General features: G+C 37.7%; 1 protein-coding gene across 8 annotated transcripts; it reads left to right on the top strand.

The window, feature by feature from the left end:
• Positions 1 to 39,358: 39,358 nt before the first annotated feature.
• LOC149775557 (sterile alpha motif domain-containing protein 9-like) lies at positions 39,359 to 123,407 on the top strand. 8 transcript variants are annotated; one of them, XM_089944452.1, is made up of 8 exons: positions 96,137 to 96,489; positions 98,631 to 98,685; positions 101,258 to 101,551; positions 107,820 to 108,012; positions 108,196 to 108,287; positions 109,280 to 113,676; positions 114,156 to 114,536; positions 117,128 to 123,407. In XM_089944452.1, exons 3-8 carry the CDS (start codon positions 101,266 to 101,268, stop codon positions 117,209 to 117,211), a joined length of 5,433 nt encoding a protein of 1,810 aa, XP_089800578.1. In that variant the 5' UTR covers positions 96,137 to 96,489; positions 98,631 to 98,685; positions 101,258 to 101,265; the 3' UTR covers positions 117,212 to 123,407. The 8 variants fall into 8 exon arrangements, with proteins under 8 accessions (XP_089800582.1, XP_089800578.1, XP_089800577.1 ...); XM_089944451.1 differs by having other exon boundaries at positions 96,137 to 96,634; XM_089944453.1 differs by lacking the exon at positions 96,137 to 96,489 and adding an exon at positions 97,551 to 98,558.
• The last annotated feature ends 20,772 nt before the right edge of the window (positions 123,408 to 144,179 follow it).

Here is a 144,179-nt window from a genome sequence, read left to right as displayed (position 1 = left end):
GTCTCATGAACGTTTCCGTGCACATACTCCCTTATTTTTTCAATTTTAATGTAATTATCCCGTGTCTCCTTGCAGGCATTTATCTTCATGTTGTCCCATCACTGACCTGTATATAAAGAATCTTTCTCCAGTCTTTGAAGACGAGGCTACAATATCAGAAAATTAAACATACAAACACAAGTTGTTTTTTTTTTTCTTTTCCTCCAACGCTCTTTGTCTCATACTACTTCTCTGGAACCAAGATAGAGAAAAGTCTAAATTTTCAAAATAATCCTTAATCTGCGAGTCATACTTTTCTCCTTAACTTTTACTCTAGCTTAATTATTTTATGGAAGAAAGAGCTGATATTGTTGTGAAGAAAAACATTTGTACAAACTCGAGCTACAGATTTTATGATGAATATAAGCTTACAAAATATGACATACATATCTTGACAATATTAAAGAGAAACTTCAACATAAAAAAGGTTTTTGAATCTGTCACTATTATAAGCTATTTGGTTTCGTCTATATTGCCATCAACTCAGTCATATTACTGTAAAAAATAATACCAACCCAGTCATCGCACTGTATACATAACACCAGCCCAATCATTTCACTGTAAAAATAACTAAAAATAACACCACCCCAGTCATCTCATTGTAAACATAATACCAGCCCAGACATTTCACTGCAAAAGTAACACCAACTCATTCGTTTTACTGTACAAATAACACCAACCCAGGCATCTCACTGTAAGAATAACATCAGCCCAGTCATCTCACTGTAAAAACAACACCAACCCAGTCATCTCAGTCTGAAAATTGCACCAGCCCAGACATCTCAATCTTAAAATGACACCAGTCAAGTCATATTACTGTAAAAATAACGCCAAACCAATCATCTCACTGTAAAAATAACACCAGTCCAGTCATCTCACTGTAAAAATAAATGAGTTGCCAAATGTTTAACCCGCCCCTGATCAAAGGGGTTCGTATAATTGCTTACAGTTGACCTCTCAAACATGTACTATATAATAAAAACTCGTATGCCACGTGTTTAGGCTCGAATAAACAGTAACACAAGAAAGAGTGAAAACAACAAGCTTTGAAAAAAATATATTAATTTATTTTCCTGGAGAACTTCTGTAAAAATGAAAAAATATGAACTTAGGTTTTAAGAATCAAATCCAAAAATAATCCAAGAATAACATTTTTGAAGTCCTAATAACAAAATGTTCTACTGATTTCGAGTTCGAATCCCGACGAAGAATCTTTGATGGAAGACGATGACGTATGCTGTAACCTGTAATATTGAAGTCTACGGTTCCTTGTAGAAACAAGAATTATCATTCCGGTTTCGGAAATTCAAATAAATTTTTATACAATCTGTCATTGTTCAACAATTTCACATTTCCTTTTTAAATCCAAGTAATTTGAAATAACTCCTATTAAGTAATTTGACGTAATTCCAAACAGCACAACATACAACTTCCAGTGTAAGAAAAAGCCCAACTTTAACTGAGAATAATTCTCCAAAACAAAGGTTATATACTCTTCTAAAACGCAAAACGGGGGCACGTGGTCATGTTCTAGAAGCTCATAGAAATTAGGTACTTGTTAAAGATCACTTACACCCAATGTGGCCCTAACTAAAAGTAATCAATTTACTCTAAGAAATAAAAAATAATAAAAAATTGTTTACATCTTAAACACGTAGTCCCATCATGACATCGACAACAACCAATCATTTTAAAATAAAAATATAACTTGTTTACATGGTTGCTACTAATTTTGAATCAAGGTCAGGATCAAGATCAACATCTGGTTGTTTACAAGACGAACAGTCAAGGTCAAATTATTTTCTGGAAAAAGTATCATCTCTAGTGAATAAATTTACATTAAGACAGCATGTAATGATTTTTATTTTTTACAACTGCCAAACAATTAAATTGAAATAAATATATATTAAATCAGATATAATTAAATCAAATATACATAACACTACACAAATTATGTCACAGAAAATGTTATGAATCTACTTCCCAAGAGCATATGGAAACGTTTCCTAGTCAAGAACTTTCCCAAGAGGAATATATATTAAATAAAAACAGGCTAGGTTAAAAACTGAATGTACATCTGCCAAAATGAAGAATCACATATCAAGAAAAAACATTTTCTTTCCATAAAACGAGACAAAATTCAAACATATCAAAAGAGAACATGGAAGGTTTAATCCACTCTTCTATATTACCAGTGCCAGTTTTAAAGACCATGCAAGACAAAATAAGACAGGTAAATGTTAAAATTCCTCAAGGATTTTGTTCCTCAAGGATTTTGTAATATCATTCATTCTGATTGATCAGGCCATGCAAGCTGATGTAAATAATTGCCGTGAATATTTCAAAGATTTAAAATTCGGATGCTATAGATAGAACACATGAACTTATTCCTTAAATAAGGTTATTCATATCCCATCTTCTTTAGATAACAGAATTAGAGAAAAGTGGAAAGCGCTGTCAAATTTAAAGAATACCCCAAATATGCTGAATCGTTGTGCATGGAAATAATTGTAGCATTTTTTTCAATTTAATACCGAACACAGGAAGAATCTGATATGCATGGGTCACACTAAAAAAAATATTTACATAAAGACACTAAGCACCCAAGTCGTTATATACAGACTATAATATTACTTAGCTGCATAGGAAAGCTATTGACGTCCATAATCAACCATATATGAAATGATTATGTATAATTTCTAAATTAATCTCATGCTGTATATATATATATATATATATATATATATATATATATATATATATATATATATATATATCAGACCATTCTACCATTGTAACTTTGCAATACATAACTGCATAGAAGCTATGAATTTCTCAAAACGTAAATTGTCTGTTTATTGGTTTTAAAAAGGATTTACGTAATATGTAGACAATAGAAAAACGTTTTAAAATACACGTACAGTTTTACTGTGAAAATATTCTTTAATATTATGTATCGTCATAAACCTTGGGTATGTGTTATTTCTGTTTTTATCTCCGTTTGCAGCTTATGTGTTATTTCTATTCATGTCTCCGTTTACAGCTTATGTGTTATTTCTATGTATGTCTCCGTTTATACCTTTTGTATTATTTCTATGTATGTTTCCATTTATAGCTTATGTGTTATTTCTATTTATGTCTCAGTTGATAACTTATGTGTTATTTCTATTTATGTCTCCGTTTATAGCTTATGTGTTATTTCTATTTATGTCTCCGTTTATAGCTTAAGTGTTATTTCTATTTATGTCTCCGTTTATAGCTTATGTGTTATTCTTTTTACGTCTCCATTTATAGCTTATGTGTTATTTCTATTTACGTCTCCGTTAATAGCTTATGTGTTATTTTTATTTGCGTCTCCGTTTATAGCTTATGTGTTATTTCTATTTACGTCGTCCTTTATAGATTATGTGTTATTTCTATTTACGTCTCCGTTTATAGTTTATGTGTTATTATATTTACGTCTCCATTTATAGCTTGTGTTATTTCTATTTACGTCTCCGTTGATAGCTTATGTGTTATTTCTATTTATGTCTCCGTTTATAGCTTATGTGTTATTTCTATTTACGTCTCCGTTTATAGCTTATGTGTTATTCTATTTACGTCTCCGTTTATAGCTTATGTGTTATTTCTATTTACGTATCCGTTTATAGCTTATATGTTATTTCTATTTACGTCTCCGTTTATAGCTTATGTGTTATTTCTGTTTACGTCTCCGTTTATAGCTTATGTGTTATTTCTATTTACGTATCCGTTTATAGCTTATGTGTTATTATATTTACGTCTCCATTTATAGCTTATGTGTTATTTCTATTTACGTCTCCGTTTATAGCTTATGTGTTATTTCTATTTATGTCTCCATTTATAGCGTTACTAGATTTTAGTGATTATTTGTTGATATTTGGGAGTAGGTGTTGGGAAAATATTTTTCAGCCCGAGTAATTAGCCATTTTTTAGGAGCAGATGTCATAAATCACAGTATTCACCAGTCTTTACGATATAATATATTAGATTCGTACAATCTGGATTAGGTTTGTACAATCTGGATGAGGTTTGTACAATTTGGATTAGGTATGTATAGTCTGGATTAGGTTCGTACAATCGATCCTCTGAAGTTTCTTAAAATAGGTAATTATCTAGATCGTTACAGTAAATGCCCTTATCGTATGTAATTTAAGACAGGAATAATTTTTTTGTATTAGGTGTTTGGGTTGTGTTTTATATTGTGTCCCATAAGGTACTATACTATTCGTCTTGGAAAGGCTTACTAGTAAATCATCCAAATGTGAAACAAGCCCCCCCCCCCATGTGAAATTAGATTTGTGATGTATCTACATTAGGATAGTTGATGCTCTAAAAAGTAGTTGAAAATGTCAAGTCACGTTCACACAGGTGTTTGGATTCCTCCGGTATTAGACCTCTTGCGTGCGATGATACAATAATAATAACGACAATAAATCGAGAATAAATGTTAACTGCGAAGTTTGGGGGTCTTGAAAATTGCAAAATCAGTGGAAAAAAGTTATACAGATTTTCTTGGATGACTTTCAAAATGTACAAGCGTACTCCGTTATATTGTTCAGTCGAATATTATATGTTAATTTCACAGATTTATTTTATGTTTTTCCTCATCATGATTGTTCGGCAGATCCAATGATGGCATGAACGCTCGAGTCGTGGAATACAGCAAATCATTTCAACCATTCCCAGTCACAAATGGACTCAGGAAGAACTTTGTGTTGGTGCCATCCCTCTTCCGTATGACGTTCTTTAGAATGCTTACTCATACATTCAGAACTGTGACACAGGAAGCTCTTCAGTATGAGAGACAAAGGTGAAGACAAAGTCTTAGGAAGTTGTGTTCTTCTCTGCTGATGATTGTTCCCTGAATGCCAACTTTGAGTCTGACATGCAACACAGTATGGATCATTTCTCGTCAGCTTCAAACAAGTCTGTTTTCGCGATCGATGTCAAGAAAACAGAGGAGATGCATCAGCGTACCATCATAGTAAACAGCAAAACCCTCGTAGCAGTAGACAAATTCACCTATCTCAACAGCACACTATCACGTGCGGTCCACATAAAATGACGAAACCAACGCCAGAATTGCTACAGCAAGTGTGACATTTATCAGGCTACGTGTATATGCATAGACGAGCCATCATTCTACAAAACAAATTAAAGTCTTCAAAGCTATTGTGCTGCCAATTCTACTGTATGGTTGCAATCTCTGGACGATGTACAGACTATATGCCAATAAACTGAATTATTTTCACATGGTTTGCCTGAAGAAAAAAATGACGAGGAATAGATGGCAGCAGGACCTGGTCCCAGACACTGAGGTAATCACAGGGTAGGCAATCGAAGCATCCACAATCTGCTGATGAAGTCAAAAGTGTAATGAGCAGACGACATCACCATGATGTCAAACGATCGACTACTAAATATGATCTTCTGTAGGAGGGACGCGATCTCGGAGTTGTCAGAAGAAACGATTCAAAGATTCATTCAAGTCATCGATGAAACAACTCAGTACTGCACTTGGATCTTAGCAAGATCGCATACATGATCTCCTCACATGGTGGAGTCCTATCCATCAGGAGCTGCAGACTTTGAATGGAAGAGAACTGCAAAGGCAGTACCGAAGCGCTACCAGCGGAAATCTCACAACTGCAGCACGTGCTGTATAGGTGAAACGAACCCAAGCAGCATCTCTTGTCAAGCGTGCCACCGTCAGTTCAGATCATAAATTGGCTTGATCAACCATTCAGGTACTCAAAGACGCCAAACAAGTTAGTAAAACATGGTCATCTTCGAAACTCTGAGGTTGAACAATACAATAATTTGCATGTGCTAAGTTACCCATTCCAGATTTATCGTATTACTATTGCTATTGTAACAATTCACCAATGTTTTCGGCTAGGGAAATCAGTTTCAACCCGAACGTTTTGTTACCCTTGCTGGCGATACGAGAAAATCTTTTGCCTTAAGAATTTGTGCATATGTGTATTTTTGCGTGGAGTAACATTGTTTCAGTTTCAGAGGGTCATGTCCATGGACACCGACATCCCTAAATAGACAGTTGCGGAGGCATAACTCGGTGAAATGACGATCAGTTTGTTTCCATCCGACTGAACGATACGTCTGAAAACCATCGCTGGAATATACTTCAAATTTCAACACATCAAACAGAAGCTATAAGAAAGGTTGGGGATACAAAATTTCACTGTGGACCAATTATAGAAAGAACACGAACAAGGCTACAAGGCCAATTACAGAAGGGACATGACTAGGGCTACGAGGCCAAGTACCGAAAGAACGTGACCAGGGCTACAAGGCCAATTACCGCAAGGACATGACCAAGGCTACAAGGCTAATTACGGAAAGGACATGACCAAGGCTACATGGTTAATTTGATGTTTTTATTTGTACTCTAATAATCGTAATTTTGAACTTTATTGTGTTACTTTTTATCATCCATTATTCACGGTTAAGATCCAACTATTTCACGATGATTTTGCTTAACATAGCCATTAAATAAACGAACCTCAAAAGATTGGACAGTGATTAAAATACATAAAACTACAAAGATTTTTTTAAAAATAGATGAAAACTGGACTGCAAATCTATCAGATTCCATTTCTAATTACAGACTATTTAAATGGTATATTTTCAAACTTTCCTATGGTTTTGAAAATAATAATTTTCTCTGTTACGCTATTTAATACCTCTATCAAAAGTAAAACCTTGCTACATACAGGTATATATACAAACGCCTTGTTGCAGATAGATACATTAACAAAAGCCTTGTTAGTGATTGGGACATTGCCAAAAGCCTTATTACAGTTACGTACTTTAACTAAAGCCTTGTAATAGGCTACATTAACAAAAGCCCGGGGGCCCCGAGTGGCCGAGTGGTCTAAAGCGCTCTCCGTCACGGATCACTGCCATCTCACCTCTGTCTGCGTGGGTTCGAGTCTCGGGCTGTGGATATGTGAGAAAGCTTGCTGGTAGCTTCTCGTGGGTCGGTGTTTCTTTCTGGGGTTTTCCCGGGTTCTTCCTCCACCATTAATACTGGCTGCCATGTATAGCCTATCTTGTGCTGAAAAAAGGGCGTTAAACCCTATAACAACAACAACAACAACAAAAGCCCTGTCACAGACAGGAACAATGACATAAACCTTATTACATATTGATACGTTAATAAAAGCGTTATTACAGATAGGTACATTGACAAAAGCCTTATTGCAGACACGTACGTTACCTAAAGCCTTGTCACAGACAGGTACATGGACAAAATGTTCAGTCGGCGACAATAATAAAGAGTTTAGAACAAAGATATACAGAAATGATATTAGTTTTCAGAACTGGTAAATTTCAGAGAGAGAGAGAGAGAGAGAGAGAGAGAGATTGGTGTTGTTGTTGTTGGGTTTAACGCCATTTGTCAGCACACGATAGGCTATACATGGCGGCCAGTATTAATGGTGGAGGAAGAACCCAGGAAAACCCCCATAAAGAACCACCGACCCACGAGAAGCTACTGGCAAGCTTTCTCACATATCCACATAGGCTGAATCCGAAACTCGAACCCACGCAGACAGAGATCCGTAACGGAGAACGCTTTAGACCACTTTGGGCCCACCTCAGAGAGAGAGAGAGAGAGAGAGAGAGAGTTCTTGATTCTCTTGACAAAGTTATAGTTCGCCCCTCGTCGTACATGTCTACATATATCATACAAAGATCAATTATTGAAACAATATATACTAGATCATGTTTCAACGACAACATTTTATAACGATATATTTGCACGATTTCCATTAGCTTTGCGAGTAATACATCTCTTTCTTATAAATTTTAATGAGATGTACAAGAGATAGTATACCTCTGTGTTAAATATGATCAAAAGTATTGTAACAGACAGGCATACTGACAAACCTTGTTAATGAAAAGTAAATAGGGAAATCTCTAGTTTGCCCTTTAATCGCTCCCGTCCACCAGTTTAGAAGGAGCAATTATTTAAACATCATGTACTTGATCAATATGTTTTATAGGTTTAATGATCACATGAATGTCTCGTGATGTTTTGGGGCTAATCAGTGTTGCACTAAATTTAGTTCGCGCCATGGAAACAAAGGATCAGAGAGCTATTTTTAAAAAGTTACCTGTTTTAAGAGATTAAATGAAATCTTCGTTGCATGACGTCACATGTGATATTACTGTTTTCCTGTGCATATCGAATTATCACAAATGAGATATTTGTCACTATTTTCACCAGCACGGAACTAACATAAACGATCTTTTATTTGTCCGCCTATCCATCGGTTTGTCCGTCAGGTGTACAATTTGGACAATTATTTTTCGTCTATGATGTATCTCAATGGCATTCAACCTTTTTTGGCTGGGGAACAACTTAGATAAAAATGCACCTCATGAGCAAAGAAAGATCACCGTAACTAATTATGGATATTAATTAAAATGTTTATTACCAAAAGGACTGCCTACATGGCCACACAATGTGAAAGAATGGGTCTCATGCCGCAGACTTGTAGCAGCATGCCCCGGCCAGTCACATTATCCTGACACCAAGCCAACCAGTCCTAATAATAACATCATAAAGCTGAGCGCCACACAGAGTCACATATCACTTGAAATTTGACCATTTTTTTTTATCGCGCACGTTTCTTTGGTATTATGGACACTTTGAGTAAATAGAAACAGACCATTGTTCTGATGTCCTGAAGAGGAAAGTCTGGGCCCTTTTGAAAACGTGGACCCCTCGCCCAACACTTGACCTTTTCCGGCCCTGGTCGCGGCTAACATGTAGACATCAAAATGATCTCTTAAATGTCTACTGCCAAGGATTAAGTCTAGCAGGGTCGGATAAAGGTCCTTGTAGGCCCTCGGCACCTCTTTAATCAAACGATTGACAGTGACACGACTTGGCCTGTTTGTGTCTACTTTTTAGTAACATGATGTTTTCGTAGGCATTAGTCACAGTGCCTTGAGCTGGATAGCGGCCTTCCTTGCAAACAGCTCACATTTCTCCATGTTGACTTCATATTGAATTCCAGACACTCAGGCAAATCAAGTCACAATCCTCAATAAATACAACAACAGCATTTTTAGCAACGTTGTAAAGAAAGAAGACTTTTGAAATGCAGAGTAAGATCAGGTAAGGGTAAGGAAGATTATAGCCTTTCCCAACCACTGCGCATGCATAATCCTCATGTTATTTCAAACTATAAGCATTCATATCATTTATTTGACTCTCTGTAAAATAAAATAGTGGCTGACACGTGTGATAGTATGCATATATCTAGTAGCTATGAAAAACTGTTATATGAATGCTATACAGCAAGCACCCCACCCCACTATTTAATTATCGTATCTTGACTGTATCCGTAATGTCTCTTCCTTGCATGTCTCTCTAGCCTACAAACATCATTCGGAACATATTCTTGCAGATGATAAGTTTCCCCAGAAAGAAATGCAACGCTTTATTTGATAGGCTACTAAAAATAAATGGACCGGGAATCCCAAAGGCCATCAGAACATGTACCGTCATTGTGTCCGTCAAGTAAATATATATATTTAGCACAGCTCTTTGCAACCAGGCCAACGCCTTATAGTCTGGCTTTAGATATGTAAATGAGGGTGTCAACAAGGACATTAACCAGGCACGTGGCTGTCGACAGTGTATATGCTAGTTATTGGCGACGTATGTATACCGCGAAAATGACCTCGCTGGTTGTCAACTTTGCTACGGCTTTTTTGTTTTCTTTTTCACATTTATTTCACTTGGATTATTTGAACTGATAATGGAGTTTTCTTATTCACAAAGTCGTTCAGACAATTAAGCAGTATCGTTGACACAAATAATACATGTTTTTTTGTTTTTGTTTTTGAAGTGTTGTTTCGATATATAACAGCAAGATTTGCAGATATTTCCAATTTGTTTGTTTTTCATTTATGCATCAAGGGATACAGTTAAATATCATTAACAATTTTATTTGGGTACAAAATCAATCGATCGAATTGTAAGTTGTTTCTCTGCTTCTGATTGTGTCTGTGAATATTTTATTCTTGAATTTTAAACTTTTTTAAATGAATGATAAAAACTGAATAAAAAAACCCCTGAGATTTATTAAAATATAACATACAATAAAGTCCAACTACATGAATGAATGATGAAGGTACACAGGAATAAGAACATTTAAAACGTTCAAGAGAGCATTTGTACGGGGTAGTAATAGATTTTGGTTGTTCCATAATCGATCGAGTTGTAATGGTTAATTATACAGTACAGGTTGCTAACAGCTTTCATGCTAGAGTTCATGTTGTTTTGTTGTTGTTGTTGTTCTAGGGTTTAACGCAATTTTTCAGCACAAGATAGGCTATACATGGCGGCCAGTATAACTGGTGGAGGAAGAACCCTGGAAAACCCAGGGAAGAACCACCGACCCACGAGGAGCTACTGGCAGGCTTTCCCACGTACCCACGCTAGCCGACCCTTGGACTCGAACCCACACAGACAGATGTGAGATGGCAGTGATCCGGAACGGTGAGCGTTTTAGACCACTCGGCCACTCGGGGCTCCCTTCATGTTGTTTTAAGAAAGTAGTTGTACAGGGTACTAATATATTTCATGCTAAAGTTCAGGTTGTTCTAAGAAAGTAGTTGTACAGGGTACTAATAGAGTTCATGCTAAAGTTCAGGTTGTTCTAAGAAAGTAGTTGTACAGGGTACTAATAGAGTTCATGCTAAAGTTCAGGTTGTTCTAAGAAAGTAGTTGTACAGGGTACTAATAGAGTTCATGCTAAAGTTCAGGTTGTTCTAAGAAGGTAGTTGTACAGGGTACTAATAAAGTCCATGCTAGAGTTAAACTAAATTTAAGAGAGAGAGAGAGAGAGAGAGAGTTGTATGGATTAATAATAGAGTATAAGTTATTCCAAGAAAGTTGTTGTACAGATTAGTAATAGAGGTAATGCTACAGTTCAGGTCATATCCATCTTCGCTAACTAAGTTTCTGATAACCCTATTTACCATCTTTGCTAGCCATGGTTCCGATAACCCTGTCTAGATAGGGTTATCAGAACCTTGGCAAGCGAAGATAGGTCATCTCAAGAGTGTAGTTGTGCGGGTAAATAGTAAAGTTCAGGTTATTCCAAGACGATAGCTCTACGGGGTAGTAATAGAGCTCCATTTACATCAGGAGAGTAGTTGTATGGGTAGTAGCAGAGTTTAGTTTATTTCAAAAATAGCTTCTTGTCAGTGGCGTACCAATAATAAATGGCGCCCGGGCGACGATGAAGGCCAGTGGTTCTGGCGCCCCAACACCGTATCGTTTCTGCCTCTTATGGCTTGGTATGATCTGAGATTTAAAATTACTTTGTAGAAAGTTCGTCAGTCAAGGAAACGGAGTACGTTATATATATATATATATATATATATATATATATATATATATATATATATATATATATATATATATATATATATATATATATATATATATATATATATATTCAACCACCACATAACACCGGATATTATGTGAAAAGTAATAGGGGGCTGTTTACGGGCAATGGAAATAACAATTAAAAAGGTCGTGAGCACGATTACGGACAAAGTATTTCAGACCCCTCCCCCCACCCGCAGCTGGGCACTTTTATGGACAATTGGAATTGAACATGGGGGATATTGGGATTGTATACGGACAAGAGAAATTGAAGTTGTATAGGGACAGTAGGAATGGAACAGGTAAAGTGACGCCACAGTACTGAAGATTCCTAACAATGTAGCAATGGGCTGAACTCAGTCAGATCACACAGCGGGAAAAAACATAGAACGCTTGGCGGGAACGGGACTGGCGGGACAAATACAAGTATAACACACAACATACAGACATAGATGGATGAACAAGCAACTATACAACCGACTAAACAATTTTGTTTTAGGCAAGAATGCACATATTTCGAGGCATATGAGTGGCCCTGAAAAGGACCTTTGGTTTTTTGTTAATACCGTTTCGTCAACATAGAGGGCATCGCATAGGTCTTCTTCTCTTCCTCAAACATTTTCTGACTTCTGGGCAGTAGATGGGGACTATCTTCAGACTGGGGGCCCCGAGTGGCCGAGTGGTCTAAAGCGGTCTCCGTTACGGATCACTGCCATCTCACCTCTGTCTGCGTAGGTTCGAGTCTCGGATTCGGCCAATGTGAGTATGTGAAAAAGCTTGCCAGTAGCTTCTCGAGTGTCGTTGGTTCTTTCCGGGGTTTTCCCGGGTTCTTCCTCCACCATTAATACTGACCGTCATATATAGCCTATCGTGTGCTGAAAAATGGCGTTAAACCTTATAACAACAACTCTTCAGACAGCTTTGTCTCTCCACATAGATTCGTCTTTTCCAAACGCTCGCATCGGTGATCAGGATAATTGTCTATGATGATTTCACATACATGGTTAAGTCCGTGCGGAAAAGAATCGACGATACGAGGGTAGAAGATACTACGTTTGTCCACATCTCCTGACGAGAACAGGTGCAGGGAATGAAGTGAACGGAGTTATTTATAGTGGAATAGCGGATCGAAACGGATTGAGTTTTGTCACCAATCCTGACACGCGTTACAAAATTCAGTCACATTATAGAATCTGTCTTCCAATCCGAAAAGAGCTGCCTGTGACATCACATTTCCTATATAGGTGCGTTAGCGTATGTGCGCAGTGAATCAATGCGACAGAGTTTTCCAACATGACGGAAGCTAAGAAGACGATGAGTTGGGGTGCACTGGCCTTGGAGACGAGAAGCGATGGTATAGCAGCGCCCACAAAAGTCAACACAGTCCTTCTACCAGATGAGGTATATTTTAATTGGGATTTAGTCGATTTTCTGTCTTCTTCGCAAGAATTTGTTCCGGTACCAGCCCCTTCGCCATCTTATTCTTTATCACACGTCGAGGATTGTAAACAGAGACAGATAGAAGAATTGGAGTCATTTTTACAACAGCAGAAAAAACAGAACAAGCTTTTCTCCTTCAACAGCAACAGCAAGAAGAAGATGAAGAAGCAAGAAGAAGGAAACGGAAGAAAGAAGAAGCAGCAGAGAAGAAACAAGGTGTAGGGGTGAAGGAAGACAGTGAAAGTCAAACGGTGATGGTACTCTTAGACATTGTGTCAGAGTCAAGGAGTCTGAAAGTAATGTATCAGACTCCTTTAATGCGACGCAAGAGAAAAAGACCTTCTCGGGCCAAACAGTCGAACCCCTACAAAACGCCTGCTACGCCTGAGATACCCAAACTAGTGATTGCTACTTAATCATTGACAAAAGCAAGTCCAGAAGTAGACCTTGACCTTGGAAAAGGCTTAAGGAAGTTAAAGCTGATTAAGTCCCTGTCCTGTGTTTGTTTTTTTAAAACACAAACACCCAACGGTCCTTTTCAGGGCCACCCACCTCTCACGAAAATAGATATCATTGATTTTGCCAACATCAGTTTTTAAACTCAAAATCCCTTTTTTTGCCCATGATGTACGTGTGTGAGTGAGTACGTGAGTGTAGGTCCTTATTCTAAAAAATCAAAACCAAGGGACACTTACCTTTTCTGCCTGGTTTATTCTGTTAAAGATTTTACAATCCAATTCACAACACAACACTTAAAAGGTTCACAGACATTTTTGTCTTTGTTCACTCTATTTTTAAAAATAAATCTTCACGTTTACTTGTTTCCTCTCCTTTCCTTATTCACTTTCTACTCGTCTTCTTTTCTTCTCTTTTTTCTCTTTCTTGAGGTGTCTGGGTTCTTCCTTTTGGTGGAAGGTTACATCTTCTTCCTCTTGATTTGAACCCCTCTCTTCCTCTTGCTCCTGTTGGCTTTAGAGCATTCTGGAGACCAATGTTCTGTCTCTTGACAATGATAACATATCATAACTTTGGCTCTTCTGATATCTGTCTTGCTTTTGTGACATCCTGGACACCATGAAGCCCAATGCCCTTTCTTATTACAGGTATAGCAAGTAACTTGACTTCTATCTAGAAAGGAGGGAGAGTAGTCCGTCAGCTTGTCGAAAGAAATCTTTTTTTACGACACCTCGTAAAGCTCTGATCAGAAGTTGGATCTGTGTGGGCTCTTCCATCGTACTGGTCGGTTTGAGAGTGAAATGAATACTGGAAGGGAAGACACTGACCCTTTATATAGAGAAGACACTGGACTGACATTGATATAGAGGACCATGATGTTTAAAATGTAGTCATTTTACTTTTTGCAGTCAAGATGAAACGATCGCATCAATTCGTTGTGAGAGGAGAAGAATGTAAGAGGCAGAAACGTGATTTATCGCTTCGCACAGTAGCTGAAGTCTTGGCACAAGTTCATGCGAGCGATCTTGAAGATGACATGGGTGAGCCAGAATCCAGGCCGAGATAGTCTGCACCCAAGAAAAGACCACCACCACACTAAAACCTGAAAAGTACTACCACATTCGAGAGACGGAAAAGCACTCCTCAAAAAAATATAAAACCACGGCTTACCGGTACAGCAGAAGTTTAAATATTTCAAATCCAACGTACCACTGGAGAAAGCAGCGGGGTTCATTACAGAGATGAGGGGTTCTCTGTTAACCACACTAAAACGGCAATGTGAAGCCAAAGAAGACGATTGCTTGAGACATTGCATTCATCACGACGGTTTGAAGTACCCCGTTTGGATGGAGTTTAGCAGCCCATCAGAACTGACACCTTCCAAGTCATCGATAAGATTCAAAACGTGCAACAATCCAGGCACAAGTTTCACATCACCGATGGAAAAGCGACACTGTTCGTGACCCTCGGGTCTTTTCCTCAAGGGACAGTACGTAAAAAGATGCCATTGGTGGACGAACTTTGCAGCACCAACATAGGTCTCATCCGAATTAACATCCCTCAAGACATGATGTGTTAAGCCCGTGTCATCGTGGTGGGACGAACGTTTGCCGAAAAGAACGACACGGTAGAATGTAAAAAAGCTTGGCGAACTATTCAAAAATCAAACCGAACCAAACAACGAAAAGAAGCAGAACTCCTTTACAGCAAGCGGGGTTATCTAAAGACACACCCTGTGGCATTCCTTAAATGCAAACATTACAAGACGTCCTGACTCCACGCTACACCTTAAATGTGCACCCTTAAGAAGTGCGCGGACCTTTGTTGTTTTTAGGCTAATATTTCACAGACGGAAAATACATTCACGTCTATTATCACGATGAAAATGTTGATACCATCGCCAGTATCGCCACATTCATGAGTTACAGTTATTATTGTGAGAAATGTGATTATGGGTATAACAATCGAGAGCAACGCGAGCAGTGTGAATCGAAATGTGAGGCATGTTTGGCCACTAAATCCTGTTTTGACGAAGGACAAGAACGAGTGCATTGCCCTGATTGTCAGCGCACTTTTGTCAGCCCTGCCTGTTAACAACAGCGTCTAAAGACGCAATGTTCCCTGACGAAAAGTGCTTGCCAACTCCTGAGATTGTGCCCTACTTGTGGACAAGGCATACATACCAATATTGCCAAGTTACACGTACGTGAAGGAAAGAAACGATGTCATATTTGTCGCCAAATCTTGAACTTGGAACACAAATAATGCATTAAAAATGCCATTCTAAACAATACGGAAGATTACCACCAAAAGAAAGGCAATTTCATCTTTTTTTTCGATATCGGATGCATGCAAGAGAGCGGCATTCACATTCTAAATTTCTTAGTGGCTCATCGAGCGTGCGAGAAGTGCATCCAAGAGCCTATCTTTAATCATTGCCCTCACTGCAGCAAGATTCCTGGAGGACGTGAAAAAATCTTTCGGGGACCTAACACACTTGCCGATTTTGCCCGATAGATCTTAGACCTCATCGACGAGACGTGGAGCCAAGATATAAGGAAGCAAATTTATGTCGATCTATAACGTTCACATTCAGTTGGGCCAGATAACAAATATTTTGATTTACGGGGACAGTTGCTTGCTAAATCGCTACACTGCAATGATTTCTAATGTCTGTGTCGGGAAAGGAAGTGATTCTTAATTAAGCCTTCGTTTACATAACCGTTAGACGACTTCAAAAGGTAAACGGTACCTTCGATTTTATATCGGAACTGTCAGATTTGAAATGTTCCAGATCTGTTGTTTGGAATTCTATAAGTCATGATGAAAGCTATTTTGGCACCTAGTTATAAAAGGCGATGAATATATTTGATCCTTATTGGTTACGCTAAATAAGAGTAGTTGATCCCACACGAACATTTCTTTGGGTTAAAATTGCCCTCATAGAAAGAAATCTAGTAAATCTGCAATTTTCCTGCAAAAGTGAAAATATAAGGGACTCCGAGACTGAATTTGGAAGAAAATTCTTTCGTAAAACATTGGTCAAAGGGAACAGATGTCTGGGAAGTCAACGGACACACTTTTGGCGGTAGAAGTGAACAAAGCTTAAAAGCACAAGGGGAAATAGCTCCAAAGACGTATCCACTGACGTGTCTACGTATTGCTTATTCAAGTATTTACCTACATATGTATCCCCCTACCCACACAAAGTTTGAGGGCCGAAAAGAGGCGACACAGTAGGGAGGTCTAAAAAGGGAAAAGCGAAAGGACCTGGAGGTACCACCTTAGTGAAGTCGGAGAGGACCGGAATAAGCAGGCTATGCAATTGTACAAGGCAATGACTTTGAGTTTACATTCGATTATATGATGAACTAATTCTATCATTTAAACAGATCGGCTATTTAGATAGATAAATTTGTGTTGAAATGCAGTGACATTTATTTAAAAAAAAGTGTATCTTCCTAATATAATGTATTATCCCAGTTGTTTAAGTCATCGATTAAATGTTTTGCTTTTCCACGTATGGGGTTCGTGTTATTCTGTTCTATATATCTGCTCAGATCTCTATTTATTCCAACTGCAAGATTCATACTTTATTTTACTATTTACTATATCCGGGCAACAACAGTACCAAGCCCGATCACCCTCTAGATAACGATAGCCAAATAGGGGGTGCTCACCAGTTATTATGTACTTTTGAGACAGTGACGTAAGTAAGGTGAAGCTGTTTACATTTAAAACATGCACAATAGAGCGAATGGTGGCATACATCTATGCTACATTAATGTAATGTGGATGATATTGTACTTTTGGAAATTGTACATGATTTAAACACACTGCTAACTAAAATGACTGCTCCCTTGTGCTAAAAAATCAGCCTGAATTTGTCTAAAGTACACTATCCGAAGCAGCTATTATAAAAGGGAAAATGAATTTTGCCAGACTAAACAATACCAGCTTCTGAAAGGGCAATTAATGAATTACCAAATATATAAAATGTAAAAAAAAATTATCGGCTCTTTTTATACAATTTATCTCTGAAGTTGAGGAAGTGAAAATGACCAAGTGGAGCTATCACTTTTTTGAAAGGTGCATATCTGGAGTAAGGCCAAGCTGTATACTCTATAACCCATATTGCAATCATCAATCATATACCAAAATAAAGGGAATTAAAGGTTCTTTGAATTATATCTAAGATATACAAGGCCTTTTTAAATAGCCAGTATAACCAGTGAGGAAAGCCGGGGAACTTCTTTTTCTTTAAAATCCTAACCCTATGCAAAATACGAAACTGTAGAGCGCAACCTTAAAGCTGACACCTCGTAAGAAGGCACCTCATAATACCATACCATCAGTAGAACGTTACGGAGATTGCCATCGCCATGCCACGGTGATGGTTCACAATTTCTCGGAATACGATGGACAGTTTATTTTGAGATACTATGCGGAGCAAAGTACCGAACATCGGTAAGTGATTTTGAACGGAGCCAAAATTAATTCCATGCAAGTGGAACAAGTACAGTTTAAAGATTCGACGAGTTACTTGGCCACGCCTTTGATCCGAATCCCTAAAACGTTAGGAATGACAGAAATGGCCAAAGGCCATTTTCCGCACTTTTTCAATACCGAAGCCAACCAATATGCCGTTCTTCCTTATTTGCCTGAGACTCACGACTACGACCACGACTACATGCATACCGAAGAACGAGAAGCTTTCTACACTTGGTACCAGACTAACACCTCGGACCCTTTCGACTTTCAGGAGTAAATGTTAAAGTATTGTCCATCCGACATGGACATTTTATGGCGTTCCTCTGGACAATTTCGAGAACTGTTCATGAAACACGGAGGGGTCGATCCCTTGAATGAAGCCTGCACCATTGCCAAAGCGTGTTCTTTAGTGTACCGACAACGATTCATGCCAGAAAGCACACTGGCTGTCATAAGCCCTCAAATCACCAACTTTGTCAAACGTCAATACTTGGTCAAAGCCCTACGATGGCTACATTACATGTGCGACAAGGAAGACAAATGGATTCAACATGCCCGAAACGGGGGAGGCAAAACGACCATCGGAACTGATTCGGTGGATCGTGGGGACGTAGAAAACCCAAAGATCGTGTATGAGTTTGACGGATGCTTTTTTCACGGATGTCTCCCCTGCTACCCTCAACGTGACACTAAAATCAGTTGTTACAACGGACTATGGAAGACTTATACCAGGCAACTTGTCAGCGGCGCTTGAAGTTAGAACAGCAAGGATAACAAGTGGTGGACATGTGGGAACACGAGTGCGATCTCGTTTGAAAACCGATCCCGTGTTTAAACGCATCGTGGAAAGTTACAAGCTGATGGACCCACTGAACCCAATGGACAGTTTGTACGGAAGACGGACAAATGGCACCTGTTTGCTGTACCACGCTGACGAAGAGAAAAGAGAAGATATCAAATACTTGAACGTGTGTTCGCTGTATCCTTATGTGTGCAAATATCGTAACTTTTCCGCAGGGCACCCACAATTGCTGACCGAACACATCGACCTGGAAAAACTAACAAGAGGAAAGATTGATTAAATGTAAAGTATTGCCTCCCACAAACTTCCATTGCCAAGAAAAAACTGTTTCCTTTTTGCCGTACTTGTGTCGAACCGTGCAACCAAGACCAACCATGTCAGCACATACAGGAAGAACGCGCCTTGACGGGAACGTGGGTCAGCGTGGAATTGTTTAAAGCTCTCGACCTGCGATACCAGCTGTTAGAAATGTACGAAATTTACCACTTTCCCAAGACAGAACAGTATCACGTGGGCGACGAGACTCAGAATGGCATTTTCGCCGAATGCGTGGATGCCATTTTGAAGCTGAATAAGAAGTCAGCGGCTATCCTTCCTGGTACTACACTCTAGAAGACCAGCACAGATTCAAAAAGAAATACTGGAAGCGGGAAGGCATGATTTTAGACCACGTGGGGAAAAACGAAGGAAGGCGATCGTTTGCCAAAGTGAAGTTGAATTGCATGTGGGCAAAATGGCACAACGACCGTGTTTACCAAAGACGGAATATTTCACAGAACCTTGCCGCTACTTCCAGATGATTCACAACAAAACCGAATACATGAAACACGTGTACGTTGTTCGTTAGGATTTGATCCTGGTCAATTACGTAGAAGAACTGGACTTTGTAGAAGCCGACGAATTTGGAAATGTCATCATTGCGGCTTACGTTACAGCCTATGCTCGCTTAAAATTGTATGAAGTTTTAGGGGATTGTGTCCTGTATTTTGACACGGACAGTTGCATCTATATCGATCTCTTGGGTCACTGTCACCCTAAAATCGAAGGAGACTTTTAGGAATCTGGACGGACGAGCACCCGACGACAAGATTCGAAGTTATGCTCGTGGCGGTCCTAAAAATTACGGCTACGAATATCGGGACAAACAAGGAGAAGTTCACACCGAGTGTAAAGTGAAAGGATTGGCTCTCAGTTATCGCACCAGTCGAGTGGTGAACTTTAGGGTCTTGAAAGAAGCATTGCTGTCTGGACGTGATGTAAACCTTAAAATGACCACCTACGAACCGCACAAGAGTGTACGTTTACCCACACGAAAAATCGTTAGTCGACGTTGGAAAAGGTGTACTATATCATGTACCAGAAGCGAGTGCGGATTTCCAACCACTTCACTTTACCGCACGGACACGTCGATATTGGTCAGCATGTAAAAAGAGACAACGTCCAAAACCGATAGTTCATTGTAAGTCCCAAGACCATGCGAGAAAGATGACTGCTTTTGAACAGACAACATTCAAGTTCGGTGATTCTCAAGTGGAGTGCGATGCTGTGCCTTGCGATGATAGCGATGACGTACGCTGTGACCTTAGCGATTCAGTACCACATCATGGTTACTTTGCTACGACTATTGCTACTACTGCCACCACTACACCTACCATGTAAAGTGATGCTGTGCGTGTCAAACTAGAAGGATGCGAAAACGCTGCCACTCGTTATCGTGGACTCTTTACTTGTTTTCATTGGCCCTCACTTTAAATCACTCAGCTACCACTCTACGGATGTCATGTAACCCTAAGTAAACTCGTGCGGGTTTCACTGTGCCCTCATTGAAATGAACACGTGAAAGACGAATATTTGTTTCTCTTTACATTTGCCAGAATACTGCAACTTTGAAAGTCGATTCAAAACGTGTCAAGGAAAATGGCCAAAATATGTGGGAGAACCTACCCCCGAAGAATTAGCCATGGCCGGATTTATTTACTTGGGTAAAGGGGACAAAGTCAAGTGCTTCAGTTGCGTTGTGTCACTTCACGAATGGGAACATACTGATTCGGTTTACCTGGAACATAGTCGATGGTCTCCGCGTTGTCTCTACCTATCTTTTTAGTAGGACCCTAGTTATTGATGTGGTATACCATGTCAATTAAGAAACCAGATTGGCTAGGAGTCAAACTTTGGAAAACATCGAGACAAGTATTTGAACCCCATTTGAAAAGTAACATTCAAGGTTTACCAAACGAACTGCAGAAGAAGATCGACAAGAATGTTTGGCAGGGACTTGCCAGAGCGAAATCTATATTGGTGAATATCACAAGAGGAAAGTAAAAAAAGTATATAAAAATCTCTCTCTGGATCAAGTCTGTGTTCATCCTATTATTCCACTTTAGACCATTTACATTAGAGGATTTTATTAGAATTCTTGACCGTTACCCTGAATGGCAGTGGTCATAAATTGCTGACAGTGTCCATTAATTTCGATCTAGGAGAAGAATTTAAATAAAATAAGGACAATTAGAAGTGAAGTACGATTATCTCTGTGCAGAAAGTACACTAATTGCCTCTTACAAAAAGAGGTATTAAAACGGGCTACCATACCACCACCTTTGTCAGTGGTGATGCAACATATTCCGTGGAAGGAAATTGATGAGAGTATTCAAACGGTGGAGGATTACAACACTTATTACGAGATATGTGCCACACGAATTGGGGTCAACGTGTGGTGAGTGTCTTAGTGACGTGCTTTCTGGGATTTCGTTTAACAGTCGCTTCCTTGTGGACTCTTAACGAACAGTACTTACCACCAAATAAAGGATGAAAGTAATCCCTTTTAATGAACACAAGAAACGCGTTCTGCTAAAATCCTTGCGTTATCTTCTGGATACTTCTCGACCTCTACGAGAAAAAGATTCGTCAACTGTTATGTAATGAAGAAGTGCACGACGATGTGTGTAGTTTGCGACTTACATCCTCATTGGACAGATGTACGTGACGAGAAGAGGTGTGATTCTCATTTCAAACGTCTAGTGAAAAAAGTAAACTTTAAACCTCTGTTAGTGACAGTGCCAAAAGAAGAACCCGTCCTTGAGGACATCCTCTCCTTTCAGGACTGTCATGGACATTCCCGAACGGCCATTCCGGGAGGACACATGTGTGACCGTACCCAATGTAGAGACTGTAAGAACATTACACACTGTCCCTAGGACACCTTTGTTACCAAAGACATGTTGTACAGTGACTTGTTTATATTCCACTTTGATCGTTTTGATGTGTATTTTATCGCTAAACTTAACCCTTTGGCTTTTAGGTATTTTTGTTTTTGGTGTTGTTCCATTTAAGAAGAAAATAAACGTGTACTGAAATGTTTGTTATAAAACATCTTATCTTGTCTGTCTTCGTGTCAAAAGTGACATTCCCTGCACTATGGCTACCTTGGCTGTCTCTGTTACCTCTTTATCCACTTTCAAAGTCATAGACGAACACTAAGGCCATGCCAGTTGGGAGGCCTTGTATCTTCGACATCCAATTAACATGTTAATTCCGGACATAGCGGTTGAGATAAAACCAATTTTGATCGATCGTCCACCTCAACGGATCGTGTGGTGTTACAAAGAGTATCGATCGGCGTACAGCCTCTTGCGAGAAAGTCAAGGCGATTATATCGTGTTTGTGGAAGCATTCCTGGCGAAGACGATGGGATCATGTCTGACCCAAGTCAAACTAACCCCTTCTTCCACAGAAGAGAAAAAGAAGGCGAAGACAGAAGTGAAACAATAACCGATTACCCCTGTTCAGATATCCTCCTCGTCGACAGCTATTGCTCGCTGGACACGCAAAGCTTTACAAGCCAAGAAAATACCACACTAAAAAAGGAGTAGCATCAGTGAAGAGTGGGTGACCTATTAACAAAGGATGGAGAAGGTGTTACATTTACAACGATCCCTCCCATACTGCGGAATAGGAGGACATAATAAATTGTATCGTGCTGCCAAGACTCGTCTGAGAAGTCTTTGTTAACATCAAGTGCAACGATGGTTCCAAGAGCAAGCCACGTATTCTTTACACAAATCCATTCAACGAAGATTTTCCAGAAGTCGCACCCTAGTGAAGGACATCGATCATCAAAGGCACGCTGATTTAGCCATTGTCTCACATTTGGCCACCTACAATCGTGGCTACAAATATTTGTTTTGTGTCATCGAGGTCTTTTCCACATTAGCCTGGGCCTTGCCATTGACTAACAAATCGAATAGTGAGTTAGTGCGAGCCTTCAAACTGGTGTTGAACAAAGTGGTCGTCCCCCTCTTCGATGGTGAACAGACATAGGCACCGAATTTCTGAATCAAGCTTTCCAAAAAGAATTAAAGATACGTGACATTCATATTTTCGCCACCGAGAATCCCGAAACCAAAGACAGCATCTTGGAACGTTTATAATGCACCATGACAGAATGCATGTGGAAATATTTTACGCATCAACAGACTCTTACGTACCTTGACGTCTTACCGCACTTGGTTCAAGCGTACCACCAATCTTACCATAGAAGCATCGGACCTGTCCGCCAAGAAGTGACTCCCGACCACAAGCGTATGGTTGATACGTCTCCGACCGTGACAGTCCCCAAGAAAAGTGGAAACAGAACATTGGGTGAGCATTGGCAAAACCAAACTCACTTTCGACAAAGGTTGCTTACCTAACTGGACCACCGAATTATTTCGTGTCACTGGACGAGTGCATGGTCGTCATCCTGCAGTCTAGAAATGGAATACATGAACGGGGAAGTGTTTAAAGGAACGTTTTACTTGTACGAGTTACAACACATAAGCAAAAAGAAGACGAAGTGTACGACATCGAAAGCATTCTCTAACGAAGAACCGACAAGTGGGAAAACACTGTGATAAAAGAGTCAAACTGGGTTAGAAAGGATATCCTCCCAATTTTTATTCTTGGATCGACGCTTTGCAAGTCATCGACTATAAAGGGAAGTGACCTTCCACACATCCTCAGCTACCGCTACCACTGGAGTGACCACTATTTCACCCATTTCTCAGCAAGCTCTACAAAAACAACCTTTGTGTGTGTGGTGTGGAGAACGTATTCCTAAAACGAAAATTGTCTTTTTCTGGAAAATCTTTGTGGTGTATTTTGTCATCGGTGCGGCCATTGCCAATTTGAGTTTGCAACAAGGAGACAAACAATTGTGGACCATTGTACTTAGCAGTTGCATCGGTCACCTTCCCAATCCTTCCATGAAATACTCATCGAACGGGAACAACGAGAGCATTGTGTCCAATGTGTGTCACCACTCCAACAACAACAACAACCACAACAATTCTCTTTTAGACGCTCATCTGTCTTCGAGTAACATTCGGACAGCTAAACTCTGGAACTATGGACAACAGCAACCAATTTTACTTAACGCTACCCAGTGATAGTTCCATGGAGGTATTTCCCAATAACACTTTGTGTTGTTACACGGCCAAATTACTTCAGGCCATCCAGTTATATCACGATACCCATTGGGAAGTGGCTTTGGTGGAAATGATTTACTCTACATAAATCAAACACATCACGAAAAAGGAAAACACTTCCCAGGGTGAAATCCCGAGCGTGCAATTTCAAGAAGAGATGATTGCAATTGGGTTTTCAGGTGACACAAAGTCAGCAAGCAATCCATTATTCAGCATCTATGCTGTAAAATTCCACCAGGCTATTATTTTAGCGGTGAGCATTGGTGGACACAATTGCTGACAGGTTCGAGGCAGCATTTGGCAAAGCCCTGAACAGAGCCAACAAAGTGTTAAGATTGATTACCATACAGTTGCTCATCGCCTACTGATGAAATTTTAGGATACCGGCACGTTGTCCATCAGGTTTAATGGTAGCTTTTTGAAATATTGGTTGGACATCTACAGATGTTAGCATATAATTGGAGCCCGAAGATCAATAGTAATATGAATTTTTACAGGGCTTTTGGATCCTCTGTAAAACGGAATGAAGGACTCAATTTGATCTTTGTGTACTCCAATGAGGTGGAATACAACGCTGGGGACACACCTCCGTACCGTTACTATTTGCCATTCCTTTCAAAGTTGATTCTACCACAAGCAATGAGCAGAATGGTTTAAACACCTATCACATCCACAACGCATTTGTACATCCTCACTATTTTCCCGTCGGGAAGTCGTATTTCTACACTGTCAACATTATTAAAAGGAGATCTGGGACAAAATGTTTCATTCTCCAAAGGAAAGGTCACGGTGAAAAGCCATTTTCGAACACGATTCTCTAACGAGTTGTAAGTTATGTATCATCAGCGAGGATATGGTTTAGGAGATATGCTGAAATGTGCGTGTCGTTCGATGACGCACGCAAAGAATTTCTCCAAAATGTCATCATCGATAAACAAAACCCTAAAAAGTTTTCTTTCAAGCAAAAAAATGTCTTGTTTCAAACGTGCAAAGACATTTTGGGTGGACGTGAAACTCTTAAAATGTCATGGATACTGCCTAGTCAGGTATTCCCGCTTCACGGATGCCACAGCAAGGACAAGGCAGAAAGAAACGATGAAGACAACCTTCCAGAGGAATTTACTCTGATAAAGTAGAAAGACTAAGAAAAGAAGAACCGCTCGAGACTTAGGTATTTTAGATTATTTAAAAAATCACAGAGAAAGAAAGAAAGAAGCAAAATGATGCACCTAGAATCTAGTGCTTGTTCCAAGTCGGAACTGGATCTGTTTGCCTTGCCACCCATCATGATGACGATGCAAGAATCACAATGGTTCGAATTTTATCCTGTCTCCTCTGGCAAGGACTCAGGATCAGCTCCCATCGACTTTGAAATCAAAGGACAGCCTGAAGATTACATCGATCTGAATAGCATTTACTTGTATTGAACAGTGAAAGTGATCGACACTTCGACCAACGGTCCCGATAAAGGACGAAGATAAAGTAGCCCCCGTCAACAATTTAGTGCATTCCTTGTTCAGTGAAGTGGATTTGTACTTGAATAACAAACTGGTCAGTAGCATTATGGACACTTACCCTTACCGAGCATACCTCGAAAATCTCTACGGAAAAGAAGCCAAGACCACTCATCTAGATGCTTGCGTGGTATGGAAACCTGATACAGCAGGCAAATACAACGATATCTATTTGATTACAAAAAAAGAACCCAACCACAATGTGGATTCAACGGTCGACGAAACAAAGTCAAAGGACTCAACAAAAAGCGTATGTTTGGTACTTCTCCGACCGTGACAGTCCCCAAGACTGCATTTAGACATGTGGTTGCAAGAGAAGTATTTGCTGAACGGCATGGATATCCGCCACAGACTCAGTCTTAGAAGTACCGCTTTCCGTTTGATAGTTTTAGTCTGCCTATTACAAAACAGTCATTCAAGAAGCCAGACTCCTACATACGACGTGTGGAAATGTTACCTAAAGTAGGAAATGACATCAGTCACGCTTTGAGCAGAACGATTGCCACGTGTCGAAAACGACGCATGGAAGTAACAACTTTCTCTGTTCCCACTGGACATCAATCCATAATCGAAGATCATCTGTTCCAAGGACAGTTACCCAAAAGTTTGATCATTGGTATCATCAAAGATACAGCCTTTAATGAAGCTTTCGAGGAAGATCCTTGTGAGTTTCAGTACTAAAACGCATCAAAGATCGAAGTCAGTCGAGATGACAAATAAACCTATGTACCAGGCCTTTCGAACCTGACTTCAGTGACGAGAAGAAGAATTACTTGAGATCGTTCTTGTTCCTTTTACGAAGCTACGGGAAAGTTAGGAACCAACATCAGTCACGGCATTACGCACGAGGATTATGGAGAAGGTCACACTTTTCGGGTATTTGATTTCAGTCCAGATCTAGGCGCGACGAGTGGCATTTCCACCCTATAAAAGCCGGTCAGATTCGTGTGGAACTTCAGTTTGCAAAGCCTATACCCGTAAATAATGCGATGAACATCATCACGTATGCCGAATTCGACAATATCATAGAAATCAACAGTTTGAGAGAAGTCATTCTAGACTCTCAGAAACTATGTAATCCTGTAATCCTTCTTTAAATAATGGAGAATCTTTGAAAATGGAATGGGAGGATACCGTTGAAGTAGAACCGCAAGAAAAAGACGAAGAGGACATAGTGATGAAGTCCAGATGGCCAGAACAATACCAACATTTAGTCTCCTGTTTTGCCAAATACCTGGCAGAATAAAACTTCAGAATTGATCAAGAAAGATTGCTATGGATGTCAAAACGACCATCCCAGTCAAATTCAACACGATAATCGTATGATGCTCACTCAAGAAGAAAAATTGGACGAGTATATGGACCAAGCTTGGAGTCTCATCTCAGAAGAAGCCGTGTTGCATCAGTGGTATAAAGACTTGTGTGATCATTCTTCTCCTCCATTTATGGTTCTAGAGATCCATCACATTGAGGCTGTCTTGACCCATAGTGCGGAGACGAAGCGAAGAAACGGTTACATGTCAGAGATTTTTAAGCAAAATGTCAGGATTGAATTAATGACTTTTCATTACCTGTGAATTAAACAAAAAATATAAAAATCAAAACAAAACAACAACGCAAAAAATGTATACCAGGGAAGTGTATTAAGATTTGAACCACAGCTCGTACACAGCTTCTTCGAATTCTGTCCTGTGTGCAAATGATGAACTGCCTCATCGCAAACCTCAAGACCATCAAACTTATGTCATCAACACGGACGATTTTCATCTCCCAGGAACCGACTGGCTAGCCATCTACTTTCCTAAAGAAGGTTGTGTGGCGTATTTTGATTCGTATAGATTGCCACCTTTGGAAGACGAAATTATCGACTTTATGAGAAGAAATGCCCAGTCGATACGATTCAATAATTGAAATTACAAGACAGATTCCATGGTGTGTAGAAAATATTGTGTGTATTTTCTTCATCAACGCAGTCTTGGATATTCTTTAGAACATCTAGTGACTTATTTTGATCGTCACTCATCTAGAAACGATGACAAAGTAGATCGATGGTTTTGTGACTATTATAGTTATCTTTTGTCTTTAGCTAGGAAACGTAGTGTACATCAATGGCCTCCATCACTTCCATCAGTGGAAGTCTAGATTAACTTCACAACGTTGTCAACCTTGTCAAAAATAGTATGTTATTTGAAAAATATTTGTTTGTTTGAAAAATTGTTAATTGCTGGTTGTTAGTTATTTGAATAAAATGTTGTGTTTTGAAAAATGTGTCTGTCGTTTGTTTTCAATTTTTTCATGAAACATGCTCTTTGACTTCTGTCTCTCCCTCACCTAAAATCAACCATCAGAGCGTTCCGACTCTAAACATTGTAGGGATGTTTTCTATTGCGTCCACGCTTGAACCATATAAAGTGGGATGGTCTCAAGTCAGCAGATAAATGGGGATTTAAAAATTCACACGAAAAAACTTCAGCTATCATTTTCTCCCCATAACGAATAAATAATCCAACTCTCCCTAACCTCTATATCCAAAATCAGATCATCAAGTATGTTAAATTGGTAAGGTTCCTAAGTATGCATTTTGATAACCACTTGTCCTGCAAACACCATATCGATCTTTTAATACAAAATTGTAACAAAGACATCAACCTCTTAAGAAACCTCAAAGGGGCCTCATGTGATCCAATCAAGAAAATACGCCCATAATCTATAGAGCACTCGTCAGATCGAAACTAGACTATGGTTGCCAAGTTTATAACAGTGCAAATCAAACACTAGTGAACAAGCTTGATGCTATCCAAAGAAAAGCCATAATCGTATGCACCGGCACCCTGCCCTCAACCTCATTGGACGAACTCCTAATACTCACTGGAGAGCTTCCACTATAACTAAGAAGACAGTAAATGCTACTGAGATATGCAATACGATTGTCCAAACACCCACCAAAATTGCCATTGACAAATGTAACACCAGATTTAGTCAGAAACTAGTTCCAAATCATCCACCTGGTTAACAAATCATAGAACTTAAAAGATTTTTGCCAATCCTAAAACAACAAGAGAAATTCACAAAACCACCTGATCCAACCCACTGGCTACAACCCTAACCAAGGATAAACACCAAAGCAACCGAATACGGGAACAAATTGGAACAAGAAATTATGCTAAAATTTATCTTTGCAAAGAATATTCAGGATATCTACTCTGGTTTCGTAAAAATATTCACAGACGGATCAATATCAACTAAATCTCCCAGAACAGCAGCTGCAGTAGTTATCCCCGAATACGGTATCCAAATGGAAACAAGACTTCCAGATCATTGCTCTATATTCACTACCGAGTTCTGGCCAATTATTGAATCGTTACAATGGGTTAAAGATAACAATACCCAAAACAGCCGTAATTATCAACGACTCCCTTAGTGTAATAAACTCAATCAAATCTCGTATCACTAAATCAAGAGAACTGTTTCTTGCCAGGACCTACTATGTTTTTAGACAACCATCCACAAAATAAATCAGATAGTCAAATTCATGTAGATTCCTTCGCACATATGAATTCCTGGCAATGAACAAGCTGACCAAGTCGCCAAAATCAAGTTAGGAGACCCCGATCATGCTCCACTTAAATATAGCATTATAAAGCACAAAGCTTCACAAAAGCATATATTGAAAACAAATGGTAGGATCATTAGAATTCCACCCCAAAGAAAGAAAACTTTTCTCCATTCTAAAACAGGTCCATTAAGCCACCCAAATTTAAAAGTGTGGACCAAACATTAATCAATCGTATAATAACAGGAAAAACAAAATTAGCTGACAGTTTTGGTCAACATTTAGGACCCCAACCAGTTAACACCATCTGTTATCACTGTCATGCAAATGAGGACCTACAACACGTATTCAATAATTGCGCTAAATATCAACTGGTCGGAGCAAACTTCATTAAAGCTCAAAAACAATTGGATCACATTGTACCTACCCATACATACTAGACAATGGCAATCCCATTTTAAATTTAACATTTTGTCACATCCTTAGTTTCCTAGAAACAACAGGACTAAAAATAAAATATAAAACCCAACACTTCCTGTCAGGCATCTAGCACCTTAAAACATACCACATCAAATTGCTAAACCTAACACACACACCATTAAACTCATTAAGCTAGGTTTTGTCTTCTCAAACAATTACTAAAATACCCTCCCCCCATTATTAAAACAACATACAGCTAGTTACTTACATCATGACAATACATTACAATAAATTACTTATATTTAGGGGACAGGCTAATAAACTAAAATTAAGGAACCGTAAGGTCAGATGTCTTTGACATGTCTTAGCGACCCTAGTATTCGGTAAAGATATCTGTCTTATTTAAACACATTTAGCCTGATGGTGGATGGAGTCTATGCAGTGGGAAGGCTTGCAGATGAATGGAAGTATCCAGGTAGCCTAGACTTTGTGACCAGTCTGAAAGTAGCGAGATATCTGATTAAAAACATGATAGAGGAGGAATTGGAGAGATTAAGAGGCTTCGCTCACCCTAAGTATGTGAGACTGGGAACATTGAAGGAGGCACTTGATGGTGTTATGAAAGTCAAGTGTTTTTTATATATAGATCAAATACAAAATTTGACAGTGTGGTCTTGTGTCAAATGAGGATTATAACAATTAAAGAAAGCTGAAGAAATGATGAGAAATGTACTGAAAGAAGACGGAAAGAAGATAAAATATAGCTGGGCGAAGGATAAAGGACAAAGCAAACAGAAAGAAAAAGAGGACTTTTGAAAGACTGAATCAAAACTGGATCAAGGTGCAGGAAAAGTTTACATCAATGGGACATCCTGACTGGATGCCAGAGAAGGAAAAGACGAAGGGAATAATAGAGAAAATCAGGAGATGGTGGAAAAAGTGGAGAAAATAGAAGAACCCGAAGGCCCATTTCATGGCCACTCATATGTCTCGAAAAGATTTGCTTTCTTGCCTAAAACACATTTTTTAGTCGGTTGTATAATTGTTTATGTGATAGATTGATGTTCATCCATCTCTGTCTGCATGTTGTATGTGTTATATATGTCTATGTCCCGCCAGTCCAGTTCCCGCCAAGCGTTCTAGGTTTTTCCCGTTGTTTGGTGCGATTGAAGGCAGCCCCTTGCTACATTCTTACCAATGTTCAGTGCTGTGACGTCACCTCACCTCTTCCATTCCTGTTGTCCCTATACAACAACCCCTCTTTCCCTTGTCCATATTCAATTCCCATTGTCCGTAAACGTACCTAGGGGGTCTGAAAAACCTTGTCCGTAATCGTGCCCACGACCTTTGTGACTGGGATTTCCATTGTCCGTAAACAGCCCCTTTTTACTACTTATGTGCTTTCAAGAGTCGCATCAAAAATAAAAGTTTAGTTATTTTTGAGATTGCATATTTGTTCGTGTTTAGAGCAATTTGCATGTATGACATGCCTTGATGGAACGTGAAGCAATGCAGTAAACAGCAATTTGCATGTATGACATGCCTTGATGGAACACGAAGCATTGCAGTAAACAGCAACTTGCATGTATGACATACCTTGACGGAACATGAAGCCATACAGCAAACTTCAATTAGCATGAATGGTTTAGCCGTGGCAAGAAAACGGTTTACGTTATTTTCAAAATAACATTTTATTCTCATGCTTTACTTAAAAATAAAGCATGTTTCTGAAAGTTGTACAGTCAGCGGAAAATTCATCTGGCTTTTAATTTATACCAAAGATATCTTGGTTTAATGGTAGACGAAAGAATGGATACAATTTAGCATTGGTTATGTATATGACCGCTGTGACGGAAAATATGTTAATGCTTTTTTTTATGCCCATGTTTAGATCCCAGGTACTATTGAAAAAATTAAAACTTTCCCTAATCTCATACATTAATCAGCAAATGTTTTTAGATTTAAAACTTTCCAAATCTCGTACAAGTAGTCAGCAAATGTATTTAGATTTAAAACTGTCCAAATCTCATACAGTTTTCAGCAAATGTATTTAAACTTTCCCAGATCTCATATAGTCGTCAGTAAATGTATATAGATTTGAACTTTCCCAGATCTCATACAGTCGTCAGTAAATATATATAGATTTGAACTTTCCCAGATCTCACCCAGTCGTCAGTAAATGTATTTCGATTAAAACTTTCTCAAGTCTCATACAGTCGTCAGCAAATGTATTGAGATATAAGCAGCCTGCTATACTGATTCTGATAGTATTACATTTTTGAAAAGTTGTTTTAAATAACTATTAGTACTGATTTGTTATAGCGTCAAATGGATATTAACTAGGTAATGATGCTACACAGCGTGTGAGGATATGATGTCCTATTTCTTTATACATAATTTGTATACTATTTTTGTAAGTGTTATTGTTGGATTTACCCTGTCATTGTCAATAATTTAATCTTCTTTCGTTTGGGAGAATTTCTTTTATACAAGCAGATGACAGTGATATGCAATTTATAAAATTTTGTGTACTAAAGTGTTTCACAGATTTAACTTTTCACGTTGGCGACGTGTAACTTACAGATAGTGTTCGATCTTCAACACGACAATTGTTTGGAAGCCCCGTGCACATTCAAACATTACCGAACATACAGTTGAACTTACGTTGCCGTGCAAATTTAGAAGTTGTGCATACTTGATTTAATAAAATACATGTTTAAATTATTTTACTAATATAGTTGGATTATGGCGGAGATCACTCGTGGGAGGTCATAAAAGTCGTCACAGTGTTTCGGACTTCATAGTGATGCGGATAAAGAAATTTTAGTAGGCGGTAAAAATGTTCACAGCCATTTGTCGGAAAGATTGGTTGCAACTTTGATTGATATATTAATATCATAAATAATTGCACTCACACGACTATTAGAAAGGGAAGTATTGTATCATTATCACTGCTTGATATTCTTGTATGCATCCTTACTTTAGCAGTAATTCTTCAAAGCTACGAATTGTTAAAAAACTAAACTTCAAATTTTGCAGGAGTTATGGAGACACAAATCTAGAAAATTGATTACACACTACGTGAGCAACCGTAACTAGGTTCAGTTTGACAAAAAGTTATTTAAAAAAACGAATCTGAAGAAATAATTAACAGAACTATAGATTAACCATAGCTTAGAAACATTGTCAATGTACACAAGAACGGCCCATACTTATCAATGATATTTTCTTTTCATACGTTAACAGCGGATATATTTCAGTATAAACAAGAAAGGTGGTATTTAAACGAATGGCGAAGGCACAAGTTAAAATATATCGTTTTTGCTGTATCCGATATTAAAGTAGGATAAGAAAACATTTTTTGAAAAATTATATAGCAAACTTGCTCCAGAATCGAAGTTTAGAAGATTAAAGTGAGTCTCCGGCAAATCACACTCACCCCCAACCCCTTTTCTTAAATTCACCTCACTTCCATTTGCTGATTATATAAATATTCATAACCTATGATTGGGTTGACATAGTCTGTCGCAATATATTACATTTCTGTCATTCGGTAAACTATCTGACCCTATCTGAAAACAATGCCATCCCGATTCATCATACACGACAGGGTAATTATCTTTGGCTTCAAGGAAGTAAGGGAAAACTTTTCGGGGGATAAAACGTCTTCAAGTCAGATTTCTTAATCAAAGATTAATTTCCATGTCTGCAATGTAAGGCAGTTTCTAGTTATTTCTTCTATGTCAAAAAGTACTCACATTTTGCATGTGGATGTACAACTTTTGTGGGCAAACACAATCAAGCGTCGCATGACATGATGGGTATTTTCACATGTGGAAATAAAAGGAAATAATTTTTTACACTTGAAAATATAAGGATATAGTTTCTCACACTTTAAAAACACAGGACTTAAAAAATACGAAAATTATTTTGCCAGTAAGTCTCTATATTTCAAACCTAAGTATATAATATACATAAAGTAGTTCCACGGAAAGTGTTTGCGTCGCACTATGTAATTGTAACAATTCTGACTTGGCAATTATTTTTTAATTATTATTTTAATCAACATTTTGGTACTGTCCCATAGATCTAAGCCAAATAATTGCTTGTACCCTTGGCAAGGCAACGTTTGACTGTATGGTCTAGACCAACGGTAATTTAAAGTATTGTTTGAATTATTTTACTTTATAGTCCAAACATACATTTGTTGCGCTAAATTTGGTCCTGTATCCTATGGGTTCATGTTAATGTTCATGTACAATAAATGAGATTCAGATCAGAATGTCATGACTATTGGGATCATTTGTACGTAAAATAAATAAGATTCAGATCAGATTGTTATGACAATTAGGAACATGTGTACGTAAAATAAATAAGATTCAGATCAGAATGTCGTGACCATTAGGATCATGTTTACGTAAAATAAATGAGATTCAGATTAGAATGTCGTGACCATTAGGATCATGTGTACGTAAAATAAATAAGATTCAGATCAGAATAATGACAGTTAGGAACATGTTTACGAAACATAAACGAGATTCAGATCAGATTGCCATGACCATTAGGATCATGTGTACGTAAAATAAATGAGATTCAGATCAGAATGTCATGACCATTAGGATCATGTGTACGTAAAATAAATAAGATTCAGATCAGAATAATGACAGTTAGGAACATGTTTACGAAACATAAACGAGATTCAGATCAGATTGCCATGACCATTAGGATCATGTGTACGTAAAATAAATGAAATACAGATCAGAATGTCATGACAATTAGGAACACTGTACATAAAATAAATGAGATTCAGGTCAGAATGTCATGACAATTAGGAACACTGTACATAAAATAAATGAAATACAGATCAGAATGTCATGACAGTTAGGAACACTGTACATAAAATAAATGAGATTCAGGTCAGAATGTCAGGACAGTTAGGAATACGTGTACATAAAATAAATGAAATACAGATCAGAATGTCATGACAATTAGGAACACTTTACGTAAAATAAATGAAATACAGATCAGAATGTCATGACAATTAGGAACACTGTACGTAAAATAAATGAAATACAGATCAGAATGTCAGGACAATTAGGAACACGTGTCCATAAAATAAATGAAATACAGCTCAGAATGTCAGGACAGTTAGGAACACGTGTACGTAAAAATAAATGAGATTTAGATCAGATTGTCATGATAGTAATTTGGACATTACCTTGTCTGTGTTCTTGTCTGGAGACGCTGATGATGTTTTTAGTTTGGTAAACAAATAATAAATAGAATCTATTTGTATAGGAGCGTGGGTTAAATATTAGGATCATTATCAATAGAAATACACATATTTATTACTGTCTGGGTCATTGGAATTCAGCCATAGAAATACCTAGCCTACCTGATGTTTACGATATCTTCGATATAACTGTAGTAAGATATTGTTCTCGAATGGAAAAATTCCATTAAGTCATTGTATTTACAGAAAATGTGAAAAGTGAAATAGGTCAAATAGAGGGCTTTGTAGAATATTTTATCCAACAATTATTCATTATTGCTGTGGGATTTTGAAGCAGAATTATTTGTATTATTGTGTTCAATATTTTAATATGGATGAACACACACACACACACACACACACACACATATATATATATATATATATATATATATATATATATATATATATATATATATATATATATATATATATATATTATTTATTCACTAGAAATACAAAGTGCTCATAGACAATAGTTTTAGACATAGACATTAACTGTGAATTATATTGAATTCAAACAAGGACTTCCAGGATTGTCACATAACCACGTCAGATGCCACTTCACGCACATCTGCATCTTCAGCGTATGATCTCATTTGGAACACCACTGGAACTTAATTAGAACTTTATTCATTAAGACTAGTGATAGAACGTTTCGTACTACTTGGGATTTAATTCGTAAAACTGTAAGTTCTTTATAAATTTTCGCCGTGTATTCCAGGGAAATAAATTATCTGTTTAATTTACAAGATTTGTTGGTTTTCCGCTGTACTATTACTTATTTTAAGAGAGTGGTGTCTTTACAATAAAAGAAAGGCCATGTTTGAATCCATCGTAAAATAATATTCTTGCAGTTTTATCTTTGATACCAATGCATATCTAGCTGGTGTTGAAGACGAATTTATTTTAAAAGAATGAAACAGAAAGCCCGTACGATAATATTACAATGGATTGTATGCTTTAAGCGTAAAATTAATAGTTGTAGATGCCCACCGTGTGTGGGTGGGTTAATTGGCGGATTGTATCTTCTAATTTCAGCGAATACACACATTCATTTCTTTATCATACGTGAAATCATCTAAGATAGGTGAATAAAAAACGGATTCTCGTAACTCATATCAGCTAAACTAATGCATGAAATCTTAGAATACCTAATTCCTATACAAACAAGACGACACATTCAACCAGTTTGTCAAACTTATATAAAGAAGGTTATTGTACGAATTCAGATTAATTCAAACAGTTATCTCTTATCAAGAAAGTTGATCTACGAATTTAAACAAACAAATCCATGCAAATATAAGCAAATACATTCATGCAAGTCATAATATTGGTATCAACAAATTATATGAATTTGACGCAAATAAAAAAATACCACGTGCTTCAAGCTTTGTTCGCTTATACCATAAAAATTGTGTCCGTTGACTCCCCAGACATCCTGCCCTTTTGATAAATGTTTAACGAGAGAATTTCTTCCAAATTTATTCTCGGAGTCCCTTATATTTTCACTCTTGCAGCAAAATTGCAGATAGACTATATTTTTCGATGGTGTTGGGGTGGGGGTGGTGTATTTAAAGCCCAAGGAATTTCGTGTGGGAAACACACCCTTTATTTAGCGTAACCAAACAGGGTTAAATGCATTTACCGCCTTTTATAAAATTGGGGTCAGACTAACTTCTACTTTTCCGAAAAACTGTTTTGGAGAATTTCAGTTTCTGACAGTTCCGATATGAAATGGAAGTTAAACGTCCTTTTCTAGTCTTCTAACGGCTAAGTATAGCAATTTAAGAAGCGCCTTTCCCCATAAATCTACTTAATGGTTTTCTGGTACCAAGTCAGTGCGTTCTTCATATAAATTTGCACCCTCACATTAGTATACACTATACTTAATAACACTGATCAGCACTTTCCTGGTCTTAACTTCACGACTGTTCAACACACGAGCTAACTTGTAACCACGCTTCACCTGTCTTAACTGCATGTGACTTAAGTACACCTATCTTAAACACATATTTTATTTGGCACATCGCTTCACCGCAGATGTTCACAAGTGCTTGACTTCATTACACGCGTCTTGATTCCGTTCCAATCATCACAATAAGTTTAATTAACATGTTCTTTAACATTTTCTTTTTTCATTCTGGAAGACAATGTCAAAATAGAACACATCTATTTTTAATAGTATCATAGTGCTTTTATGCTACTAGCATTGTCATATGATACTGTAGTGACTACAACAGGATACGATAACATATGATTGACTCACACAGAGTGGCAATAACCTAGCTAAGCAGCTGGTTCTTCTGTTGGTTATATTTTTTGGTAGATGGATGTTTTTATGGTATCATAATTATGTATTATAGTGTCATAATTATGTATTTATGGTATCATAGTCATGTATTATGGTGTCAATTATTTTGTATTATAGTGTCATATTTATGTAGTATGGTGTCATAATTATGTATTATAGTGTCATAATTATGTATTTATGGTATCATAATTATGTATTTATGGTATCATAATTATGTATTATTCTGTCATGCCAGTGTAAATAAACAAGAAAATTTAATATTATTTGAATAGAAGAAGAAATAGGGAAGCGATATTTAAATAGGTACAAAAATGTGAAATTGTAACAAAGAAAAACGCTCACGTGTTTTCTTTAAAATAACACATATCATGCATAGTTTACCGTTAGGTAACGTGTAGATAGCCTGACGTCATATTTTGAAAACACACCTTTCTTCCGTTTCCAATGAAGAATAAGCACATGCTGCATTTCCATGTTAGTTTGGAAAGTGTTTTCCTCATGATCAAGCCAAGACGAGATAGTACGAGCAAAGGTAACCTGATCATGAGTTTTGCACCAAATTGTGAGATTACAAATGCAGATGGGTTCTCCGTGCATTCCTCCCGAAAGACCAAGCAATTTGTCGCAGGTGGACAGATTTAATAAAAATCGAAAAGGGCAAACTGGGATGGTTCGATTATGTTTTCTGCCTTCTACTCCTTTCATTTCGCTCCTGAATACTTCCCATTTAGGCCTAGATTTAAGGCTGAGTATATGGTTAGGACAACAAAGAAGGTCAAACTGAAAAACGAGGCTGTCCTTTCTTTCTACAAGGGAAGGACACTGACAACCAACCCGAAGTAACTGAAAATAAAATTTATTAGAACCTTCAGCAACAAAGCATGAACAGTGTAGACCTGAAATGTTGTGACCATCAGAGGAAGAAACTTACCAAGTGTATATTCCAAAGAAAATAAGGAGGGGCTGTTCAAAGTGAGTAAGGAGGGGCTGTTCAAAGAAAATAAGGAGGGGCTGTTCAAAGTGAGTAAGGAGGGGCTGTTCAAAGAAAATAAGGAGGGGCTGTTCAAAGAGAGTAAGGAGCAAGAACATATACCTCCTTATCATTATATCAAAGATATTCTACAGACCGATCAGAGTATCAGTTCTCTTTATACAATGTAGAACGCTGCTTCTTTGTTCCAATAACAAAATGCGATAAATTAAATACTGAAATGTAAATATTATAGATAAAAATTCCTCCAATTTCCATGTAACATTTTTCAATTTTGTTTGACCATATGAAGAGAAAAATCGTTGTACCGTTAGATGTGTATTGAAGTATGTCAGACTAATGAGTGCGTCAATTTACATGAAGTGATTGGCATGGTGGGGCTATTAAGTTCCCCTCATGTTTAATTCAGTATCTTTATACGTAAACAATTTTAGCAGCGAACTTACGTATTTATTGTTATCATAATGGTGTTAAGTAGTTTCCTCATCTTGCTGTTACGATAATATTTCTTTTCATTCAAAAACCGAAAATGCAGTTCATCATCTTGGATGATCTGAAACATAAACCGAGCCACGAGGACATAAAACCCCCAAAACAAACCGATATGATGATGATTTTGAGAAATAATGGGGGAACAACATAAAATCATAAGTAGGTACCAACAGATGTTACATGTATATATTTTCTTCTTCTTAAATCCTTCTTATGTACTTAACTTTATTTATCTGATAATTTATTATATGAGAATTCTGACCAAGAAGATGTATCGTTCAAACATCATTTTAAAATTGAGGTCTTGTAGGGACAATGCAATTAATTATGTCATACATTTGTAACTTCTTTTGTTTACTCTTTTGAATACGTTTACAATGGATTTAAGTTTTACTAACATCTCTAACCAACTAATACACCATCTAGGAGACAGCTGCGTACTTGTCGTCTTCATTATACGTGACGCGTAGGTCGCAATATACATGCTAACTCTCAGGTATTTGACCGTATTTCTATGCGACTTATATCGTGAATTGTCAACAATAAGTGAAATTCAAAACGGAAATGCAAATCAGTAAAGTAGCACGTAAGCAGTACATGCAACTAAATATAACAAGTCTGATAACTACCGCTTTTATACGCGTATAGGGCTCACTGAACTTCGAACAGTACAGATTGTACCGACAGATCAGGTCTGAGCTGTTTGTTATTTCAGTTATCGCAATCAAAGAAAGTCGGCTCTTGACTTACTGGCCCCTTATGTGACGCCGTGTTTGAGGATAGTGTGGTTGCAGTTGGGTGAGGGTTATAGATAAGTAAGTACGATACACTGATACCATTTGAATGAAACATAAATACTCTCCACTGAAAGGGATAACAACATTTGTGCCTTCATCTTTCAAACTTACCATCAGGTATGAGAATATCCTTGTCAGAAAATAGAAAGATACTTACCTCAAAAGTACTTTCTGTGGTGGTTGACAAATATGGTTTGTTTTAAACATTTGTTTTGGATAATACACAAAATCATTCCAACGTTGCCCTCCCTTTTTGAACGACAATTTTGTGTTCTCCTCAAATACATACACATATTTACCGCTCCTGATGTAAATTTAATGCGAGTAAAAGCACATCTAATTTTCCCGCATGGATATTGCGTACATGGGAGAGGTGCAAGTCCGTTCTTCAAATTGTAAATATTTTAAGTTCTAATAACACTTCCACCTATTTCGGACACGATAAATTTATTAAATTTGGATTCCGTAATACGTAGAACTGTTGTCATATCTGACTGTTACGTGAGACTTAAATGATAAACTTATAACATTATTTTAAACGATATAATTTATATAATGTTACAGTTTTCATAAAATCGTCCCCTAATTTCAAAGGATATAGGCCTACTAAAACGGACAATTGAAAGCAGATAAATAATATTTAACGAAAAGAACTTGCTATGTGGTATACTACGTATCAAATTACGTAGAATAGAAAATTATAGAAATTGTGGAACATACTGGAATACAAATGCAAGGTACACAGAACAAATTGGCTGTGTGGGTAGGACAACTATTGCCAAATTTCGCCGGTCCACAACGAAATAGGTGGGGGGAGGGGCCTAGGGTCCCGCAAATTCTGTCCGCGGCCATGAACTATATATTTTTATATACGGCTTTGGAATTCGAAACTCTGTATTAGAAGAAAAGATATCAACATTTTGATTATGATAACTGAAAAGAAACATACATATGTATTTATAGATATATTATTTGGTAGGTATGTAGATAGAAATACTGAGAGGCAAACATACTGTATGGCGCAAGACCGAATATAGTAATAAATGGGTGGTTTAAATTTCGGTGGCTGCGCTAGATCAACGCCTACTATATAGCCCATGACTTGACTACAATTAACGTGATCGTCACAAGTGAGTGTATGCGGTACAGGACAATGACGAATAATTCTAACGCTAGCGTAAAAGATTTTGTATAGTAAAATCGGCCAGCGTAAACTGTGCTGTTATTACTCTTTTGGGAAAATAATTAAGTTTTGGAAATGCGATTACTATTAAGTTTTGGAAATGTGATTACTATTCCATTTTTAAGCGTCAACAGCCTAAACGACAACATCGAATTTTACTGTCTATAATTGAAACACCTGTTTTTGATCACTAACACCCCGGTTTCATATCTGTTCGCGTAGACATATGATCCAGTACCAACAGTCCTTCAGTTTGCTGAACAACTCTATTGTCATATTCGTGTGTTCAAGGTTGAATGGTGCGAACGAATCCGAATCTGAATATAACACTGGTCAACAGTGAAATCATTACTGACTTGAAAAGGCCCTAATCTGTAGTATTTTGGTGTGCCGAACACGAATATAACCGTGAAAAATTTGTATTGGCTCTCGTTTTGAAGATATTCATATACCTCATTTTCTATGTTTCACTGTGTAAATTTCTCCAGTAGGACTGCAGCAACATCCGGAATAATGATGTAACATTGCATAATACCATCATGCTCACATCATCCACAGTTGATTGCATCATTTTCTGATGCAATGCAATACTAATGCCATGCGGCTGCTGAAGTAAGTTGACGTCAGCAGTGTACTATACATGTGTAGGCCTATTATACTAATGCCAGGCGGCTGCTGAAGCTGACGTAAGCAGTGTACTATATAAAGCCCAATCAGATAGGTTCAGCATTTAAAATATTTTAGACGTTGTGCGAGACAGTTCAAGCTACTGTTACATAAAACTTATTATTTTATCCATTTACGTACAATAAAGAACAGTAATGCCTCGAAAGTGTGTTAATACCGCGGACAATTTTTGCTATATTTGTGGGGAAGTGACATTTGCCAACCAGAAGAAAAGTATCAATTCTCAAGTGAAGAAGGCATATCATCTTTACTTCGGATGCAAGGTTGGTGACCAAGACAAGCCTTGGGCTCCGCATATATGCTGTGCTACATGTACAACACAGCTTTCACAGTGGTTGAATTGCAAGAGGTCATCAATGCCGTTTGCAGTCCCAATGGTGTGGAGAGAGCCAAGCAACCACCTAAATGACTGTTACTTCTGCTTGGTTCCTCCTCTTTCCGGCGGAATAACGAGGCGAAAGAAGTCGAGAATAGTCTACCCAAACATTCCGTCTGCATTGAGACCAGTTCCACATGTTGAGGGACTTCCTATTCCAGAACCTCCAGCAGAATATTCTCTTGATTCATCTGACGAAGACAAAGGTGAGTCGACCTGTTCTTCTCCTGGTTCATCAGCATGCAGTGATCCAGATTTTCACTGTGGTGCATCATCAACCCCACACAGAATAACACAGGAAGAACTAAATGACCTGATTCGTGATTTGGACTTATCAAAGAACAAGGCAGAATTGCTAGGATCAAGACTCCAACAATGGAATCTTCTAGAAGAAGATGTCACAATTACTGCATATCGAAAGCGCCACCAGCAATTGGAGCCTTTCTTCAGAAAGGAAAGTAATCTGATATTCTGTTCCGATATTGAGGGCCTCATGAATGCTTTAAAAATCACTCATGACCCACAAGAATGGAGACTATTTGTGGACTCTTCGAAACTGAGTCTCAAGGCTGTGCTTTTGCACAATGGAAACATTCTTCCATCTATTCCAGTAGCGTATGCTGTCCACATGAAAGAGACATACGATAACTTAAGGCAGCTACTGAATTCCATTGAGTATAACAAGTACAGCTGGCACCTCTGTGGTGATTTGAAGGTAGTTGCCCTTTTAATGGGACTGCAGCAAGGATATACAAAATACATGTGTTTCTTATGCGAGTGGGATAGCCGAGCAAGGGAAATGCACTACATGAGGAAGGAATGGACTCACAGGCAGAATGTAGCCATTGGAGAGAAGAATATCCAACACCCAGCTCTGGTTGAGGCTCAGAAAATCTTGCTACCACCCCTTCACATCAAACTAGGTTTGATGAAGAAAACTTCGTGAAAGCCATTGACCGGACTTTGCCAGCATTCCGATACCTGCATGAAAAATTCCCTCGACTCAGCGAAGCAAAGATTAAAGAGGGAGTTTTTGTGGGTCCTCAGATTCGAGAGCTTTTCAAAGATGACCGGTTCAACAACTTGCTGGAAGGTGACGCGAAACAAGCATGGAATGCTTTTCGCCTAGTTTCTACAAACTTCCTCGGAAATGTTAGGGCAGAAAACTATAAGGAACTAGTAGAAGACATGTTGATGAAGTATAAGAAACTTGGCTGCAATATGTCTCTAAAGATTCACTTCCTTCATTCCCATTTGGATTTCTTTCCTAGCAACTGTGGTATTGTTAGTGATGAACACGGCGAACGTTTTCATCAAGATATCGCAACAATGGAACAAAGATACCAGGGAAAATGGTCCACTACAATGCTGGCTGACTACTGCTGGACACTCCTCAGAGATGCTCCCGAACAGCTGTACAAGAGACAGGCGAAGAAATCTAAGATGTAGTCAATGACTTGATTTTTTATAGGTAGGCTATTACAGTTGACCTTTTACTATTGGAATGCATTTCGTTAAGTAAACATTAATTTCTTGCAGATTACAAAAAAACTAGAGCCAATTTTGCAATTTGACTGTCATATTCGTGTTCAGCACATAAAAATTGATAAGAATTGACTAATTTTATTTCAGTAACATGACTTTTGTAAAAATTTGTTGTCCAGTGTAATTATAGTCGCTTACGCAAACTAAGTGCTCTTGCGACTTGTTAATTCCTGATGACCGGGATATTTAATTAATCGGGGTTGTAGGAACAGAGCCACTACAATCCCGCGTTTATGTGTGATTGTCACAGTTCTTAATTATGATGTCTGGATAAGGCAAGGGAGGAAAGACATCTTCAGGACGCACCAAACGCCACAGGAAAACCAGAAACGCCACTAGAAACGCCAAGGCATATTGTAACCAAATTTAGTCCAGTTGTACGATTGGACAATAAAGATATGTTCCAATGTTGTGTAAGCCATTTGTGTAATTAACCTAATAAACTGAGTTTTGTAATTTTGTTTATCACTATTTATAATAGTTGGAATTTTGTGTACAGAGTGTAATCATGTTTTGAAGAAGAAGAAGAAAAGAAAAGAAAAAAAAAAAAACAGTGCCAATCAGCTGGGTGTTAGTCGCCCGAGTATATTTGAGTCTCTCATTCTGAGCTGAAGTTATTAATTTTGAAGACGATGTGGAAAGGATCATGTCTGATTAGGGCCACACAAGATAGAGTTTTCCAAAAGAGGTCTTCAATAGCCAAAGGAAGGACCTCATGTTTTAAGACAATTGTGGAAGTCGTTCTTCTTGTGTTTTTTTTTTTACTTTCTCCTCGTCTTGGTTGATTTCTGGGTTGTTACTTCATCCGGAGTTAGGTTGACTGTTGTTGACTTGACTTCCTGGTCGCTTGATAATTGACGACCTTTGTTCGTTGATATTGTGCTCTTCTTCTTTGCTGCTTGTTGACACGATAATGTTTTAATTATTATTTTTGAATAGAACATTGTGCCCCTCCCCTTTTTTGTGAGCAACTGGTCTGAGGTAATTGCTGAGTGGCCATTACAGGTGTGATGTGTTAATAGATTATCGGTTTTTAGTATGTTTCTTTTGGTTCCGCCTTATGCGGAGGGGCCTGATGACTGGGCTTGGGTCACCTTTTAATTCTTAATTTGGGAGGGGATAGTAGAGTTTACTAGTGGTTGTGATTTATTTCCCATAGAGCCTGATTATAAGCTTTGATTTATGGGGTCGATTAAATTGTAATGTTTAGATGTTGTATTCAGACCTTGGTTAGTGCAAATGTTGTTATGGTTAGTTTGTTAGCCACATGCATCAGGCTGGTGGAAGAGAAAGCGGAGAAACAAATCCTTCCGTTTTTCTTTTCATTTATCCTATTAAGTATATGTTTATTTGTATTAGGTTATGATTGTTCTGGGGTTTTTTTTGTTCTTTTTTTTAAAAATAAATTTATTGATTTATTGTTTATTTGAGAATACTCAGGTCTCGACGGACTTATCAAAGGCGCCCGTTCTCTTTGGTTAAGACCTATGTTATAACCGGCCCGACCTTACTGGGTTTGCTCTTTAGCTAGAGGCAAACTGTCTTCAACTTGCTGCTTTAACTCCAGGGTTCGATCGCGGCTTTCACCCTCTTATGTGTATTCATATGTTGTTGTCAAATTTGGTTGTTTTTATCGATTTGTTTTAAGTATAATTTTAAGTATAATACTATATTTTTATATGTTGTTTCTATGTTGGTGTTTAGCTTGGTGTCTAGGAGGTCTGGATATTTAAAGGGGGATCAAATCTTTGTTTGATATGTCTGAAATTCCATTCTGTGGGCGTGGTATCTGGGACAGTTGTTGAACACATGTTCCAGAGTTTCTATTGCAGTGCAATGAGGGCAGTTCGTATTGTTATTTGGTTTATTACTGAGATGTTTCTCAAAACTTCCCTTAAGCAGTTTTTTTTTTCCCGCGGTTCTTATTCTATTAATAAGTTTAATGTCGAAACTTTCTATGCTCTTTGGTAGCGTGATTTTCCTAGAGACATTTTTCTGCCATTGATACAGGTGTCTGCCCTTGGTGGTATTATCCCATAGCTGATGCCATCTGTTGATTTTATGAGTGATTTGACAATATATTTCCTGTTGGTGCGAACGACTGACTGACTGACTGATTGAATTAAGGTCGTTTATCGCCCTTTCGTGCATGTACGATCGGTTTATTTCCATTTTACGAATGATTGAATTTTTCGAGGGGGAAGGAATGGTGCCACTTCCCCCAACGCATTAATGCACTTAAGAAGTGCTTTTTGATTGGTCCGGTTTCGAGACATTTAATTCTCACGGGACTAGTGGTGAGTGGGAATGGTCCACACGCACTAACCTAGATGGTACATGTCTGGAGGCGACAAAGGAGGATCGGGCTCAGTGGAAGGGGTGCACCCTAACTCCGGTATCGATTTTTGTCCCCAATTTCCGAATAGTAAATGGCCTCGTTTGCCGTATTAATAATTTTGGAAAATCGTTTGTGCTGTTTGTAGAAAAGATATAGATATAGATAGCAAGATGAATCTCCTTATCTAGTTTAGGGGGAAAATTATTTAATCGAATGATATTTGGTGTTTCTATTCTAAAAATAAATGTTTCCGCCTTGTGCGGGGTGCCTGATGACTGGGTTTTTAGTCACTTTATAGATCAATATTTTAAGGACATAATTCCTAATTATATAATTTGGTGCCACCTTGTGTGGCTAGTCCTGATGGCTTTGTGTTTTTAGCCACGTTATAGATCTAATTTTGGGTTGTTACTCTAGTTTTCAAGTTAGTTTATGGTCAATTTGTTGCCCCATTGTGCAACGGGCCCTGATGGCTGGGATTTAAGCCGCCTTATAATGTTTTTTTTTGTTGGCCAGTCATAATTAGTATATTTTAAGACGATTCCTCATGCCTTATGTAATGATAGAGCAGATCGATGTTAGTATGAATGATGGTTACTTAATTACCGATCACCTATTGCATTGCTTAATCCATTATACACCATAACAGCTCAAGGCGCCGAAGTGGGTGATAGGTACAAGTTTAGCATCAGCCCGCGCACTGACAGTACTCGCCCCTATTTGGGCTGTTAATCGTATGCTACTCCCGTCCCCACTTTCCCTTTAGTTCCCGTTTATTAATATTTAATCCCCGGCTATTCCACTGCCAGATTACTATATTCTCTTTTCTAGTTGTATCCATTTCTGTTGTTCTAATTAATTATGGTAGTAAATTATAGGGTTAAATCAGTGTTTGGTTTGGATGTGTTTTCCAATAAATCAGATAATAATCTTAAGAATGGGATACAATGTATGTGATAATTTTTAGAGATGTTAGTGATCCCCACCATAAGGTCCTTTAAGTAGTGGATAATCGTGTCATGTGAGAATTTCGCATGTGGGGGCACACTTGTGTTACCTGCATTGCTTTCACCCTTGCTACTTGCATTGCTTGGTAGTGGTGGGTCTGCAATTTCAGTTTTTGTTTGGTTTCGAACCCCCTGAACGAAGGTCGATATATCTGATTTGGTTGGTTTGGTGATAGTATTAATATCTTTAATTATTTGCTTTAGTTTAGGATCCACCTGTTTTTTTTTCTAAATTGGTGATAGTGGGCAAGATGGTGGTTCCTGTTGTCAGCTGATTTTTCGGATTAGAGCCGGCTTGGGTAGCGGCGGGTTTGGGGTTTTGTTTGGTCTTTGGTACAGTTATAGCAGGTGTTTGTGAATTTTGTTCCTTTTCCTGCACGGTGCGTTTCGATAGGATAGTATTTTTGGCAATTACATGGGACAGCTTTAGCTCTTTCATTACTTGTATGATTTCCTTTTCTCTTCTGGGTGTAATTACAGTCTTTGGAGATAGGATGGTGGTGGCCGTTGCAGTTGGCACATTTTTGTCCTAATTATGTACATTTACTGCTGTGATTTCCGCCGCAGGTGTCGCATCTTTTTTTATTTTGCAGCTGCTGGCTTGGTGTCCCCATGACCTGCAATAACTACAGGAGCGCGGTTTGATATTGAATTCTAGTAGTGGGTATGAGTGGCCATCAAAGTAGACGAGAAGTGGTGGAATTGGATAGAAATCGAGTAGGACGATGTTGGTCGGTTGTCCTTGGATCGTCTTAAACCTGGACGCTCTTGATATATCAGCTACCTGGTTTATTATTTCTACGGCTATGTCGTTGTTACTTAGGTGACTAAATTTTGGATGTAGTTTAATGACATTTTGTATGTTGTAGTTGATTTGGGTCCAATCATCCGTGTTTGTTGAGTATTGGTTTTTTGGACATCTGGTCTTTCCTTCTTTTTCTTATTCATTATTTGGTCCTGCTGTATTTTGCTTTAGGTATTATTGGAGAGCGCTTTATGCCTTGTTACGCTCACTTTGGTTGGGCCTATTTGTTGATTCTCCATATATTTGGCCACTTGTCTTGAGGTGCTGCATCTGACAATGATGTAATTCGATCCTGATAGGATGATTTCAAAGGCTACAGCATGAGTTTTAGTTAGTATGGATGCTAGACTAATAGTGCTTATATTGAGTTGTTTGGAGCTGTTGCTGGCGATGAATAGGGTAAGATCGATACTATTTTGTGATTTTTGGCCTGTTTTTTCCCCCTTGTTGTTTGGTTGTTCATTCTTGTTTGTTGTTTAGTCCTTTCCTTGGTGTTACCTACTGTTGATTGTTAGGTTGCCGTTATTTCCTTTGTTGTTTTGATCGGGGTATTGATTGTTTTGATTGTTGTCGTCTTAATAGTTGCCTTAGTTGTATATTTGGCCTTGGATATTCCGTTCGTTGGGGGTTTACCCTTTTTTAAATTCAATATTTTTTCTGGTGACCTTGCTCTTTTCTTCTCCGGTGATAACATGTGGAAATAGTCTTCATCTGACAGTAATGAGTCGTAGATATTTGGGTCAGCTAGGTCTGATGTGTTTGTTTCCATGGAAGGGCCTGGGGTTTGGCTGGAGTGTAAGATCTCTTTTGCCTTTTGGTGGTTCGGGTTCTTTGTTTTATTTGGATTGGTCAGTCCCATTTTGTTTTTGCCTTGTGACAAGAGTTGTGTTTGAGCCAATTTACCCGGTTTGGTGATCTTACTCTTGTTTTTGGTGGTAATGCGTTTTGGTGCATCTGTCATTTCTATCATTAGGTTGTCCTGTTGACATTTGTGGTTAGGAGAATGGCGTTGGGTTGGTAAAGGTCGTAATGGAGACAAACACTTAGGTATATAATTGAATGGACATGGGATGGTAGGTGATGATAGCTGCAGTAATTCTGGCAGTTGTGGGTTGGTTGATGAGTAGGGGGTAAGTATGGGAGGTTTAACTGCGTGAGGGTGGCGTTCTGGGGTCCGGTGTATTATATAGAAGTCCAGCAACAAATCCGACAAGTCCGGCAACCCCGACAAATCCGGCAGCGCCTCGCCCTCTCCTGTCTTGTTTGGCGATCCTGTCATGGTTGCCATGATACTGTTATAAAATCCTCTCTTAATTGGATTTTTCTTGTTTGGAGAAAGGTTTAGCACTTCCAGGCCAGTCGGGGCAGGCAGAGTTGTCGGAGATGTTGCTTTTGTTAGTGCTGCCCGATAGTTCAATATCGGGCTACATGTAATGGGCGAGGGAATTTGGGACAGCACGGTCTTTCCGCCCTATTCCATAGGTCAGTTTTCCCTTATTACGGTTCCTGTGTAGGGTAAGAGGTTGTCGCCTGTGATGTGTGAAATAACATCCAACGGGCGCTGAATAACTAAACTTGAGGTGGAGCTGGATGTAATATGCCAGAGAATAGTATGGAAGTTGAGAGAGCTGTCCGGTCTAACATTTGAAATGGACCTGTTACTGGTGCCATTGCTTTCCATATTTTCTCCAATCTTGCCAATCTTGCCAGAGGTGTCTGGACTTGCTGAGTTGTTCCCAACTGAGCTAATCAGTTTGCTGATTTTGTTTAACAAATTGTTCGTTTTCCTAACTGCATATCTATTGGTATTCATTTTAACTTGAGATCTAGTAACTCTAGACATTTTGAGGGAGTCGAATTTATGGTAATGAGTTATATCGGGGAGTCAGAATTATCTATGTGTACACTACTATTTCTACTTAATGGTTCAAGCGCGGACGCGATAGAAAATATACCTGCACTGTTTAGGGTCGGAACGCTAGGATAGCTTGATTTGAGGGTGAGGGATAGAGAGAAGTTAAAGAGCATGTATCATCATAAAAATTGCAAACAAACGACAGACGCATTTTTTCTAAAAACAACATTTTTATTCCAATAACTAACAACCAACAATTAACAATCAACCATAACACATTTTGCAAACAATCAAATAAACTAACAAACATCTTCTTCAAATAACAATCTATTTGTGACAAGGTTGACAACGTTGTGAAGTGAAGCTGATGGAAGTCATTGGGTCATTGATGTACACTACGTTTCCTATTTAAAGAAAAAAATATAGCCATAATGGTCACAAACCATCGATCTACTTTTGACATCGTTTCTAGATTAGTGACGATCAAAATAAGTCACTAAATGTTCTAAAGAATATCCAAGACTGCGTTGATGAAGAAAATACACCCAATATTGTCCACACACCATGGAATCTGTGCCTTGTAATTTCACATTATTGAATCGTGTCGTCTGGACATTTCTTCGCATAAAGTCGAAGATGTGATCTTCCAAAGGTGTCAATCCATACGAATCAAAATACTCCACACAACCTTCTTTAGGAAAGTAGACGGCTAGCCAGTGGGTTCCTGGGAGATGACTGTCGTCCGTGTTGTTGATATAAGCTTGATGATCTTGAGGTTTGAGATGAGGCAGTTCATCTTTACCACACACGACAGGATTCCAAGAAGCGGTGTACGAACTGTCGTTCAAAAGGTAATAAAGTTCCCAGGTATCCATTTTTATGTTGTTTTGTTGTGTTTTTTGTTGTTGTTGTCTTTCTTCACAGGTAATGATAAGTTGTCAATTCAACCCTGACTTTTTGTTTGAAAATGTCAGACAAGTAACCGTTTTCTTTGCTTCGTCTCTGCAAGAGGGTTTCGATGTGATGGATCTCTAGAGTCATCAGTGGAGGAGAGGAATGTTCACGCAAGTCTTTATACCAGTGATGCAACACGGCTTCTTTCGAGATGAGACTGCAAGCTTCGTCCAGATACTCGTCTAAGTTTTCTTCTTGACTCAGCATCAGACATTTATCGTGTTGAATTTGACTGGGATGATCGTTTTGACATCCATAACAGTCTTTCTTGATCAGTTCCGTAATTTTTTCTGCCAGGTGTTTGACAAAACAGGAGAGTAATTGTTGTTCTTGTTCTGACCATCTGGACTTCATCACTATGTCCTTTTCGTCTTTGTCTTGGGGTTCCGCTTCCACGGTATCCTCCCATTTCATTTCCATATATTTTCCACCATTCAAAGAGGGATTACATTCTTCCATCCCTTGTAATAGTCTGGCATAACTTTTCTCAAACTGTTGATTTCTATGGCATTGTCGAATTCGGCATACAGGAGTTCGTTCACCATCACAGTTAGAGGTTTAGCAAACTGAAGTTCCACTCGAATCTGGCCGGATTTTATAGGGTGTAAATTTTCCTCGTCGATGCCTTGGTCAGGAGTGAAATCAAAAGTCCACAAAGTGTACCTCCATCATATTCTTCGTATCTAATGCCTTGACTAATGTTGGTCCCTAGGTGTCTCGTGGCTTCGTACAGGGACAAGTATAATCTCAAGTAATTCTTCCTGGCAAAGTCAGGTTCGAAGGATCTGGTACACAAAGTCTTGCCATCTTGACTGACTTCAATTTTGCACACGTCGAAGTACTGAAAGTTGAAAGGATTTTTATTGTGGGCTCCGTTGAAGACTGAATTCTCGACGATACCAAAGATTAAACGTTTGGGTAACTGTCTTTGGAACAGATGATCTTCGATCATAGATCGCTGACCCTTGGGAACGGTGATGGTTTTTACTTCCACGTGTCGTATCGGATACTTAGCGGTTCTTCTGTTCAAAGTGTTGCTGATGTCGTGTCCCACTTTAGGTAATACTTCCTTGCGTCGCACGTAGAGTTTGGCTTCTTGGATGATGTATTTGTAATCCGCAGCATCAGTCAACAAATGAAAAGCGATGCTGCTGTGATTTAGTCTCAAGCGGACATCCACGCCGTTCAGCAAATACTTCTCTTGCAACCACATTTCCAAATTCAAACGATCCATTAATTCTAAAATCTGTCCATCTTCGATTTTGTTTCGTCGCTGTTCAAATCCATCATTGTCATCCGATATTGTGTCGAACTTGTCCGCGTAGTCTGGTTTCCATGGTACGCAGGCATCCAGATGGGTGTCCTTAGAGTCTGTTCCGTACGTCAAGAGGTTTTCCATTTAGGTACGGTATGCTGCTACTGTCTAGTGTGTTATTAAGTATAAGTCCACTCCGCTAAACAAGGAATGCATGAAATTGTTAACGGGAGCCACTTTCTCATCGCCGTCTATATTACCTCCATTCTTATCTAGAATTTTGACTTTGAGGTACAAGTAACTGCTGTTCACATCGATGTAATTTTCGGGCTGTCCTTTGATTTCAAACTCGAAGGGAGCTGATTCCGTCAAAGAGGAGATGGGTTCAAACTCGACCTATTGGGATTCTTGCATCGTCATCATAGTGGGTGGCATGGCAAACAGATCCAGTACCGACTTGGAAAAGGCGCAAGACTGTCTGTGCATCATTTTCTTTCTTTTGTCTCTGTGTTTATTTAATAATAAAATACGTCTAAGTCTCGAACGGTTCTTCTTTTCTTAATCTTTCTAGCTTTGCGAGTGTGAAGTCCTCTGAAGGAGTGTCTTCGTCGTCTCTTTCTGGCGTGTCATTACTGTGTCGTCCGGGAAGCAGGAATGCATGACACGGCTGCGTCCAAGGCATTTATAGGAGTTTCTCGTCGACCCAAACTGTCTTTGCCCGTTTGAAGCAAGACATTTTTGCCTGCTTGCAAGAAAGCTTCTTTGGGGTTTTGTTTGCCGATGATGACATTTTGGAGAAATTCTTTACCGTGCCTCAATGAGGCATCTTTCAAGGCGGTCAATTCTCGTGTCACCATCGGTTTCAACGCCGGAGCCACCAAATGAAAGGCCGATTTCAACATATCTCCTAAACCGTGTCCTCGATGTTGAGCGACTCATCGTTACACTGGATACATGACTTACGTGTCGTTAGAGAATCCTTTTCGAAAATGGAGTTTCACCGTGAGTTTTCCTTTGGAGAATGGAATATTTTGTCCCAGATATCCTTTTATAGCAACGTTGACAGTGTCGAAATACGACTTACTGACGGCTAAATAGTGAGGATGTACAAATTCACGGTGAACGTGATAGGTATTGTCACCTTCCTGGTCATTGGCCGTGGTAGAATCCACTTTGAAAGGAATGACACGCAGTAACGGTACGGAGGTGTGTCCCACCACGTCGTGCTCCACTAAATCGGAATACACAAAGATCAATTTGAGTCCTTGGTTCATTTCTACAGGGGATCAAAAAGTCTTGTAAAAAGCCATATTAGTAATGATCTTCGGGCTCAGATTCCGTGCTACCATCTGTGGATATTCACCCATAATTTCAAACAAACTAACATTAAACCCTATGGACAACGTTTCGGTATCCTGAATGTTTATCAGTAGGCGACGAGCCATTTATGGTACTCAATCTCAACACTTTTTTGTGGCTCTGTTCAAGGCTTTTCCAAATGCTAACTCGAACCTATCAGCAACTGTGTCCACCAAATGTTCACCACTAAAATAATAGCCTGACGAAAGTTTCAAGTTGTAGATGCTGAATGATGGGTTGCTTCCTGGCCTTGTGTCACCTGAAAACCCAATTGTGTTTATTTCTTCTTGCAATTGGACGTTCAGGATTTAGACCTGGAAAGTGGTTTGAGTTTTAGTGATGTTTTTGATTTGTGTAGGGTAAATCATTTCCACAAAAGCCACTTCCCAATTGGCTTCGTGATCTAATTGGATAGCCTGAGGTAATTTGGCCGTGCAACAACACAAAGTGTTATTGGGAAACACCTCCATGGAACTGTCACTGGGTAGCATTAGGTAAAATTGGTTGTTGTCCATGATTCCAGAGCTCTGCTGTCTGAGGGCCACTGGCAGTCAGAGGAGTGTATAAAAGAGTATTATTTTGATGATTATTGTTGGAGTGTTGACTGACGTTGGACACAAGACTTCCGTTGTTCCCGTTTGAAGAGTATTTCAGAGAAGGATTTGGAAGAATGTAACATATGCAACTGCTCAGTAAAACGGCCCACAATTGTTTGTCGCCTTGTTGCAAACTCAGATTGGGAATGGCCGCACCGATGACACAATACACCACAAAGATTTGGCAGAAAAGGACGATTTGCGTTTTAGGCACACGTTTTCCACACCACACCCACAACAGTTGATTTTGTAGAACTTCCAGAGAAGAACTCAGTGAAGGAGTGGTCACTGCGGTGGTAGCGATAGCTGAGGTTGTGTGGAAGGGCATAATGTTCACTTCTTTTTATAGTCGATGCCTTTCGAAGCGTCGATGCAAGAATCAAAACTGGGAGGATATCCTTTCCACCGTACTTCGACCTCTCTGACACGTCGTTTTCCCACTTTACGGGTTCTTCGTTCGAGAATGCTTTCGATGTCGGACACTTCGTCTTCTTTTTTTGTTACGCGTTGTAACTCGGGCAAGTAAAACGTTCCTTTTAACACTTCCCAGTTCATGTGTTCCAATTTATAGACGACAGGATGACGGCCATGCACACGACATAAGTCAGTGGTCCAGTTGGGTAAATAACCTTTGTCGAAAGTGCGTTTGGTTTTGCCAATGCGCACCCAATCCCCTACTGCCAACACTCCACTTTTCTTGGGGACAGTCACTGTCGGGGACGTACCAAACAGACGCTCAGAAACGGCAACTTCGTTGTTGGTAGTCACTTCTTGGGGGAACGTCCGATGCTTCGATGGTAAGATTGGTTGTACGTCTGAACCAAGTGCAGTAAGACGTCGATGTACTTCAGAGTTTGTTGATGCGTAAAATATTTCCACATGCCTTCTTTCAAGGTGCGTTGAAAACGTTCCATGATGCTAACTTTGATTTCGGGATTCTCGGTGGTACAAAAATGAATGTCAAGTTTCTTTAATTCTTTTTGGAAAGCTTGTTTCAGAAATTCGGTGCCTTTGTCGGTTTGCCATCGAAGAGGGTGACGACCGATTTGTTTCAAAACCAGTTGGAGGGCTCGCACTTATTCACTGCTGGATTTGGAAGTCAATGGCACGACCCAGACAAATTTAGAAAAGACGTCGATGGCACAAATCAAAGATTTGTGGCCACGTTTGTAGGTGGCCAAATGAGAGACATCGGATCAATCGGCTTACCATTGATGATCGATGCCGTCCACTCGGGTGCGACTTCTGGAAACTTTTCGTCGAATGGGTTTGTGTAAAGTGTACTCGGTTTATTCTTGTAACCATCGTTGCACTTAAGGTAAACGGAGATTTTTCAGACGGGTTTTGGGAGCACAATATAATTTCTGAACTCCTCCGTAACCTGCAGTACAGGGTAGGATAGATCGTAGTAAATTCTGGCTAACAACTTTTCCATTTTTAAATAAGTTACCCACTCTTCGCTGATGCTACTTTGGATGGGGCGAGATGGCGGCGTGGAAACGGCTTTGCGTGTCCGATGTGCCACAGGAGTAGAAGTCGAACGTAGTGGAGTAAGTGTAGGTGGCAATGGGATGACATTGGTCTTTTCTTTTCTCACTTCTGGTTTCCCTTATTTAGTTTTCACCTCTGTCGAAGGAGGAGTGGACATCATCTTTTTTAACCAAAGATTTCGGTTCTTCTCGTTGGGGATTGGGGGACTGGGTCAACAAGACGCTGAAATCTTATTAGGAATGAGAGCTGCTGACGGTGTTTGAAAGATTTCTCCTGCCTCTTTTTCCTCAGTCATTCGTAACGCCGCGTCTCTCTTGACCGCTGGGGTGGTGGTGGTGGTGATGTTGATGGGCTTTCATCAGTGTCTTAAAATCTTTCATACTGGGCAGAACTGTTTCCTCTAAAGATTTCTGGCGAAAAAGTTGTAGTCGTTGCAAGAGTTGACAGTACTTTTGCGATATTTCTGTTTCGGACAAATCGTTGCGATCCATCAACGATTGCAATTCGTGTTGTAGCTGGGACATCACGATCAAATGAGGATTGGGAGGCAAATGAGGAGTCCGTTGTTCTTGTCAACAATGATATTCCATCCTATGTTTGTAAGGCACTAAAGCCAGTTTTCGTCCTTTCATCGGATTGCAATGGTCTTGTCTGAGATTTTTAGACTCCAGTGGTCCCTTTTATTTTCTTGGTTCCTTTTTATCTTGTTCCCATGAGTCCTCCCAGCATTGTTCCCAATACTCCTTTCAGCAAGTGACCTAACAACAGGGGCAAAATTCCTCCGCGTTGTACCAGCATCTTATTCTTTTGACAAATAGGTATTTACTTTTGAACCATTTGGCGAAGAACGTGACAATGTTTGGCAAAACATTTTTTCTGGTGTTTAGACAAAGATATCGTGCCTTTCAAGACGTTTAAACAACATTCGCATACGGTATCGATGACATCTGTGGAGGCCGTTTGAATGAGTTGTTTTCGCATGGGTGGAGAAGCTACGGGCAGGACGGACAAAATGTACCCATGTTTGACTAAACGATGAGGCATTCCTTTCCTTTTCTTTCCTTTGGGGTTAGAAGAATGATGGCTTCTGGGGTTGACATCTTTGGTTGTTCAGGTGCATAAAAACACTGATTTCCATTCTTTGCATCAGGTCTTTTTTATACTGGAACGCGTCGCCACTGATTGTATTTACATCGTATCAACTTGTTGACAGGCATCACGCGTCTGGATGGGTTCTCAACGGACTATATCGGGATAGTTCTTGCTTGGACAAATCTAGTAAACTCTGTAATATGTCCGATCTCTCTTGGACTGTGATTTTGGGGGCAGGTACTTTGTGTGCAGCTGCTACTTCAGCTAAAGATAAGGAGGTGTCACCTCTGAAGGTGAAGTTCTTGGAGACGTGGGTTTCCATTGTTTCATCAACTGATGAAGAACGGGTGTCAAATTGGGTTTGGCAGCCATCACCGACAACGGAGAAGTGGAAGAACCTGAGGTTACTGGAGACTCGGTGACCGTCGCAGCAGGTCGTGGTTTGCGAATGTAAGGTTGCATCCTGGTCGAAGTACCTTTTTGTGGGTATTTGCTGTTTTTTGTGGTCTTTTCTGGGGACTTTTCTTTTTCTTTTTATGTGGGCTATTCTTTTTCTGGGGCTGTGACCTGGTCTTGACACTGTTGCTCTTTTTCTTCTTTGGGGCTCGTTTGACCTCTTTTGGAGTGACATTTTTCTTGTGGAGCACCTTGGGGGCCTTATGATCCCATTTTAAGAGGGAGCGAATGATGGCAGCTAGAGAACCGGTCCCTCCAGGTTTCAAAATGATTTGCCTTTTGGTTTGAGTGTCGATGCTGAGATCAGACAGTTGCGTCAAGGCTACCTTGTTTCTGTCGAAAAAGCATTTGGTTTGATGAGGAATGTGAATGATGCCTTGCAGTAATTGACGTGCTGTCAGCGTAAACCATTGCAAGACTTCTTTGAGACTGGCTTCTAAGACAGATCACGTATTTGTGTATTTTTTTCGCGACTGATGTCATACAAGGCATGAATCAATCTGACGGGAAGATGGGAGTGAAGGAACGTTATTTTGACGATGTGTGAGACAGACCCAAAGTGTCCGAGGTATTTTTATAGATGTTTTTGTTAAGTAGACAACGAGGACGTGTATACGACAGGCCCTCCGTCTTGGCACCAGTGGTTAAACAGATCGGTACGAAATCGCAAATGATCGGGGGGTTGGGGGTTGGTTTTAAATCCACGAGTAAATAAGCGTGTGGTGTTTGAGTGGCATTGGCGTACGCATGTGTCAACCAATGCGTTCCTAACTGCTTGGCTAAGACTTGCATTTGCGATGTATCTCTAGGGCTATTGAACAAGATTACGTAATGAGGATTGAGACTGATGGTGCGATGGGTTTTACTTTGCTGAAACAAATTTTGAGTAATGTAAATGACACTGGCATTAAGATGATGCCCTTTGCGCTTAAACCACAGTTTAATTTCTTCTTCGTCTTCTCCTAACATGTCATCGAAATGGACCTGATGGGTTTGACTGGGGTCAGACACGATTCCGTCGTCTTCGCTAGGAATGCATTCCACAAATAAGATGGAATAGCCTTGACTTTCTCGCAAGAGGCTGTACGCCGATCGCCACTCTTTGTAACACGTCACGACCCGTTGAGGTGGACGATCAATCAAATGATGTTTATGTTCGATCAAACGTTTGACTAATTCGGTTTTGCCTGAACCGCTAGGCCCGGCAATAAACATGTTAAAGGGATGGCGAAGATACAATGCCTCCCAACTGGCATGATCTAAGTGTTCGTCGATGATTTTGAAAGTGGAGGAAGAAGGAGCAGAGACAGTAGAGGTAACCATAGTGCAAAGAATGTCACTTGTGACACGAAGACAAACAAGACAAGAGTTTTTATACTTTTTTCAGGACACTTTTATTGATTTTTTTTCTTAAATGGAACAACACGAAAGACAAAAATACATAAAAGCCAAATGGTTAAGTACAGTAATAAAAACACATCAAAACGATCAAAGTGGAATGTAAACAAGTAATTGTCGAACATCTTTTTGGTAACCAAGGTGTACTATGAAGTATGTTTAATGTTCTTAGAGTCTCTACATTGGGTACAGTCACACAGGTGTCCTCCCGGAATGGCCTTTCGGGAATATCCAAAACAGTCCTGTCCTGAAGGTAGTGGTTGTCCTCGCTGACGGGTTCTTGTAGCATTGTCACTAAAGGTTTAAAAATTACTTTTTTCACTGGAATTTTGAATAGAGGATCACAAGTCTTGGACATAATTGGCCACTTCTTTGGTCCAAGCCTCTAAACCCCAAGTTTTGCAGTCACGTACATCTGTCCTGTGAGTGCATAAGTCACAAGATACACACACATCGTCATACACATCTTCAGTACCTAAAAGTTGACGAATCTTTATTTCCGGTAGAGGTCGAGAAATATCCAGATGAAAAAGCAAGGCTTTGAACAAAATGAGTCTCTCCTGCTCATGTAAAGGGACCACTTTTATGGTTTTTTGCGGTAAGTACAGAACCCACAAGGAATCTGCTGGTAAACAAAATCTCAGAAAGGAAGTCACTAAGACAAACACAACACCAGTTCAATAGAAACAGTTCATGTAATAAGTGTTGGTAATCCTCTACTGTCTGAATATTGCCATTGATTTTCTTCCACGGAATTTGTTGTATCACAGGTGATCATTTGCGATTTCGTACCGATCTGTTTAACCACTGCCCGTTTTTATACCCTCTCTTGTCAGAGGTAATAAGTGTACTTTTTGTACAAAACTGCTCCTACTTCAGTAGCGAAACCAAATTGTTTAGTCACTTGTTCACACCACACATCGCACAGAATTTTCCTTTAGTTGGTAATCCATAAACTCTTCCTCTGGTACTCGTTGTAGTATGACCAACATGTAATAAGTAGGATGAGTAGACACCAAAGTCTTCTGGTCCTCGTCCAGTTGAACAATGTCTGACCATTGAACGTTTTCAAATGAATCAGTCCTCTTATAACATTCAGGTACAAGTGGTTTAAACATCAGTGATGTAACGGATGCAATTGTTCATTGCGTTTCACTTGTATTTTGACCAGCTCTTTGTAAATACTTTCTCTCAACTCCACAGGTAAACCACGAATGTTCTCGTCTAAAGTATCCATCATCATGTCAGTCAGTATTATTTAATTTTAAATCTTCTGGAGCGAAGGTAATGGACATAGCGAATAATTTCTGACCACTGCCATTCAGGGTAACGGTCAAGAATGTCAATAAATCTTCTGATGTAAACGGTCTAAAGCAGAATAATCGGGAGAACGCAGACTTGATCCAGATAAATCTATGCGTTTGCTGACTTTTTTCACTTTCCTCTTGTGACTTTCTCGACACAAATCTTCTACAATCACCAATTGAAATTTTGTTCTGCCAAGTCCCTGCCAAACTTCCTTGTAGATCTTCTCTTGCAGTTCGTTTGGTAATCCTTGAATATTATTTTTAAATGGGGTTTAAATAGTTGCCTAGGTGTTGTCCCACGTTTGACTCCTAGCTAAGCATGTTTGTAGGACATGGTATGTCACTTCAATGGTCCCACTAAAGGTAGATAGTGACAATCCGGAGACCATCGAGCATGTTCCAGGTAAGCCAAATCTTTCTGCTCCCACTGGTGTAGTGACACACCGCAACTGAAACACTTGACTTTATCTCCTTCGCCCAAGCAGAAAATCCGGCTCTGGCTAATTCTTCGGGGGTAGGTCCTCTTAGATGTTTAGGCCATCTTCGTTGCGAGGTATGGAATCGACTTTCAAAGTTGCAGTATTCAGACAAACGCAAGGGGAACGAATATTAGTCTTTCACAGGTTCATTTCGATAAGGGTAGGGTGAAAACCGCAGAAGTTTGCTCAATTTTGGATTACATCCGTAGGGTGGTAGCTGCATGGTTTCACGTGGAGGGTAACATTGACCATGAAAGCTAGCTAAGAGCCCACTATAACGAGTGGCATCGCTTTCTCATCCGTCAGGTTTGATACGGACATCATCCCTTTCCATGGTAGGTCTAGTGGTAGTAGTGGTAGTTATAGCAAAGTTCCCATGATGCTTTGTTGCATCGCGGAGGTCACAACGTACGGCGTCGCTCTCATCGCAAGGCACAACATCGCACTCCACCGCACTCCACTTGTGAATCCCCAAACTTGAATGATGTCTGTTTAAAAGGATTCATCTTTCTCGCTTGGTCTTGGTATTTACAATGAACTATCGGTCTTGTACATTGTCCCTTTTTATACTAGCCGTAATAAAGTATCGAGTTTGTACATCGTTTTTTCTTAATTCATAGTTTTGGAAGTCTTCCTGTTTTCTTCCTGGCCAAAGGTACTACCTTCTCTAAGGTACCGTCAAACCTGTACCGTAGTGTGATGGGTGGAAAGGCCAATGAAAGGTAAGGACAGTACGGAGACCATTGAGTATGTTCCAGAATAGCTGAATTTTTATAAATACATCGACCCATTTGTAACTTCAGACCACAACTGAAACTAGCTAAACCATTCGCAGTAGGTAATCCTTCCCTATCCGAGGGCCATTTTTGAAACGTTTCCAATCGACTGGCACAATACGAATAACCAGGCAAGAAGACAGGAAAATGGTATGATTTGAGCTTGGAGTTCTCAGTGGGTCTCTTGATGTGTCGAAGTCATCCTTCTTGTTATTGCCTATTCTCTTGGAACCATTTTTTTATACTGTCATGTCATCTCCATATGGTAAAGTGAAGTGATTGGGAAGTCGCAATCGTTTCTGGTACACGATTTGATGCACTTTTTTCAAAGGCCCACTGATGATTTTTTGTGTGGGTAAACGTACAATCTTATGTGGTTTGTAGGTGGTCACTCTAAAATTTCCATGTTCTCCAGTGTTCAAAGCTTCTTTCAATACCCCAAAGTTCACCACTCGACTGGTGCGATGATTGAGAGTCGTTCATTTCACTTTACACTCGGAGTGCACTTCTCCTTGTTTGTCCCGGTATTCGTAGCCGTAATTGTTAGGACCGCCAATAGCAAAAGTTAGAATCATGTCGTCGTGGTGTTCATCTGTCCAGGCTCCTAAACGGTCTCCTTCGATGTCAGGGTGACGTTGACCGGGGCGATCGATGTAGATGAAACTGTCCGTGTCAAAGTAGAGGACGCGATCACCTAACAGTTCTAAAGCTTCGTAAATTTTAAGCGAGCATGGGTTGTCACGTAAGCCACAATGATGACATTTCCAAATTCGTCAGCTTGTACAAATTTCACTTCTTCTTCGTAATTGATTAAGAGCAAGTCCTCACGAACGACGTCTCCGTGTTTCATGTATTTAGGTTTGTCGTGAATCATCTGGAAGTACCGGGAAGGTTCTATCAAATAATCTGTCTTGGGTAAACACGGTCGTTGTGGCATCTTACATCACAAGCAAGTTAGGATCACTTTGGCAAAAGATCGCCTTCCATCGTTTTTCTCCACGTGGTCTAAAGTGATGCCTTCCTGCTCCCAGTATTTCTCTTTTAATTTCTTTTGGTCTTCGGGAATCTGGCTCCACGTAGGATAGCTGCTGTTTCAGTTTCAAAAATACATCCACGTAGTCTGCGAAAATGCCTTTCTGAGTCTCGTCGGCCTTGTGGTATTTTTTGTGTCTTGGGAAAGTGTTAAATTTCGAACACTTCTAACAGTTGGTATCCCATGGTCCAGAGCATTGAACAATTCCACGCTGACCCACGTTCCCGTTAAGTTGCTTTCTTCCTGGGTGTGCTGACAAGGTCGGTCTTGGTTGCACATTTAGACACAAGTACGGCACATGGAAAACATCAGTTTTCCTTGGCAAAATGGTGAGGTAAAACGGGATGGTACAAGTCCTTGGGAGGCAATACTTTGCGCTTGATCAATCCTTCGTATTGTCGAATGTTATCCAGGTCGATGTGTTTCGGCAGCATTTGTGGGTATCCTGCGGAAAAGTGACAATATTTGCACAGGTAAGGATACAGCGAGCACACGTTCAAGCATTTGATTTCTTCTCCTCTCTCGTCTTCGACTTGGTACATCAAACATGTAAAATTTTGTCCATCATCCGTACAAACTGTCCCTTGGGTTCAGTGGGTCCACCAACTTGTAACCTTCCACGATGCGTTTAAACTCGGGATCGGTTTTCAAACAATGATCGTACTCGTGTTCCCACATTTACACCACTTGGTGTCCTTGTTGTTCTAACGTCAAGCGTCGCTGAAAGGTAGCATGGTAGAAGTCTTCTAAGGTCTATTGTAAAAACTGATTTTTAGTGTCACGTTTAGGGTAACAGAGGGGATATACGTGAAATAAGCAACCGTTAAACTCGTACACGATCTTGGGATTTGATAAGTCCCACCCATTAACAGAATCCGTCCCGATGGTCTTTTCGCCTCCTCCGTTGCGGACATGTTGGATAAATTTGTCTTCCTTGTCGCACAAGTAATGCAGCCAGGGTAGAGCTTTGACCGAGTAATGACGTTTGACAAAGTTTGTCGTTTGAGGTCTGATGACAGCCAGGGTGTTTTTGGGCATGAATAGTTTGCGGTACACTAAAGAGCACGCTTTGGCAATGTTGCAGGCTAATTTCAAAGGATCGATCCCTCCGTGTTCCATGAACAGTTCTCGAAATTTTCCAGAGGAACGCTATAAAATGTCCACGTCGGAACGACAATACTTTAACATTTATTCCAGAAAGTCGAAGGCGTGAGTCTGGTACCAAGTGTAGAAAGTTTCTCATTGTCTGGTACGCATGTTGTCGGGGTTGTGGTCGTGAGACTCAGGCAAATGGTGTAGAACGGCATGTTGATTGGCTTCGGTATTGAAAAAGTGCAGAAAATAGCCTTTGGTCATTTCTGTCATTTCAAACGTTTTAGGCATTCGACTCAAAGGCATGGCCAAGTAACTCATCGAATCTTTAAACTGTACTTGTCCCATTTGCATGGAAATGATTTTCGCTCCGTTCAAAGTTACTTTCGGACGTTCGGTGCTTTGCTCCGTATATTATCTAAAAAGAAATTGCCCATCGTATCCCGAGAAATTGTGAGCCATTACAGTGGCATGGCGATGACAATCTCCGTAACGTTCGATGTGCTCTTGGCTCCACGTCTCGTCGATGGGGTCTAAGATCCACTGGGCGAAATCGGCTAGCGTGTTCGGTCCCCGAAAGATTTTTTCACGTCCTCCAGGAATCTTGCTGCAGTGAGGGCAATGACTGAAGATAGGCTCTTGGATGCACTTCTCGCACGCTCGATGAGCCACACAGAAATTAGGAATGTGAATACCGGTCTTTTTCATATATTCGAAATCGAAAAAGATGAAATTGCATTTCTTCTTATGTTCATCTTCCTCCTCTTGTTTGGAATGGCATTTTTGAACGTATCATTCGTGTTCCAAGTCCACGGTTTGGTGAATAATGTGACATCGTTTCTTTCCTCAACAAACGTGTGCTTTGGCATTATTGGCATGTATGCCTTGTCCACAAGTAGAGCACAATCTCAGGAGTTGATAAGCACGTTTCGTCTGTGAACCTTGCGTCCTCAGATGTTGTTGTTAACAGGAAGGGCTTACAAAAGTGCGTTGACAAGTAGGACAATGCAGTCGTTCTTGTCCTTTGTCCAGACAGGGTTGAGAGGCCAAACATCCCTCACATTTCGATCCACAATGTTTGTGCTGCTTTCGATTATAACATTTTTCACAGTAATAACTATATCACAGGAATGAAGCGATACTGGTAATGGCAACGAAATGTTCATCGTGATGATAGACGTGAATGTATTGTCCATCTTTGAAATGTTTGCCTCGAAACAACAGAGGTCCGCGCACTTCTTGAGGATGCATTTTCAAGGTGTAGCGTGGAACATTTCAGGAATGCAACAGGGTGTGTCTTTGGATAGCCCCTTCTGCTGTAACAGGAGTTCTGCTTCACTTCATTGTTTGGCTCGGTTCGATTTTCATTCTGCCGTGTCTTTCTTGTCGGAATACGTTCGTCCCACAACGCTAGCACGGGCTAAACACATCTGGTCTTGTGGATTGTTGATTTGAACGAGGCTCTTTTTGATGCTACGAAGGTCGTCCACGAATAACACTTGTCTGCGTTGTCCGGTCCCTTTGGGGAGAGACATGTGGATCATGAACAGTGTCGCTTTTCCATCGGCGATCTGAAACTTGTCGTTGGATTGTTGCACTTGTTGAATCTTGTCGATCACTTGGAAGATGTCAGTTCTGCTGCGCTTCTAAACTCGATCCAAACGGGGGACTTCAAACTGTCGTGATGAATGGAAAGTCTCAAGCGATCGTCTTCTTTGGCTTCACATTGTGGTTTCAGTGTGCTTAACAAAGAATTCCATGCCTCGATGATGAACCCCTCTACTTCTACAACGATACTTCGGACTTGAACTCTTTAAACTTCACTGTGAACGTGTAAGCTGTCGCTCTATATTTTCGCGAGGAGTGCTTTTCCGTCTCTCAAATGTGATAATAGTTTTGTGGAGTTCATATTGGTGTAATTTGATTAGGTGAAGACTTTCTGGGTCTGGATTCTGGCTCACTCATGTCGTCTTCAAATCACTAGCATGAATTTGTGCCAAGATTTCAGCTACTGTGCCAGGTGATAAATCACGTTTCTGCCTCTTACTTTCTTCTCCTTTCTCCGTGACATAATGAGATCGTTTCATCTTGACTGTAAAATGACTACATTTTAAACGGCATGGGTCCCTTGGTATCCATGTCAGACCAGCTTATATACAAAGGGTTAGTGTCTTCCCTTCCAACATTCATTTCACTCTCAAACTGACCAGAACGATTGAAGAGCCCACACAGATCGAACTTATGATCAGAGCTTCGCGAGGTCATAGGAATTTTTTTTTCAGACAAGTCGACGTACTACTCACCCTCCCTTTGAGATAAAAGTCAAGATACTTGCTATATCTGTAAGAAGAAAGGAAATTGGGCTACAGAGTGTCCAGACCGTCAAGAAAGCAACATATGTGTCAGAAGAGACAAAAGTCAAGATACCTGTTATCATTGTCAAGAAAAAGGACATTGGTCTTCAGAATGCTCGAAGAAAAAACAGGAGCAAGAGGAAGACGGGGTTCCGAACAGGAAGAAGAGTTATTCTCCCCAAAGCAAGAACCCAAACACGTGCAAAAAAAGAAAAAAGAGAAGACAAAAAGGACGAGGAGAAAGTGAGGAAGAAGAGGAGGAAAAATGTGAAAGTGAAGAAATTCAGAAAACAGAGAGAGAGAGAGAGAGAGAGAGAGAGAGAGAGAGAGAGAGAGAGGGAGAGAGAGAGAGTGAAAAAGGCACATAAGAAGTCTATGAACTTTTTAAAGTGTTGTGTTGTATTGTGAATTGGATTCTAAAATTTGTACCAGAATAGACCAGATAGAACACGTAAGTGTCTCTTGGCTTTGAGTTTTTAGAATATGGACCTACATGCACGCACTCACTCACAGACGTACATCATGGACAAAACAGGGTTTTTGATTTTTATTGATTCTGGCAAAATGAATAATATCTCTTTTCGAGAGAAGTAGGTGGCCTTGAAAAGGACTGTTGGGTATTTGTTGCTTTTGAAAAACAAATTCAGGAACTAGACATAACCAGCGTTAACTGCCTTAAAACTTTGCCACGGCCTGCGTACTTCTGGACTGGCTCCTGTCGATGATTTGGTAGAAATCAACAGGGGTGGTATCACAGGTATAGTTACATGTTGCTTGGCTCGGGAAGGTATCTTTCTCTTGGGTCGTAATAAAGAAGTCTGATACATTTGTTTCAGACTCCTTAACTCTGCCAAGATGTCTAAGAGTACCGTTACCGTTTGACTTTTACTGTCCTCCTTCTCACTTAGACCTTGTTTCTTCTCTACTCCCTCCCCCTGTCGTTTACTTCTTGCTTTTTCTTCTCGTTGTTGCTGTTGAAGGAGAAAAGTTTGTTCTGCTCTTTTCTGCTGATGTAAAAAATTCTCCAATTCTTCTTTCTTTCTCTGTTTAAAATCCTCGACGTGTGGTAAAGAAGGAGAAGGTAGCGAAGGTACTGGTACCGGAACAAATCCTTTCGAAGAAGAAAGGAAATCGAATAAATCCCAATTAAAATTGACATCTTCTGGAAGCAGGTCTGTGTTGACTTTGGTAGCCGCTGCTATGCCATCGCTTCTCGTGTCCACGGCCGGTGCACCCCAATTCATCGTCTTCTTAGGTGTAGTCATGTTTGAAATCTCTGTCGCATGGATTCACTGCGTACCGACGTTAGCGCACCTATATAGGAAATGTGATGTCACAGGTAGCTCTCTTCGGATTGGAAGACAGACTCCACAATTTGACTGAATTTTGTAACGCGGGTTAGGATTGGTGAATAAACTCAATCCATTTCGATCCGCTCTTCCACTATAAATAACCGCAGTTCACTGCATTCCCTTCACCTGTTTTCGTCACAAGATGTGGACGAACGTAGAATCATCTACTCTCGTATCGTCAATGCTGTTCCGTACGGACTTACCCATGTATGTCAGATCATCATTGCCAATCATCCGGATCATCGAGCGTTTGGAAAAGAAGTAATTATGTGGAGAGACAAGGCTGTTTGAAGAGAGTTCTCATCTACAGTCCAGAAGTCGGAAGAGGTTTGAGGAAGAGAAGAAGACCTATGCGTTGCCGTCTATGCGAACGGAATGATGTTAAAAAACAAAAACAAAGGCCCTTTTCAGGGCCACTCATATGCCTCGAAAAGATTTGATTTCTTGCCTAATTTGTTTTTAGTCGGTTGTATTGTTGTTTGTGTTTGTATGTTGTATGTTGTATATGTTATATATATATCTATGTCCCGCCAAGCGTTTTATGTTTTGTTCCCGCTCTTTGGTCCGATTGAGGTCAGCTTCTTGCTATATTGTTACTAATCTTCAGTACCTTGACCTCACCTCACCTGTTTCATTCCTATTGTCCCTCTATTAATGACGAGTCCCATTGTCCCTATACAGGCCTACGACCTTTTTATCTGGATTTTCAGTTGTCTCTATTAATCTTGTCCCCAGACAGGCCCACGACCTTTTTTGACTGGATTTTACATTTTCCCCAAATCACCCCACTATACTACAGTCGTTGTTTTGCTTTTATTACATGAGTTATTTTATTAATAATGTAATCATGAAGGATAATTGCTTGACAAGTTTGCCATTAACAGCGACAAGCTGGCCATAAACAGCGGTAAGCTGGCCATAAACAGGCGCAACACACACACGCACTTTTAATCAATTATCTTAATTTACTTTTTCAACTGCCACACAATTATACAAATACGTTGTTGGAGAATATTTAAATCTCCGACAATTGTGCGTGCTGGGACACCACGTTCACTTAGAGTCATACTGATTACGCCCTTCTATGTCTGAAACAAGCCGTGTTCTTCCAAAAACTCTTACGCGGACATGTGCATCCTTGTTAAATATCAGCCAAATGGGTCACTAGTTTCCTGGCCGAGTTTAATGTTGGTTTAAAATAATCAACGGGAGCTGCAACCAATGCGGATTTGTCTGTGAATATTACTTCACTGCATAAATAATCCCCGAGTATGTTCATACCTGGCGGTGTAGTCAGCGAAATGGCGTTTTCGCGTGCTGGTGCAATAATTCCAAGCTGACTTCGAGTTGGAGTTGGTACATCAAGGTAATCCCAACTGTCGATTTCCATTTGGCCCTAAATATGATTACATTTCTATGTATATGATGGTTTCTAATGCTACAAATTTGAAACAGATATTCGTGAACAAGTGGAAAGAAATTTCTATAAATGATAACATCGTCTGATAACCGAGCCAGCACCCCGTCGTATTATTCCTCAACCTCATCACCGCGATCAGAATTAATCTTTTATATGGAATGATAACTTTATTCTTAAACACAAACGTCAAAGACGGCTAAGCACCCGTATATATATATATATATATATATATATATATATATATATATATATATATATATATATATATATATATATATATATTATATATAGAACGTGAAACGCTTCATAGTGAATTTCAGTTTTCAATAATAATGTTAACATGGTGTCCTATATGTGCAAGTTACTGCATTTTCGTGGCGACTATTATTCGTGAACTAGGCTGATTGTTTATCGAAAAATGTTAATTGACCCAAACCATTATAATAACTGGACACAAGAAATGAATACGAATGTTATGTTGTGAGATTTAATTTTATCAAAACCATTAACATCAGCAAAAACAACTTACCTATTTGTTATTATATTATAATTTTTTCCCACTCTTTCGTTCTCAGCAATTTTTGTACGAAGCACCTATAAAAAAAACTAAGGGAACCGCAAAATCGGATGTCCTAGATGTCCTTAATGAACCGAGTAATCAGCTAGGATTCCGGTCCTAGATGTCCTTAACGAACCGCGTAATCGGCTAGGACTCCGGTCTCTTGCTAAATAAAGTATAAATAACATTCACTCTCTGAAAATATTAATTAATAAATAACTTAAAGAGGTAATATCTAAAAACTTATAAATAACATAACGTAGGAAACACACCCTAAACACCTCGACTAGTAATACCATAATAACCTTGAAAATGTCTCTTCATACATGATTTCTACTAAGAACCTCTATAAACAGCATAGAACATCCCCCCTCATTTTAGAACATTTTGAAGAAAAAAAAATTGCAAGAAACACCAGGCAAATGCAACAAGAAACCAGCGATGTAAAGAAAAGCAGGACCGTTCCCGAGCTCTCCTTCCCACTAATGACAGCCAACCATTCAACTGTAGGGACCTTTATGGACCCACAGATTGAGGCCAAACTATCAGGGTTCCTTGAATCCATAAAAGCCTGGGGGAGGTGGCACCATCCCCTTCCCCAGGAACAACTAGCAGGCTGCGGTGCAGTCAGAAACAAGTGGCACATGCACAATTGTGCGCACGCCACTATAATTAAACTCAACAACAAATGGTGAAAATGAAGTAAACGTGCGTGACACCGAAGGTACCTCTACGATCCATGTATTGTTTTTTTTGTAGCATCATCATCGTCAACACAATATGTGATAGAGGCAAATGACATACCTGCGTATCTCTGATTCCCCCATTTCACTTATTTCGGCCGGGTGTTTGAAACAGCAACTCGTAGCTTCAAAACACCATCTTGAATATATACATTAGACTATTGAAGTTTTCCATTATGATCATGGAAAATCACTAGCTCGCCAGGGTCGACATTAACATTTTCATTCGTTTACGAGACGCTATGTGGCTTCCAGCAACATTTTTCAAAGCCATCCTAGATTTTATCTAACTGATCCTAACACACCGCTTTTGCAACCATACGAGTCTCAGCCGCCAAGAATGCGGTAATCGACGCGAGGTATGTAAATATTCCACAAACTTTTGCTTTTATGTCACCTGTGACATGGATAACTTTAATGTCACATGGGTGTTCTTATGTGTAGCCGTATTAAGCTGATCAATCTGTTTTTGTCTCAGCCAAACGTCGACAATTTCAGTTAACGTTTTGGGGGAAAGTTTGAATTTTACACAACAATTGTTTCGTATTAAGCTTAGGAAAATAATCAATTATAGACGATGTGTTTTTCGTTGTGACTTTGCCACTCAACTACTGAAGCGCTTCCGTACAATCCTTCAGTACATCATAATAGGATTAGCTATCTGCCGATCCCATGCTAACCATCTTATTAGATTCAACAACTCTAGGATTTGTCCTGATCAAGCTTGGCAAAAGAAATGCGCACGAGCTGAGTATTGAAACCTATGCCCGTGAATGGATGGTCTGGGCTTAGCTTGCGTGGAGGAATCAATGACGGTAAAATCAGTTCTTCTCCTTCGCGTCGCTGCTGTATTGAATGTAGATTGTATGAGTTGTGTGCAAATCTTTCATACGAGCCAGTAATGTAACACTGATAACGAACTTTAGAACTTTCGGCTCAACCACTGATGTCACAGATCCAGCAATGAGTGGCCGTAGAAAACTTGTGTATATTAATATTGGTGACACTCATGTCCGGGGGCGAGGAGAGGTATTATCTAATCTATTTCTCTGTAACCTCGAGCGATTAAGAAGCACCTCAACTGACCCTAGCGGCGTTAAAACATTGATGGCTCAGTTTCTCCGTCCCATCTAATTACGGTGAATCAAAACCCGTGTGGGACGTGTTTAGCAGCTTGTGTTGTCTTGGACTGAACGTCGCTGGTTGTCTCAGGAAGAAGAAATTAAATCATTCAATGTTCGGGTAAATAACATACGGTAATTTCATCTTACGATGCATTTCGATGAATGTCGAATCGTTTTTACCGGGTCCTTGCATGATTGTACTCTGCTGTTTTTCACTAATTCCACTGCAGCAAAAATCATGCTCGCGATACAACTTTTGCGTGGTAAATAAATTCTGGCAAGGTCGCCACGGATTGTTTTTACAATGGTATTTGCTGTATCAATTAAGCTACCGGGACTCTGAACCATGCATATCACTTTGCAAAAGCGGATCAATCTAGGTCTGACCATTTGAAGTTTCGCTTGTGTATGTGGAGATAGGACAAGCACATACAAAAAAGTTTATTCCAAGAAAACACATTAATAGCAATACGGAAGTTAAATTCTTATAACGTTTAAGGTATGGCCTTAGTAACAGGTACCGGAAATTCAATGTCACAAATATCGAGTTCGTTCAAATATTGCTGGTTTATTCACGGCTGATCTGTATTATCGCAGGATGTTTCACGGACGCTAGCGCCCATTTAAAACATTCGCTGTCATAATTTTGCCGCGTGTAATACCTACCGTTGCGGGACATACTATGGAGTTGTATGTAATGGTATGTTTGGGAAAGTATGGAGTTTAACTTCCGGTATTTGTCAAGAGTCCATCCTGATTCTGAATTGGTATGTGTTTCCAACATTTCGAGAATCTTTTGAAAGCCTTTGTCGATATTATTATTGATTGTTCCGACTTATTTACGGTTCAAGATTATAAGTGGACCACCATGAATCCACGTGGCTGCAATTTGTAACAGCATGAAACCGGCTTGAGTTTAAATTTTAGCGAAGACACTGAAATCAATTTAATGAATGCTATATGTATTTATGGTGTAATTGAAGTTTAAACAAACCCTTGCTCTTAAACCAAAACTCAGTATTTTGAAATAACTCAAGATGAAAATAAGTCACCCTCGGGTAACGTTGTACACATTAACGATACCTGAGCATGATTTTAACCCATCCTTGTTTGATGACTTTCGTTTAAGTGACATAGTCAAGTATGCACCAAGAGCAATATATGAGTTATCTCAGTAAGTTCAACAGCGTTGTAATGTCGATATGATTCTTCGAAGCGTCTTTGATAAAAGTTTTATTGCGTCTTTGCTTCTCCTGTAAGCATTTGGAAACATCCCATGGTTATCTTCATAAGCAATGTGACGTTTATGTAACTGAAACTTGGGCACTTGGGATCACAGACAAACATACGCGATTGACTCAGAGGCGAAAGTGGCTGTGATGCTTTGATAATTGTGTTCATCCTCTACAATATGTAAAATTTCCGTCCGCTTGGCTCGTGGAGAAATATTGATACTTAATCGTGCTGCTGCTGCACGAAGTTTTTTCAGTCTGACGCAGTTCGATCACAAGTGGGTGTGGGTGGGTGTCCGGATCGTTAATTGCGGCAAGTTTGACATTACATAATTTCCCACAGGATTTTATGTGCAAGTCGTATGTAATAATAATAAAAATAATAATAATAATAATAGTAATGATAATGATGATGATGATGATAGTAAAAATAATACATTTAGGCCAAACAAAACTTGAGACATGGATTCACTATACATTTGTTTGCATTTGCCTCTGATATGCACGTTAAAACTTTGATCCAAGAGACTTTGCATCAACCGAATTTAATTTGTAAGTAGATGTGAGCAAAATGATTTGACAGGCAGCAATCTTACAGCAATCAGCAAATCACCATGACCAGGTTCTGGTGTTAATGGTGATGTAATATTTCTTATCGTTTCTATAAAGCATCATTGTGAGTGTAACTTGCTACATTTTATTTTAAAATATTTCAGAAAAAAGTTCTTCAATATTAAAGTGTAAATTACAATTTGAGTGATACTTTTTTAATTATTGCTTCACACAAGATATGACCAGAACTGGAATAACTGTGGCCTTTTACAACCTCTTTCTCAATGCATGCATAGCTTCACCTTCACAGACAACGAACAATTTCATGTTTCCTATATGGCGAGGATAATTGGGTTTCGAACGACGTCTCCGATGTAGAAAACGAACAAGATACACAATTTGATTGAGTTTTTATCTTAGTCATGTCTGGATAAAACGAAGATGTTTTTGCCATCAGATTTCGTATCTAGAATGGATTTAGTTGGATTATGACAATTAAGTTTCCTATAAGGGATTAGTTTTCTGTGAGTTGTCCCCACGTAATTCTAGGGGACCTGCATATAGATAAACGAGAGGTTCATCCATTTAATAGGTAAAAAGGACTTGCTAAAAATTTTCTTTCCTCTGTAATTTTTCACACTGAAATATACAGAACGTGTTAAAAAGCGAAAGAGACTAATTTTCATTCTAAACCAAAAGAAAAAGCAAATGGACGATTTACGAAAGCCACTCATCTCCATTCCAATAGATGTTCCTTATTCTATGGTACAATTAAGTGCAAAATTCTGAAGAAAATGAAAGATAATAAAGAGAAGCAGAAGGTATGGCTACTTCCCAAAATGTTCAAGTAGTTACTAAAAATAGAGTATGCCATTGACCTCTTCACGTTGAGAGTGGACCCTTGGATTTATCGTCTTTAAGGATGGTCATTAAGTACAGCTGAACCGATGGCAAACTGTCAATAGAAGAATGGTATCGTATCTCTTAAACAAGTAACGAATTAACCCAATGACCGTGACTTTTCAAATTTTAAGCTGGTAATCTCTTAGTAGTATTGAATATCCAATGGTGGACCTTTGCAGAGTGACCGATGATTTTCTTCCAATAAAACGGAGATATATTCTGATCAGAAAGGGCCCCTTCTCAATAACAAGAACAACATAAAAACTACTATTACTCTGTGCACAAGTTTCATGTCCCCCCCCACCCACCCGCACAATCACATTAGATTCAAGCCAAAACTATTGTACAAACGACAATAGAAATAATATGCTGTGAATGTAGGAAGTAATATTCATGATTTCCATTTCTGAAACTTCCTATGGGGAAATACCGTGACTGAAACTAATTTGAAGTAATCATTAAATATATCAAATGCATTGTCACGGACAAGAAAATTATCATCTATAAGCCTCTATTATAAATGTATGTATTTGGGCATAAAATGATATATTGAAATAAGTAAAATCATAGTACCATTACAATTAGTATCAGCCAAGCACTTATTCAACAAATTTTAACATATTAAAAGGACACCCTATTTGTCTCAATACGAAAACATTCTGGATCCAATAACCTCTCCCAAGCGCGAGCTTGGTGTAAAGGGAGTTTGGAGTTCCGTAGTTGTGATTAATATCCAGAGCACTATACAAGTAAATAATGAATTTATCGTCAGATTTCCAAACCTCACCAACTACGATGTTATCGTAGCTGGCAATGCTAGGCTGGCATATAGTATAGCTTTGTTCGGCGGCTCACCAGCGCTTGACACCAACGATACAATTGTAAAACCTTTGGGCAAGTCCACCGTCAGAAAGATCAGCGTGAATCTTGATGGAATCACATTGGTCTGTATTGAGGTCGCCCACGGAAAAAGAGCGGACTCATTCTGAGTATGAATGTATACAAAACGCAAGCAGCCACCCTACCCGGGCATCTGTCACTTCCATCTGTCTATGAACAGCATTTTTATGTTACTCCAGTTAATAAATAATTACACGCAATACTACCAGTCCATCCATGAGCCCACCTCACATTTCATCTGAAATGTAACGACTACGGCAGGATACTCCATAGCACTAATAAGAGTACAAGTTTCACCATCGGCAATATTTCTTTGGAGTTTCATATTGTGACCCACAATGAACTTTTACGCGTGACCAGTCAGATGTACCAGGCAAACCGTAATCAGGCATCAGTACCAGACAAACGGGTCCGTATAAGAGCGACGAAATGCGGAAGTTCAAAATAAACATGCCGGCAAAATGTATACAGGTGAGCATCAAAGGAACACCAATGTTGTAACCTACTGTCTGAAAGCAATCGGGATTTTTCTGGCCCTGGGCATGAGATACATCCAGTGTAAAAATAATTGTCACGATATGTATATCGAATTATTGATATTATTTTATTTGAAATCCGCTAAATGAATTATTAATGGGCTAGAACGATCCAAACGCTTTGGCCACAACCCCCTGATAAGCATTTATCGAATTAACACCTGCTTCTCCAAATAAAACCAAATGGATGGTGTTAGGAAGGGCAGATATAAATAATGCGAAAAGCAATTATGTCTATTTTGACCACAAGGAACCCCTTACCCAGCTGTTTTAAAAACTGAATAGCATTCTCCATACCTTCTTAATAGGCTGCTGATTGATAAGAATAAAACCGACTTTATTGAACGAAGGGTAGAAGAGATTATCAATGACCCAGAGATGTTATTTGCATAGAATTGAATGGCGAAGTGTGTTAATTAGGGAACTGTTTTGTTCATGAATAGGTCTTGAAAAGAGTCATGTTACCTATTTATTGTGTATCTTTTCTACAATAATTTGTAAGTTGTTACTTGCGGTGATTTCATTTTCTTAATCGCATATATTTGCAATGTGCATTTAAAGCCAATCTTAAAAATTGCGCAAAACATAGAAGAAAACATTCTATTATTAAGGATGAAATTCGAGCTGATATTGGAAACGGTCAAGCTCGAATGGATGAACAAATGACTGGCTATATACCGTTTGCCTTCTTGTTTGTTATGCTTTGAGTTCATTGTTGTCATATCTTTGGACACGAAACAATGTGTGGCTGGTAAGCGGCAAAGGTTGAGGAATGTATTGTGGTAGAACCTCGAATAGCCATGCATTTTGTTTGATGATGAAAATTATCGAACAGAGCAGGATACCAGCTTTTTTCGTCTCGGTAAATGAAACGAACTCATGTCAGATACTCAATGTTTGCAAAATGAGTAGGATTGAAATCGAACAATCTTTGTTTACAATTCCAATCGGGTGGCTGCCCAAAGAGATTGTCCTCTTGAAAATAAATGTCGAATACTTTCATCATAACTCCAATCTGCTTATATATCAAATTGTCGTTTTGCTAATTATTACAACTATTATTGTTATATTACAGATTTCAGCTACATGTGTATGTTATTCATGAGTTTGGATAGACTGAATAAAACACACCCATGACTATAATATAGTAGAATATTATTATAACGGTGCATTTGTTTAAGTACCCCGGTTTACATTTGTCAGACAATTGTTTCTGGTTACGAACACCAAATATATAAGAGGTTAGGGAAATTAACCGTTAGATTTGTAATGTAAAATATATAATTGTTCATACACTGGTTGGTTCTGAATTTAACAATAAATCAATGTGTTGATGCTTATTGGATTGAACTTGACTGGTGGTAAATATAAATATTTTGATTTTTAGAACGTGTGCTATGTCTAAAATACGATGTTGGTAATTTGATGGGAAAGTTTATATACACAAATGAAACCTCTGCTAGATGATTCTGAATTAGATCTTTCTTTCATATGTAACAATAAAATTTGATATCGTGATCAGTTGACGAAATTACTTGCAAAAGGTTTTTAGCATAAACAATAATGGATATTATCCTTGAGGTTGTCATAGAACTTATTTATAGCTTGCATGAAAATATTTATCATTTGAAAAGTACTTGAGTATGATAAATTAGAACTTGTTTGAGAATTGCACCAACATATTTGAGAAAGATAAAAACGAGACATTAAGTGCACCAAAAGAACTGTCGTAGTTGTCCACATATAAAAAAATGAGTTTGTTCAGCCAATTTATATAACATGCAAACAATTTTCGAACCTACAAAAAGCGTATTTAGTAACTGTAATCAATATGAAATATCCACTGGCATTATAATTTCATAATAAGACTGGAGTTAATATCACAAATTCCCTTAAGGCATGCATATCAACAAGAAAACCAGAAAATGTTTCGGGTTGATCAAGGGATATAATAGCATAACAAAAGGTTTAAGAGAAGGAATAATGATAATACTATTGAAATGTACAGATTTAACGAGGAGAAAGCGATTGAAGTGTAGTTTAAAAAATTAGAAATCTGAAAAATATAATGAATATGTATTTTACAGCAAACCACGCAAAAAGAATCCTTACACGTTTCCATAAAAATGAGAGACAATTATAAACTTCAAGACACAACAGTATTACTATTGCACATAGGGGCAGCAAATACAAAAATCAGCAAATTGTTTCTATGAATCTGTTTGGCGATAATAATTGTAAAGGAAGAATAAGACAAATACAAAACACGTTCGGACAATGTTCATCAGCAGATTTGTCCCATATTAATCACACATTTCTCCGATATACAAAAGTACTTAAACAACATCTGCAAATGGAATACTCTCCAGCCCAGTTGATCTATTTTGTGGTGTTCCACAGGGGTCTGTTTTGGGACCTGTTCTCTTCATTCTATACACTCAGCCGCTCTCAAGTGTGACAGATCATTATCCAGTGTCTCACCAAATGTACGCTGATGACACCCAAATATACAAATATAGCCACCCAACTGAAGATGATGCTACCATTCAAGGTGTAGAGAAGTGCATTTCTGATGTGAAATCATGGATGACATGTAACAAGCTGCAGATGAATGATGATAAAACTGAGGCCATTCTGATCACAACACAAAGACTTTCTCATTCACATCCTTTACCTCAGACAATAAATATCAGCAACACCAACATTAAATTCACACAATCAGTACGAAACCTAAGTGGTACTCTGGACAGTACTCTCACAATGCACCAACATGTCATGAACATATGTAAGGCTGCATATCTTGAGCCGAGACGCATCAGCTCCATTCGCAAATATCTTTTAGTTGATGCCACTAAAGCACTTGTGTGTTCATTAGTACTTACAAGACTGGACTATTGTAACCCAGTTCTGTCTGGTTCATCTCAATATCTACTCCAGAAACTTCAAAAAGTTCAAAACACAGCTGCTCGGATCATACTTATAGTATCACGATCAGAGCACACCTACCCGCTGCTCTGTACCCTACACTGGCTATCCATTCGATCCAGAATCAAACATAAAATTTGTTCTCTGTGCTACGTTTCACTGATGGACTCCAGCCCAACACACCTATCCAACATCACCCATGTGTACACACCAGCAAAATACTTATGCTCCTCTTCTGACAATCGTACACTCATTATTCCCACTATGAAAACAAAATCATATGGACAGCGTTCTTTTGCATACCAGGGCCCAGCAACGTGGAATGAATTGCCCACTGAACTTAGACAAAAAGACACAGTGATCCCATTCAAGAGTGCTCTCAAAACTCACTTATTTCGACTGCAAGAACAAACTTAAATCCTAATAATGTTTCCTACCTTAAATATTGTCAGCATGTTTTTTATGTTTTCTAATTTCGTGGTGTTTGTTTTTGTAATCATATCATTATATATGTATTTTTTATCTTATAGGTGTTGTCTAATGTTGTAAAGCGCTTAGAGCTTCTAAAGATTAGGCGCTATACAAAGTCCTCATTATTATTAGTATTATTATCTATCTATACACCTGTACTATATTATACAAGTATCATACAAATACTAAGAAATATGCAACCTCCGTAAAAGAATCTATATCATAAAGTAGGATGGTTATTTATATACACAGTATATACATTGCGCATATCTGAAGAATTAAATTCAACACTAATAATACTGTAACCGTACACGTTACATATCATGTTAGCTTATCGCACGAGAGGCTTTGCAGAAAATTGTCACACCTCACTTGGCACATTTTTTGAAGATCAAATTAGAATAAATATCTAATGACTTTGTACCGTATCTGTAATTAGAATGAATACACTCTGAAATGAAAGTATGTGGTGAAATAACTTCTGTGGAATACATGTTGCACCGATATCGTTAATAATACTATGTAAAAAGATGCAAATGGTCGTCATCTAAAAATTTTCGAAACGGGAATAAGCTAAATGAAAAAATACATAAGTGTATTCGAAACCCTTCCTGCGCGACTTAATCGCTTCATAAAATGAAATTGATAATTTCTCGTTATTCATTTGTAAACTCTAATAAATGTTCACTGCAACAAACTATCGCAAGGAAACATCAAATTAAGCTTACAGAGTCACTATACAAAGAACATCAGAACTAAGGAGCACATATAAAGTAAAAGGAAGTTGGCAAATCGGTTGCGGATACAACGACCGATTTGATTGTTATTCCGTAAACATGAACGTGACAACAAAAAAAAAATGAAGGGGCTTGATATAAAATGTGTACGTAACTATATATATATATATTGTTCAGCTGTCAACACAAAGACAAGTAATATTTATACTCTCGTTTTGTTACGCAATAAAACGTTTTTTATAATAGTGCCAATACATTCTGCAAAAGATATAACACAAAATTAATCACTGTGTAAAACCGGCTTCGTGTATAATTTTAAAAGTTCTACTGAGTGCGGCCACCACCATCACCGATTAAAATAGAATAAAGGAACAGGAAAACAAGAGCAAAGAAATAATACCAAGAAGAGGAAACGATTAGCAAACCGCCAAGCCGTGAACAAAGGAATTGAACAGAACAAAGGAACTATCAAACAAAGGAACGATAGGAACACGTAACAGAAAACAAAGGAGAGGCTTCTAGCAGAGGAGCAGACTGGGTTAGGACAAAAACAAAAGATAAGTCATCATTCAATACTATACGCAATTTAAGTAGAAGAATGCAAACTAGGTCCAAACAAATGGCTCTATTCAATCCAAACACGCAAACACACAAACCACCAAACAACCCTATCAATAAATCAGTAAAAATATTGGATGTATCACAACTCCAAACAGCACCAATAAAGCATGTAAAACAAGCAAGATTAACGCAAGTAGTACCAACCACAGCAAACTCGAATTCAACCAACATCACACTGGGACCCCAAATTCTGGTCTCAAACACAGACCAAACAAACCACAAACCAGCAGACATAATTAACACCCCACACCCCACCCCACCAACAGAAACTACTAGAAATACAAAACTACACTCCAGGGAACAATATAAATACAATGCCAATACTATCGCCAATCTTCTTCAAGGAAGCGGAAAAACCAAACATAAATGAAGATATAGACACCACTATTCCAAACCTAACAAATCAATTTGACAGTAACCGACATACCTTAAACTCCCCACAATTAGACCACATAACCATAACCAGCACCCCAAAATTCACCAAAAATGAAATAACCAATTCTAGAAACATGCAAACAAACCAACAACAGGAAATCAAGCAAACAACAATAAATCAAAACATTAGGAAAGAAACTAGACACTCAAGCCAAACTCCTGGACCATCTGGGATAATAACAGCAAGGGAACCACCAACCTATGGGAACAAATCCAATGAATTAGACACTACAAAACGACCCAGCAGCATCACTAATATGGCAACCCAAAGACCCCAAACAACCCAAAACACATACCTAGGTAATGGCAAGGGCCCGCTAAAACCCCAAAACAACCCAAAAAAACCCACAAGTAAGGTTAACTCAAAACAGGAAATAAAACAACAACATAACCCCCAAAACAAAATGTACAGTTATCATTCCATCGAACATACCATATACATAAGCAGCAGGTGCAACAGAATTACTAGTCTAAGTACCAATAGTATTATGACAGCACTGGCCAAAATTCACACTGGACAATTCAAACTGATAAGACCAAGGCGAAACTACCTCATTGTCCAATGCAGCACAATTCAACAGGTGGAAAAATTCATCCAAATTGAAACTATAGGCCCAATAAAGATCAAAGTAGAGAGACACCATAGCACTCAGAGGAAACCACGAGTCACTTCGAACTCCAAACACAGTGAAACCACAACTAATCTGGCTGAACCCACTAAAACCACTATCTTTAAAAAAGTAATAGCACTAAACGGATACAACAAGGACATAAGCAATGAACTCCTACTTCATAAACTCACAGCAAATGGAACACAGACCACCAAAGTATATCGTCTTAAAAATCACATGGGACAAGGAACAAACAAAGCAGGCTACCGAGCCAATACCCTCAATAATAATACTAGGACAGTCAGGAGTGTACCATAAGCTGGAAAACTACATAAATAGGCCAAGATTTTGCACCAAATGCCTGCACTGGGGACACTATGCCCTCAGATGTAGATTCAAACCAAGATGTAAGTACTGCGGAGGTCAACACAAAGGAGAATGCCACACAATTAATCAAAAATGTGCTAACTGTAAAGAAAATCATTATCCTAGATCGGCAGAATGCAAATTTGCAATAAAAGAGAAACAAATAGTGGACTTAATGAACGAAAAACACCTCACCTACCATTCTGCCAAAAACATTATTTGTAAAAACAACTCCAACACACCAAAATCTACCTCTGAAACAATCAATGAGCACCAAAACTCTCCACGCAGAATCAGAAGGGAAAACATTGCACCACAAAACATACCCTCGAATCAGGAAACAAAAGAACCAAAAACTACAACCCACATTGTAACAAACCATGACCACCCTGATAACACTCCAGATACAAACAAAACTGTCACCCCAAACATTCCCAAATCTAACACACACACTAACACAGAATTAATACAGGAAGTAATGAACCTAACAACACGAACCATAATGCAAGATCTCAGTAGCATAATCAGAACCCTCAAAACCATTTTCACCATACTAGCTGATTGGACCACAAGACTAACAGATAAAGACAACGTCAAAAATGAATAGTACAAAAAATAATAAAATCACCATCTGGCAATGGAACTGCAGAGGAATCATTAAAAACCTATCAGAACTGCAGAACAAACTGAATAATACGGCCATAAAACCAGACGTAATCTGCCTACAGGAAACCCTCATAACACAAGAACACAAACGCCTGCCCAAACTACAAGGCTATACCCAGGGAATCTTTAAAAACAGACCCATGGGGCAGAAAGGGGGTGGACTAGCAATTTTTTTAATAGATACACTAATCTACTATGAAGTAATAGAAGTACCCCCTAACCTAAACATCAATAATAGCATCGAAATAATGTCAGTAATGATAAATATAGGAACCACAAACAGTCAAATAATAAACGCATACGACCCAGGTGGTACCTTCTGCCCTACCAACCTAATCTCACTAAAGGCAATCACTAATAACAACAACAACAATCTAATGATCTGTGGCGACTTCAACGCACACAGTGAATTATGGGGAGGTAAAAAGAAAGATCAAAGAGGAAAAATGGTTGAAAAATTGACAACTGAGAACAATCTGGTCATCTTAAATGACGGGTCGAACACTAGATTAAACCCTGAGGATGGCGCTCTCTCAGCCATAGACCTAACCATCACTACCCCAAAATTGGCTCAAATCACAAATTGGTGGGTGGATCAGGAAGATACGTTAGGAAGTGACCATTTTCCCATCACAATCAATATTCAAACAAAAACTCAACACATTCCTAATGAAACCCCACCTAAATGGAGGTACCAACAGGCAGACTGGGACCAATTCCAATTATTACTAGCTAGAGTAAATCCAGATAACTTAGAAAGCCCAAGTATTGACATGTATTATGATAACATAACAGACACAATTATAGAAGCAGCTAGCCGATGCATACCAAAGACAACTAATATCCAAAATAAAAACCCTGTACCATGGTGGACTAAACAGTGCACTATAGCACATAAAGACAAAAAAAGGGCCTTAAATAAATATAAATGCACCAAAAATTCTATCTACTTCCAGCAATATAAAGATAAAGAAAAAGCACTAAAACAAACTATAAAAACTGCTAAAATTAATCTATGGCAAACCTTTTGCTCTAAACTGAGTCTAAAATCAAACTCAACAACAACATAACAAATAAAGATAAGGCAGACCTCCTAGCGAAGCATTTTTCGAACATGAGTAGCAACAATAATCACACCAAAAACTTTCAAGAACACAAAAAACTAATGGAGGGAACCCAGCCTCAAATGTTTCAAGACCAAGGAACAAAAGAATCTCACCTAAATAGCGACATCACAGTACATGAATGGAAGATAGCCCTACGATCCAAAAACGAAACATCCCCTGGTAAGGATCAGTTAGGTTACATTATCTACAAAAAACTACCTATCAATATAACAATAGCATTAATCAAACTCTTTAATAGGATATGGGATAAAGGCCAACTATCCACCAAATGGAAACAGGCCATAGTAATACCAATCCCCAAGCTACGTAAAGATCCCAACAACATAAATTCGTACCGACCCATCTCCCTTACAAACAATATTTGCAAAATAATGGAGACAATAATCGCAAATAGGTTAAAACACCACCTAGAAACCAATAACCTACTCTCCATAAATCAATGTGGCTTTCGGAACAAACGGTCCACAACTGACCAACTTCTCAGATTGGAAACAGACATCAAACTCGCTTTTAACGCACATAGGAAAACCGATCGCAACCTCACAGCGGTTTTTTTAGACCTAGAAAAAGCGTTCGACCTAGTATGGACCAACGGACTAATGGCCAAATTAAACCAATTTGGAATAACTGGACGCTTGTTCAACTGGATTGGCGATTTCCTCACAGGCCGGAAAATTACCACAAGAATAGGCAACACCCATTCGGAAGAATTTTCACTTGAAAATGGAACACCGCAAGGCAGTGTAATAAGTCCGTTACTATTTAACCTAATGGTAAACGACCTTGACCTCAATGTAGCCTCCAAAAAAATAAACTTGTCACAATTTGCAGATGATAGTGGCATACGGAGGAATGGAAATCCTGCCAATAACACAGTAGTTAAAGAAATCCAGCAGAGCCTAGACAACATAGGGAGATGGGCGGACAAATGGGGTTTCAAAATATCTCATGAAAAAACTGTGGCAATCATATTCACCCCCAAACGAAATAACAACCTAGTCTATCCAAACTTCTATATACAAAATCAATTAATCAAATACGTAACAGTAGTAAATTTCCTAGGAATGTTCTTTGACAACCACCTCACATGGAAACAGCACATTGAACAACTCACCCAGAATTGTAACAAAGATCTCAATTTACTCAGGAACATCACAGGGACTGACTGGGGATCCAACCAGGAAACCCTCCTCACGATATATAAAAGCCTAATTAGATCAAAACTGGATTACGGTTGCCAAGCATATAACTCGGCTAAGCAGCCTGTACTACAAAAACTTGACACTATCCAGAGAAAAGCCTTGCTATTATGCACAGGAACACTCCCTTCAACATCATTAGAAGAACTACAAACACTAACAGGAGAACTACCCTTAAAATTACGTAGGCAAGAACTGCTCCTCCGATACTCCATTCGATTAGATACCCACCCAGACAACCATCCCACCAAAATAGCTATAAATAAGTGTAAAGTTGTCTTCAAACCCAAAATCATACCTATCACACCAAGTGGCAAAGTAATCCTTGAACTAAGAGAAAAGATACCTCTACTAAAAAACAGGTAACAAACAATACAGACCAGAACAAATCACCATGGTTACAAAAACCACCAAGGATTAACATTGAAGCTACCAAATTAGGCAATAAAGAAGGACAAGAAAACTTACTAAAACCTGTACTGGTAAACGAAATCAACCAAAAATACCCGGACTATGTTAAAATATATACCGATGGATCAAAAACAAACAACCCACCAAGAACAGCAGCAGCAATAGTCATCCCTGAATTCAATATACAAACGGGATCCAGATTACCTGACTATTGCTCCATTTACACCACTGAATTCTGGGCTATACTTGAATCACTACAATGGATCAAAGACAACCAAATACCTAAAGCAGTCATTATAAGCGATTCCCTAAGCGTTATCAAATCGATCCAAAATCGCAATACACACTCTAGGGAACAATTCCTCGACAGAGCATGCCAATTAATCGACGATATCACCACAGCACATCAATTAGTCGAGCTCATGTGGATACCCTCGCACATTGGAATCTCTGGCAACGAAACAGCAGACAAAGTTGCAAAAACCAAACTAGGAGATCAAAACTCTATCAAGCTTAACTATAGCTCTACAGAAGCAATAAGCTTCGCACAAACATATATAGACCAAACATGGCAAGATTTTTGGAACTCCTCCACAAAAGGGAAAAATCACCATGAAACCCCAAAAAACGTAGATAGGAACATACAGCTACCTAAGGGTACCTATTTAGAACAGAAAACCATAAACAGGATAATAACTGGAAAAACTAAACTAGCAAGCAGTTTTGGAAGGTTTATAGGACCCAAACCAGCAACCATTAACTGCTTTAACTGCCACACCACCGAAGATCTACACCACGTATTCAATATATGCCCAAAATATCAACTCGCTCGGAAAATATTTATCAAAAACCAAAAAGAGATTGGATTACCACACACATACCCAGAGTTACTTATGGACTCTAATAAAAATAAACAATCAGCATATAAAAATATAAATCAATTCATAGACTCAGCAGGACTTAGGAACAAAATATAATTACTATCCCCACAAAACCAAAAGACCCAGTAACTAGCTAAATAAATGTAGAAGCCACCACATAAAAAACCATAACATATCATTCAATTTTATAAAAGTATTAATAAATAATTCACTTACGAAGCACCTATAAAAAACTAAGGAAACCGCAAAATCGGATGCCCTAGATGTCCTTAATGAACCTAGTAATCAGCTAGGATTCCTGTCCTAGATGTCCTTAACGAACCGTGTAATCGGCTAGGACTCCGGTCTCTTGCTAAATAAAGTATAAATAACATTCAATCTCTAAAAACATCAATTAATAAATAACTTAAAGAGGTAATATCTAAAAACTTATAAATAACATAACGTAGGAAACACACCCTAAACACCTCGACTAGTAATACCATAATAATCTTGAAAATCTCTCTTCATACATGATATCTACTAAGAACCTCTATAAACAGCATAGAACATCCCCCCTCCTTTTAGAACATTTTGAAGAGGAAAAAAAAAAAATCTCGAAAAAAAAAAAAAAAAAAGGCAAATGCAACAAGAAACCAGCGATGTAAAGCAAGCAGGACCGTTCCCGAGCTCTCCTTCCCACTAATGACAGCCAACCATTCAACTGTAGGGACCTTTATGGACCCACAGATTGAGGCCAAACTATCAGGGTTCCTTGAATCCATAAAAGCCTGGGGGAGGTGGCACCATCCCCTTCCCCAGGAACAACTAGCAGGCTGCGGTGCAGTCAGAAAAAAGTGGCACATGCACAATTGTGCGAACGCTACTATAATTAAACTCAACAACAACAACACAAAATTAATAGTACATTTGTTGTATTGCTTTAATGTTGTGCTTGTGACATATGAAATTGGTATTTGCCTGGGCATGATGGATATTTGACATTCTGCTTTATTTTGTATTCCCTTCCTAAACAGTATGCTCATTATAAAATTTGCTTCACTTTTTACCTTAAAAACGAAGTTAATCATTTATTTGTATCTGAGTAAACATCACTAATTTTACCAATATTCAGTTGTAATTGATTCAATTGATTCATATTAAGATTTTCTAAGCTCTACATCTTTCAAATAAATTTCCGAATAAGCTAAATGAACGCTAATATTGCTGCTATTACCTTGAACCAATGTTGATAAATAAATGCCTTCTTTCTGTACATGACTAATTCATCATTAACTTGATGTTAAATGTTCGAGCACTTAGAGGAGCTATCACTAGCACTGACGTATTTGCTCCATCTCTCTGAAGTTTCTTTCTCTCAAATACATATTTACACATAATTGTCACACCATTCGTGTCGAGTACATATAAATCCTCATTTTACTTGTATTTCTGTCTGAAACGTTAAAGTAATCTTTGACGTAACTCTCAATCGGCTTCGACATTTGAAAGATCATATGGTTTGTGACAATCATTGACCTAGTAAGCGTAAGTTACTTTCACTCTAATATTTGTCTCTGAAGGGGTACATTCTAACAAGTGGAAAGGAATTTTAGTGCCTAATATGAGTGTGATGTGACGTACTGAGTATTCTATACTGAGTATTCTATATTATTTCCACATATTATCTACATGCTCAAACTAGCATTTACAATCATTTTGTCTTTTTAATGACACATAACTGTCACAACTGAGCTCTAAACCAAACAAATAAAAACCCACATAAAATACAATAAAAAAGCAAAGAGAAGTTCTTATGGCAAATGTCTCATTGAATTATCTATCCTATGAAACTATTTAAGTAGCAGTTTGCCCCATAACTAGCAACTGTTCTTGGCATGTACATCTACATCCCATATATAGTTATGGACCAAAAGATGGAATGGGTGAAATATTTGCTTAAACCCTCTCAAATGATCCAGGACGGAATTTATGCTGCCATGCTAATGGTGAGATTCATTGCATATTTAAAAGAAAACGTAAGTGTCAGGCGAAGTCAATGGAAAAATTACCCACGGTACTAATATACCATATTGTTTTTATTGTAGATACTGTGGACGAGACCGATGTACAACGGCACCAGCTTAAAAGTCATATACATTCCATCAAGATATCAGTATCCAACCCCAAAAACCCCACCGTAATTTATTTATTATACACCCCATGTCTGCTATGTAATGTTCCGATATATTCACCCTAGCTAAACCTTGTCGGATCGATCAGATATTTCAGTGCTTTGTCTTAGCGATATATATTGGATATCTTGAATTGCCTCCCTTTGTATGTAATTCCAACTAACCAACATCCTGTAAGAACGCTAGATTGTACCTAGGCCGATAAAGGTGGAGGCAAATAACTTTAAACGAAACATAGTAAGTTTATTATCGAAAGAAGAATATTTTGTTGTACAGCTATGTATCTCCTATTGCCACTCATGCAATAGCCAGCTATACTGAGCAATCATAACCGCTAACCCGTCATATATTATATGAAATTACTTGTGAATATGTGATTTACACAACTACAAGTTTTTTCTCCTCTGCGGCTATTTTTTCCCAACCAGCTTCGTAGCTGCTGTGCAAACTTAAAGATCAGCCTGTTTCCATAATTTAGCATGCTAATCAAACTGTAGATTGTAATCCATAAAACGTTGAAGATTAAACGATTGCAACATGAAATGATCACTTTGAATCATTTCACGGAAATTATCAGATAGATGTGTGCTTAAATCATGTACATTTTCCACAAGAACAATAGCCAAAGAAATTTCAGGCACATGTTGCAAATGTAAAAATCGTTACCTTACATCAGCCACATTCTCAGACTTTTACAGAACACTTATGTATTATTATTATCATTATTATTATTATTATTATTATTATTATTATTATTATTATTATTAAAGTTTGGTTGAATGGCTGAAACATATAAGTCGCAAGCTTCAAAACAGTAATTTTGAATAATTCTTCTGTTTTCCCCACCTCCAGAATATTATTTATCAGTGTCAAAGTGTAACACAAGCCAAACCTCCCCCGTGATGACAGGTGAGCTATTTTGAAATTTAGATTGCGTTTGTTAACATAGCAACTAATGTTTTACTGAAAAACAGGAACAGGAACCATTCCTCAATTACACCTGAAATGTTAGAAATAAATTTTACAGTTTGAAAATTAATGGGACAGATAAGGTTTGTGGAGGCCAAAAGTCAAAGGTTAAAATGTTTGCTTAATATTCCAACACTAGAATATAGATGAAAACGAGTTCGCTTTGTCTTCATTTATATCATTCATTACAAGTGAATGAAAAGAAATATTTTCACCATATATTTCTTTCAGTTAAAGGCAACACTATTAAATTTAAGCAGACTTCACTCAGGTGTTCGAAAAGTTTTAATTTTCCCATAATTACGGTCATTACATAGGTAATACTACGTCAAAGCAAAATGCGTAAGCATGAGCAAAATAAGCATAATTAGCTTAATTCATGATATCAATGTCAATGTTCCATTTTTTCAGTACATCATACATAATGAAATTACAATAAGAAAAAATATTTGCACATTCGTTTTAAAGCGGCGTTATATAGTTTTGAATTTTGGACAGAGTTATATTTTTAAGGAAAAACATTTCCCAGGTTTCCTCACTGGTTACATTGACTATTTAGAAAGATATTGGGCATCTTGGGTATTGTTTAACGAACATTTAATTTCCTTTATTTTGGTGTAACATTGATGTGTGTATTAAGGGTTACAGAGTATATAGCTTGGCCATACTTCAGATGTGTATCTATCTAAAACTTCTTGCTCCGCTTGGTCATTTTGATTTCCTGGACTTTAGAAGTAATTGTAAAAGAATATCAGATAATTTTTTGGACATACATACATACATGTATGTATGTGTGTGTGTGTGCTTGTGTGTGTCTGTGTATATGTGTCTGTGTGATGCCCGCGTGCTGACTGTAAAAAAAAAAAAAACACTTTCCTATCAACAAATATTATTTTCACAGTGTACTATGTATACGTTTTTAAGTGTCAAAGATAAGAAATGGCAATTAATTAGACAGTCTTATATAGTTTCATCTGATAATACTATTTTCCCCCGATCGTTTCAGTTTTTCTTTGTTTGCTTTTATGAATTTATTTTGTTTGTTTCTTTTTTCTTTTTTTTTTGTTTCTACATCGTTTTATTTGCTAATATTATGACCGATATTATGATGATTATAAAGAAAAAGAATTATTTTAAATGTAAATACTTTTTGCTGTTTTGAGTATTTTAGACTTAATGTAGAAAAAAAAAACCTAACAGAATGAGGAATACTTTACATCACATCTTTATTTCGCAGTAATTTTCTTTGTCGTAAACAAAAAACTCTATACAAAATTAAGTTGTTGGTGAATGATTTTATGTTGACAAAGCTACCACGAGGAGAGGTTGATGTTACTGATACTTCAAAGGTTAGTGTTACTTTGCAGGCAGAAACTATTATTGTGTATATTTTGATATAACTGAGAAAACTATAGGTCATGCAATGAGAAAATGAAGAGGTACATAAGACAATGAATGTTCAAAGTCAGAGAGCTTTATGCATGATCGGCTCAATGAAACATGAATGAAGAGGGTAGATCGATGTTGTCTTTGTGTTTAAGATAACATTCAGCTTGCAGACAAGGGTTCGATTGATGATCTCTTGAACATTATATGTGTTGAAACGGTTTAACATCGAACTAGTTGCTTTCAGAAAGACCAATCCAAATCAGTACATACAAAAATTTAAAAGACCTAATTAGGATTTGACGATGCTATGTTGTGACGATTGAAATGTGTATATGTTTTATTAACGTTAATATTTATATCTGAAAGCTAGTCAACACCTAGAGAGCTGAAAACTGATAAACGGAGAGAATTCAACAACATTTTTAAAAAGATGTATCTCCTGAATCTGTGTGTCTATATATACATTGCTAATAAATCTCTGAAGAAAGAACGGCCTCTAAAAACACGTAGGAATACAAGTACAATAAAGGTTTATGTGTGCAGGATACTAGTGGTGTATGGGTTATGAGTTTCAAAGAAAGAGACGCAACGGAAATATATAATGGACTTGGAATCCTAGGAATGATAATGTCAGCTCATTTGAGTGCTCAAAAGTCTTAACTTTAGTGGCAAAATACGCGTATGACGCACTAATCATGAGTACAGTTGCAGTAATTGTTGTAACAGTATTGATTCAAAGTTAAGGCAGACAAATCCAAACCACCGGACAATCAACGAATTAACAGCATGTTACTTTCTTATCTGTTATCTTGAAAACGTTTTGGAATTTTTTTCACGGACGTCAGTTAATTATCTGGAAGATATTATTTCTAATATTCCACGTTCACAGCAACTTTTGCAGCGACTTTTCTCGCTGTTTCAATCAATACGATATAGCATAGACAGGGTTCATAAATTTTACTGCTTATCTTGATGGGAAAACGGCATTCACTAATGTCTGGCTCAAAGGATTACTTTATAAATTATTTGCGTTCAGAATTACAGCTAAGCCTCGATTAATGTTTATAACCAGTTTAAGAATTTGATGTGAGGTAGATAGAATATAATGGTTGCAAAATAATTCTTTAATTTTAAAGATTGGACACTAAGGGTCAATTTATTCATCAAACCTACTTGTGACTTTCTTAAACCTTTCGGAAATTATTGTCTTGCTTTCCGAATAAAATATATTTTCACTGCAGAAACGATATTGGGAAACTTCAACTTGTAAATGAGAGAGATTTTTGGTGACACGTGGTGAAAATGTAATCACAAATGAAACAACCATCGGCAAATTCATCATGATTCGTTAGAATATTGAAGCTGAACAGGAATAGTTCCATCTTTTTTAGACAAGGGCAGCGGATCCTATTCGTTCTACATCGACATTTGACAAGCACGTATGGAAAAACTTAATCCATAATTTCAACAGGATTCTATATTTATTTGACACAGTTTCTATTTAAACCCTTTCTATTCACAGTTTTCAAATCTGTGATTGGCCTCAATCAAACCGTAATGTCCGTTAATGTAAAATAATTTTCAACATATCAATAACCTCATCCTGCCCTCGAAGCCGATGTGTCAAATATATAATCTGTCATCAAGCCTTTGATTTTTGATAGATCCTTCGGTTTATGACAATTATTAATCCAACTTCTATAAGTTACTTTTGCTAAATCCTTTGTTTTTATTTTTGACGTAGTACATTTTCCAGATATAGATATGTATGTTGTTTGAGTTTGTCTGTAATATATGTCTGTTTGGTTTTCTGAACCAGACATATATATATATATATATATATATATATATATATATATATATATATATATATATATATATATATATATCAGTTATTCAGGGTAGACATACTACATAATAAAATTGACAGATGATTTCTTTTTTCTGATTGGTTTTACAATCAAAATTTGTATTACCTTTCTAATTGTGTTTGACCGTTGTTCATTAATCATTTCTTTGTCACATTTTCATCTAAGAATACTAATCATATCATGAAAATTGATCTTTGTCACATATAACATCTGGTCTATTAACTGGATATACATTTTCTTAAGGGTTTATAGGAAATAGAATCATTTAACAGGTCACGTTAAAACTTGTCCTGGTATTACACTAAATAATTTTCAAGTATATCACTTTTCATCAATGATATTTCCTGACATTTTTCTCTTGTTTATGACAATGTGAATCCTTTTTCCAAAATAATATAAAAAAATATATAGAATAACAGGCTTCTCTCCCCGTGGGTAGATTTTTGATGAAACCCACATGGTTTAGTTAGTTGTGTCAGTGAATATGTTATATCTAAACAACACACTTGAAATTTTGCATCCATAATTTATTTGATTTTAATTTTTGCTAATATCACGTCATCAAAACCGTATGATTGGTTTTTAAAACCAATTTCAGGGATTTGTATTTTCCTTCTTTTTCGTTTCTAAATATAATACTAGTGCAAGTTTCCGTCGTTTCTGACATTTACAAGCATTTCATACCGATAGCAGTGCCGGGTAAGTTATCAGCTTTTAAACTAGCCAATGGTTAAGAGAAGAATCCAAACTTTAGACCAGCATGATGATCGTGGCCAATTTAATAATGTTTTATGGCATCACTGGCAAACAAACAGTTTGAGAGCTGAACTTCATGTTCGAAATACCGCTATGTGTGAATGACGCCTCATCCAGAGACGGGGGAATCAGACAATATGTGTCAGAGACACGACTCTCATGGGGACGGAGGAAGCACAATACATCTGTGCCCCAGTCACTAAGTTTCAAAGACACAACTCACCTAGAGACGGAGGAAACTCAATTCACTTGTGTCTCAGATACTACGTGTCAAAATTACACCTCTTCTAGAGATGATGGAAGCACAGTACCCCTTTGCCGCAGAAACTGTGTCAATAACACACCTCTCAAAGAGACATATGAAGCACAATACGCCTATGGAAGTATGAGGTGGCATGAAAACGTCAAGTCTTGTTAGAGAAACAATAGAATTTGAAATGTGACGGATGTGGCAATAGAGTGCAATGTAAAGAAATTTAAAGAGGTGTGATACGTTAAATATCGTTGTGAAATCAAAAAGCATCACATGTTAATAGTAAAATGGTTGACATGGAAGATTATGATTGCACTGTAGACAATGTCCTTTAAAGATATCACAGAAGAAACTAAAAGAGACAATGTTAAGAGATTTTGAAAATAATTCCAAGTACAACAACCAATGAAAGATGGAAAATATGCAAAAGAACAAAAAGTGCAATCTTGTTCATGAGATTTCGAACATTATAAGAGGCAATTTAAAAGCGCATAAATGTTGACTCAAAGAAGCATTTTTAAATTTTTTGAATAATGATACAATTTCAATGCATCTGTAAATTATTTTGTTAAATCAAAACATTACAATTAACGGAAGAGGTTTTACATAGCATGGAGAAAGTGAAATCCATTTGAACTTTTGACAGATATAAAGGCATTGACATTACAGTTATTTCAGTGTAACACGGCGCCTTTGAAACGATTTTATTAGAACTTGACATTCCGTAGTAATTGAAAATAAAGTATACAAACAAACGGTTTATGACTTACACAGTCAGCTGTAAAATGTTACAAATGCAGCGGAGAAACACTGACAGAGGAACGGAAAAACTAAATAGAACACATTAATAGAGGTCTAATGACTGCATAAAATGAACGAGATTAAATGGCTTCATAGGTTAGGAAATGAATAGATGAGAGAGAGAGAGTTTTACACTCAGAAATATAAAACAAAATTATCCCAATGTCTACAAGAGGCCTGCCAAACATGGTTGATTCATAACGTTTTGAATTAAGACAGAACGTCATAAAATGTCACAAAATATTTACTTGATGAACAACAAATGCACATAGGGTCAGAATCAAAGCTAAATCTAGAATTCAAAACCAAGTAAACATACAAAAACTCGTACTCTCAGTGAAAGACAATGGACAAGGGTCAATCGCACTGTGCAAATTAAATACATCAAAATAAAATATTTAAAATGTTTCTGTAATCGTCTGTGCACGTACGTTTAAGGAAAAGATAATCAAAATTCCTGTAACATAAAAAAACTAGATGAATGTTTATGGAACTAGTGAACATTATGAACACATAACGAAAAACTTTTTTTTTTAAAGTTTAAAAAATAATATTAAATGTGGTATGGATTGCAAAGTTTGTGGAACAGATTTTTTAGTCCGACATTTCCTGTCAGGTTTTCTCATGTAGAACGACTTAACCTCAGATGAAAAATGATATTCCAGGGGGCGCATTTGCCTTAATTTTATCATAATCGTTGTATTATGAGGTATTAACTGGTTTAGATTTTTTCTCGGTAAAGACTGGTTTCAATCCATTTCCTATTTTTAGGCAGGATAATCAACATGATGCCATTTGAAAGTGAAATTTCATGGTGGTTCTGGCGAAGGCAATTGAAGAGAGATAACTCATTACTCCGAGAACGTGACGTCAGTCATTGTAAGACCCCTTTAACAGACAGACGTACTCTAAGTCGCATAGTTTCTCCGTGCACCTTTGTGCCAAATTTACACCCAAGCACACTCGAGTACGTCTAGCTCACTGGCCTTCAGTCTTTTATTTATTTTTGTTAGCAATCACTCAGCTTGACCAATAGCGGTTATTTTAGTCCTGTATATCCGTGACTGAAAGGCTGGTTGCACAGTAGAGGATTCGTTATTGGCAGAAACAATTTTTTGTTATTGATTTCACAGCCTGCTTTTTTCAGCATGTAATCGATGCAGGATTGTCGCAAAGCCAGCCTCCAGTGTACGATGGAAGGGCTTTTTGTCAAACTGCGTGACGATTTCACGTACACATTGATCAAGACCCTTGATGAATTTATTGACGACATATATTACACAAACTTGAGGAATTCATTTAATTTGTATTCCTGTAATAAATACACAATTATTTATCTTTTATTCTTGTCTCTCTATAAACTGAGAAAACTCTAATACAATCAAAATAAAACGTGAGCTACAATATCGTAAAATTGACGACTGTCAGTCCATGGGGTGGGGTGCTCTGACGTCACTGTGAGGTCACTGTGATGAAGAACTTGAGATTCCCATTGAAAATATCCTCATAACTAAGAGAAAATTAGACAGATCTAGGCATACACGGCTATGGCAAATGATTCATTGGTGATTTTAATTTTTGCAATTTTTGTTTCTTTTTTTTTCTTCTCTCCAAAAGAAATCTGCGATGACATCGAAATCTCCTTTTTGAACATCGAAAGCGAAATTGGGTCGAAAATATAATGTCGGCACACGAAAGAAAAGTTTAGAGAAATGGATTCTGGTAAAACGTTTGATGCTTGAGATTCACGGCCTTATTGATCCCAAATATACTGCTAATAGTCGGGAAACTTGCCTTATTACACAGGTATATCGGGATTTGGGTGGTACTGCGTCGGGGGTTGGGGTGGGGAGGAGATAGTGTGTAGACTAGGGGTGGAAAGAGGATGGTCATGGGAATATGGTCCCTGACAATACTTGTGCATTAACCCATCCATGTATGTTATATGGGTTTGCTAATCGCCTAGAAACACATTTAAAAGCTGCCTGTAACCTTGTTTTTCTGTATCGTGATTATTGTCAGGATTCGTATCCTCGTTTCCCTTCTCGTTCTTCACTACCTCCTATCTGCTATTATTATTATTATTATTATTCAGTGGCGTCACTAGTGTTGGTGTCACCCAGTGCGGTAACTCATGGTGTCACCCCCATGGACCTCCTTCCTGCACAAAAATTCAAAAATTGTATAGACAGTCATTTTGGTGTCACCCGCTCTGATGGTGTCACCTGGTTCTGTCCGCCACCCCGCACCCCCTAGTGACGTCACTGTTATTATTATTATTATTATAATGATGATGATTGTGGTTGTGATTTTGTTCTTGGTATTGTTTTTTTCATCCTCGTCTTCCTCGTGACATAGTTTCAAAGAGCGACTATGGGGCAGCTTTTAACCCATCATTATCCCAGTTGTGGCCAAAAATCATCTCCTCCAAAATCAATCATCCTTTGTAAAGAACCTAATAGTTTGTGTTCACAGCTGTTTCAAGACATGTCTCCACAAATTAATGAGCAAGATGTGGAACGTAGAAACCTTCTCCCCTAATGGGGGTGGGGGTGGGTAATGTTCTGCCTTTAATGATCCAAACATTTCTTCACTTTGGACCATGATACACTACATGGATTGTTTTATACACGAAAAAAAATATCAAACAACAATTATCGTCAGTTCTGTCATTACATTTAACAATATATTGCTGGTTTAAAATGAAATATTTTGTTTTCTTTCAAGCTGTTTTTATACAAGTATTAAAACCTTTGATGAGTATAGAAAGTTTATAGTTTGCACTAGAAAACCTATCAATCAAAGTCAAAAGCTGCACCTCTTATATGACTGCTTTCTTCTTATTTTAATTAATATTTTAAAAGGTTTTGATAATTTCACGTAATTGTCACATTAACAATGCACGCAACAGTTTATAAATACATAAAAGTCTGTATATGCAATTAATCAGACTATCAATCAATCAGCTTCCTGTAAATCAGTCAGACTATGCCCCAATCTTTGTAAGTAACAAATACATTTAATTAGTTCTGCGTTTTGTATCGGTGTCCCTTCTGGTCAGAACTTTTTTCTAATTCACATATAGATATGATATATTTATATGACACTGTTCATAGAGTAATTTATTTTTAGAAGCTTATTTCACTGTAAAAGAAGTGTGTTGATATACATGTATGTCGTTAAGTGGTTGTGTGGATAGACGACCGTATAAAATCGATATACCTTATACATGTTTGGTGTCTATTACCTGACAACACTTGTGTGTTTTGGGACCTTTCTTGTGGACTACATTGCCATATACCATGCTATACTGCATGACACTTATCGTGCTAGGCACGGTTGAAGCTCTGTCTTCGATTCTTATTGTATATTAAGACAATTTTATCGATTTTGGGTCAGCTTTTTGAAAGATAAGTATATTCGTATTTGCACTGCAGATTGGGAGACATTTATTTGTGAGCATTTACAGAAAGGTTGTCTTTCATCGTTAAACAAGACAAGTTTAGGACGTTTGTTGAATGCGGCATAATGTTAGACATTTACACGAGCGGTGAAGGCGAGACAGAGTAAGTCCAACCAGTTATATTAGTTTTCGCTTTTAACTACTACTGTGTTTCCTTCTTCTTCATCTTCTGTAGCAGACATCAACGTCGACTGGACACAAAAAGTGCATGCCTTGGAAAACGGGAAACACTGAGGGAGGTGAAACTGGTACTGACACGTTTACATTTTATTAATTTAGATATTGTAAACAAAGAGATCATGCTTTTATAACAATGTAATTACACATTTAATAAAATATGATGATTTCATAAAATGTAATCACACATTCAATAAAAGATTATGTTTTCTTAATAATGTAGTCACGCATTCAGTAAAAAGAATATGCTTTTATAACAATGCAATCACATATTCAATAAAAAGAGTATGCTTTGATAACAATGTAATCACACATTCATTAAAAAGAGTATGCTTTCATAACAATGTAATCACACATTCAATAAAAAGAGTATGCTTTCATAACAATGCAAAACATATGTTCAGACGTTTAAAAGCAAAACTCACCGATTCGCGAAAACTGAGATTATAGCCGTGTTGAAATAAATAACAGAGTTCTCCATTTATTATTTTTATTATCAATAAGGTATACACTTTTCTTTTGAGAAATGCTGTTTATTATATTTGTTTGATTACCCCATGGACAATTAATTCTGCTTACAGTTACAACATTTTCATGAATGTTTAAAACTGCTATAAAGTAATTAAATCATGAAGACGAAAATCTCTTATTGTGAAAAAGTATACTTTATTTTATTTCACAGAGCGACTATGGGGCAACTATTGCCCCATCATTATCCCAGTTGTGGCCAAAAATGATTTCCTCCAAAATCAATCATCCTTTGTAAAGAACCTAATTGTTTGTGTTCACAGCTATTTCAAGACATGTCTCTACAAATTAATGAGCGAGATGTGTAACAGGAAAATTTGTTTTAAATAACTGCGCCAAATTAAATTCATCACCTTCTCCCTTAATGAGAGAGAGAGAGAGAGAGAGAGAGAGAGAGAGAGTCGGGGTGGGGTGGGGGGAGTAATGTTCTGCCTTTAATGATCCAAACATTTCTTCACTTTGAACCATATGATACACTACATGGATTGTTTTATACACGAAAAAAAATATCAAACAACAATTATCGTCAGTTCTGTCATTACATTTAACAATACATTACTGGTTTTAAAATGAAATATTTTGTTTTCTTTCAAGCTGTTTTTATACAAGTATTAAAACCTTTGATGAGTATAGAAAGTTTATGGTTTCCATTAGAAAACCTATCAATCAAAGTCAGAAGCTGCACCTCTTATATGACTGCTTTCTTCTTATCTTAATTAGTATTTTAAAAGGTTTTGATAATTTCACGTAATTGTCACATTAACAATGCACGCAACAGTTTATAAATACATAAAAGTCTGTATATGCAATTAATCAGACAATCAATCAATCAGCTTCCTGTAAATCTTTCAAACTATGCCCCAATCTTTGTAAGTAACAAATACATTCAGTTAGTAATGCGTTTTGTATCGGTGTACATTCTGGTCAGAACTTTTTTCTAATTCACATGTATATATGATATATTTATATGACACTGTTCATAGAGTAATTTATTTTTAGAAGCTTATTTCACTGTAAAAGAAGTGTGTTGATATACATGTATGTCGTTAAGTGGTTGTGTGGATAGACGAACGTATAAAATCGATATACCTTATACATGTTTGGTGTCTATTACCTGACAACACTTGTGTGTTTTTGGACCTTCCTTGTGGACTACATTGCCATACACCATGCTATACTTGTGTCTTTTTCAGACTTTTCTTGTGTACTGCATTGACACTTATTGTGCTAGGCACGGTTGAAGATCTGTCTTCGATTCTTATTGTAGTATATTAAGACACTTTTATCGATTTTGGGTCATCTTTTTGAAAGAAAAGTATATTCGTATTTGCACTGCAGATTGGGAGACATTTATTTGTGATCATTTAGAGAAAGGTTGTCTTTAATCCCTTAACAAGACAAGTTTATGACTTTTGTTGAATGCGGCATAATGTTAGACATTTACACGTGCGGTGAAGGCGAGACAGAGTGAGTCCAACCCGTTATATTAGTTTTCCCTTTTAACTACTACTGTGTTTCGTTCTTCTTCATCTTCTTTAGCAGACATCAACGGCAACTGGACACATCGAGGGAAACACTGAGGGAGGTGAAACTGGTACTGACACGTTTACATTTTATTAATTTAGATATTGTAAATAAAGAGCATGTTTTCCTAACAATGTAATTACACATTTAATAAAATATGATGGTTTCGTAATAATGTAATCACACATTCAATAAAAAGAATATGCTTTCATAACAATACAAAACATACGTTCAGACGTTTAAAAGCAAAACTCACCGAGTCGTGAAAACTGAGATCTTAGCCGTGTTGAAATAAATAACAGAGTTCTCCATTTATTATTTTTATTATCGTTAAGGTATACACTTTTCTTTTGAGTCATGCTGTTTATTATATTTGTTTGATTACCCCTTTGGATAATTAATTCTGCTTACAGTTACAACATTTTCGTGAATGTTTAAAACTGCTTTGAAGTATTTAAATCAAGAAAAACAACAATCTCTTATTGCGAAAAAGTATACTTTATTTATCAACAAAATCAGACGTACAGGAAGTACAGACAGCTTATTCATAATATTGGAGAGACTGTTTTCTCATTTCTGCGAGTGTGATATTGACCGCCCATGTAAGAAAGCCAATGTGATATTTTGACCGCCCGTGTAAGAAAGCCAATGTGATATTGACCGCCCATGTAAGAAAGCCAATGTGATATTTTGACCGCCCGTGTAAGAAAGCCAATGTGATATTGACCGCCCATGTAAGAAAGCCATGCTGATCAAGCCTATGCACTTCCTCTGAGAGAGAGAGAGAGAGAGAGAGAGAGAGACTCTTTCAATTTATGTTTGATAATCTGTATATGCTGGTTACATTATTATCTACACCAGTACCTAACCCGAACTATACCAATTAGTGCTATTTTCATTTTACTACTTGAAATATAATTTCTTGTCCGCCAGCAAGTATCTCAGTGTATCTGATGGCAGTATTTCCGTTCTCTCACTATATATCTCAGTGCATCCAGTACATGCGTCCTTTTTATCAGGCATGATTTATGACACTAGTTTAGTTATTTTTGTAACCTGATATCATTTGATCAAATAAGTTTCAGTCATTTATGTAAACTGAAATGTATGTATGTATGTATGTATGTATGTATGTATGTATGTATGCATGCGTGCGTGCATGTATGTATGTATGTATGATTGTATGTATGTGTGTGTGTTTGCGTGCGTGCGTGCGTGCATTCATGAATGTATGTATGTATGTATGTGTGTGTTTGTGTGCGTGCGTGCGTACATTCATGAATGTACGTATGTATGTATGTATGTATGTATGTATGTATGTATGTACGTGTGTATATGTGTATATTTGTATGTATGTATGCATGTATGTGTGTTTGTGTGCATGCGTGCGTGCCTGAATGTATGTATGTATGTATGTATGTATGTAAAATAAGCCTAATGTAAACAAAACGCTTATGTGTATTGGCTATGTAGATTCACATATTCTTATGAACATTTACAGGAGTAGAAGGTTATCTTCCTACTCAGTAAAAAGTCAGGTGAAATACATATCTTAATTCTGCCTAGTGCCTTTTATGGACATGTTAGGAGTGTGAAATAATATAATCTGAATTCTGCCTAGTGCATAATATAGACATGTTAGGAGTGTGAAATAACGTAATCTGAATTCTGCCTAGTGCATAATATGGACATGTTAGGAGTGTGAAATAACATAATCTGAATTCTGCCTAGTGCCTTTTATGGACATGTTAGGAGTGTGAAATAACATATCTGAATTCTGCCTAGTGCCTTTTATGGACATGTTAGGAGTGTGAAATAACATAATCTGAATTCTGCCTAGTGCATAATATGGACATGTTAGGAGTGTGAAATAATATAATCTGAATTCTGCCTAGTGCATAATATGGACATGTTAGGAGTGTGAAATAACATAATCTGAATTCTGCCTAGTGCATAATATGGACATGTTAGGAGTGTGAAATAATATAATCTGAATTCTGCCTAGTGCATAATATGGACATGTTAGGAGTGTGAAATAATATAATCTGAATTCTGCCTAGTGCATAATATGGACATGTTAGGAGTGTGAAATAACATAACCTGAATTCTGCCTAGTACATAATATGGACATGTTAGGAGTGTGAAATAACATAATCTGAATTCTGCCTAGTACATAATATGGACATGTTAGGAGTGTGAAATAACATAATCAGAATTCTTGGGATTTATAGAGCTATACATTTAAACTTAAGTTTAACTTCCCTTCCATCAAGACATTTCTATGGTTAAACATTTAAACCTAACGGTACATTTAACGACCGCTCCATCAAGGGAGTCCACTCTTTCTGGGCTGTACTTAATGGAAAAGCGATAAGCTGTGAATAGTATTTCCTTTATCTGTTTTTATTTATTAAGTTAAAACCTTTATATGTTTTTATTTATTAAGTTAAAACCTTTATCTGTTTTTATTTATTAAGTCAAACATGAAAAATGTCAACGAAATGAAGGTGAATCTTCACGAAGGTAAATAACAGACCGATAAATACTGCATAGCAATTAAGTGTGCAGTTCGTTTGATTGACTGTGTAATGATGCAAATAAATAAGAAAAGACCTGTTGTATAATTTTATTTTATTTTACAGTTATTACCATGGACAGCATCAACTGGTTGCGAATCCAGAAGAACTGGGTGTATCTTCTTGAGAACCTGGAGATAGAAAACCTCTTGCCATTTCTTTATCAAGAACACGTAATCAGCGACAAAGACAAGGAACGCGTCGAGAAGGAAGCCTACTCAGATCAGCAACGTGACAAACTTCTTAAAATTTTGAAGACGAAAGAAAGTGGTTACAATAAGCTATGCGAGGGACTCAGGCAGCAGCAGGCGTTCATCGTGGAGAAATTAGAACAGACCATTATAGATCATAAAGATGCCGGTATAAAAATGTTACTAAATATTTCAAACTGCTTAGAAAATGCCCGAATGAAATAAAATTAAATAAAAAGTCTTGTTTTAGACGTACAAATATAAAATGTTTGCATGAATCTTGATAAAAAAGAAAGGCAAATTTCGATTTTGCAAAATTACCTGCGAAAATAAATACACATAAGGAACATTTAGAACATTAACGACATGCGTCTGTCTGTCTGTAGGTAGGTCTGTCTGTCTGCCTGTCTGTCTGTCTGTATGTATGTATGGATGGATGGATGTATGGATGGATGGATGGACTGCTGCCTGTCTGTCTGTCTGTATGTATTTATGTCTGTCTGTCTGAATGTATGTATGTATGTCTGAATGTATGTATGTATGTATGTATGTATGTATGTATGTAGATGGAGACAAAGATAACTGATAAAGATGTTGCTACAGCTCTCAATATCCGTACCCAAAAAATCGCTTGAAATAAGCAACGTAAATATTGTTTAATTAAGAAAGGAGACACAGAAATTAGAGCCCACACGTATATTATTATTATTATTATTATTATTATTATCGTATTCATAAAGTTAAAATCCCCTCATCGCAAAGGCATTTTCGTCCCATTACAAGCATTTGGGTCCCTTTCATAAAGGGAAATGGTGTTTACCTTAAACAATGAATGTAAAATCCTTCATTGATTTGGCTAATTTAAAGCCTAAATATAAATAAATCAAAGCGTCTTCAAAATCTCATAGCTAGATTAAAGATGTCATCCGTCTCCAACCATTAACAATTATAAAGGACAAGGTGGGAAAAAGAGGCAGCAAACGACACCGTTTCATATGATGATAAAGCTACACGACTGGCATACAACTAATTAAAGCACTTTTACATAGAGAGGTTTGTAAGCATGTTTTAGACGTGTGATTAAGAACTGAGATAACAGAGTTGTTTGGTGGAATGGTTCATGCATATTCATTACCGGGATTCAATCCCTTCAACAGGTTCCATTAAATTCCCTGGATGAAGTGGGTACTTTCACTCCATAACCTGTGTATGGCTGCCTTGGGTGCCTCATGCATTGATTCGGTAAATTTGGACCAACTATTCACATAAAGCTTCATTGTGGGACTAAATATATGCCAACATTTACCAGTATTTATTCTTAAAAAACTTAAAAGACAAAGAACAAAATAGAAAAGCAGTTAACTGCTTGATTACATTTAAGAAGAAAAAAAAATGCTACAAACTTGCTGTGAAACAAATTACAACACCCGCACATAATCACCATAAAATGTCAACTGAAAATGTAAAATTAAAACTGACGGAAAGGTTACATTTTGGAATGGTTACATTTTGGAATGGAAACATTTGGAATGGTTACATTTTGGAATGTTTATATTTGGAATGGTTACATTTTGGAATGGAAACATTTGGAATGGTTACATTTTGGAATGTTTATATTTGGAATGGTTACATTTTGGAATGGTTACATTTTGGAATGGAAACATTTGGAATGGTTACATTTTGTAATGGTTACATTTTGTAATGTGTTTATTTGGAATGGTTGAATTTTGGAATGGTTACATTTAGGAATGTTTATATTTGGAATGGTTACAATGTTTATATTTGGAATGGCTACATTTGGAATGGTTACATTTTGGAATGGTTATATTTTGGAATGGTTACATTTTGGAATGGTTACATTTTGGAATGGTCCATTGGCAAGAATATCCATTAAAAGATTTAATCACTTATAAAATCTCGATTCGTCTTTTTCATCCCCACGACTGCATCGTTTTTGAGTCGTCTTCCTCATCCCCATGACTGCATCATTCTTTCGTCGTCTACTTCATTCACACGATTGCATCATTTTGAGTCGTCATCTTTATCGACACGACTGAATCATTTTTGAGTCGTCTTCTTCATCCCCACGACTGCATCACTTTTGGGTTGTCTTCTTCATCCCCACGACTGCATCAATTTTGAGTCGTCTTCTTCATTCCCACGATTGCATCATTTTTGCAGACACACCACTATTATTCAATAGGACAACTCCAACATCTTACAAAACCCTTAATCGTATAAAATTCAGATTATTGTCTTAATATTTCATTCAAGGTTAACATCATTAAAGCCTGACATTCAGATAATTATCAAGGATAACACCATTATAGCCTGACATTCAGATAATTGTCAAGGATAACACCATTATAGCCTGAAATTCAGATAACTGCCAAGGATAACACCATTATAGTCTGACATTCAGATAATTGTCAAGGATAACACCATTATAGCCTGATATTCAGATAATTATTAAGGACAACACCATTATAACATGATATTCAGATAATTATCAAGGATAACACCATACTAGTCTAAAATTCTAAAAAATTTTCTTTACGATTAAATATATATTGTTTGCTTAGAAACGAAAAGAGAAATTAAATTCAAAAGACTTCAACAAATGTAATTAGAATTCTCGAAATCTATCAGAACGTTGCAATTCAACGCACTTATGGTTACATAATTCTGTTTACATTTTCTGGAATATTTAAATGACATTTCAGAAACTGTTGTTAAGAATGTAAATGGAATAAGAATATACATGGAATAAGAATATACATGAAATAAGAATATACATGGAATAAGAATACACATGAAATAAGAATATACATGAAATAAGAATATACATGAAATAAGAATATAAATAAGAATATACATGGAATAAGAATACACATGAAATAAGAATACACATGAAATAAGAATACACATGGAATAAGAATATACATGAAATAAGAATATACATGAAATAAGAATATACATGAAATAAGAATGTAAATGAAATAAGAATACACATGGAATAAGAATATACATGAAATAAGAATATACATGGAATAAGAATATACATGGAATAAGAATATACATGAAATAAGAATATACATGAAATAAGAATATACATGAAATAAGAATATACATGGAATAACAATATACATGAAGTAAGAATACACATGAAATAAGAATATACATGAAATAAGAATACAAATGAAATAAGAATATACATGAAATAAGAATACACATGGAATAAGAATATACATGAAATAAGAATATACATGGAATAAGAATATACATGGAATAAGAACATACATGAAGTAAGAATACACATGAAATAAGAATACACATGAAATAAGAATACAAATGAAATAAGAATATACATGGAATAAGAATATACATGAAATAAGAATACAAATGAAATAAGAATACACATGGAATAAGAATATACATGAAATAAGAATATACATGGAATAAGAATATACATGAAATAAGAATATACATGAAATAAGAATATACATGGAATAAGAATATACATGAAATAAGAATATACATGGAATAAGAATATACATGAAATAAGAATACAAATGAAATAAGAATACACATGGAATAAGAATATACATGAAATAAGAATATACATGGAATAAGAATATACATGAAATAAGAATATACATGAAATAAGAATATACATGAAATAAGAATACACATGGAATAAGAATATACATGAAGTAAGAATACACATGAAATAAGAATATACATGAAATAAGAATATACATGGAATAAGAATATACATGAAGTAAGAATACACATGAAATAAGAATACACATGAAATAAGAATATACATGAAATAAGAATATACATGAAATAAGAATACACATGGAATAAGAATATACATGAAGTAAGAATAAACATGAAATAAGAATATACATGAAATAAGAATATACATGGAATAAGAATATACATGAAGTAAGAATACACATGAAATAAGAATACACATGAAATAAGAATATACATGAAATAAGAATACAAATGAAATAAGAATATACATGAAATAAGAATACACATGGAATAAGAATATACATGAAATAAGAATATACATGGAATAAGAATATACATGGAATAAGAATATACATGAAGTAAGAATACACATGAAATAAGAATACACATGAAATAAGAATACAAATGAAATAAGAATATACATGGAATAAGAATATACATGAAATAAGAATACAAATGAAATAAGAATACACATGGAATAAGAATATACATGAAATAAGAATACACATGGAATAAGAATATACATGAAATAAGAATATACATGGAATAAGAATATACATGAAGTAAGAATGCACATGAAATAAGAAAATACATGAAATAAGAATACAAATGAAATAAGAATATACATGAAAAAGGAATATACATGGAATAAGAATATACATGAAATAAGAATACACATGGAATAAGAATATACATGAAATAAGAATATACATGAAATAAGAATATACATGGAATAAGAATATACATGAAGTAAGAATACACATGAAATAAGAATACACATGAAATAAGAATATACATGAAATAAGAATACACATGGAATAAGAATATACATGGAATAAGAATATACATGGAATAAGAATATACATGAAATAAGAATACAAATGAAATAAGAATACACATGAAATAAGAATATACATGAAATAAGAATATACATGAAATAAGAATACACATGGAATAAGAATATACATGAAGTAAGAATACACATGAAATAAGAATATACATGAAATAAGAATACAAATGAAATAAGAATATACATGAAAAAGGAATATACATGGAATAAGAATATACATGAAATAAGAATACACATGGAATAAGAATATACATGAAATAAGAATACATATGAAATAAGAAAATACATGAAATAAGAATACAAATGAAATAAGAATATACATGAAAAAGGAATATACATGGAATAAGAATATACATGAAATAAGAATACACATGGAATAAGAATATACATGAAATAAGAATACACATGGAATAAGAATATACATGAAATAAGAATATACATGAAATAAGAATATACATGGAATAAGAATATACATGAAGTAAGAATACACATGAAATAAGAATACACATGAAATAAGAATATACATGAAATAAGAATATACATGAAATAAGAATACACATGAAATAAGAATATACATGGAATAAGAATATACATGGAATAAGAATATACATGAAATAAGAATACAAATGAAATAAGAATATACATGAAATAAGAATATACATGAAATAAGAATACACATGGAATAAGAATATACATGAAGTAAGAATACACATGAAATAAGAATATACATGAAATAAGAATACAAATGAAATAAGAATATACATGAAAAAGGAATATACATGGAATAAGAATATACATGAAATAAGAATACACATGGAATAAGAATATACATGAAATAAGAATACACATGAAATAAGAATATACATGAAATAAGAATACAAATGAAATAAGAATATACATGAAAAAGGAATATACATGAAATAAGAATACACATGGAATAAGAATATACATGAAATAAGAATATACATGAAATAAGAATGAAAATGAAATAAGAATGTAAATGAAATAAGAATATACATGAAATAAGAATATTCATGGAATAAGAATATACATGAAATTAGAATGTAAATGAAATAAGAATACACATGAAATAAGAATATACATGAAATAAGAATGTACATGAAATAAGAATGAAAATGAAATAAGAATACACATGGAATAAGACGATACATGAAATAAGAATGAAAATGAAATAAAAATGAAAATGAAATAAGAATGTAAATGAAATAAGAATATACATGAAATAAGAATATACATGAAATAAGAATATACATGAAATAAGAATGTAAATGAAATAAGAATACACATGGAATAAGAATATACATGAAATAAGAATGTAAATGAAATAAGAATGTAAATGAAATAAAAATGAAAATTAAATAAGAATGTAAATGAAATAAGCATGTACTTGAAATAGGAATTTGAAAGAAATCCATGTTAAAAATAAATCACATTAAACAATAATGAACAGCACTTGAAATTTAGTTTGCTGTGTCAGCAAAATTTTCTTAACATTCCTTTGAATTCGGACGAGCTTAATCCTCTATAAATGTATTTCTTTGCCTAATCACTGCTATTAATGATGTTTTCAATTAACATTCTGTTTGAATTCACACGAACTTTATCCTGTATGAATGCACTTCCTTACCCAATCACCGCTACTGATGGTGTTCGAGAGTTTAATTTCTTTGAGGAACTCACAATGGTGAAGAAAGCACAACGACTTGTCAGACGAGTTTACCATTTTTATATCCTCTTAATTATATTGTCTAAGATAATGTACAAAATAATGTTGGGTGCTACTACAGGAATCTTATATTTTTAGAAAAACTCCGTATGAGAGACAAACTGTGTGGCGTTTTATTGGACCATTTCTGTGTAGCCAAGTACTCTTCAGTAGACCTGAGAGACATTCTGAAAATGGTAGAAGGAACACTGGGAGGAGAAATTGAAAAAGGAATTTTGATCGACATTGTGAGCGAAACGTTCGTTGACGTCAATCACGTGCACGAAAATGGGTATCCTTGAGAGAGAGAGAGAGAGAGAGAGAGAGAGAGATTTCTCAGTTGTTAACTAAACAGACAGAAATGCACGAGATTTCTATGGACCTATTATGTTTGAAGTTTACTGTTAGAATTTTTGTCGTTTTCATGATAATGTTCCAAGGAAACATAAAGTCTTTTTTCCTTGATGGAAACAAGCATTCACAGATTCGATAATCTCATTCAACGAAGATCTCAACCTGGACAAAAAGCCATTTCAAATTGTACCAAAATGACACATGTGAGAAAAGGTAAGTACTTTCTGGGAATTACTTTTGAATATGCTGTTCATGGATACCATTTCAATTCACCGTCCATTTGACTATAACTCTGAACAACATTGTGCTCAGTGTAATTTAAATAATAAAATTTGATAAGAAAATTATGTCATATCTTGAAATCGCTTTAACATTAACAATATTGTATTTCATTTTTAATATCAAATTAATAAAATCCAGCCTTTGTAAGTTAATGCATAATTTATGTAGGTATATTATGCACTTTAATATTAGTAATTATTCTTGAGATATCACATCGCGTTAATATCAGAACTATTGAGATATCACATCGCGTTAATATCAGAACTATTGAGATATCACATCGCGTTAATATCAGAACTATTGAGATATCACATCGCGTTAATATCAGAACTATTGGGATATCACATCGCGTTAATATCAGAACTATTGAGACATGACATCGCCTTAATATCAGTGTAATCTTTAGTTACGAAATTGCTTTAAAATCAGTGTAATCTTTGATATAAAATTGCTTTAATATCAGCATTTATTCATGAGATAAGACATGAATTTAATATAAATATTTATGTGTTGAGATATCACGTCACTTTAATATAAGTGTATTCTTGAGATTTAAAATTTCTTTCATATCAGCATTTATTCTTGAGATATGACAACAGTTTCTCATCGGTATTTGTTTATTTTTAGATATGATGGCTATTAGTTAAAAGTCCTGAGGAACATGCAGACACATAATGTCGTCTAATTGTTGGATGACAAATTCATTCTTACACAACATTTGCATTTAAATCCGTCACATAGCCACAACATTGGCAACCCATCTAATCATTGTCATTATGCGGGAAAAATCTATAATGTTACAGTAAAATAAAGCATTATGCACAGCAATGTTTCTATTAGTAGCGTGCACTTTAAAGTTGATAATAATACGGCATGCCACTCATCTTTTGATACTTCTGTCTCTTCTTTCTCCTGCTTCATAGTTACCCATGGTTGCAACCCAGGTCAACGCAATTTACAGGATTTGGACGCAAGCGAACTTTGTCAGATGCTGAGAGAACGAATTCCGTCGAAGAAGGAACTTGCGCCAACGACAGAAACCGTAACAGACACGTTTGCAGCAGAGAAGATATCTGGGGACGTATTTATGAACATGACGAAGGAAGACATTAAAGAGGTTTTCCCGAAATTGACGTTTGGAGAAAGAGCAAGCCTTTTGTTACTCAGGGATGATATTGTTCGAGAAGAAAACAATATCTTGTTAAATGCAGCAGAAAATAATGCTGAGAAAAACAAAAAGAACGCAAAATACAGAGAGAAGTTAAGGAAATTCGACACGGCGGCTTCTCCTACCGATATTTACGTTTACGGTGCCCACACCTCCACCAGTGTTACCAGATGTTACAACTTAATTGAGCCCATACATTTTTTCGAGCATGTAGATTGTGAGAGTCATGGCGATTACTTAACATGGATCCAGCAGGAAACTCTCAAGATAGCAGCTGCCTGTATGAACGATCGTACCAACGGAACAATACATTTTGGAATAATGCCTTTGAGCAATGGTACATCTGATGAAGGCAGAATATGCGGGATAAGTCTTAAGAAAGAAGATGTCAGAAGACATTTGCAGGAAGCAATTCATATGGGTTTTGACAGAGATCAGCTGGAAATGGTTCTCAAATGTATCAGAGAGCCACAGTTCATAGATGTTCTTGGCGATACCAAAGCTGGAAACACTTATGTGTTTGAAATAGATATAGTTCCACATTCAAAAGTTTTAGGTGATGAGGTGATATTTGTAGATATGAGTTCCTGTGGTGGTCATCGTCTTACTTTATTTCGCTGTAAAGACGGAGCCATTAGCCAAGCTGACGGCAATGAAGTTATCCAATTCATGAAAACAAAAGAGTCATTACTTGAGCTACGCAGGGATCAGGAAATACTTGCACTTAAAGCACAAGGCACAGAATCCGATATAAGAGACAAATTTGTACATCTGCTGACAGATGGAAACGATGCCACTGACGATTTGTACCCTATTTTGTTTCTCAGCCCTTTGGACAGCAATATGGATAAGGAATACATCAAAGAAAACATCACCTTTATAGAAAGTTTAGACCCTAACATAATATTTGATTTTGAGCTTGGTTCGGATAAAAAAGGACTCTATCAATTTATAGAACATGAACGCGAGCAGGTGTTAAAAGTGCTTACTACCGATAACTTTGAACACGCTGGAAAGGAAATGTTTGAAGACTTACAAACATCTGGACTTAAGCCTTGGGTGTTTTGTAACGGATATGAGGTTCTTGGACAACAGCTATATTCACTTTTAAAATGGAAGCAATGTCGCAGCGAGGGTTTCAAAGAAGGACTTCGATTTTATAAACATCAAATACCTGAAGGCAGAGCCATTGTGATTTTCTGTTTGTTTTCCAAGACCTATGAAGTCATGCTGGAGGCAGCAGAAGAGGCTCTGATTAAGTTTCAAAACCAGTGGATGGTTATTGCAGAAAGCGATTCAATAGCTAATCACTGGATTAGCGAGCTGCTTAGACGGAAAAGCATTGAGAAAGGATCAGTTCAGAGGAGATTTGTTCTCGGCATGCCCTGGAAACACGTGAGTCAAACAATCATACAGACGATGGGGAAATCAGAGTCAGAAATAACAGAACTACCGACCTCAACTGGTGCATTCTGTCACCTCAAGGAGAAAACAAAAAATGAAATGGTTGATCTATCCATTTTAAGCAGATGTGAATGCGACAACAGCGAGATCGCCAAGGACTCAAAAATGATAGAGAAAAATAGAAAAAGGATAGAAGAAGAATTTTTCAGAGGTCACTGTGCAACATGGTGGAACTTCTGGTTTGGAGACGACCATGTTTTGAAAAGGGATAAACATGACAGTCTGATGAAAATGGTTAGAAGCACGCTGGAGGGAGACATTGATGAGGACGAGAAAATTGGGCTTGTATATTTATATCACCAGCCAGGCGCCGGGGGTTCCACAACTGCAAGACATGTGCTATGGGAATTGAGAAAAGAATATAGGTGTTGTATTGTCAAAAGGATAACAGATGAAACGTATGAGCATATTGCTCTACTCAGACGCTACGACGAACCCGAAGACCCCAAGCCTGTAGTTGTTCTCATTGACAGCGAAGATGAAGACAAAGTAAACACGCTCCATTCCCAGCTAGATGGAAAGGCACGTCATGTGTACAGACAAAGTAAGAAACCATTCAAACTATTCTGCCTCCTTCTACTCTGCCTTAGAAGAACCAATCTGTCCAAAACACGAAACAGGGACAAAGAAAGAAAAACCTTTATTCTTTTGCATGACCTTACGCAGAGAGAAATTGCCTGGTTTCACAGAAAGAGTGAATTACTGGAGCAAAAGCATAAAATTGAGAATGGAGTAGATCCACGTCTCCTCATTTCGTTTAACCTTATGAAATCAAACTTTGACGCCGGCTACATCAAGAGGTCTGTCGGAGCATTTTGTGATGAGGTTAAGGACAAGAATGAACGTCTTCTTCTGAAGTTCTTGTCCTTGATGAATGCTTTCGACCAAGATTTTCAACCAGTACCCGTGAGTGCCTTTGACACAATAATGCATGATAACGAGCCTGTTTGCTTCGGACTTGTTGTTCCTCAGCAACAGTGCCCAAAACGGTCTTGGGAATCCAAGATCAGTGATTCACTGAAGGTACTTTTGAATCGGACATCAAGAGCTGGGCTCGGAAGTCAGATTAAAGCTTTCTGTATCATCAACCAATTATTTGCAAGCGAGATACTACAATACATTCTAACGGACGAGAAAAAGTCTGTCAGCCAACTTACCATGGAACTTCTTAAATCCGATATTTTCAAGCTTGAAAACATGTCTAGAGATTTGCTGGTCAAGATTGTACGAGATATTCTGAAGAAAAGAGCTGTAAAAGAGGACGGGACGTCAGAGAAATTTTCTGCAATTGTGAATGTTCTCATGGAGAAAGAAAGTCCCGATATAGCAGTTGAAGTTTTGAAGACCGGATTCGAAATGACCAATGATCCCATGATCGCCCAGACCCTTTCTCGACTTTTTATTCACTGTAAGAACTGGCCAGAGGCAGCAAATTTTGCAAAACGTGCAACTACCATGTTACCCCAGAATTCTTTCCTCTGGGATACGTATGGTCAAGTCTATAAGGACCAAGTATATGAATGTTATCGCCAGTGCTTACAAACTGGAGAAAAATTAGGGTTAAATAAGGCCTCCGAGATCATTAGAGCAGCCTTTGATGCATTTGATAAATTCAAACAAGAACAAGCAGTTAGTGAAATTGAGAAAACAATTAGTCAAAATAAAAACGGATACTATGGAGAAATGAAAGTAACAGTCATGCTTCTAGAATTGTTTTCCTACTTTTCCATTTACACCGGTGAAGAGGAATTTCATCGATTTCTCGTTGACAGTACATTCATACCTACAGGCTTTGAATATCTCGGAGAAGAAATCATACAGCGCATGAAAAGTCTGCAAGAAATCGTTGGAAACACAATGAGACTTCTCGAGGAAAAGCAAACCCAAGTCAAAGATGACTGCTTTGATGTCCACAGGCGTAAAAGCCCGTACACGCAAAATGACAGCTTCATCAGAATGCGTGAGGATCTTGACAGCTTTTTCGGAGAGGATGATGGGCATATACCAGAAAACTTATCTCTCAAAGAAAAACATGCATATCGTAGACGGCGCATAATACGATTAGGGGGGAGAAGTTTATCAACTTTACTTCAATTACGACGATTGCCTGATAGGGAAAAGTGCAAACGCTTCGATGAGATTGTAAAGCTATCAGAGGAAAATGTTAAATCAAACTTTTGCCTCGAAAGCGACTACCGCTCTCTTCTTGGGGCTGTTGTTGCAATGGCCGTGTTTCGTGTACCCTCAGAAAGAAACATTGATCATAAAGTCATATTGGAATGGGCTGAAAAGCTATTCGACATGTCTGATTCAGACGATAGACCTTACCTTGAAACATTCCTTTTTAAAGTGATGTTGCATTGGCCAACCGAAAACAGAAAAGAATATCAGCTGTGTCCCATAGGAAAGTTGCTGGACGCTATACGGCGATGGAGAAAAGCTTTTCACAGCAATCATCAGCGACAGAAAGAAGATGCCTTCGGCGCCGTTACAGCTAGGAAAGACACCGTGTTCTTCTTTCTAGGTAACGGGGAAGCTTTAGATGAGATCTTATATTACGAAGACCTGGGGAGTGAAGAAAATGGAAGCCGATTAGGGGACAGAGTGTGGGAGTCTCCACAGGCCCTTCAAAAACTTCAGCGATTGACGGGAACCTTGATGAATGATGGAAATGACGTGCAAATACAGGTAACATGTAACGAACCTGAAGGTGATATGATATCAAGCGTGACCTTGTTGTTTGTAAACCACATCATGAATTTACGTGCGATAACAATTCTTTCATCAATATTAATTAAGAAATTTGCACGCAAATGTTTGAGAGAATTATTAATTTCGTTGCATTTTTGTTCACTTTGACCAGCTTTAATTTATGAGATTTTCAAATAAAGAAATTCGAGCATACGAACCTTTTGCAGCGTAAATCAAATATAGTTCATCAGTGGCCTTTTTATGCAATAGCAGTTGATACTTCACTTCTGTAAACTATTAATTCAGTTTGGTCTCGTTTCCACCTTAAAATGTGTTATTTTGAACTGTTCTATGAAAATAGTTCATGAAATAAAGTGTAAAAATGACATAGCACTCATGAAATAAGACATGATGATGTATTGTTTTTGTATACGAGGTACTGAACTTACATTATACTAGAATATTATGTACGATAGGTGGAGTCGGCCAGTGGAAACAAATCATTCATCACCATTCCAACGAGTATGACTATACGGCAGAGGAGTTTGTTTCAAAAGAGAGTGTTTTTTGTTCTTGGCTTCGGCTGGTCAGGACCTAAAGCTTACAATGTCACTGCAAATGACCCATCCATTGCCGTATCGCCTAGAAGATTGACTGCTTCTAACGGTAGAAAACAAATCAAGGAAGAGTGTGAGGGTGAAAGTGGTGCATCGAGCGGAGAGATTTCGCCTCGTAGAGGAACAGTGCCTCATTCTCCTATTCAGTTGGATAAAAAGCAGTACACCATCTTTTCACAAAGATTGCAGGCAATAGACGGAGAAATTGAAGAGCTCAAAATGACGAAAGACTCCAAGACGGTAAATCATGTTCAAATATGAACGGTCTAATATACTCGATTTTGAAGGTAGAATTACAGATTCTTTCATTTTAATCCTTATGAAAATTAGTAATTGTTACGAATCAATGGCCTTAAACTAAGTAACCGAAAAGAGCTAAAGCCAACAAGTTTTGTAAAATTCAAAATATAATTTTTTTTTCTTTAAAATACAAAGTGAAAAATAACTGACAATATGAAGAATGAAATCTTAAATGTCCTAAACGTTTATCGCAAGTCTAAAAGTGTCGAGTAAATCCAAATTAGTTCCAGTAGTATTCCTAATGAAGTTCAATCTATTGTGCTGATGTGCCAATAGTCTTGATGTTATAATGATACATCCCAATATATCTTTAAATGGTTTCACAGTAATTCCAAAACAGCTACTTAGTTTTAAATTCTCAGCACTTTGTAATCCCAATGAACAATTGAAATAATATAAATTAAATCCTCGCAGCTGAACTGAACACAACTAAATGACTCATCGAAGACTGGTGCTTATGCTAGGAATAATTAGTTTTCAGTAAATCATTCCTTATATAAAAATCTAAGCTTTAGTACAGAAACTGACGAGGGTCGAATCTGTATTCTAGATCAATAATTGGTAACAAGGTCAGGTTCTTTAGCTATAAGCCAATCGGGAATTAGGTAATACCCGGTTTTAAAAATCAGGCCAGGGCCTGAACTCAAATCTGATCAGCATGTTTACTTTTATTCTGAAACTGTAATATGTTACTAAAACGACCTTATCTTAAAGTACAAACCCACAAAGATAAAGCAAAAATTAGAATGTAATATGCTATTTACTAAATGACACTTATAATATCTAATCGTGAAAATTAAAATTAACACACATTATATATCTATCTATCTATCTATCTATATATATATATATATATATATATATATATATATATATATATATATATATATATATATATATATATATATATATATATATAACAGTATTTAACATCATTTTATGTCAAAATTTAACATTACCTTTTGAAAAATCAAAGAAACAAGTGTTTTCACTCGCGTTCGTTTCTACAGACCAATTATAAAAGTAGCAATACAAAGTTTCTCTTGAAAATTAAATTTATTCTCTGTTTGAAACGTTATTAGTTTCATTTCGAGTATTCTAACAGGGACCACTGATGGATGTATTATATTTTTTATCGACTTGTCAGACTCAGCTACGCCTCTAAAGATTTATAAATAAAACGTGTTTTCTTGATGTGCATATGTAACATGCAACAATGTGAAGATGGTGTTTGACGGAGGTTTGGGCTTGAGAGCATATGTAACATGTAATAATGTGAAGATCATTTTTGACGGAGGTTTGGGCTTGAGAGCATATGTAACATGCAACAATGTGAAGGTGATGTTTGACGGAGGTTTGGGCTTGAGAGCATATGTAACATGCAACAATGTGAAGGTGATATTTGACGGAGGTTTGGGCTTGAGAGCATATGTAACATGTAACAATGTGAAGGTGATGTTTGACGGAGGTTTGGGCTTGAGAGCATATGTAACATGCAACAATGTGAAGGTGATGTTTGACGGAGGTTTGGGCTTGAGAGCATATGTAACATGCAACAATGTGAAGGTGATGTTTGACGGAGGTTTGGGCTTGAGAGCATATGTAACATGTAATAATGTGAAGATGATGTTTGACGGAGGTTTGGGCTTGAGAGCATATGTAACATGCAACAATGTGAAGGTGATGTTTGACGGAGGTTTGGGCTTGAGAGCATATGTAACATGTAACAATGTGAAGATGATGTTTGACAGAGGTTTGGGCTTGAGAGCATATGTAACATGCAACAATGTGAAGGTGATGTTTGACGGAGGTTTGGGCTTGAGAGCATATGTAACCTACAACAATGTAAAGATGATGTTTGACGGAGGTTTAGAGCATATTATACAAATCTGCAACATGAGAGAAATGAACACAAACTGAACTGATTTCAAGTCAGAATATTGTTTAAACTTTTACCTGCATTTATACAATTTGGACAAGTATTTTTCTCTTAGAAACGGGCTGGGCCACATTGGATCTTGCATTTAGGATCATTTCATATGATCTTTATGCAGCAAGTTGTATAATTGTTATGTTTTGCAAACTAACAACTGAAAAAAGTTGAAATAATTCAACGATAGTTATAATTTTTATTTAAAATAGACACCTATCTAATATTATGTTTATCACATTATGATGAAATGAAGGCTTCGATACAATTGATGTAGTGCAATGAACCCTATTATAAATTATATATCACGTCATATGACGTCATTATTTACATCTCTAGGTCTTACGAAACGTTTGCAATGTTGTATAAACATGACCTGTTGAGTTAGCTAAAATTAAATTCTGTGCGAAAGGTGTGGTAAAAGACTACGTGTCATTGTAATCTTGAATGATTCAGTCGCTGTGCATTTCAAAATTTGAACTAGTTTCCAAGTACTTTTGTTAATACTCGATACTAGTTAAGAAATTGCCTTCAAAACGTTTAATGTATAATTTAAAACTTCATAAATAACATTTATAAATATCCCTTATTTCTTCTGCAGAGAAAACGACGTCTGAAGAAGCTGAAGAAGGAAAGGGACAAGTTGGTCACAGAGAGGACACGTCTGTTTGTGGAAGATGCCTAGACCGAGAGAAAACAAAGGAACAAGTAAGATGTACCAATTTCAGAAGCCACTGATATGACAGTTTCGGATGCCATAACGTCAATACAACTTTTAGAAATGTTTCTTGACCTTAATTAAGAAACAAAATTAGTCCTAGATATAGATATAGCATCTGTCAAGGTTATTTTGATATGAAAGTTTGATGTGGATTTCACTGATTTTTTTTACATGTTTTGTGTTGTGACATATATGTAAAAGAGAAATGGATTTTATCACAATGTCAGAATTGTATCATGAAATTGTTGTTGTTTTGAGTTTAACGTAATTTTTCCAGCCCAAAATATCTATACATGGTGTCCAGTATGTCTGGTGGAGGAATAACTCGGAGAAACCCACCTGAAGCTACCGACAAGCTTTCTCGGATATCCATAATGGCCGAGCCCGACACTTAGAACCACGCGGACAGAGGTGAAATGCCTGTGATCGATAAAGGCGAACGCTTTAGATCGCTCGGCCACTCTTTGCCCTTGTCATGACATAATGTTCGTGTAAACATTTAAATACCCTGTATCACTTCAAGAATTATCGTTGCCATATCCGCATTTATGATGTGTCAGAATAAACGGTTTATTGATTTTAGACCAGGATTGATTGCAACAAAGAATTACAGTTCCTCCAAAAGAAAGTACTATAAACTTATTTTTGATGGTGGTGGTGGCGGAGAAATGTATTTTGAAAATGTCAAAGATGGAAGACATTACCGTGTACATACGTACATACTTTCTTCAGATGAAATATGTTTCATATCAATATATCGTATATATTAGTATACAATATCATACCTACTATATTTTGCATTGCACCTTGGCTGATGGATGAATGAAGGTACTGATGATCAGTCTATACTTACCAAGATCAAGAGTTTACAACAATTTTTCTTGTCTTAGGGCTGTTTTTTCTTTTTTTTTACATCAGTCCAGAGGAACGGAGTTGTCCCATTATGTACGAACATAACGTTTGGAACATAGTAGCTTTATGAACTAAAAATAATGGCTTGAAAACTTGCGCTAGACTGTCGTGAAACATTTGTTTATTTCAAAACCAATTAGAATACCAAAAATGCAGTCTAACAAACTAAACTTTGCAGTTCATCTTCACAGGTAATTGCAATTCACCATCACAGGTAAAAAAATTAGAGCATATATAGCAAGACCTAAATTTTCCAAGCTTGCAGTAACACTTTCGTCCTGCTACATGTGTTGTAGGCGAAAAGAAATATTCTTTCACATGTCATGATTAATTGGGTGCATTATAATTTCTGACGACATAAAAAGAAGATCGGATTGAAGTATTATAAAAACAAAGAAAATCTTATTTTTGGTGACCATTACATCGTTCAAAACGAAACTTAACGAGTTGCTCACTTCCCATTCATACATATTAGTTACATCAAAAAGTGCCTAATTTTCGACAAGGAGACTATGTGTTCAAATTTTGTAGAAAACATTGGTTTATATATATATATATATATATATATATATATATATATATATATATATATATATATATATATATATATATATATATATATATATATATATATGGACGTTTTACATTAAATAAGTTTTAATTATCTGTGTTACTTCTTCACTACAATCATATGTATTTTTAACAGAACTAAAGGAACCAAATAATGAAGGAAAAGAAAGAATGAAAAAAAAAATACTCCCCCCAATACAATAAAAATAAATATAAAAATTAAACCAACAAAACAAAACAAAAACAAAACACTACAAAATATAATCAAAATAAAAATGATGTTGCTCTGTGTCGGAAGAGTTCCAAGAATCATCATGAATATCCAGGTAATTTAGTTCCATTACTGACCTTGGTAACCTCATACAGATTAATGAAAATGTAAGAACAAGTGTAGCCAAACTCCCTTAAAATGTTATCTAAATACAAATTATGGTTTCGTTACCATCTTTTCACACACAAAAATTGTAGACAGAAATTTGTTAAAGTTTGAAGTTATTTTACTTCTCTTTTGTTTAATCTTTCAGCCACGTGTTATTGAAATAAATAATTTAACTGTTCTCTCTTTTTTATGGCTAATGTTCAATAGACTGGAAAAATATGCAGCGTGCAAAATAACTCTAAATGCTTGAACTGGAGTTCGATACTGTTCAATCCGTATCTAAGCAACACGTCCATATTGGAATTAGTTATCTACTCTGGCGTCCGCACGTTGATATTTTAGATACAGTATAGGAAAACAAAGTTGTATAAATCCCAGGTCGTTCTGGATTTCATTCATAATGTAAATATTTCGAAATTTGTAGGAATCTGTAATAAATACCAAACCACATTTGTGTTGGTTCCACGTCAGGTATCACTTCTAAGTTCTAACCAGTCATATATGCTGGGGCGGAGCTAAGAGGTGTCAACAAAACGTCAGAGAAAAGGACTCGTGTGATATGGATTATTAACACGTCTGGTCATACGGCCTCGATGTGTGTGTGTGTGTGTGTGTGTGTGTGTGTGTTTCTTTGATATTCATAAGTGTTCTTCTTCACCACACTCTTCCTAACCCCCAGACGAGAGTTTGCTTAGCTGAGAACATACATATACAGCCTATACCCATGCTGTTCTCAAGTGTTGTGCATCGAGTTTTACATAGTTCTATTTTTAATGCCAGTCATGTATCATGTGATCATTAAAGACCACAGCTGTAATATGCAGGTGAATAATCAATTACTTTTTAGGTCATCATTGGTATTTATTAGATAACAATGCGGTTTAATTCAAATTATTATTTTGTTGTTTTTAATCTATGTATATTGTCTAAGATTAAAGTATTCTTAATTTTGCTCTGTAAAACCTTTATTTGTAAATACACTTCGATATTTGTATTGCCTTTAATACCGTGCTGTTTGTAAATACCCTTCTATCTTTTTTCTATTATATTTGATTCCGTGGTGTCTGTAAGTACCCTTCAATCTTATTACATTTTACTCTGTGCTGTTTGTAAATACCCATCAATCTTATTACCTTTCACTCTGTGCTGTTTATATGTACCCTTCAGTCTTCTTATGACCTATGACTGTAAATACCCAGCAATCTTCTTATGACCTTTGACTGTTGGTAAATACCCAGCAGTCTTCTTATGACCTTTGTTGGTAAATACCCAGCAGCCTTCTTATGACCTTTGATTGTTGGTAAATACCCAGCAGTATTCTTATGACCTTTGCCTCCGTGCAGTTTATAAGTATTATTCAATCTTCGTATGACTTTTTCCTTTGATTCTGTTCAGTTTTTATACATAGTAGTTTTGCCGGATGTTGGTTAAGTAAAAGGTTTACGCGTACCTTCTTCTTTGATATGCAATTATCTCATTACACCAGTAATTGCGAGAATGCAACATTTTTGTTTTGAACCGTCGCATAGATTACTGACTTCCTATATATTTTGTTGACTCGTGTATGATAATTTCGGGATATTGTACCAGTAGCCGAGGTCTTCATCGACGTGTATTAAAGTTACAGTTTACATTCAATAGCTGAGTGTGTTGGACGAAACCTAAACTAGTTGCTATGCAGTTACGTTTTCTGTTTAAAACTAGAAAGATTAACTGAATATTTTAATTTCTAGAAAATGAACCGGATAGAAAACTAAATTGTACTGAGATGCGTTCATTGGGTCTCATGAAGATGTTGTGTTCGTCATTGATGTTCCTTTACTTTGATTGTTAGAATTGATATCTACTTTTACATGACATAAGTATGATGTTTTTCTTCAAGTGCAGTCATAGCGTTGATCTCATCATTATATATTTTTTCATATTGTACGTTTATTTGATGTTATTGTGTTGTTATAATATTATTAATGACGCGAATATCTACTTTTTGGTACGGTGGCTGCTATCTTTCATCACATGATCTTATGAACAGGAACGATGGTGCACATTCATTGGCAAAAACTCCACGATTTTTACTTTAGTATTCTTTTGCAATAAGGAAGAGAGACATTATACTCTGAAATGTGTGGCGGTTAAACTTGTTGTCCCGCAAACATGACATTTTGCACTGAGCGACCTAGACACGTGCAATGATTATGTAGTTCGGTTTCAAGTGGACAAAGTCGTTGATGCAATTGTTATTTAAAAAACAAATCTTCTTCTTCTTTTTCTTATTTCAATCCATGCACAAGCCATATGCAATATACAATTTAGACGCTGTGTATTGCATTACATCGACGGTCTCGACCACTGCTCTGTGGAAGATGTTTTATATGTTTAAACGTAACTTAAACACTACAATGGGTAAACGTTACTGTTTACGCTTAATACTAAGGTGAGGAAATTTCCTCTGATTTGCTGACATTTTAAAGTTGCACCAGTATTCACAATACGCCATTTTCTCGCCGACCATCTCTTTTCCATCAGGAATGTGTGAAATATAACTCTTAATTACACAGTGGTGTTGGATTGGAAACGTCCGCCCTTTGGATCAAAAGCTAACTCCTGAGAGAAGAAACATACCTCGAATTGGTTGGGGAATAAAACATTGCTCATCAATAAATACAATAGATCCTATAATCAATCAAATTTTGTTCATGTTTCTTCATTTTTTTAAAAAGATATTCGTATTTTTATTGATGTACCAAGTATCAAAATCGAAGCTTCAAATACTTTTGATACAACAAGACTGATAGTGTTTGTTGGACTTTTAAATGTTGTCTCATTGTGTTACATATATATGTTAATGCCAGTATAATTACAAACATTGTAGTCCATGGCTCGGCTAGCGTGGGTACGTGGGAAAGCATGCCAGTAGCTTCTCGTTGGTCGGTGGTTCTTCCCTGGGTTTTCCAGGGTTCTTCCTCCACCATTAATACTGGCCGCCATGTATAGCTTATCTTGTGCTGAAAAATGGCGTTAAACCCTAGAACAACAAACATTGTATGCATCTTTTGTCATCAGAAATCATTATGACAGATCTAAGAACACTTAAAATTGTTATAAAAATGTAAAAGGTTAATTTAATTGACGGTTTACTTAAAACTGTTATAAAAATGTGAAAGGTTAATTTTATCGATGTTTTACTTAAAATTATTATAAAAATGTGAAACGTTAATTTAGAAATGTGAAAGGTTAATTTAAAAGCTTGAAAGGTTAATTTAATTGATGTTTTACTTTCTATAAGATAGATGACTTATTAAGAATTGTTAACTCTAGAAACATACAATGCAAATAACTCGAAGTAAAAAAGTTTGCAACTTGACAATTTTTGATCATGTAGTGCAAACACAGACCGGTAGTAGAAAATTGCTAATTTATGAGTCCATTCTAGTTGTTATCTCCCTTTGTTTTGATCATTTAGGAACAGTGTTCAAATTTGAACAACTTTCTTTTTCTTTTTTTCCACTGTAACGATGGATTGCCGCCGCATCCAATGAAGTTCACAGCCCCGAAATACCTGATTGATCCGCCAAGGTTTTGCTATGTTAAAGTAATGGAACCTAGGCTGATTAAGATGTATGACAGTATACTAAATAAGGCAGTAATGTAAGTCTATATTCTCAAGTTAGGAACCATAAGTGTCGAAAATGCAAATTTGTATAAAAGCAAGTACATGTACCACAGAACATAATTTTAATGCAGTACTTAGTAATTTTAACAGAATCACAGGGCATGCAAAACTCTGAAATATGGATATCTTACATTATATTTTTTCTTGTAACGTTATATTTCCAGTTAAAATGTATAAGACTGTATCAATACAAACGACATTATTTAGAGAAACAGCTTGCTAACAATTTGCCTAAAAAGATTTTGAAATATCCTATTGTAATCTGATAATTATGTTCCTTTGCATGGAGAGGTCTGGGAATATTTATTTTCACATGGAAGAAAATGTTTACAATTTCTATGTTTTGACTCATAAGTATTTTAGTAGCTATTTCTGAACGGTTACCATGGTTGTGATCAAGTTTTCAACCCATTTTGTCTAGCCGATGCTCCATGCAGCAATGTACCGCATTTTAAAGCAATGCTTTGGTTACATTTTCAAGCAATGTTACGGGTACATTTTAAAAGAATATAATGGTACATTTTAAAGCAATATGATGGATACATTTTCAAATAAATATTTACATGCATTTGTTTATTAAGCTATGATTATCTGTTAACAAGTTAACAATAAATTATTGGCCGGGTCTTTTTCTTTTTCTTGTCTTTCATCTTTACATTTTTCTAACGACGTTTTCTAAGACGTAATATAGTTTAATAAAGTTTACGTGACGAATCCATAAGCTAATATATATATATATATATATATATATATACCCTTCATTATACAGTTCACGTTAAAAGATACTTTCCATTGGTTGATCTGAAAACTTGTATTAGATAGAGTCATCGATGTCAAGGCACTACACCACTTAATAAATGGTCATATGATAGTGATGCTTTATTTAGACACTAGTATATTAGTATTACGACATATTGCATTAAATATTGATGTACACTCCTTTCATAAAGGACTGAAAAGAGAATGAATTATTATTATACAAGATTGCCATAGTAACCGAAATATTCTAAGAAATTGGTGAATTAAATTATCTAACTCATTGGCCTAGGATTCTAGAGAACATATGTCTTGGCAAAACTCTGAATGTTGGCCTGATCGGTCAATATGCAGCAGACTGGTGCCATTCGTGTGTCCAGACTGGTGCCATTCGTGTGTCCAGAAGATGTGAATATGAGAAAAATGTAACTAATCACGAGTTCATACCATCATGTGCTGGGAAGTGAAAACAAATCCGTGCCAACCCCAAAGTTACAGACTTTGCCGGCATAATTATTGTTTACTTTAGCATGGAAGATTGTGTTTATTGATTTAAAAAATATAATGAAATATGAATAACTGCAAAGCGAAATTAGTGTACTTGAAAAAAATGAAAATCATAAAAGTATTCGTATTTTGCTAAAATCTTCATCCTTAGAATTTAAAATAAAATAATGTCACAAGTGCTGCTAATTCAATTAACAGAAACTCGTCAGTTCGAGATAGAAACACAAGCATGTTTTTTTAAAACTGCATAACAACGTCCATTCCTTCCAAGAGTTCCGCACATAACTCTTTGATCAAGCTAGAGAATACTTCAGCATCGAACTCAGGCTAAAGATTTTGTCCGATACTAACTTATTCAGTCAATTACCATGACATACCAATATATTATTGCACTGCACACAATAACACAATTGTTCTTCGTTACAGTTTCATTACGATGTGCATTTACTGAACTGTGTACATAAGAACCTATAATATAACTAATATTGGTAAATATAAAACACACTTTTAATCTTTTAAAGTGATATAATTTTAACGTTATTAACACACCTCCACTTTTGAAATTAATGTATGTTCCAGACCGTACGAGCCAGCTACAGATGAAAAACACCCTCCATGCCATAATGTGAAAAGCATTTTGACATGAAATGCATTCAAAATGTTAAACAGCGGTCCTATAGAAATATGACAACCATACAAGTATGTAAACTACTTTGTGAAATCATCGTAGGGTATGCCATTAATACTTATGCACCTGCTGATTAAAAGACCTATGACCTTGCTAGCGATTCATCCAATGTCTGAATTTGATATTTAAACATTATGCTCAATGTGATACTAATATACATATATGAATTTTGATTAATAATTGTATGCAATGATACAGCAGAAGAAAATGAAATCTAATTATTACGCAAGTTCCAAAGCTAATATAGACCAAATCCACCTTTGGCACAGAATCAGACCTACTGCACTGGATGTAGTACTTTTAAACGATAAGAACCGATTGTCTCAGAAGGACAAGAAAACAGATGCATCACGTTACAAATGATTAGTTGTAATTCTTTCAGATTGTAAGCCAAGTATGTATGTACATGTATGCAGAAATACTTTAGGGGATTTTCTTTCTTATCGTTTATACTGCTTTTATGAAGAGTTGATTACTCGTCTTAAACTGTAGACATATTGTGAGGCACAATGTTATTTGAAGTATTTTCAATAAGGTAGGGTTCCCCATAAAGGAGTGCATTGTCAACCACGAATCAGATGGCTGCTATAATTGTCTTTGTGTAGATATAAATATTTGGCAATATGTAGACGAAACAAAACTCGCTTAATGTAAGTGGTAATTGGTAACATATATACGTGAATACTATATATGTCATCACACTGTTTAATTCTTTTTTTTTTGGGGGGGGGGCGTGTGTTTATTTAAGTTTAAAAAAAAATTTCGTTCAAAAGTTTAGTTATCAAACTAAATTTTGACGGGGTATTTATTGCTCCCTAGTGTTTTTGTAAAGGATGGTTGTCTGAGGATGGGTCTAATTCCCATTTTCAGATTTCCATTCCTTTGTTTTTTGGTGATCTTTGCCAAAGATCTCCTATGTCCTGTGTATCATGCTATATTGTGTGTATGCTATATAGTAGATATGTAAGGACGGCCAGAGTTTGCCAAATTGTTTCCATTTGTCTTAATATATATACAATGGACATTTTTATCCTAGTACAAAATTTGAACAGTTATACATTTTTTATAATTTAGAAATTTGGCGAGATGAAACGGTGTACTATTAGTTCAAGCAAAAATAAAGCCCTAGTGTTTCATGTGAGTGGATATGGTGTGTCGTTTTCTCGCATTAAAGATAATACTGAGGCAGGCTGTATTCGAGTCGGGGTCCGCATTTTCTTTATTACCTCTGGTCGAGCCACCGACCTAACTCCACGGGCTATTCTCCCCATCTTTCAGGAGTTAAACAAAATCGTATGCATATAATCCTATATTAAAAAATATTTAAAACAAAATAAATACAATTGTTGCATAACATCCTATCACATATTCTTCGTAAAATGTAAAGTCTCGAGGAAAGACAATTATGTTGCTAAGAACATAAAGGAAATACAAACCTAGACTGATCGATCTCATAATTTTTCTGTCGAAACCAAATATTCATTTGTAATTAGGGTTGTAATAGACGTCATACAATAGCTTTTTTCAGCTTTAATATCGAAGATGTTTACACAAAGGATACTTTTTAATAGAGTTGTATAACAAGGAATATCTAAACAGATGTGCATGTGAAATTGTTTCATGCGGTGGTTTGGCTCATTTTTCTGATAGTCGCAATAAAGTGTCCATACATACATATGTTTTCTTCTAACACAAAAAAGTTATAAACTTTCATTTGTCCATATTAATTGATCCAGAGAAATCACGGAGCATATGATACTTGGAGGTAATCAATAATCTGGTCGAGCCACCGACCCAACTCCACGGGCCATTCTCCCTATCTTACAGGAGTTAAACAGAAATTGTCGCATTGGCAAAGACAAACATTCTAATCGTAAACACGAAACATTTGCCTAGGTGACCTACCATACTGTTTACAAATTCAACAATATATTTCGTATCAAAAGTGACGTGAAGAGAGGTGAAGTTTATTTCGTAAGACAATTATCCATGGCAGTAAACATTAGTATATACACAGAACTGGATCATGGCACATAAATCTAGAAACTGAGTGAAGTTAACATTATTACATATCAACATCGGCATTATTCTTAAAATATATGCACCTACTCATAACCCTTCAAGACACACTCCTTAACCACCTCATAATCAGCACTTTGTTGTCCGAAAGTGAAGTGTAGACGTCATGAGTTTTGCCAATGCGTACAATTTGTATTGATAAAGTCCTATGCTCTCTTGGCCATTTCAAATTTTCAGCAATTTTCTCCAAATAAGGAAAATATTGATCTGCTTCATTTTCTTTAAAAGTGGGTAATAACCTAATATTTCTGACAACAAAACCTGAACTTGTGTGTAATGGTGTAGGGGTGGTGTTTTCCGGTTGTCATTTCTAATTCAATTAATCTACATCGCATTTCCCTTTCTCCTTTTGCACTGCCTCTCTTCTTTTTGATTTTGGATTTATTTCTCCTCTCTCTGCGTTTGCACCAATTACTTCTGAAGCTGAAGCCTTCCTAACTCTAATTCCATTTATTTTTGTTTTTTAAAACTGTATTTATTTTAGTTTCCTGTTTGAACTGGATACAGACTTGCCCTCAAATAACTTCTATCAAGAATACCCTTATCCACCAAACAATGAACCAACGCAATCATTATCTCTTGGTTCAGAAAGATAATATCTGGCAAGCTGAAATAACACGTCCTTTTTGAAGGACTCTAACCCTTCCTGGATAGGATTAAATAAAGTTCTCCACTTTAGATGACATTGTGAAAATTTGTTAATTTCAATAGTTATTTCTCAAATATGCGAAATTAAAATCCTAGAAACGAAGAAAATTCCGAAGCGAAGGGAATTTAAATTTCAAAAGCAATTGTAAGTTCTCTTAAATATTTTAATGAAATTCGTATCCTGGACGAGAGCTCCCAGTTTTCTGTCTTAAACAAAGCAACAGAAAAAAGCGAAAGCCAACACGTTGTTTAATATTCAGCAAATAATTTATTTCCCTAGAATACACAGTAAATATTTTTAAAAAATAACTTACATTATTGTGAATTTAATCCCTAACACTCCTTAAAGTTCTATCCCATGTTCAAAATTATAAACGATTCCAAATGAGTCTCAGTGGTGTTCAGAATGAAGTCCAGTCTATTATGCTGTTGTGCCAGTAGCCTTGAATAGCTTTAATATGCTAACAGGACTGATGTATCACAATGATATAATCCAAAAGGTCTTTAAATAAATTCATAGTAATTTCAAAATAGTTAGTCCTAAAGTGTGATTCCAATGAAATTTTTTAAAAATAAATCATTTCAAATAATACTTGAACTTAATTAAATGCATGTCTCCACTACAAAATGTTTAAGATAGGAATAATTAATTTTTTACTCACTACCATATACAAAATAAAATAATACACAATTTCAAAACCAGGATATGGGTTAAATCTTCATTTCCAGAACATTCCATCTCATCCATAAGGTCAAGTCCTTTAACAGCCAACCAATCGGAAATTAGGTGGACCAGAATTTCCTATTGGGAAACCAATGACTTGAATTCAAATCTCATCAAATTCATTCGTCAACATGACTACTTCTACGCCCTTCAAGGTCAAAGGGTCACATAAACATGTTTACTAAAATTAAAAGTGCAACTCGCTATCTTAAAGCTATGTAACGTGTTTACAAAATGACCCTTTACAAATTGCAATCATACGTTTAAAAATAAAACACATAATATTGATATGCAAGACAATAAAAATATACCCAAACCACCAAAGTAGTGAAGTGGGGCTGTTTGGCGTCAGTGGGAATTAGCATTAAAAACCACCATGGGCCTGTTTAGCGTCTATGTAAATTTAACATGGAGAAAAATCGTGGGCCTGTTTAGCGTCAAGGGAATTTAACATGGGAAAAAAATGATCTTGGGCCTGTTTAGCGTCAAGGGAAATTTAACAGAGTGGGCCTGTTTAGCGTCAAGGGGAAATGGAACAGGGTCGGGACCCTATTTTAATATGGTCCCGACCTTATGGGTCTATGGAAATGGAACAGGGGAGAGGGATAGAACACACACACACACACACACACACACTATAGACAACAGACATTTTTTTAAAAAAGGGGTAGGCAATGAAAGTCAAGTTCTTTTCGAGACCTATGAGTGGCCCTGAAAAGGGCCTTTGGGTTTCTTCTTCTTCTAACTCCTCCACTTCTTCAACCATCTTCTCACTTTTGCCACTATTCCTGTCTTCTGCTTCTCCTTTTCTGGCATCCAGTCAGGATGGCCTAGATTTCTGAACTTTTCCTGAACTTTTATCCAATTCTGATTGAGCCTCTCAAACTCTTCCTTTTTCTTTAAATTTTCCTTATCCTTTCTTTCTTTACTCCATTTCTCCTTTATCTTCTTTACTTCTTCCATTATCACTTTTCTAATTAGTTCTTCAGCTTTCTTCAGCTTTTCCAGACCCGTTCTGACAAAGGGCCAATCTGACCATTTCACCATTCCTTCCAAAAAACACCTTACTTCTACAACATTATCCAAGGCCTCTTTTAACATTCCAATTTTGACATAGGGAGGATAAATAAACCCTCTCAACTTCTTCACTTCTTCTTCTATTAACTCCTCTATCTTCTCCCTGGCTACTTTTAGTTTGTTAGCAAAATCCAGACTTTCTTATCCTCCATTCTCTTTCAATTCTTTCCACTACATATTCACTGTCTATCATCCAATAGTATGTTTCCTTTAAGTTGTTGAACAGGTCAGATACAGCTACCATTTTCTTTTCGCTTATTCTATAGAATGGCGCGAACGACGAATGCTATGAGGTCTTATACGAAAAGCGCGGACGTGAAGGAAAACATCCCCTAAGACTCAAATCTTATATTACCTAGATCATCACTTAAAATGCGCGGACGTGAAGGAAAACATTCCCGACTTTTCCCATCTCACATTATCTACTATCCACATATGCGAAGCAGCAATAAACAAACCCAAAATCTACTATACAAACTCAAAGCATTAAAATCAAACCCAAATCTACTATCCACACAAACTTACTTTATCACTTACAAAACCTAATAATCTACTATCCACAAAAACGTACGTGAGCGCTTACAAACACAAACACATACACTCACACTAGGAAAAAAGAGTCAGTGTTTATATTCACACTACTCTACATACACATATTGGCAAATGGATTACTATCTCTTTTCAAGTTTTTTGGCTAGCCCTGAAAAGGGCTGTCTTTTTAAGAACTCCACTACACCTGGTTAATGATGGCACCTTCCAGGCCTGGCAAAACACACACATCTTCTACTCCAATCTTTCCAGTTGACTCTTTTGACTGGGAGTGCAGAGGGAGGATAATTGGCTTCAGCACCCCAATCCTCTGTCTCTGGAATATTGTAAGCCATCATCTCTCCTATTTTCTTTTCCTCCTCTTCCCTCTGTCTTCTCTCCTCCTCTTCCTTCTTTATCTTTCCCTCTTCGACTATGGCCTCCGCGGCCAGTTCGTTTAGTATGCGCCTGGCATATTCCAGGTGCATCTGGAGTTTTAACAGTTTAGCTAGTGTGGTGTTCATTTTCTAGTGTTGATCAATCAACAAGGGTAGTTAGACTGACTAGCAGTTTTCAATTTATACGAAAAGCGCGGACGTGAAGGAAAACATCCCCATAAACCCAAAACTTATATTACCTAGATCATCACTTATAAAGCGCCGACGTGAAGGAAAACATCCCCTAAGACAAAACTTATATTACCTAACTAATGACCAAACAACGCGCGGACCTAAAAGAAACGCTCACTTACTTTTTTATACTACCCATCACTATTCTAAAAAAATTTTCATTAAACAAATAATATACTATCCATATACGTAAATCAGTGAAATCAAACCCAAATCTACTATTCCCACACTTCAAACAACAAAAAAAATCATTATCATAATCGACTATCCACACAAACGTACATGAGCGTTTACAATCACACACACTTTCTAAGCAAGATAAAAATTCATGTGCTTATACACGCACTTCTATTTTTTGAACTTATTATAGGAAATCTATTGTTATTTCTTTTCTAGAGGTTGGGGTAGCCCTGAAAAGGGCCATTTTTTTGTTTGCTAATGCAATCTTTTTTAGGTTCTAAGATTGCGGCCTCCTCTGACGATAGGCTTTCTCCCAGGATAAGGTCTGCTTCTTCGGAAAGAGAAGAAGAACTCTTTGGTATCGATACGACAGTCGACAAAGCCTCTGTCAGGTTCAGGTTGCTGCTGTTGTTGCTGTTGCTGATCTCTCTGCTGTTTCTGAATTCTGCACTTCTCTGTCCATTCTTCTTTCTCTCTGTTAATTTCTTCTCTGAAGAGCTCCTCTATCAGGTCTTCAGTGACTTTTAACATTCTCACATTCTTTATCTCTTCTGGCTTCGGTATCAGACTGTGTCTGACCCTATGCAAACTCATGTAGGCTTCGTTTAGCTTAGCTAGTCTGGAGCACATCTTCGTAGGAGGATGAGTCGACAATGGATGGTTAGACTGGAGACTAATCCCCGGTTTTTAAAGTCAAAGCGCGGACGTGAAGGAAAACATCCCTACACGGTTTTCGAGTCGGAACGTTTAATGAGTGCCATGGGAGGGATAGAGAGAAGTCAAAGAGCATGAATCAACATTCCTATAGCCAAACAAACCACAAAGGCATTTTTTTCTCCAAAACACAACATTTTTATTCAAAATCACTTAACACTAACAAACAACTATAACATTTTTAACAATAATCAAACAATATAACATCAAACATTTTTTTTTCTAATCACAAACATTTTGTTTCAACTAACACATTATTTTGGACAGGACTGACAACGTTGTGAATTAAATTGTGATTTCCACTGTTGGAAGTCATTAGGCCATTGATGAACACTACGTTTCCTAGCTTGAGACAAAAGACCAGTATAATGGTCACAAAACCATCAATCTACTTTCACATCGTTTCTAGAAGAAGAACGAGGATCAAAATGAGTTACTAAATGTTCTAAGGAATAGCCCTGGCTGCGATGATGCAGAAAATACACACAATATTGCCCACACACCAAGGAATCTGTGCCTTGTAATTTCACATTATTGAATCGTGTGGTCTGAGCATTTCTTCTCATAAAGTCAATGATATCGTCTTCCAAAGGAGGCAATCCATACGAATCGAAATATTCTACACATCCTTCTTGAGGAAAGTAGACGGCTACCCAGTGGGTTCCTGGGAGATGACTGTCGTTCGTGTTGATCACATAAGCTTGAAGGTCTTGAGGTTTGCGATGAGGGAGTTCATCTTTAGCACAGACGACAGGATTCCAAGAAGCAGTGTACGAACTGTGGTTCAAAAGGTAATAAAGTTCCCAGGTATCCATTTATTTGTGTGTTTTTTTCTTCTTCACAGGTAATGATAAGTGATCAATTCGATCCTGACTTTTTGCTTGAAAATGTCTGACAAGTAAAAGGCGTTTAGCTCCGACTTCTTACTCTGGTCAAAGAGAGATTCGATGCGACGGCACTCCAGAGACGTTAATGGAGGAGAAGAATGTTTATCCAAGCCTTTATACCACTCATTCAACACGAATTCTATTTCGATGAGACCCCAAGCTTTGTCCAGATATTCGTCCAACTTTTCTTCTTGACTCAACATCAGACATTTGTCGTGTTGAATTTGACTGAGATGATCGTTGTGACATCCATAGCACTCTTCCTTGATCAATTCTTTCATTTTATCTGCCAGGACTGTAGCAAAACAGGAGACTAAATGGGCTTCTTGTTCTGGCCATCTTGACTTCATCATGATAACTTCTTCGTCTTTGTCTTGGGATTCTTCTTCTTCCACGGTCTCCTCACATTCCATATCCAAAGTTTCTTCAGTAGGCAAAGAGGGATAACAGTCTTCCATGGTTTCTAATAATCTAGAATGACTTCTCTTAAACTGTTGATTTCTATGGTATTATCGAATTCGGCATACAGGAGGACGTTCACCGTGTTTTTTAAGGTATAGGTTCTGCAAACTGAAGTTCCACACGAATCTGGCCGGATTTTATAGGGTGAAAATGTCCCTCGTCGCTGCCTTGGTCAGGAGTGAAATCAAAAGCCCACAAAGCATAGCCTCCTGCATATTCCTCGTACGAAATACCGTGACTGGTGTTGGTCCCTAACTGTCCGGTAGCTTCGTACAGGGACAAGTACGACCTCAAGTAATTCCTGTCACCAAACTTAGGTTCGAAAGGCCTGGTACACAAGACCTTGAAATCGCGACTGACTTCAATCTTGGACACATTGTAATGTTGAAACTGGAAAGGATGTTCATTCTAGGTTCCGTTGAAGGCTAAATTCTTGATGATACCAATAATCAAACGTTTGGGTAGCTGTCCTTGGAACAGATGATCTTCGATCATGGATCGCTGTCCAGTAGGAATGGTGAACGTTTTCACTTCCACACGACGTATCGGATACTTAGCGGTAGTTCTGCTCAACGTGTGACTGATGTCGTTTCCCACTTTAGGCAACACTTCCACACGTCGCACGTAGAGTCTGGCTTCTTCGATTTTGGTTTCGTAAGTGGCATCAGCAGCAGCCATCAAATGGAAAGCGGCACTGCTACGATTCAGTCTCAGACGGATATCCACACCGTTGAGCAAATACTTCTCTTGTAACCACATGTCTAGATGCAAGCGATCCATCAGTTCTAAAGTGCGACTTCTAGCAATTTTCGTTCGTCGTTCTACAAATCCCGTTTTATCTTGATCATTCCCAGCAACTGAAATGCTGTTGAACTTAGTCGCTTTGTCAGGTTTCCATACCACGCAAGCATCCAGATGGGTGTTCTTGGCTTCTTTTCCGTACGTCAAGAGATTTTCCAGGTACGCTCGATAGGGGTAAGTATCCATGCTGCTGCTGACTAGTTTGTTATTCAAGTACAAATCCACTTCGCTGAACAAGGAATGCATGAAATTATTGACGGGAGCAACTACATCATCATTGTCTAGGTCAGTGTTGGGTGGTTCGATCACTTTCACTTTTAAGTACAGGTAACTGCTATTCAGATCGATGTAATCTTCGGGCTGACCTTTGATTTCAAACTCGATGGGAGCTGAATCCGTCAAAGAGGAGACGGGGTGAAATTCCACCCATTGGGATTCTTGCATCGTCATCATGGTGGGTGGCATGGCAAACAGATCCAGTTCCGACTTGGAACAGGCGCAAGACTCTCGGTGCATCATTTTTTCTGTTTCTCAATACTTTAATAATCAAAAACGTCTAAGTCTCGAACGGTTCTTCTTTTCTTTGTCTTTCTAGTTTTAGACGTGTGAAGTCTGGTGAAAGGGTGTTTTCTTCGTCGTCTTTTTCTACCGTGTCCTTGCTGTGGCTTCAAAGCGGGAATGCCCGACTCGGTAGCGTTCAGGGCATTTATAGGTGTTTCTCGTTGGCCCAAAATGTCTTTACCCGTTTGCAGCAAGACAATTTTGCCTGCCCTCAAGAAGGCTTCTTTTGGGTTTTGTTTGTCAATGATGACATTTTGGAGAAATTCTTTGCCTTATGTCAGTGCGGCATCTTTCAAGGCGTGCAATCCGGGTGTCACCATCGGTTTCAACACGGAAGCCACCGAACGAAAGGCCGATTTTAACATATCTCCTAAACCGTGTCCTCGCTGTCGAGCAACCCCTCGGTACACTGGATACATGACTTACAACTCGTGAGAGAACCGTTTTCGAAAATGGAGTTTCACCGTGACTTTTCCTTTGGTGAATGGAATATTTTGTCCCAGATCTCCTTTTATTGCAATGTTGACCGTGTCCAAATACGCCTTACTGACAGGCAAATAATGAGGATGTACAAATTCGCGGTGCACGTGATAAGTGTTTCCACCTTCCTCGTCAGCGTTCGTGACAGAATCCACTTTGAAAGGAATGACACGCAGTAACGGTACGGAGGTGTGTCCCACCACGTTGTCCTCCACCACATCGGAGTACACAAAGATCAAATTCAGTCCTTGGTTCAGTTCTACTGGGGAACGAAATAACTTGCTGAAAGAATCGTTGTCGGAAATGATTGGCAATTCGTTTTTCTTGAGCATGACCATCCTCATGTCCGTGTCCCCACCCAACATGTCAAACAATTCTGGAGAAAATAAAATGGACATGATTTTACCCCCTCAGGAAATTTCATTAGTAAGCGACGACGAGGTACTTTGTGGTATTCCAGGGTGACACTTTTTTTGACACTCTCCAAAGCTTTAAGAAACACGACATTAAACCTGGAAGCAATGGTGCTCACCAAATGTTGACCACTAAAATAATAGCCTGGAGGAATGAACAAGTGATAGGTGGTCGACTTTTGAGTTTTTGTGCCAGGGGTTTTCTTATCATATTTGACGTGGGCATCCAAGTACTGTTGCAATGGCTCGTCATGAACTTCCACCGTAAAAATATTTTGATTGGGAAGGACATTGAGGACTTGGGTCGGGTGAATGATTTCCACTAAAGCCACTTCCCAATGGGCTTCGTGATCTAACTGGATGGCCTGAGGTAATTTGGCCGTGTAACAGCACAACGTGTTGTTGGGAAACACCTCCATGGAACTGTCACTGGGTAAGGTTAAGTAAAATTGGTTGTTAGTGTGACTCATAATTCCAGAGTTATGTGGCTGTCCGAGGGGTTACTGGAAGTCAGAGGAGTGTCTTCGCTCAAAATGGGGTTGTTGTTGTTATTGGACTGGTGACTGACACTGGCACTGGACACAAGGTTCCCATTGGAAGAGAATTTCAGGGAGGGATTGGGAAGCAGGTAACCGATGCAACTGCTTAATAAAATGGTCCACCATTGTTTGTCTCCTTGTTGCAAACTCAAATTGGCAATGGCTGCCCCAATGACATAATACACCACAAAGATTTGGCAGAAAAAGACGATTTGCGTTTTAGGCACACGTTCTCCACACCACACCCACAAGGGTTGTTTCTGTAAATCTTGCAGAGAAGAACTGGGTGAAGGAGTGGTCGCCTTAGCTGAGTCTGTGTGAAAGGGCATGATGGTCACTTCTTTTTATAGTCGATGACTTGCGAAGCGTCGATCCAAGAATCAAAACTGGGTGGATATCCTTTCCAGCGTACTTTGACTTCTTTGACACGTCGTTTGCCTACTTTACGGGTTCTGCGTTCGAGAATGCTTTCGATGTCGTACACGTCTCCGTTCATGTCTTCCTATTTATAGACGGCAGGATGACGACCATGCACTCGTCCAGTGACACGAAACAATTCGGTAGTCCAGTTAGGTAAGTAACCTTTGTCGAAAGTGCGTTTGGTTTTGCAAATGCGTAACCAATCTCCTACGGCCAACACTCCACTTTTCTTGGGGACAGCCCTCGTCGGGGACGTACCAAACAGGCGATCAGACACCAACACTTCGGTCTAGGGAGTCACCTCTTGCGGGGAACGTCCAATGCTTCGATGGTAAGATTGGTTGTACGCTTGCACCAGGTGCGGTAAGATGTCGATGTACTTCAGAGTGTGGTGATGCGTAAAATATTGCCGCATGCGTTCTTTCAAAGTGCGTTGAAAACGTTCCACGATGCTAGCTTTGGTTTCAGGATTCTCGGTGGTAAAAAAATGAATGTCACGTTTCTTTAATTCTTTTTGGAAAGCTTGGTTCAGAAATTCGGTACCTTTGTCCGTTTGCCATCGAAGATGGTCAACCACTTTGTTTCAATACTCGTTGCAGGGCTCGCACTAACTCGCTGCTCGATTTGGAAGTCAAGGGTACGACCCAGGCAAATTTGGAAAAGACGTCGATGACACAAAACAAATATTTGTAGCCACAATTGTAGCTGGCTAAATGAGAGACATCGACTAAATCGGCTTGCCATTGATGATCGATGCCTTCCACTCGGGTGCGACTTCTGGAAAACTTGCGTCGAATGGGTATGTGTAAAGTGTAGGTAGCGTGTTCTTGTAACCATCGTTCCACTTAAACGGTAAACGTAGACTTTTCAGTCGAGTTTTGGCAGCACGATACAATTTTTGAACTCCTGCGTAACCTGCAGGATGGGAGGGATCGTAGTAAATGCTGGCTAACACCTTTTCCATTTTGTTTGTTAATAAGACACCCACTCTTGGAGGATGCTACTCTTTTTCTCTTGGGGTATTTTCTTGGATTGTAATGCTTTGCGTATGCGACCAGCAATAGGTGTCGAGGAGGAGGATGTCTGAACAGGGGATATCTTTTCTTGTTTCACTTCTGTCTTCACCTTCTTTTTCTCTTGTGATGAAGAAGGGGTGGTCATCATCTTTTTAATCCATCCAATTCTGGAGGTAGGTGGTGTTGTTAACTTGCGTACTTTTTCTGGTGGAGTTTCAAACCCTTCTTCTTCTTCTCCTTTTTCTGTCTTGGTCACTGGTAGTGATGGTGGTAGTGGTGATGGTGCTGGACTTTTCATCAAGGTCTTAAACTCTTTCAGAGTGGGAAGAGCTGTTTCGTCTGAGGCTTTTGGTGAAAGAGTTGCAGTCGTTGCAAGAGTTGACCGTACTTTTGCGATTTTTCTGTTTCGGACAAATCTTGGCGATCCATCAAGGACTGCAATTCGTGTTGTAACTTGGACATCTCGCTCAAATTGGGATTGGGAGGTAAATGCGGGGTGCGTTGTTGTTGCAAACGATGGTATTCCATCCATTGTTTGTAAGGCACTAAAGCTAGTTTTCGTCCTTCCATGGGATGTCAGGGGTCAATTCTGAAATCTTGGGTCTCCAGAGGGCCTTTTTATCTTGCTCCCACCAGTCCTCCCAACATGGTTCCCAAGACTCCTTTCAGCAATGGGCCTAGGAAGAGGGGTAAAATTCCTCCACGTTGGACCAACCTCATCTTCTTTTGACGAAGGGGAATTTTCTTTTGAACCATTTGGCGAAGAACGTGACGATGTTTGCCTAAGCATTGTTTCTCGTGTTTGGACAAAGGGATCGTGCCTTTCAACACGTTCAAACAACATTCGCACACGGTATCGATGACCTCTTTGGGGGCTGTTTGAATGAGTTTTTTTCGTAGGGGTGGAGAAGCTTTGGACAGGACAGATAACATGTCCCCATGTTTGACTAAACGAGGAGGCAGTCCTTTCCTTTTCTTTCCTTGGGGTTGTTTAGAAGAGGGATGTTTTCTGGAGGGTGACATCTTTGAGTCTTCAGAAGCACCAAAACACTGATACCCCTACTTGGTCACACACCTTTTTTTATACTGGAACGCGTCGCCACTGGTTGTCTTTACGTCGTATTAACTTCAGGACAGGCATGACACGTCGTGCAGGGGTACGCAACGGACTAAATCGAGCCAGTTCTTGCTTGGACAAATCCAGTAAACTCTGTAACATGCCCGATCTTTCTTGAACTTTGATTTTGGGAGAAGGTACTTTGTGAGCAGCGGCCACTGCCACTAAATTGGAGGGTCCTGCCACTGGGGAAGTTCTTGGTGTCATCAACGGAGAAGTTCTTTGTGTGATCAACGTCTCCAAGTACTTCTCAGTTCTTGGTGTTATCATCGGAGAAGTGAATGAACCTGAGGCTACCGGAGACGCGGTCACCGCCGTTGCAGGTCGTGGTTTGCGAGTGTAAGGTTGCGTCCTGGCCGAAGTGCCTCTCTTGCGACTAGTTTTCTGTGGAGTTTTCTTTTCTGGGGGACTTTTTCTCTTTTTCTTTCTCTGGGGGCTTTTCTTTTTCCGGGGTGGTGACTGGTAAGGGGAGGGTCCCGCCACTGGAGAAGTTCTTGGAGACACGGGTTTCCTTGGGGACCTAGTCTTGCCACCGTGGCTCTTTTTCTTCTTCTTTGAGCTTCGTTTGGCTTTTTTCTTGGGGAGAACTTTGGGAGCATTAGGATCCCATATTAAGAGAGAACAAATGATGACCCCTCCGAGAGTACCGCTCCCTCCAGGCTTCAAAATGATTTGTTTTTTTGGTTTGAGTGTCGATGCGGGGATCGGCCAGTTGGGTCAAAGCGACTTTGTTTCGATCAAAAAAGCGTTTGGTTTGATGAGGAATCTGAATGATCTCTTGCAGTAATTGACGTGCTGTCACCATGAACCATCGTAAGACTTCTTTGAGACTGGCTTCTAAGACACGAACCCGTATTTGTGGATTTTTTTCTCGACTGATGCCATACAAGGCACGAATCAATTTGACGGGAAGATGCGACTCAAGGGACGTCATGTTCAAACTGTGTGAGACAGACGAAAAGTGTCCGAGGTTTTTATAGATTTTTTTTTGGAGTGAAATTAAGTCGAGGACGGAGTCGTGTACAGGACAGGCCCTCCGTCTTGGCACCAGTGGTGAAACAATTGGGTACGAAATCGCAAATCATCGGGGTCGTAGGCTTCAAATCGACGAGTAAATAAGCGTGTGGAGTTTGAGAGGCATCGTCGTACGCCTGAGTCAGCCAAGGCGTTCCTAATTGTTTAGCTAAGACTTGCACTTGCGATTTATCTCGAGGGCTTTTAAACAAGACCACGTAATGCGCATTGAGACTGATGCACCGATGGGCTTTACTTTGTTGAAACAAATTTTGGGTGATGTAAATGACACTGGCATTACGATGATGCCCTTTGCGCGTGAACCACAGTTTAATTTCTTCTTCGTCTTCTCCTAACATGTCGTCGAAAATGACCAAATGGGTTTGACGGGAGTCAGAGACGATTACGTCGTCTTCTTTAGGAATGCCTTCCACAAACACGATGGAATCGCCTTGACTTTCTCGCAAGAGGCTGTACGCCGATTGCCACTCTTTGTAACACCACACGATGCGATGAAGTGGACGATCGATCAAATGATGTTTATGTTCGATCAAAACGTTTGACGAATTCGGTTTTGCCTGAACCGCTAGGTCCTGCAATGAGCATGTTAAAGGGATGGCGAAGATACAAAGCCTCCCAACTGGCACGATCTAAGTGTTCGTCGATGACTTGGCAGTGGAGGAAGAGGGAGCAGAGACAGCAGAGGTAGCCATAGTGTCAGGAATGTCACTTGGGACACGAAAACAAACAAGACAAGAGTTTATATACTTTTTTCGGAACACGTTTATTGAATGTTTTAAACATGAATACGAAAGACAAAAATACATAAAAGCCAAAGGCTTAAGTACAACGATAAAAGGCACATGAAAACCATTAACGTGGAATAAAAACAAGTTTCTGTACAACATGTTTTGGGTAATATTCTGACCAGTTCTTTGGGGGTAAGGTCACACAAGTGTCCTCCCGAAAGGGTCTTTCAGGCATGTCCACTACAGTCCTGTCCTGGGTGACGGGTTCTTTTTCTTCTGGCACTGTCACTAACACTGTTTGAAAAGTAACTTTTTTCCTTGAACAACTCTCGTGCATACTGGGCCACTTCTTGGGTCCAAGCCTCAAAACCCCCTTTCTTCCAGGCACGGACATCTGTCCAATGGGGATGTAAGTCACAAGCTAGATACACATCGTCATACACGTCTTCGGTAGCTAAAAGTTGACGAATCTTTTTTTCCTGTAGAGGTCGAGAGGTATCCAGATGAAAACGCAAGGCTTGGAGCAAAAGGAGTCTTTCGTGACCATTTAAGGACATTTGGGTGGTAAGTACTGTTCTTAAAGAGTCAACAAGGAATCGGCTGGTAAACGAAATCCCAGAAAACAAGTCACTAAGACACACACTATGCGTCGTCCTAAATTGATTGGATACAGTTCTTGTAATAATTGATGGTAATGATCGACGGTTTGAATATGGTCATTGAGTTCCTTCCACGGAATCTGTTAATCACTTGTGACATAAGCCGTGGCATGGATTCCTGTTTTTAAAATCTCTTTATTTCGGAAGCAATAAAGGTACTTTCTAACTAGAGATCTTCGTTCTCCAGTTGGGAATCTAAATCTTGCATACTGTAAAATACACTTCAAAGTTCGTTTAGAAGTTTCCTCTTCCGCCAAGCAGATTCCACGTAAAATATGTTGGTAATCCTTTAACTCGTCTTCCTCAATGCGTTGCTCTAAGTGAATCTCGTAACCAAAATCACGAACATTTCGTACATTCACTAACTCAAAGTGTTGAACAAGGTCTGACCACTGAAACAATTTCTGACGAATCAGTCCTCTTATACCATTCAGGTACCAGTGGTTAAACATCTGGTGACGTAACGGATGCAATTGTTCTTTACGTTTGACTTGTATTTTGACCAGCTCTTGGTAAATGCGTTCTCTCAACTCCACAGGCAAAGCACGAATGTTCTCTTGCAAAGTATCCATGAATAGGTCAGTCCGTACAATTCACAATCTACTCCTAGAGCAAAGGTAATCCACATAGTAAGTAATTTCTGACCACTGCCATTCAGGGTAACGTCCAAGAATCTCATAGAACTCTTTTGATGTAAACGATCTAAAGCGACATAATAGGATGAATGCGCCCTTGACCCAAAGAAATCTAACACACTGGTTGACTTTTTTCACTTTCCTCTTGTGAATTTCTCGACACAAAAGTTCTACAGATTTCACTCTGGCAAGCCCCTGCCAAACTTCTTTGTAAATCTTTTCTTGCAGTTCTTTAGGTAATGATTCAATATCGTTTTTGAAATGGAGTTTAAATACTGGTCTCGGTGATGTCCAACATTTAACTCCTAACCAATATGGTTTCTTCTTCAACGACATGGTAAGTTACTTCAATGTCTCGGTCCCACTAAGGGTAAGTAATGACAATTCGGTGACCATCGAGCATGTTCTACGTAGGCCGAATCTTGTGGTTCCCAGTGGTGAAGTGACACACCGCAACTGAAGCACTTGACTTTATCCCCTTCGCCCAAGTAGAAAAATCCGGCTCTGGCTAATTCTTCGGGGGTCGGTCCTCCCAGATACTTAGGCCATTTTCCTTTGAACGATTGAAGACGATTTTCAAAGTCGCAGTATTCCGACAAACGCACAGGAAACGAATATTCGTCTTTCACAGGTTCGTTTCGATGAGGGTTGGGTGACATGGACAGGAGTTTGCTCAGGGCTGGATGACATCCGTAGGGAGGTAGACGTGAAGGTGGACAACCACCTTTAAAACGAAACCCAGTAAAGTGTCCAAGAGGACGAGCGGCATCGCTTTCGCATCCCTCAGGTTTGACACGCACAGCATCACTTTCCATGACAGGGGTAGTGAGAACAAAGTTCCCATGATGCTTTACGGCATCGCTAAGGTCACAACGTACAGCATCGTTCCCATCGCAAGGCTCACAATCGCATTCCACTTCAGAGGCCTCAAACTTGAATTGTGCCTGTCTGAACTTGTTTTGTGTTTCTCTGAAAGTATTCATCTTGTTCGCTTGGTCTTGGTAGTCACAATGAACTATCGATCTTGACCATAGCCCCTTTTTATACTAGTCGCAATGCAGTCTCAAGCTTGTACATCGTTCCTATTTTATGTCTAGTTTTGGAAGGTACCGTCTCTAAGGTACCGTCATAATTGTACCGTAGTGTAATGGGTGGAAAGGCCATAGAAAGGTAAGGGCAGTGTGGAGACCATCGAGTATGTTCCAGAATAGCTGAATCTTTATAGATACATAGATCCATTCGTAACTCCAGTCCGCAAGCGAAACACTGTACTTCGTATCCCAATCCAGACTCAGGTCCCAAGTAGACAAATCCTGTTCTAGCTAAAACATTCGAAGAAGGTAATCCTACCCTATCCGTAGGACATGCTTGAAACGTGTTCAATCGATGGGCACAATCACAATAGTCAGGCAAGAAGACCGGAAAATGGTAGGGTTTGAACTTGGAGTTCTCACTGGATTTCTCGATTCTTGCTGTGGCGAAGTCATACTTCTGGTGGGTGGCTATCCTCTTACAACCAATGTTTTATACCGACATGTCCATACGGCAACGTAAAGTGATTGGGAAGCCGCACTCGCTTCTGGTACACGATTTTATAGACTTTTTCCAAGGGTCGACTGACGAAGTGGTGAGTGGGTAAACGTAAAATCTTGTTGGCCTGATAGGTGGTCACTTTAAAGTGTTCATCTTCTCTAGACTGCAAGGCTTCTTTCAATACGCCAAAGTTCACCACTCGACTGGTACGATAATTCAGAGTCAATCCTTTCACTTTACACTTCGTGTGCACTTCTCCTTGTTTGTCCCGGTATTCGTAGCCGTAATTTTTAGTTCCGCCACTTGCGAAACTTAGAATCTTGTCGTCGGGGTGCTCGTCTGTCCAGGCTCCTAAACGGTCTCCTTCGATGTCTGGGTGATGTTGACTCGGGTGATGGATGTAAATGCAACTGTCCTTGTCATAGTACAGGACGCGTTCCCCTAACAGTTCTAAAGCTTCGTACAATTTTAAGCGAGCATGAGCTGTCAAGTAAGCCGCAATGATGACATTTCCAAAGGGGTCGGCTTCTACAAAGTCCAGATCTTCTTCGTAATTCACTAAGATCAAATCTTCGCGAACGACGTCCACGTGTTTCATGAATTTAGTTTTGTCGTGAATCATCTGGAAGTAGCGGGAAGGTTCTGTCAAATATTCCGTCTTGGGTAAACACGGACGTTGTGTCATTTTTCCCCACAAGCAATTTAACATCACTTTGGCAAACGATCGCCTGCTTTCGTTTTTCTCGATGTGATCTAAAGTGATGACTTCTTGTGCCCAGTATTTCTCTTTGAATTGTATTTGGTCTTCGGGAGTGTGACACCAGGACGGATAACCACTGGCTTCTTGCTTCAGTTTCAAAAAGTCATACACGTAGTCTGCGAAAATGCCTTTCTGCGTGGGGTCTCCCTTGTGGTATTGTTGTGTCTTGGGAAAGTGGCAAATTTCGTACACTTCTAACAGTTGGTATCCCATGTCCATAGCTTTGAACAATTCTATGCTGACCCAGGTTCCCGTCAAGGTCCGTTCTTCCTGGGTGTGCTGACAAGGTTGGTCTTGATTGCACGTTTCAGCACAATTACGGCACAAAGGAGACATCAGTTTGTCTTGGCAATGGTGAGGTAAGACGTGATAGTACAAGTGGGTGGGAGGCAAAACTTTGCATTTGATCAAGCCTTCGTATTATCAAACGTTTTTCGGGTCGATGTGTTCCGTTAACAATTGTGGGTGCCCTGCAGGAAAGCGACAATATTTGCACAGGTAGGGATACAGCGAATACATGTCCAAGTATTTTATTTCTTCTCCTTTCTCTTCGCCGACTTGGTACAGCAAACAGGTGGCACTGGTCCTTCCTCCGTACAAACTATCCCTCGGGTTCAGGGGGTCCATGAACTGGTAACTTTCCACGATGCGTTTAAACTCGGGATCGGTTTTCAAACTGTGATCGTACTCGTGTTCCCATATTTCCACCACTTGGTATCCTTCCTGTTCTAACTTTAGGCGTCGCTGACAAGTGGCCTGGTACAAGTCTTCCATGGTTCGTTGTAAAAACTTATTTTTAGTGCCACGGTCAGGGTAACAGAC

This window comes from Sinohyriopsis cumingii, chromosome 19, assembly GCF_028554795.1.
Source record: "Sinohyriopsis cumingii isolate HCF-2022 chromosome 19, ASM2855479v2, whole genome shotgun sequence".
In the NCBI taxonomy this organism is placed as follows: Eukaryota; Metazoa; Mollusca; class Bivalvia; order Unionida; family Unionidae; genus Sinohyriopsis; species Sinohyriopsis cumingii.
The sequence above is the reverse complement of the archived record's forward strand: the minus strand, read 5'-3'. Positions and strand labels throughout refer to the sequence as shown.

What these genes read in the sequence shown, in the direction of transcription:
- LOC149775557 (XM_089944450.1), top strand. Translation starts at nt 96,595, where the DNA reads ATGCCTTGGAAAACGGGAAACACTGAGGGAGGTGAAACTG. An exon ending in TATAGATCATAAAGATGCCG is followed by an intron (nt 101,552 to 107,819) that starts GTATAAAAATGT and finishes TTATATTTTTAG; the next exon opens with AAAAACTCCGTATGAGAGAC. An exon ending in AATCACGTGCACGAAAATGG is followed by an intron (nt 108,013 to 108,195) that starts GTATCCTTGAGA and finishes GATGGAAACAAG; the next exon opens with CATTCACAGATTCGATAATC.